This window comes from Glycine soja, chromosome 11 (genome assembly GCF_004193775.1).
Source record: "Glycine soja cultivar W05 chromosome 11, ASM419377v2, whole genome shotgun sequence".
Taxonomy (NCBI): domain Eukaryota; kingdom Viridiplantae; phylum Streptophyta; class Magnoliopsida; order Fabales; family Fabaceae; genus Glycine; species Glycine soja.
The window spans coordinates 10,582,596-10,726,774 of NC_041012.1; the positions used below are offsets into that span (position 1 = coordinate 10,582,596).

General features: G+C 31.1%; 13 protein-coding genes and 3 long non-coding RNA genes across 18 annotated transcripts in view; 8 read left to right on the top strand and 8 right to left on the bottom strand.

Moving 5' to 3' along the window:
* The first annotated feature begins 231 nt into the window (after positions 1–231).
* On the top strand, positions 232–3,300 carry LOC114377654 (uncharacterized protein RAB5IF homolog). Its single transcript, XM_028336272.1, has 4 exons — positions 232–656; positions 1,036–1,139; positions 2,521–2,650; positions 2,743–3,300. Exons 1-4 carry the CDS (start codon positions 546–548, stop codon positions 2,779–2,781), a joined length of 384 nt encoding a protein of 127 aa, XP_028192073.1. The 5' UTR covers positions 232–545; the 3' UTR covers positions 2,782–3,300.
* Positions 3,301–4,118: 818 nt separating this feature from the next.
* LOC114374584 lies at positions 4,119–7,103 on the bottom strand. 2 transcript variants are annotated; one of them, XR_003658584.1, is made up of 7 exons: positions 6,745–7,103; positions 6,558–6,625; positions 6,385–6,471; positions 5,044–5,117; positions 4,793–4,891; positions 4,432–4,552; positions 4,119–4,289 (listed from the first exon to the last, which is right to left on the bottom strand). It is a non-coding gene; the product is annotated as an uncharacterized LOC114374584 (long non-coding RNA). The 2 variants fall into 2 exon arrangements; XR_003658583.1 differs by having other exon boundaries at positions 6,563–6,625; positions 6,745–7,101.
* Positions 7,104–23,091: 15,988 nt separating this feature from the next.
* On the top strand, positions 23,092–25,550 carry LOC114372850 (expansin-A4-like). Its single transcript, XM_028330391.1, has 3 exons — positions 23,092–23,279; positions 23,360–23,678; positions 24,865–25,550. Exons 1-3 carry the CDS (start codon positions 23,129–23,131, stop codon positions 25,172–25,174), a joined length of 780 nt encoding a protein of 259 aa, XP_028186192.1. The 5' UTR covers positions 23,092–23,128; the 3' UTR covers positions 25,175–25,550.
* An 8,977-nt stretch (positions 25,551–34,527) lies between these two features.
* LOC114376937 (serine/threonine-protein kinase PCRK1-like) lies at positions 34,528–37,468 on the top strand. The gene is made up of 3 exons (XM_028335277.1): positions 34,528–35,320; positions 36,217–36,339; positions 36,582–37,468. The coding sequence occupies exons 1-3, from the start codon at positions 34,682–34,684 to the stop codon at positions 37,158–37,160; spliced, it is 1,341 nt and encodes a 446-aa protein (XP_028191078.1). The 5' UTR covers positions 34,528–34,681; the 3' UTR covers positions 37,161–37,468.
* Positions 37,469–39,882: 2,414 nt separating this feature from the next.
* On the bottom strand, positions 39,883–43,460 carry LOC114376287 (probable serine/threonine-protein kinase PBL9). Of its 2 annotated transcripts, XM_028334341.1 has the most exons (7): positions 43,207–43,460; positions 43,021–43,089; positions 42,208–42,572; positions 41,602–41,737; positions 41,377–41,519; positions 41,158–41,281; positions 39,883–40,603 (listed from the first exon to the last, which is right to left on the bottom strand). In XM_028334341.1, exons 2-7 carry the CDS (start codon positions 43,052–43,054, stop codon positions 40,167–40,169), a joined length of 1,239 nt encoding a protein of 412 aa, XP_028190142.1. In that variant the 5' UTR covers positions 43,055–43,089; positions 43,207–43,460; the 3' UTR covers positions 39,883–40,166. The 2 variants fall into 2 exon arrangements, with proteins under 2 accessions (XP_028190142.1, XP_028190143.1); XM_028334342.1 differs by having other exon boundaries at positions 43,021–43,460.
* Positions 43,461–47,449: 3,989 nt separating this feature from the next.
* Positions 47,450–49,060, bottom strand: LOC114374583 (mitochondrial import inner membrane translocase subunit Tim9). The gene is made up of 2 exons (XM_028332244.1): positions 48,786–49,060; positions 47,450–47,813 (listed from the first exon to the last, which is right to left on the bottom strand). The coding sequence occupies exons 1-2, from the start codon at positions 48,878–48,880 to the stop codon at positions 47,627–47,629; spliced, it is 282 nt and encodes a 93-aa protein (XP_028188045.1). The 5' UTR covers positions 48,881–49,060; the 3' UTR covers positions 47,450–47,626.
* Positions 49,061–58,994: 9,934 nt separating this feature from the next.
* Positions 58,995–62,312, top strand: LOC114376171 (probable protein phosphatase 2C 4). Its single transcript, XM_028334136.1, has 4 exons — positions 58,995–60,855; positions 60,947–61,060; positions 61,511–61,775; positions 61,880–62,312. Exons 1-4 carry the CDS (start codon positions 59,188–59,190, stop codon positions 61,993–61,995), a joined length of 2,163 nt encoding a protein of 720 aa, XP_028189937.1. The 5' UTR covers positions 58,995–59,187; the 3' UTR covers positions 61,996–62,312.
* A 4,992-nt stretch (positions 62,313–67,304) lies between these two features.
* Positions 67,305–69,251, top strand: LOC114376234 (epsin-3-like). The gene is made up of 4 exons (XM_028334235.1): positions 67,305–67,595; positions 67,762–67,884; positions 68,005–68,166; positions 68,262–69,251. Exons 1-4 carry the CDS (start codon positions 67,453–67,455, stop codon positions 68,842–68,844), a joined length of 1,011 nt encoding a protein of 336 aa, XP_028190036.1. The 5' UTR covers positions 67,305–67,452; the 3' UTR covers positions 68,845–69,251.
* Positions 69,252–69,361: 110 nt separating this feature from the next.
* On the bottom strand, positions 69,362–75,166 carry LOC114376232 (U-box domain-containing protein 33-like). Its single transcript, XM_028334233.1, has 7 exons — positions 74,805–75,166; positions 74,471–74,589; positions 73,755–73,864; positions 72,911–73,421; positions 71,898–72,449; positions 70,057–70,779; positions 69,362–69,777 (listed from the first exon to the last, which is right to left on the bottom strand). The coding sequence occupies exons 1-7, from the start codon at positions 74,965–74,967 to the stop codon at positions 69,595–69,597; spliced, it is 2,361 nt and encodes a 786-aa protein (XP_028190034.1). The 5' UTR covers positions 74,968–75,166; the 3' UTR covers positions 69,362–69,594.
* Positions 75,167–77,682: 2,516 nt separating this feature from the next.
* On the bottom strand, positions 77,683–81,433 carry LOC114376233 (actin). Its single transcript, XM_028334234.1, has 5 exons — positions 81,094–81,433; positions 79,630–79,705; positions 79,122–79,515; positions 78,279–78,892; positions 77,683–77,950 (listed from the first exon to the last, which is right to left on the bottom strand). Exons 2-5 carry the CDS (start codon positions 79,687–79,689, stop codon positions 77,885–77,887), a joined length of 1,134 nt encoding a protein of 377 aa, XP_028190035.1. The 5' UTR covers positions 79,690–79,705; positions 81,094–81,433; the 3' UTR covers positions 77,683–77,884.
* Positions 81,434–83,647: 2,214 nt separating this feature from the next.
* LOC114375881 lies at positions 83,648–85,544 on the top strand. The gene is made up of 3 exons (XR_003658863.1): positions 83,648–83,843; positions 84,108–84,258; positions 84,912–85,544. It is a non-coding gene; the product is annotated as an uncharacterized LOC114375881 (long non-coding RNA).
* Positions 85,545–93,542: 7,998 nt separating this feature from the next.
* On the bottom strand, positions 93,543–97,185 carry LOC114372857 (putative E3 ubiquitin-protein ligase XBAT31). The gene is made up of 8 exons (XM_028330399.1): positions 96,623–97,185; positions 96,407–96,466; positions 96,214–96,285; positions 95,978–96,099; positions 95,719–95,859; positions 95,357–95,464; positions 94,673–94,928; positions 93,543–94,402 (listed from the first exon to the last, which is right to left on the bottom strand). The coding sequence occupies exons 1-8, from the start codon at positions 96,800–96,802 to the stop codon at positions 93,998–94,000; spliced, it is 1,344 nt and encodes a 447-aa protein (XP_028186200.1). The 5' UTR covers positions 96,803–97,185; the 3' UTR covers positions 93,543–93,997.
* Positions 97,186–108,484: 11,299 nt separating this feature from the next.
* LOC114377674 (U-box domain-containing protein 13-like) lies at positions 108,485–113,165 on the top strand. The gene is made up of 4 exons (XM_028336304.1): positions 108,485–108,906; positions 110,314–110,430; positions 110,630–111,085; positions 111,677–113,165. The coding sequence occupies exons 1-4, from the start codon at positions 108,643–108,645 to the stop codon at positions 112,823–112,825; spliced, it is 1,986 nt and encodes a 661-aa protein (XP_028192105.1). The 5' UTR covers positions 108,485–108,642; the 3' UTR covers positions 112,826–113,165.
* A 4,830-nt stretch (positions 113,166–117,995) lies between these two features.
* Positions 117,996–119,742, bottom strand: LOC114374514 (dof zinc finger protein DOF3.6-like). Its single transcript, XM_028332171.1, has 2 exons — positions 119,475–119,742; positions 117,996–119,261 (listed from the first exon to the last, which is right to left on the bottom strand). The coding sequence occupies exons 1-2, from the start codon at positions 119,523–119,525 to the stop codon at positions 118,368–118,370; spliced, it is 945 nt and encodes a 314-aa protein (XP_028187972.1). The 5' UTR covers positions 119,526–119,742; the 3' UTR covers positions 117,996–118,367.
* Positions 119,743–126,537: 6,795 nt separating this feature from the next.
* On the top strand, positions 126,538–129,383 carry LOC114375090. Its single transcript, XR_003658713.1, has 4 exons — positions 126,538–126,727; positions 127,954–128,279; positions 128,634–128,727; positions 128,814–129,383. It is a non-coding gene; the product is annotated as an uncharacterized LOC114375090 (long non-coding RNA).
* A 14,730-nt stretch (positions 129,384–144,113) lies between these two features.
* LOC114374098 (WUSCHEL-related homeobox 2) overlaps positions 144,114–144,179 on the bottom strand; it is a 1,756-nt gene continuing 1,690 nt past the window's right edge. Inside the window, exon 2 of the mRNA XM_028331697.1 lies at positions 144,114–144,179. This exon is cut by the window's right edge and continues 443 nt beyond it. The gene's annotated coding sequence lies outside the window, so the exon portion shown is untranslated.

The following is a 144,179-nucleotide window of genomic DNA, read 5'->3' on the forward strand; positions in this document are numbered from 1 at the left end:
AATGAGCGATACGAGTTAAACATATATCAGAAGTTGTTTTTTTTTTTTAAGGAAACCAGCATACAAGTTCCATAAATTATATTCTCCTGGCATTATTATTATTGATTAAACAAAAAAATTGCTCAATTGGATATATTTAAATTTAAATGTAAATTTGTACCGAAAAAAATTAAATGTAAATCAAAAACTAAATTTATGATAATAATAAGATAAATGATAAAACAAAGTGCAAGGGAACAACAGGTGACCTCATCCGTGGTTGTTGAGATTGAGAAAAATACAGAGAGGCACTGTAGATCAGATGCCAGATCGAACCACCAAGACCTGCAATTTTTAATTTTCATTCAGATTCCCTTTTCACTTTTAATTCAAAACCCTAATTTTCTTTTTTCCACCCTCCAGCGTCGCCGTTTCTCAACAAGTCTTACCCTAATCGTCAACCATTCACCAATAACGATTCAAAAACCCAAACTTTGTGTGAAGTAGTTCATTCCCCATTACTCACTCGCTTGTTTTGAATTTTATTTGTTGCTTCGTTTCCCACTATGAAAGAAGGTAAATCAGTTAAACTCAACCATCAACAACCGCACCAGAACGGTCACCTCTCGCCTTCAAAATTCGCCAAATTGTTTGATCCAGAAGCATCCTGGGACAAGGTTTGTTCTTTAAATTTCATCTTTTGTAGATCCATCCTTATTCCCAACTTGACCCCCAGACGTTTGCTGAAATTTCAGTTAAAACGAAATCATTAATTTTGGAAATGCTGAATTGAATTATTTGCCTAACTGAAACTTGGGCAAGCAAAAGAGTAGAAATGAAATAAAATAATTGTGTTACTGATATAATATGTTCTCAATTTCTTTTATACTGCATGGTTAAGAGTAAGAATCAACTTACATAGTGCAATCATGAATTGAGATTTGGTTATTAAACGTTCTTATTTTGTTTTGTTGTTCTATGCAGTAGTTACTTAATTGATCTAATCATATGCTAACAACCCATGTCTCATTTTGTCTATATGCTACCTCCTAGCAGGATCAATTGGGAGACGTATTGCATTGGATTAGACAAGTGCTCGGCCTTGCGTGTGGATTCCTTTGGGGTTCCATACCTTTGGTTGGAGGCATATGGTTTATCCTGTAAGTGTTTTTTTTTTCTCCCGGGTTAGTATGTTTATCTTATAGTTGTATTTGTATATTGACTGTAATTCATTGATCTTGTGATATTGCAATTTTGCAAATCAGATAATGGTCTTGTTTATTGCTTTTGATTGTCTACCAAATGCATAGATCTAGGAACATCTTGTCTGGATGTCCTGTGCTGGCGTTGAGATATTTTTGGTAGTCTTTGGTCACATGGCTTAGGATTAACTTTTGATTACAACATTTGTGAGACAAGGAAGTACATAGTGGAGGAGACAGTGAGTGTTATGGGAAAAGAAAGAATGGAAAGTGACCATGCAGATCTATGAGAGGGGTTTATGGGTGGAAAAGAAATGTAGAGTGATTAAACTTTAAAAGCGATTGATATTTGACATAAATTAAGCAAAAGTGGTGGATTTATAGAAAATGCTGTTCTAGTTACAAAACTAAGGAGATTGCCTGTATGCGTAAATTTTGTTGTGCTAAAGCAACATTAACTCTAGAAATAGAGAAGATGGCCTCGCCAATGTGGTAATATTTGTGAAGATCTGTTTATTGACCGTTAGAAAAACATCTAGTAATCTATAGAAATAAATCCGTTAATGAGGTTCAGGCAACAGTAATCAAGTGACCTTTTGTTGCAGAAATCAGTTTTACTTTGTACAATCATGAATTTTATATTTACTGTGAAGCCAATCAGGTCACTGATGTGTTGGCCAGACATGGTTTGAGCATTGAGAACAGTAGAATTTATTTATTTCACTCATTCTTTTATTGCTTTTCGAGTCTTAGCTGATGTAGCTTCGACCTCTTTTCCTAGAGGTTTTTAATATACTGTCCTCTCTTTGGGCTTCATCCCCTTTTACACCAAAAAACAATCACGAATTTTATAAACAGAAGAATTAATGAATTGTTAAGACTCTACTTGGTATAAATTTTCTCAGACTTGAATGGTCAGTGTCATGTTGCTTCTGTAACTTCATAGAAATTATCTTTGTCCAAATTGAGATCCTTACGAGCGTGTATTAGATTAGGATTTTAAAATATTATTTTAACATAAAAAAGTCTTATGAATTTTAAAGATTATGTAGGAATATTATAACTTATCAAATTTCTTTACAAGTCTTAATTGAACATCACAAGACTTATTTATACCATTTAAAATTTCTGATTGAATACTACAAGACTTTTTTATAAAAAAAGTCTTTTAAAATCCTTTGAAATTCTAATCTAATACAGCCTCCTTAGTTTTTTTTTTTCCTTTCTCTCGGGCTTGATTTAAATCTATCATTTTACTTTTGTGCCATTAAGAATGAAACGTGACACCACCTCTCACTAAATTTGATGTTTATTTGGTAAATGTTTTCCTGTTTTGTAGCTTTTTAGCGTTATCCACTGGAATTATATATAGTTACTATGCAGTAATACTAAAGGTTGATGAGGAAGAGTTTGGCGGTCATGGAGCCCTCCTTCAAGAGGGGCTATTTGCTTCCATAACTCTTTTCCTGGTAATTTACTATGTTGGTCATTGCTTTGTCCACTCTAGAAAATGAGGCTTTTACTGTTCTACAATCTGACTTCACTTTTGATATCTGTGCAGCTTTCCTGGATTTTAGTTTACAGTTTAGCACACTTCTGATTGGCTGGGCATTGAAGCTTCAACACAGTTGAAAGATTTACTTGATTACATTTGCCTGAATCGCAATCATCTGCTTTACTTCTATGTAAAATGTTCTGATTTTGCAATGCATGCATGAACACTACCTTCTGCATTCCATGGTAATGGCCTCTTTTAGTCAAACGTTTCCAATGACACCCCGTACTACAGCAAACTGTGTGGATTGCAGAACTGACGACAATCGAATTTCTGTTTGTTGAACCGTGAAATAAAGTTGCTTGCGGGCAAATTCTGAAGGACCATTTATCCTTGATGTTTATGTCATAAACATAGAATTCCCGAGTGGGTTCCCGCATTTTGTTGGAGTCTTAGTGTAGCTGTTAGGGGATATATATTTTATTGCGGGGGATTTTGGTTACAGCTGCTATCAACTGATTGTTTTAAGGATCCAGTGTTGTGTATTTATGCGTGATTATGGTAAAAGAAACCCGAAGATTTTCACGATCATGATTATGGTTTGTTTACTAGATAACAAATTCATTCTAGTTTGCAGATTTAGATCAAAGGGCATTTGTTGCGAAAAATGAAACATTGCAAGTAAAAAAAAAAAATCTACTCTAAAAACTAGCAAAACATCAAAATTATATAAGTTTTTAGTGTACAAAATATCGTATAGGCAGGGCGATGCAATTCCCCTGCAATTCATTTTTCCGAGCAAGCATTTGCTGTATCTATTGGGGTTTAAATTTGAACATGCACCTCTTTTAGCATAAAGTTATCACGAGCTATTGAGTTGGCTCTATTAATAAATTTAGCATCATCGACAACAGAAAAAAAGTTCAACTAACTGAAAGTTTAATTAAATAAAATTAGCATCAACGAAACTTTACAGGTCATTTTTCGTTAATGGTATTTTATTAAGGTTACTTTTGTGTTCCTTAGAACATGTGGTAACTTGGGAGTTGGATGATCCTTGTCCACTATTGCCCCTGAAATGATATGTTGCAATAAATATTTTTTCTCCATCACGTTTTTTATTTAGAAAAAAAAATTGACAATTGGCAGGAAATAAAAGTATGAGTTAAATCCAAAAATAAAATGAAAAATATAGACTAAAATTCGAATTAGCGGAAATTTTTAGAGATTGAAAATAATCTAAACAATAAATAAAAATAAATGAGGTATGATAATGGAAACGCTTTTTTTCTTTGGACTAACAATTGTGGACATCATATAAATATTTAATGGAACATAACATAGAAGAAAATCAGGATTCAGCGTTCCAAACATGGTAATGGCAGTATGGCACCGGCAATCATGGCATTAGTACACCATGCACACAAAAATAACAACAATAATAAAGTGGGAGTATAACTCTGTTTCTGACATTTCATATTTGATCACAAGTGTTTCTACAAGATACAAAAGTATAAAAAATACAGAGCTCATCTTGTATACATGATAATCGGGATTCTGCTTTACATGAGCATCAATTGTCATGAGAATTCAATACTCAGTCTTGCATAACACTGACAAACAATCAAATAAAAGAAATCAGTTGTCCATCAATCAACATATCAACTTCTTATAATAAGTATTTTAAATCGGTTTCAGGCAAAATTGTTCCAGACTAAAAATAAGAATAAGGAGCTGATGAACTCTGATCCTTACTATAACTACACAAACAAATCGGAAGAAAATTCACAGCTGTTATTGGCGTCGGGATCTGCCTTAGTGAAACAAGATAAATATGCCCATAAACCCACTGTCTACCAAATCTCGATACTGATTGCTGAAAAACAACAAAATCATGTGTCATGCAAATTGCAGTAGCATCTTTTGGTTTTGGGTGCAGTGGATGAAAAATGGAAGAGAAACAAATATTCTCTACCACGCAGTCATCAACATGCATTGCAAATTATAGCATAGCCTTCTCAATTGTCTCTAATTAAATTAGAAATAACTAACAGTTTAGTCATTTTGAACAGCCTTTTGGAAAGGTTTTTTTAAAAAAAAGTCTGTACATTGTTACCTCAACTTTTGTGCGAAATTCTAATATGCATTCACACACATGACAATCTGCTCTGTGAGGTGACTCAATATTCCTGTCCATTCTCACAAATGCAAATACCTAAACGAATATGAATCCAACTCAGTGCACATAGCAAAATTAAACCTTATGTATATGCTGTGCCTCAAAAGCTGGATAGAGATAAACATAAGTTGAGGGAGAAGATGGAAAAGAAACAAAGTGCTTATATGACAGTTATCACAATAACTGACCTCTTCTCCACAATTTGGACATGCACCTTTTAGTGCCGTCAAGTCATTCCTCCAAAGGCCATGAAGCACCTTAGCTGTGAAAATAGACAGTTAACAAAATACGGATATAGAAACACTGAAATAGTGACAATGACATCAATGATTGAATATTTTTCTAAGGTTACATAGAAAATTTTCCTATAAGGATTTCCCAATTGAACTAAAATAAGGGGGCATTTGAGATATTGTTTGAAGTACACATTTGAAGATTAAGGCATAAGATGATGAAGGGGAAAAAGCTGAAGCAACAGGGTAGCCGATGACAAAACACAGCCCAACGAAAATAAGGCTGTTCACCAAGGCCAGAAAACCTAGTCCAGATGTTTGGCTACCAAGTGATAAGCCTGAATCGAATGCATTTTGATAAGCCATTCCAATAGTGTATGATATGGGACCAACACAGGCTAAACTGCCAAATGCATGGAACATGGCCCATGTGCTTGCTAATGCAAAAATCATAGACAGATCTTCCTGCCCTACAACCACATCATTCAATATTCTAGAGAAAAAACCAAGATAAAAAGGAACACAAGGAAAGGAGCGCTGAGCATTCTAACCAGACAAACACGTAGCAACTACAGACATTCAAAAGAATATAAATATGTCATCATATCACACAATCCTAAATTCTTGAGCCACATAATGATATGTTTGAACGAGAGGAAAGAAATAGAAAGAAAGAAAACACAAATAGCAATGCATTTTCTTTGATTTAGTTGAAAGGAAAACAAAAAGAAATGTTGATTTTTAAAAACCAAAATTTAGAGCCCAGCAATCAGTTTCTCATCCAAAATCTATTAAGTTTTGAAAATTACATCCAAAACAAGTGTTTTAAAAACTAAAAAACAGAAACAGATGGAAGATGTTTTATCATTCACTTATGTTTTCTTCAAGTGCTGTTTAAGTGCTCAGAAGATAAACTTTTATAAAAAAGAAATATACTCAAGGAAGTGAGGAACAAACACTTTCAAATGTATCAAGAGACAAACAAAATTTAGAAAGCAGAACATTGTTTTTCAAAACAATAAACAAACAAGGTGTAATTTTTCTATCCTTCTATTTTCTATTCAGTTCAATTTTTCAAACTTACTTCTTCCCTTTATTTTGTTTCTGCTGTACCAACAGAGGGAAAGAGCCAAGAAGTGGAAATACATAGTCAAGCAATGCATTCTAAAAACAATTGAGGGTATCATAGGACGTAAGTGAGCAAGATACCGGTAAATTGACATAGATGTGGGATCACAACACAGGTAAGTGAGACAAGAACAAGTTAACATAGAATTACAGAGAAAATGAAATTACCTCAGCATCAGCAAATGTGGATTGCCTCCTTATACTGCACCGAGGAGACTTGACAACTGACTTTGAACCAAACCATCTCAGCCTTAACTGTTTCCATAATTAAAGGAACAATATTAGTAGTCTAAATTAGAAGCTAAGAACTAACATGATAATTACATAGTGAAGAAAGGTACCTCACCTCTACTCTATCAAACATGTCATCAACTATGAGAGGGTGACCACTATAATAAGCATCCCGTGCCTATTGCAAAATAGCATGTTAACTAAGTTGGAACTAAAGGTGTTTGTATGTGCTTGAGTATTTCTATAATAGTTTGTGTAATTCAATTTCAGAAAATGGTTGAGTTTAGTTTAGTTTACTTGTCAGTAAAGGGCTTCGAGGTTCTCATTGTTGGTGGTTTCGAGGGGGACAACGTAGATCCAGAAGGATCCCGCGGGGCGTAGGTCGGAGGTGGCGGAGACGCGGTGGCTTTCGCCGGAGATTCTGACGTGGCGGGGGGTTATGGGCAATTCCAGGACCGTCGATTGGGTCACGTGAGAGGCTCGTGCCCACGCCACAATTAGCAGGCCAAACCCATCCTCACCATATAAATCAATCTATATTTCTATTTCCCAATTGGACAATACTGCACTTTGCACTTGCTGCCTAAATATCTCACCCAAAATGGAATGGATCATTGCTTCATTGTCTTTTGCTTTAATTTTGGGTTGTTTGGACTTTGGAGTGGGTGATTTTCTCCCAAGAATTAAATCATAGTTTTAATAAGTCATGTTTCCAATGATTTTGACACGTGTCATTAACTAATTCAACACCTATAAAGACCAAGACTAATCAAAAAATAATTTGGGAACTAAAAAAAATCTCAATAGTTGGGGGACTAAAGACATGATTTGCCCTTTAAATTATTTATTTACTCTAATAGTTAAATAATATTTTTGACAATTAGTTTTCATATTTTCTTCTCAAAAACTATTTTTGATAATTATGAAAAATAAGAGTATAGATGTAGAATTTTAATATAAAATTAGTTATAGGGACACTTAGTTCATCCTAAAAGCAATATGTTATGAAAAATTGCTAAAATTATTAAAATACACCCAATTTTATTAAGTTCATCCCATCACTTCATATTTTAGCTTTACCAAGACCTTTATCAATTAATATCCTACCTCACTTACATACTAACATGAGAATTGTTAAATGCACTTTTCCCATTTGTTAAATGCACCTCTTACACATATTTTTGTGTTTTTATTTCAACATTATCCTTTTTTTTTTGGAAACTTAACTCTAAAAAATGTCAATTTTAACAATTACTAAAAGTAAGGATTGTATGGATCTATTGAGAGAGACACAAATAAGACTCCCTAAATGTCATCATCTCATAATCCACCCTTTACACTCTCATAAAGGAGTGGGGAGTGTTTGGGTTGCAACATATAATGAAGGTCGATAAAGGTGCTTAGGAACAAAGGGTTAGGGTCGATGTATAAGGCAACCGTCGTGAGTGGGTTAGGCATGACAGTTGCAACAATTCCATCGCCTACGATAAAATGGAGTGTAGGAACCTAATCTTCTCTTCGATTATGCGCATGTAAACAACAAAGAGGAACAATGGACACGATGATAGTGGTGGCAACAAAGTGGTACTCGATGGTGGTGCACTACAGGGAAGGACTTGTCAAAGATAGAATAGTAGTAGTGGGGGGAGGTGATTGTGTGGAAGTAGAAGGGTAGGGGGGAATGTAGATCTTGGCAATGAAGTTGATGATGCAAAATAAGTTAAGGATGGAGTGACACATGCGACAACAAAGGGATGTATAAGGGAACATTGACATCAAAGGTAAGTGTTTTATGATAACGTAGAGAGTGGACACTAAGCCAACAACATTTAGAGAGTATTACTTTGTGTCTTTCTTGATAGATACAACCCATATTTTTTTCTTCCAAAAAGTAAATTTCAGAAAAGTAAATTTTGACAAATATTATAACACTTCCAGAAAGTAATTTCCAAAAGTGTTAAAATTTTAACACTTTTTGAAATTTAATTTACAAAAAGTAGTAATTTTGAGAAAGGGAAAAAACAAACATAAAAAATTGCATTTAGTAAAGAAAAGAGTGCATTTATTAATTTCCCATTAACATTTGTGGCTAAAGCTGTCAAAATGGTCCAATGAGCCCAACCCAACCTGGGCCTAATGCCAAAAGGCTCGTAGGGTCAAAAAACCCATCATTAAAAGCCCACAGGGCTAGGGACAACCCATGGGCCTTAGATTTAATATTATGACATATTTTTTTAATACTCAAGTCAAAGTCAATTGAAATAAACCCCAAATGAGGTTGGTAGAAAAACAACCATGATCTAGTTCGACAAAAAATAACCTTAACCAAGGTTGACCGAAATTAACAACAAACAATGTTGGCTGAAAATAACCTCAATGGAGGTTGACAAAATACAATGAGATCGATCAAACACAAACCTAGTCAAGATTTGGTCGAGGTTGATAAAAAAGAACTATAAGTAAGGTTGACTGAAATTTTATGATAGCATTTGATTAGTAGCATGTAATTAAGATTTTGATATGCAGCTTTTTACTTAATACGATCGTAAGATCCAATAATAATAACAAAATTTTATACAACTAGATAAGATCCATTACATAGATATGTGTGAAATTGTTTGGAAACTTTTGCCAGAATGTTGGAGTTTGACTTTTTAAAAGTTAAAACTAAAAGAAATATATAATCTACATATATATGGTCCAGCCGGTAGGATAAACTACTACCATGAAGATTGACTTCAACCCAAAAAGAAAGGACACATTATTTGAGAAGCATTGTCTTCACAACATAGTATTTGTGTTTATATCTCTTAAAAACAATTGTGTTTATATAATTTTTTTAATCAGCAAAATATATATTTATATATATAATATGGAGGACACAAATGGGTGTCAAAAACCATATAGAAGAACATGTATTAGTTCCTGGAGGACACAAATGGGTGTCAAAAACCATATAGAAGAACATGTATTAGTTCCTGGACTATTCTAACAACCCATGGTTACCCAATATTAACATAGTATTTGTGTTTATATAATGAAATGAGTAGTCTGTTGAGTCTATTATAAAATCATTACTGCTGCATCTCTTTGGTGGTGATCATTCAACCACATGGTAACAGTAAAATATAACATCAAGTTATCATTGCTTCATGATTTACACATTTGTCTGCATCTCATAGTAAAGAAGTAAATTATAGTGTGGCCATGTTGACGTGCGTGAGTTTTATAGTGGATGTGGTGGGAGAAAGCTGTTCCAAACGAATTAAGAAGCCAAGCATAAAGAACTACAACAGGAAAATTTCTTTTCCGAACCGATTAAATGTTTTAAAACACCACAAGCAATATGGCATGCATTGTATATAGTATTGGTGCAATACAAAGATGTTTTCTATTTAGTACTTGAAAGTTTACAACAATACATCTTAACAAATAACTGATTTGATGGGTCAGCTGCAAATGGTTAAACTGTAGATCTAGGATGCACATGGTAGGAACGATGGGAAAGAAACAAGGTCTTTCTGGACTTGGGGCCACATATACGTTCTGAGCATTAGGAGTCTGCACAGCATGTTGATCACTTGTTTTCATTTTCGTAAGTTACAAAGATAATTCTGAAAATGACTTTTTGTGTTCTGAGTTTTGGGCCTATACAGTTTAGAAAACGTTTTTGAAGAAAGTATTTTCTAAATTAATTCAACCAAACAAAACAAAAATCTCCCTATTGCCAATTTGAAACATGTCAACTTGCAGCAACCATCCTATTTCCAAATGTGTATATGAACAGTACCTTCGTTTCTTGCCTTCACCTAATGACTGTCTAGTGTAGAAATTTCAAAAAAATAAAATAATACAGGATGCCTTAAATGTCCGAATGAAATAAAGTTGCCCTAGAGGAAATGAAGTCCATGCAAAATTCAGATTCGGATGTAGTTGACTTGCCCAAAGAAAAAAGATTCTAGAGTTAGATTGGTCAATAAAACAACTAGATGTCAAGAATGCATTATTGAATATTTCTCAGCCTGACTTTGATCTTAGGTATTGTATTTTTACACCGTCTGTGTGATCAAGATTGTTTGATCGAGACCAACTAATATTGAACAAGAGAATATTAGATCAACAACAATGGAATAATTGGGCCTGAGACCTTAGGCTCAATCACATTCCATAAATAAGAGTGATTTCTCTTATCATCCTAGATTCACGTGCATTATAGGATTCTATAACAGTTGTAGACTAGTCTTTGGCTTTGGTGCCTGGGATCCATACGTGAATATAGTATTGTTACAAATCACGTGAACGGAAAAAAATCCTTGTATGGATCAATCAGCCACCTAGAGAAGGGTATGATAAATGTACTAAATCTATGAAGATATATCAAGAGACAAGGATATTCACAAGGGCAGAGTGGTCAGAGTTGAAAGTAAAATTAAGACAATTGAAAATATGTTTTATATCTTCTCATATTTTTTCATCCCTTACATAAGCAAACAATGTACCCTAAACGGAAGAAATTAGCAAAAATGTTTAAATATAGATTTTTTATTAGAAGAATGTTTAAATATATGTAATTGAAAAATAATTATACACTAACAGTCTAAATTTTTTTACATAATCATTTAATTATAACTCACTAAATAATTTAAACAACTAGATGATGTTATAAAATTATTTTATATCATTAAAGCATAGATATTAAACTCTAGTTAAACCACAATATTCTATCACAATATAGGAACAGGACAAAAAATGTAATTTAATTATGAGTCATCCTATGAAGAGATAATTAGTGCCTAAAAAAATTATTATAAAATGTATATTTTCTTGGGTAATATATATAAGCAAAAAATAAAAATTTTACTCTTATTAAAAAAATTAGTTATATTTATTAAATTGTATGAATCTCAATTAAAAAAATATTTTGAGAATAATTAAGATTTAACACCAGAGTAGTATTTAATTATAATATTCTTTAAATTAAATATATATATATATATATATATATATATAAATTGAATTTCATACATATTTTACCTTCACCCCCGTATGCTAAGTTTCTGGATCCGTCCGTGAGAGTGGTCACGTTTTATTTCACTATTCCACAATATCCTTAAGTAGGAAACTAAAATATTCATGAATTAATATTAATAGAGAAAAGTGTTGGAGTATAAGTGTGAAAAGAAGTCTCACATTGAATCGAGATCGAAAAGTTGAGTATCATATAAGTGAGGAGAAAATCCATAAACCTGAATCTTAAGATTGTGGATTAAAATATGATGTCAAATTTTTTTATGTGGTTACTCATGATTTATTGATATAAATCTTTCGGTATTTACTCTTCTCGAATTCATTGGTGTCAAATTCCCTTATGTAGTTGTTTATAGTTCATTGATATAAATCTCCAAAACCCCCTGTATTATACCAAAGAAGAAAAAAAAATAAGATAAGAAAATCAAACATGAAAATTGATGGTGATTTTGATTGAGTGATACAGCATGTTTGGGTATATTCTCTGTCATTATCAAACTCTAGACCATTTTATTATGAAAAAAAAAAGAGTCTAGGCATTCTTTTCACCTCCTGGAAAAATACAAACATCAAGAGGAGCATGATTCCTGATGAGTGATGACACTTTCACAACTAGCAAGGCTTACAATGTGATAAACTACCAAAAGGACATCACAAGGTACCATTCTCGAAAATTTAATTCCTAGCACTAATTTTTGTGCATTGGCGGTGATGGTTGCTACGATGGTTACAATGTGGCAAACTTGCCTGAAGGTCATTATATTCCTACAGCTAGGAGAGAAGTAGGAAGAGAAGAGAAAGAAGTGAGATAAAGTGAGTGATATATGATATAAAAATATACAGAGAAAAAAAAATGAATTATGAACAAGTCATGTAAAAACTGTATGTGAGAAAACACCTAGTTAAATATCTATCATTCTATTGTAAGGAAAAAGGGAAGAGCCGAAGAGATGTAGTTGTATTTGGTGAAAGAATAAAAATAACTCAAGGATGGGAATTGCTGTGAAAATGACAAAGTGTGTTGCTTGAGTTCTGCATTCTGATATCTCTGGAGTCAATATATCCCCTTAATGCATGTTATTTCATGGGGGACTCATTGAAAATCATGGTGAGAATGCATTAATAATATTTTTAATAAAAGCTTTCAATTATTGAGGATGTATCTATTGTCACTTTAAATTGTTTATTTGCCCCTCATATTTAAGTAATTTTTAAGATATTTTAAATAAAAAATTTCTTAAATACGACAATGGACATATTAAAAATGTATTAAGGTGTATCTCAGATGAAAATGGCGAGTCAATTATTATAAATATCTCAATACTAATATTCAATATGCTCACTAGTTAACAATATGTTTTATATATTGTAATAGCATCTTACTAATTTGATGTTTATTTTAAAAAAATGTATATATAAAAAAAAACGACCTTTTAGTCTTGCATGAAAATACCCGTTTCTCATGCATCATTTCTCACGTGTAAAAATTGAGGTGAAACTAATTCCAATTAAATTACAAAAATGTGTAAAAGTACTGTGTTTTAAAAATGCTCCTAATTATGTTTCACCAGGTAAGATTACTAATTTTGTTGCCACGACCAGGTTGCACACAGTTGCCGCAGGTAGATGACCCTATAATTATGTTTATATGTTATATTTTTTTAATATTATTTTTTAAAATATTTTATATAGTTTTTGAATATTATTTTATTTAATATATTTTGTATATTTAAAAGTAGATAAATTTTTAATAATCCTATTGAATTTGATTTTTTTTTTTGTAAATGAAATAAAAAGCTAACATAATATTATTTAATATATTTTTTTATTTTAAATACTTAAATTTTGAAAAACTAAAGTTTTAAAACAAATATCAAAATATTTTGTTTTTAATATTAACTTATAATTTATAAAATAATATTATTTATTTTGTATAAAGGAATTTACTATTAAAAATATCTAATAATTTAATAATAAAAGTAGTTGTTAAATTAGAAATAACATAATACATTAATATAAATGAATAATAAAAATTAAAGAGAAATATAAAAAGTAAAAATTATAGTCATCTATTTATTTGTATGAATAATTATTATGATTACGTTAAAAAAAGATGTAATTTTTATTTAAATGTCTTAAATTTTTAAATTAAAGTGTTTTAAAATTTTAGTTTTTTAGAATTTAAGTATTTTATATTATTGATTTCATTTACAAAATAAATAAAATTCAATAAAATTATTAAAAAATTATCTAAATTTTAAATATACAAAATATATTAAATAAAACAATATTTAAAAATTGTATAAAATATTTTAAATAAAAAAAATATTAAAAATATATAAAACGTATTAAATAAAATCATATAAAAAATATATACAAGATATTAAATAAAACTAATAACATATAAAATTAAAAATATTTATTTAATAATCAAATAAATAAAATTATTTATAATTTTAAAAAAAAATTGAAAGGAAAACAAAAAAAATAAAATGTTATAAAAAATCCCAAAACAAAATACTTTAAAAATAAAAAAATATGACTTCAAAGTTAAAAAATATAAAAAAAATAAACTTACAACTTTAAAGTCCTAATAAAACATATACAACCTTAAAATAGGAGAAAAAAAATGAAACTAAAGTCCTAAAATTTTTTAGGACTTTTAACTTAAGAAATATAATATCTACGACTTACTCGATTTTTTATTATAATTTAAAATCTACTCCAAATGAAAAAAGAAAAAAAAAAGATTTACCCACATTTGATAAAAAAAGCCGAAGACATTAGTCCTGAAAAGGAACAAGAGTATCTACTTTTCCCTTTCAGACAAAGATTCAGTGGTCCCACTTCGATTTTTTTTACCAGTAATTCAGTTGTAACAGTTGTTAATTTATGTGATATATTGAAGAGCTGTTATGTTCTCATCACCTGAATTATTAGCCTTTGAGATGTTTCGTGGTGGCAGTTGTAGATATATACTTCAATTTTTTTTCTTCTTTTTTTATGTATGATATTGGGTGGTACTTCATATGTTTGAGAATAGGAATACTACAAAGAAGGAAATTGCTCCCTAATCTCAGGGTTCCCTCAAAGTGTGATGGTGTTTCCATGCCATCGGATTAGAACAAAGCTTTTGAGATATATGAAATTACGATGGATGCTTGCTTCAAAAGACTGCTTTTTTATCGAGCAAACAAGCACAATTCCCGGTCCATTTAATATAGGATTTAAGATTTTAAATTATATAATAAAATTATATTAATAAGTCGTTGATTAGAATGATAAAATTTAATATTCTTAAGTAAAATATACTTAAAAAAATCTTAGTAAAAGTAATTAATCAAATTTATTGATAAAAATTAATTGTTGATAAAATTAATAAATATTTTATATTAATAATATAATTAAAAAATAATAATAAAATATCTCAACGTTGAAAACAGGATAAGGCTTATGATGATTACATGCATGCCACTTCGGTACTTCTGTGATATGGCATAGATTCCCATTGTATATTTCTAGATATGAATTTTCTCAAATAATAAAAAAAACTAAAATATATTTTTCATTTTTATAAATATAAATTATTTAGAATATATCCTACAATTTAGTAAGTTTTTTTCTTCATAAAGTTAAAATTTGTTATTTATTAACCTAAAATTAAGTTCAAATAAATCTCATATATACCTACGTGTCAATCTCCTTTTTATACTTCACTTCGTCCCATAATTAAATACTTTCTTCTTAAGATTTTTGGGGTTAAACCCCCCATAAAAATGCAAAAATACGCGACAAAATTTTGAACCTTTCTTCCCTAATATTGTTCATCTTTCCATTCCCGTCATTCCAAAAAAACGCACAAATATAGTCTTAGTGTCCAACATTAATTTTGTGTATCTTGTGCTGTACAGTTTTAGCAACACCTCCATATTCCTTACCAATTACCATTATAAGAATGAATTTCAAACATGATCCATATTAAGAAAAAAAATATTGCCATAAAAAATAGGGTAAATATATGTTAATGATATTAAATGTTATATTCTTTTGATAGTATTACTATTAAATTTATAGTATTCACGTTTCTACGTTTTCTTTAAGGGCGTATAATTTCAACCTGGTCATAATGGGACAGTGAGAAAACGCGCAAAGTTTTGTCCATATGGCTGATAACATGACTGTTTCCACAACATTATAAATTGCACACTTTATTTTGTAAATTTTATTATACATATAATTTATATTAACAAAAAGAGAGACAGAGTGGAGAATGTAGTATTACTTTTTCTCTCCCATTTATTTTCCCATTAAAATAAAAAGTGCAGTGTAGGACATGACATGAGTATTAAAAAAATTAGGAGTAGAGAAATAACATTTTTGTTAGACAAAATGGGTTGAGCCCCCATGGTCTGTCCTGTGTCTCCCCCAGTCCTTTGCCATTAATTTCCAAGAAATAACTTTGTTCTTGAATAACAGTCTTCTCAGGTAGTCTATTGTATCCCAAGTAAAGAACAGGCCAATAATGTGGCGTTCCATTGTATTTTCCCTGGGGTCCCTACCCTTACACAAACTTTTGAGTTTTAACTGGTCTTTCTTTCTAAATCGCTGAACCGTTGGTTCGGAAAGTTCCCTCGACTAAAATCTCAAAATTTAGTTGAGTGTGACATTGATACCAACCCATTCCGTTATCATTCTTGGGTCTTAACCAAACCTCTCAAATTTGGACGAGTTAAGATGCTTTGATAGCCTTGTTTTATTTTATAGTGAATCATCACATGGAAGGAATATCATAGATAAGGATGGGAATGAATGAATTCACAAACTCAATCTTTTGGGGGGGCACATTGTACACATGGACCACATTGCAATGGATTTCGCATTCCACATGTCAGTTGCTAATGAACATTTTTTAGTTTGAATGATCGAACATGTGATTTTTTCATTTTTCTAATTCTTCTTAATAATTCAACCAACTTTATATCTTCCCTAATAATCATTAATGGTGTGTACCTATCTTTCATCTCACTAGCCACCACATACAACATTTAAAGTGTTGCCAAGTCAGTTATCCCTCCCTCTCCTCTGATAAAAGAGCATGTGAAATGGTCATCCCGAGCCGCTTTCGATCTCAACATTGGATGGGAGAGATAGATACAATTAAGTGAACTCCTTGTCTAAATTCGTTATGGATAATTTTTAAATACTGTTTTTTAGGTACAATTTGTACTGTCTTTTGTTTTAATTATAATTGGAATCTACATGATAAAAGGTTACATAAAAAAGATTATATAGATTATTGATATAGAACTTTATTTTTTTATTGGATAAGAAAACAAACAACACTAAAAAAACTGTATATTTGGGGGGGAGGGGTTTTAGGGGCTGTGACTTGTATAACTATATTCAAAGCATATAATTGAGTCAATATGTGAAGTTGATACTATATTTTTACTTTATAGTTGAGTCAATATGTGAAGTTAAGAAGGAATGTAATATTTTATATGTAAAGCCACAATAGATAAACAAGGGCAAGGTGATCTTCTGAGCAATTTTTATAAATTCAAAACTCTCAAGTATCCAATCCTATTTGTAAAATCCGTTAGCCCTATTAATTTAATGATGTAATTAAATAAGTCATTTTTAGATTACTATTTAACATTTTTTTAACCAAATACCTGAAATATTTTTTAATTTTATTTTACTATTTATCGTTAGTCGTTTTACATTAAGTGATGACATGTCAGATGGAGTGACACATCATTACGCCTTGTCGCAAACATTTCATTGTCACGTCATCATCTTCAATGGTGTGGCACTGATGTGTAAGTGGTGATTAAGTATGATAACGTGACATTTTATCTGTCACATCATTATTTATTGAAAGACGATTAACGATAGGTAGTATAATGAAACTGAATTTTTTTCAGGTAGGTATTTGACAAAAAATGAATTTTAAGGTAATAATCTAAAAATGATCTATTTTTCAAGTATGAAAAACTTATTTAAATAATATATAATTGGTGTTTTGTGGTCTATGGTCAATGTACATATGTAATATGTTGTGTCTTCCTTTACCTTCCTTCACTATTTTCTGCTCCCAAAATACATATATCACACTTTAATCTTGTTGGGTTCTCTTCTAACTTTATCCAAATATTAAATATATCTATCTTAACTCTTTAATTTCACCTTTAATGTTATCTTATTAACCTAATTCAGTTGATTAAAAATGATAAATTGATAGGTGAGTTATTGTAAATTTTAAATAATATTTTTTTTATTCATACCAATAAAAAAGTATCTTATTAATTTAATGTATTTCTTATTTTAAATGAGAAATTATCTTAAAAAATTAAATAAATAGGATAAAGTTTCTTAAGCCTATGCAAAAGTAAATTACATATGTGTTTATCAAGTTATTTTAATTAATTTTTAGTTTTTTGACAAGTTTATAAATATTTGATCAAATAAAAGTGTTTGAGAAAAGATTTTTTTCTTATTGACTCATAAAAATTGCTTTTAAACATAACTTAAATTTACAATTATCATTTTTATTTTTATTTTCAATAAAATAATAAAATTTATCATTTATTATTTTATCTGAAATTAAATTATTTAATTTAATAAAACTTCTCATTATCATTTGTTAACTAAAAAATTATTTTTCAGATTGGTTTAAATAAATTTTTTATCCCTTAAAAATGTATTGTTTTCAGATTACTACCTAAAAATTCATTTTTTTCAAATACCTACTTGAAAAAAAATTAGTTTCATTTTGTTATTAATTTCCCTCCGTTAATTGATGATATGACAAATAGAGTGTCACGTCATCACATCCAATCACTGTCATGTCATAGCCACATTATTGAATGTGATGATGTGATAATGGGGTGTTTGTGACAAGACGCGAAGATGTGACATTCTGTTTGTTACGTCATCACTTAACGGAAGACGATTAACGACAAGTACTTAAATGAAACTGAATTTTTTTTCATATGCTTGATTGAAAAAATATGAATGTTAGTTAGATAGTAATCAAAAAACAATTTATATTCTGAGTATAAAAAACTTAATTAAATCTAACTTAATTGATAAAGCATGTACTCTACCTAAAAATAAAGATTAAGTGAGTCTACTTTGGTCATGTTTTTAGAATTGTTAATGCACACTATTTTTTTTTTAACACGTTAGTAATTTATAAGTAAGAATTATCTTAAAATATACTCACCATATAACTTGCTTACGTAATTTAAATAAACTTAATATATATATATATATATATATATATATATATATATATATATATATTAACCTCTCACATGTGCTGCAATGGAAAAAGTCAGGTATTCAACAGCACATATGTAAGGTCTTTTTTTACTTTAAAAATAAGATCAAATTAATTAACTAATCGGGATGGCATGTGAACCCAATATGTTCAAAAATTGATGACTGGATTTGATTTAATTTGGTTTTTCTATAGTCAAGAGCTTATATAAAGCGATGCCGTTTTACTTATAATTGATATGACTGTATGGTCCACTGTAATTCCACCTTCAAGGTCTTTTATTCTTTGGCGTCTGCTGCAAAACAGAATGTCGATAGAGGATCAATTGCAAAGAGGAGGGTGTATCATGGCGTCTAGGTGTTACCTTTGCAAATGCTCTATATAATGAGTCTTCGTTTCATCTTTTTCTCTCTTGCACATTTGCAGAAAAATTTTGGTCCTGGCTTCAATCTGTTCTGCAAAGGCCTATTATTTTGGATTCGCCCATGTCAGTGGTCCAATCCTTGGGATCATCTTGGAGTAGTCAAACAAAGGATGTTATTATTTCCCTTGTTGTCCATACTTTCTGGTCAATCTGATTTTGCAGGAACCAATCTGAGAGCGCTTGCCATCTTATTTCTTTTGGTGTTTATCTTTCTAGCACTAGATCTAAAGGTTGCATTGCTAACTCGATGAGGGAGTTTTCTATTCTAATTTTGTGGGTATTGATATCCACCCTCCGAAGGCGCAGTGGATTAAGCAAGTCTCTTGGCATCTCCCGCGTGTTGGCATTGTTAAGTGTAATATGGACGAATCAGCCAAAGGTTCTCTTGGACATGCTGCTGCTGGAGGTATTTTTCAAGATCACACATAAGGTTTTCTGGGTTGCTTCTCCTCCTATATAGGGTCCAAACGACTTTCTTTTTTGTTGAGGTGCAAGTTGTTATTATTGCCTTGGAAGTGGCAAAGTGCAGAGGTTGGAACAATCTTTGGATTGAATGTGAATCATCTTTGATCATTCAGGCTTTTGGCAACCCGTTGCTGGTCCCTTGGCGCCTCCACGGTAAATGGGAAAAATGGTTATTTTTTTGTAAAGATATAGTTTTTTGTTACTCACGTGTTTATAGAGAGTGAAACTCATTAGCAGATAAACTTGCTAAGCTTGACACTTCGACTCATGATAGTACACTTGGTGGCACTCTATCCCTAGCTTTCTTAGGACAGAAATTCCTTAGGAACATAATTTATCTTCCTTCTTATAGGTTTTGTTAATTTTTCACTTGGGTTTTGGCTTTGTCCCCAAGCTTGTTCTTGTTCTTCTCATTTCTGTTTAATGTTATTTGAGGCGTATTTGGGTTTTTGGGGTGTGAACCAAGTTGGGATTTTTCTCCCCCCTTTATTGCCTTAATTTATTAAAAGAAAAATGCACTAGTGAGGATAAGTTTTACATTTATTTGATAAAGAAAACTCAAATTTGACTCCTTGTTTTATCTTGTAAACTTAGAATTCTAACTGTAATATTGTATTACGTGCAATTCTTAATTATTTAATTATCTCTTGAACTTATCGTTTGACTGTTTAATTAGATTAATGCATTATCAGCTTTTATAATAAAGTTACGTATGTGGGGACAAATCATAAATTAGAGGTTACGTGGAGCAACATCATTGGCCCACGCGTATGATATTTGTTTGGTGTCTTCACTAGACCCGACCTGTGTGGGAAGCACATGGCATTGGGGTGCCTTGGAGGGGCGAAAAAAGCTAGGAAGGATAGGACTAGGACTAGGACTATGCCACAACCCCACCACCCCGCCATGCCCTGCACGCAATCTTTCCTTTTATTATTTTTTCGCCTTCATAATCATATTTCCACATGACTACCCAACCTAAATATGGTTGGTTGCATTAATACAATTTGAATTTTGGACCCTGCATGATTGCCCCCAATTTTCGGTTACAAACTATAAATCGTGTCCCGAATGAAAAGAGAACATGTACAATGCAAATCCAAGTGTGTGGCATGCATATGCATGGACCCCTTTCCCCCCACACGGGGTCATTACTCAACGGTACTAATAATTTGTATTAACGGCAATGTCGTAATAAAGAACTTATATTTTAAGCTAATAACTAGGTTTAATAATCGTGTCCTATTTCAGTATATAACAAGATTATACGTATTTCAGACACCTCTTATAATTACTATTTAACTATATATAATCTGATCAAGCTCCCAGATCAATTTTCATTTAGTGCCATAGTCAAATGGCTCTTCCCATGCTAATATACTAAATCAACATATTTATCACACAAGTCATTTTAATTTACTTCCTACAGGTCGTCTATAATTTCCGTTTCAAGTTCCACGTTTATTTTCTCGTCCAGTTTGAGAGAGTTACAACTTACACTGTATCGATCAGTGTTATTATATATGTTGATTGGCCGTACCATGCATAGTTGCATATATAATCTAATATATATTAATCAAAGCTAAGGATTATCTTCACTCTTCATGATATGGATGCTTGACTATTTGTGTTACAGTACACAATAAAAAGCGAGTAACATGCATGCATGTTGAGAATGCAATTTCTACCATTTCATGACAAAGTGGAGCTTTTTCGGTTTAACTTGAGCTTTACTTCGAATTTACTCGTTTGGCCGAGAATCCAAAATTTTCCCTCCTTTTCCATGTGACCCTGTTTGGCATATTTTGACAAAAAATGAGAAGGTTCGCACGACTCCTCAAATAATGAATCATAACACTACAAAGAAGACAAACAGGAAGCTGGTCATAGATCTTCAATCATCTTTTGGCATTTGGAGCATCCGATGCAGCTAATTTGCTTTTCCGATTTTTTTTTTTTTTTTTTCAAAAGTTATAGACTGACGTTTTACTTATGTAATAATTTACTTATCCATTTTTTGTTATTATGCATCTCTCAAATACTCCTACCAATGCATTAACAAATTCGCTCAAGTTAATGAAGAGTTTTTGTAAAGAAAAATAATCAGCAACAGCAAAATATATACTATATACCTCTATCTATCTTTTTTACTTTATTATTTGTCTTTTTTTATAACACATTCTTTTAACTAAAAAAAAAAAAGAAGACACTCTTCTAAAATTCTAATACATTAATTATTTTTATTATATTATATCCTTAATTAGTCACATTATTTTTATTTTAAACATTAATTATTTCTTGATGAAAAATAAAAGAATTAAAAAAAAGCTATATAACCAACCAATTTAATGTAATTGATTAAATTAACAACTTAAAAAATATAAATTAATGAAAAGAGTCTTATATATATATATAATTAAAAGAGGTTTGAGTGTGAAGGAATATATAACCGCTTGAGCAGGTAAAGTTAAATGTAAGAATGTGAGAAGGAAGGAAGAGACAGGCGTAAATTACAATCCAGTGGTAAGAAAAGGTGTGGTTTGAAGTTCGAAGCATGAAGCTTCATGTATGTAATTGGTAACAGTACTAAAGACTAAAGAGTGAAGAGTAGTGGTTTAGTGGGTGCGGCTCGAGAGAGAGGAAAGTAAAAGGGGCTATAGAATGTGGATGTCTACGGTGGGCCACGTTACAGTTAAAGTCAATTGGGACCGGTGTTTAAGGAGCGATGATTACGGGTTGGATTCTCAATCCCATTTGTGTCGTTTCTGTTCCTTCATCATTCATTCACTGCAACGGATCCAGGGACTTGTTACTATGCCAATACCCTCACAACTCCAAACTATATTAATAATCAATTAAATCTTCCTCACCCTACCATTACACACCCGCTCTTCACCATAATAATTATTCTAGACTATGGGTGCGAAACAAGAAAAAAATAAATAACGCAAAGATAATCCTTCTCTTAATAAATAAGTATAAGAAAGAAAATAAAAAGTGGTGTGGAGAGTGAAGCCCACACGCAATCGAGTATGTCTGAATACAATTGGAAGGTGATCTATACGTGTTCAAGAAAAAAGTAGCCAGGTAGTAATACAGATATATTGTATGAAATTTTTTTTAGACATGATGTAAAATGCCATTGTATTCATTTATGGGAAATTATTTAGAGAAAGAACTGTCTTCATTCTCACCGTGTATAATGAATAAAAAACAGTCACCTATCATCAACAAAATATCTCTGATCCAATGAATTGGATAAAATTTGTGATTTCTTATCTAAGAAAAAAATTAATGTATAAGAAAAATACATGTGTTATAAAATATGCAAAGCAGCATATAATAATGATAGAAAAGTTAAAAAGAAATTTCCAAAAATACCCCTGCAGTGCAAGCTGTCACTAGCGCCATCTGCTCTCCATAAGTACTCCACCCTCTCCCAGTGACCAATCGCCTCTCATCTGAGAAAGAAGAAAACAATGGCTGTTGCCAACAATGTGCTTTGCATTGCTTTCATTATCACTTTAACGTGGGCAGTTGAAGCTCGAATTCCGGGGATTTACTCTGGTGGTGCATGGCAAAGTGCTCACGCCACCTTCTACGGAGGATCCGACGCTTCCGGCACCATGGGTTTGCAACTAACTAACTAACCAACCAACCAACCCATGTACTCACAATGTGGCTAATTTTAACAACGTTTTATTTTACAGGGGGAGCGTGTGGGTATGGGAACCTGTACAGCCAGGGGTACGGTGTGAACACGGCGGCATTGAGCACGGCACTCTTCAACAGCGGGCTTAGCTGCGGTGCGTGTTTTGAGATAAAGTGCGCAAACGACAGGCAGTGGTGCCACTCCGGCAGTCCTTCCATCTTCATCACCGCCACCAACTTTTGCCCTCCCAACTTCGCTCTTCCTAACGACAATGGCGGCTGGTGCAACCCTCCTCGCCCTCACTTCGACCTCGCCATGCCCATGTTCCTTAAAATCGCCGAATATCGCGCCGGAATCGTCCCTGTCGCCTATCGCCGGTCAGTCCTCCGTTACTTTTCTTTTGAACAAGAGAAGCAAACCTACTCTTTTTAACACATTCATTTTATACACATTTTATGATTAGTTAATTTAGAACGAACTAAATTGATAGAATATTTTTTTTCTTAAATCACATGTATGAATATAATCTTTATTGAATTAACTAGATAAGATGATTGTAAATGATATAACTTTAAAAATGTTTTAGAAACTATTTATATAATTACATTACATTATAAATTATGAGAAAAGAACTATAAATTATGGATTATACAGTGATAGTGGTAAAAACAGTTTTATATTATCAACTAATTTTAAATCATTATATATTAAGTTTAAGTTTGTTGATACTTACATTTTTTATTTGATGATAGTGTAACCACTAAACTCGGATTATTTAATTTAAGAGAAAAAGAAGTATTTTAGAGATTAAAATAATGATTTGTAACTTTCTTTTTTTTTCCTCATAGGTGATTTTATGGATTCTTTTGTTCTTTTTGGGTTTAAAGTACGAAAATTGGTAGGGGTCTCGTCTGGTCACAGTGTGAAACTGAAAGGAAAAGAAGGGAAAATACTACTAACTTGACCCTAACAATTCCCTAGGTAGTTTACTAGTTTGTTCATTTCCCATACGGCTGGTGTTACTTTTTACCCAATGTGACGGTGATTTGTTTATGAGTAACATTATGCTTTCTACAGTCTTCGACATGGGCTGTGTCTGATTCAATTCAGTGGAGGAGGGTGGGGAAGGGTAAGGGTTCTTTTTTGTCACTAAATTTGGGGTTTCTTTCGCTCAACCTTCACCAATTTAGGATGTTCCTTAATTTCATCCTTCCCCAGCTACTGTTATTGCAGTCCTTTTTTATTATTTTTATTATTATTATTAATTTTTACTTTCTAGTCACTTTCGATGGTGTTATTGCATTCTCATATCTAAGGTGTTACGTACGTCAACACACCAAATAAATTTATTATCTTAATTGCGTCCATCTACTTAACCTTGTTTTAAAACTTTAGGTTAATTAAGTGAGTATAAAGTACTACTACTATAAACAATAAAATTAAAGTATCTTTATTAATTGTGTTAGTTAGATATTGTGGTGGGGTAGTTAAGTAGTAGTTTGCTTTTTGAAGGAGTGAGGAAAGGTAAAAAATAATGACTGGTTTTGGTTGGTATTTACGCAGGGTGCCATGCAGAAAGCACGGAGGGATAAGGTTCACGGTAAACGGATTCCGTTACTTCAACCTGGTGCTGGTTAGCAATGTGGCGGGTGCGGGTGATATCGTGCGCACGTACGTGAAGGGCACCCGAACCGGGTGGATGCCAATGAGCCGAAACTGGGGTCAGAACTGGCAGTCAAACGCGGTTTTGGTGGGCCAGGCCCTGTCCTTCCGCGTCACCGGCAGCGACCGCCGCACCTCAACCTCGTGGAACATCGCTCCACCCAATTGGCAATTCGGTCAAACTTTCACCGGAAAGAATTTCCGGGTCTGAAAAAAACCCTAATCATAATCATCACCCATGTCATCAACATCAATGACATACTTATATATATTTTTTATCATGATCCTTTTTGTTTTGGTTCCCGCCATTTATTTACTTATTACTAGACATGGTCGTTTGACTGGATAGTGAGTGACAACTTTTTAATTGTGACTTAGATGTTGTTGGGTTTTACTTTTTCTGATTGGGTGGGTTTGATAATTATACTTGGGGTGCGTGAAGTTGTAGTATTTTGAATTTCTAGGGAACGCTGAAGTGGCTTAAGTAAAATGGTAGCCCGCAGCTAATTTGTACTTTTTATTGTAGAATCATCATGGTGTTATATATATATATATATATATATTAATATTACAATTTGCTCCATGAATTTAACTACATTATTGTTCTCTTTAAGTAGATGATTGAAATCAAGTTTGCTCCGAGTATGTTTGGTTCCACGTTTGTAATCATACGTCGTGAATCTTAGCTTAGAGTAACGTGATTTTATAATTTTAAAGGTGTTTGAAAAAAAAAAATCAGACTTGAGTCCAAGTAAAAAACGTGAGTCCAACTCAACTTGAAGCGGCCAGGAGTAGCTTTTGCATCCCCTCAAAATCGAAAAATGCCTTCTAGGGAATTCCAACCAATGCAATTTACAAAGAACCCTACAATTGAAAAATGAGTGTTTTGTTTGTTTCATTCACATGCGTTTGTTGATTTCTTTTCTCTTCCGTTTTTTTTTCTTCCTTTTTTAGGGTATGAGTGGATCACGTAATGTCTTTAACGAAATTTAATTAGCAGAGTCAAAGCAAAAGAGAGACTATAGTAGGAGTAAGTATTATTAGATCCCGCAGTCTCCCTAAAGAGCATTTATTATTGAAATAACAAGTTAGTGATAAAAAATAATATTATTTATTAACCTATAACAAAACAGCATGTCATAAAATGCTAATTGACTAAGAGCATCATCTTCAATGCTTTTAAGTTATTTTTTTGTCTTAGTATTTTTCATGGTCTGGTAGTGTTATTATAAGAAATTTATAGACTTTTATGATTTTTTATTTTTACTATGTTGTTGTGTTAAATAAATATTATTTTTTATTGTTAAAAAAATAATTTTTTTACCGAAGATACAAATCTTACTTTTAACAAACTTTTCCTATCACATAAATAGGTAAGAAACTATAAAAAATAATTTCATTTCAGTGAAGAAACCTCGTTGGAGTTACCGTAAGATAACCATGGCAACAACTTCTTGACAAATAATTAATGAAGGGTATTAATTGAAGCAGGTAGGCTTAAATTCCAGTGGCAACTGTACTGGACTAAAAGGGAAGTGGAGCAAATTGGCCTTTATGACCTCTTAACAGAAAGCTTCTTAAAATGAGTCTAGAGCGAAAAAAATTTAAGATCAAGGTCCACATTGTGGATAGGAATTTGAAGGAAAGAACGCATGTCATCTGCATATTTGAGTATCTGGAATTATTATGGCCACGACGTTAAATTTTCAAATTTGACAAACAATTTCCACAATTCATTTCAGTTATTTTATAATCTATTTAATTGGTCTATAAACATGTTCAAAGTAAGGTTTTAATTTATAACTTTTTATGTTTTTCTATTTTTTTTTTTTACATTCAAAATACTCTAATGAAATTGATCATTTATTGTCTTTATGTAATACATAATCATAAAAATATATTTCCAATTCTTCCATTGGGTCACATCATAGCATTTGTGCTTGAAAGCAAAGAGGCACATGGGTGGGGTTGATTGTTAATGCTATCCAACAGCCACGTACGTCGAGACGAAACAAGTAAGTTATGTTGCCCTACAACTTGTGCCATCCTACCTCTTTACTTTGTTCAAATGATGGATGGATATTGCAGACCAAACAACTTTCGATGCCTACTTACTTACTCTCAAAAAGTTGGCCTTGGATACCCATTGCTGCATTCCAAAGCTGGACTAGTGCCACTGCTTCATGAAATTCTTTTCCATGGAAAATCATCACTCACAAACACAAAAGCTCATGTCCATCAATTTCCTTTTATACTTGTTCTAAAGGTAAAGCAGATTTTGTTGTATATGTTACTATTAAATTCAGGTATCAGAGATATAACAGAATTTATAACAACTCAAACATTATTCAACCAACTAATTACTAAACTAAACAAGATAAACCAGATTAAGATCTTCTTTTAAACTTCAACATATATTTTTTTTCACTCATTAACAATATTTGAAAAAAAAAAGCTAAAAATTACTTGATAGATTATATTAATTTAATAGTAGTTAATACATATGTTTTTTTTCACTCATTAACAATAACTTAAATTAATTGTTTTAAAAATATTCTATTTTAAAACTCAACTTATTGTTTTGGACGAATTTTTGAAAATTCACTTTAGACATATATATAAATATTGACCAGCCTTATTAGTAGCTTTAATATATTTATTTTAAGATAAAATAAAAAATCTTATTTTTAAATATTTTTTTAAAATATAAAATAAAAAATGATACCATTTTTATAATTATTAAAAATATACGAACAAAAATAATTAAAAACATTTTCATAAGAGAGAACCTGCAAATGTCGTTATCATTACTTAAAAGCGTGCCTAAGAAACAATTGGAACATGCAAAACAAATTATGAAGGCCCTGTGATCGTAGGTTTATTATTATTGCACTCTTAATAAATTGGCTATCACTATTTACAATCATGCACTGCGTTACAAGACAATTTTACGCGCTTTAATCTATTTCCTTTAACGGTAAAAAAAAATATTTATTTGGTCTCTCTACTTGTTCCAACTTTATTGTTTTGATCTTATACTTAAAAAAAAAATAAAGTTTTAACTTCTGTACAAATAATTCTTTTATATTTTATTATCTATCGTCAATTGTCATGTAACTCCGTTAGCATTTTTTTTTTTTTGTCGTAGAGCTGTTAAAAATTATTTTAATTGGGTGGACCAGCCTCTTGAATATAAGGTGTAAAAAGAATTGGGCTAATTGGCTGCTACTTGATGGGCTACAAGGTCAAGTGAGTCCATGAATTGTTAACTCAGTATTATGTCATTTTTTTCTTGCATTATCACTATCGAATCATGTATCTTTTATTGTATTCCGTAAAGTTTTTCATTGCCGAATATAAAAACATTTTTACAATGAACATTCCAGAATACAATAGGAGGTGCAGGATTCAAATAAGGAAGTATAGGATTCAAATGCCAAGTATTATTTTTTAAAATGTATATAAATTCAGACACAAAATGGGTTGATTTATTTCGGCACATTGGGCCTACAAGTCAGACTAGACCAACAAAATGTAGCCCATATGAAATCCACCTCAACCCAGCCCGTTTTTCACATCTTGGCATCAATGTATGGTGAGTTGGCAAAGCATTTGTGTAATCTCGATGGGAAAACAGAACCAAAATATTGGAGACGAATTATGGATGAAGAAATACCTTTTTATTGGGTAAAAAATTTGAAAACATATCAATCATTTGCCTCTAAAACTATGCCCTCACAAAGAGCCGAGTCAACAGACTAGAAATATATTCTCGTATTTCTCCAACTCGTTAAAAATTCACAGCAAGAACAAAATTTAATATGATAAACAGGCCTAGAATGTAATGACAAAAATTATAGGCAAACAAGACTGGACTGAAAAAATCAAAAACACAAACAGCAAAGGGGTGTTAGGCTTTTGGCATTCCCCATTGGGCCTTACGGAATAAAAAATTTTGTCTTTAACCAAAAACTACGGGGGAGTATAAATAGCCAAAAACATGAATGCAGCTGTTGAATATTGGGCCTCTCAAAAAATAATTGTTCTTAACCAAAAATTTTAAATAAATGTCAAAATTATACCTTAGGAGAGTAAAAGCCTTTTGAAGAACATTATCGACAACCCCAAATATTTTCGTCAAGTATAGTTTCATTATTTTCGGAACACAACTAAAAAAACTTTAAACTAAAGAATTTATATGAATACGAAATATTTCAGATTATAAACACCGTTTATCATATGTAAGAAGAGATTTTACTTGAGAAAAAACAACCGACAGGCACCATGCATGCCTAGTTATTATATATCATCACTATGTTATGTCTGGAGAGACCATTAATAAGTAGAAATAAAGTGTAAGCAGTAGTACACTTGAAGTTTAAGTTATTTACATCATTATATTGGCGTCACTAGTAATGACAAGGCTTAGTTGCGTTAAATTTTTATATAATGATTGATGGGGTTATTGTGTCCATACATGAAGAATCGAATAACCTATACGTTCGGATAATGCCTTTGATTCTTTAAGTAAATAAATGCTGAATTAAAATTTTGAGGAGAATTCATTGCATATTGATATAATCAATGAAGGGAATGCCAAATAACTAACATGGCACGAATGATAAATGCAAGTTTAGCCTAAGAAAATGCAAGTACTAGTATCTGACAAGTATTAATATGGGACAACTTTCACTTTTTGCTTTTCTTTTTCTTCTCTCACATGAAAATAAACACTTTTGTTTTTTGTTTAGAAAGAAGGGCTAAAGCTTCAAGAAAAAAATATTTATTAATAACCACGAGGGAAGTTAATCAAAGATACAGCAGCCATTACCGAAAAAGATAATGCTTTGTTTAACCTTCGAATATTTGTGATTATATGTGTATGTCAGTGTGTATATTAAAATCTTAAGGATTTTTATGAAGGTGTGTGCTTTTATTTGCACGTTGTTGTGCCGATTGTGCTCCATAAAAAACTTACCTAAATAAAAACCCCAAAAAATAGTTATTCAAGAGAGAACACCTAATTAGACTTTTATTTTGTTCCTCCTGTAGTTTCGCATGGCGGCTTATATTTTTATATTACTTTAAGACCATGGGACTCTTGCAGTTTTCTTTTTTCTAAAAAGAAAAGTTAGCTCTTATGTCTTTATCATCATTTCAATATTTTTAATGAAAATTTCCTATTAAGTTTTTTAACTTTTTTTTTTATAGTTTTTACATTATTTTTTTTAATAGTGTTATATTATTATAAAAAATTTATGCACAATTTTATTTAAAATAAAAATTCTAGAAAATTTCAAAAAATTTACACTTTTATATTTTTTTTTTATTTTTACTTCAAAAAATATTATTTTATATTGTTAAAAAACAGTTTCTTACATAAGATACATATTTTATTTTTAAAAAAACTTGATTGACACATAGAATTGCTTTAATGGAAAATAAACTATTTTCGATAAACTCTCATGCTTTTAATTGTGTAACAAATTTCAAAAGTCAATACATTTATTGTATTTCTATTTTTACTATTAGAAATAAGGTCAGGAAAAGTCTTGTTCGTTAGCATACGTTTGATTTTCTTCGATCTTCAAACCAAATTTTCTAGCTGAATTATTTTAAGGGAAATTTGATTATAAATTATTCAAAATAATAGCTTATAAGTAAAAGTACCCCAACTGAAATTTCATACTTAAAGAAAAAAAGGTGTCATCTAAGGGAAGACGGCGTCAAGAAAGGCAAAATATGTGCAAAATTTCGCAACACTCATTTGAGCTATTCCATCATATGGACCCCACAATGGTGTCTGGTGCTGAAGATAATTATTGTTGAATTAAATCTGAAGGCTCCGCAGTCACAATCACACCAATCGCATGGACAGCAGCCACAGTTCACGGTGATGACAAATAAAATACGTTCTACCCAAAAAAATATATATATATCTTTTTTAAGTCTTGAGAGGATGTATTCAATTAAAATTTCATCAAATTTTAAAAGACTTTTTTTATAATTTCTTTTATGATATTCAATTGGAATTTTTAAATGATATAAATAAATTTTGTAATATTTAATTAAGATTTTTAAAATTTTTTAACGAGATAACAAAATTTGATAATATTTAATTAGGATTTTTTATAAGTTATAAAAAAGTCTTTTTGTATTAAAAAATATATAAATTTTGATGAATTATTTTTAAAGATAGATTTCATCAAATTTTTAATATAAAATATCTATCAAGCAATATGACTCAGACCCTCAAGATCTTGTTACATTTTTTTTTTATATTGATTGTCAACCTTTCTTCATCTCGTTACACATACTTTTTTCTTCTCTCTTTAATATTATTAAATATGTGTATGTCATATATCTTTCTCTTATTAATTTGAAATAACAAAATGTTAAATATACTTCTCTCTTATACATTTTTTCGTTTAATTTTTAAATTAATATTTGTCTTATGTGTTAAAATTAATCATTTTTTCTTTAAATTATGTTCATCACTTACTCAACACATTATTTTTGTAACTGTCACCCTTAACTTTGTTATCAACATAACTTATTAATCATTTTATAAATTTTTTACCTTCACCATTCTTTCCTATCTCGTTTAAACATGTCATTAGATTTATCATGAAATAATTATAATAATTAAAAAAAGAGAAAATCAACTTATAATTTTAATCCATTGCTTAAATTTAAAGGTGAGAATGAGAAAATATTATTACAAAAAATGTTAATATATGAGGACATAAAACTAGAATCAATTTAGTTATTAAATGATTTTAAAAAAATATATATTAATTTTATTTTTTTATCCAAATTTTATCATTTCTTATTATTTTTTCACTAATTCTTATAATTTTGTATATATTTTTAAAAAATCACATAATCCTTTCAAATCTTATAAATTTATAAAGTCTTTTTATATCCTTTAAATTGTTATGATATAAATTCACTCAAATTTAAACTATCATAAAAATCTTATAAAAAAATATGACAAATCATAATATTTTTACATAATCTTTAAAATCCACAAGACATCTTTATGTTAAAATAATCTTTTAAAAACCTAATTTAATACACTCCCTTCCACTTTTAGGAATTTTATTTTTAGTGATTATTTTTTTTCCATCATAGATAAAAAAATGTTAAGAGACTAACAGTAATAATGGGGAAAAAAAAATAAGAAATGTTGATCGGTAAAAAAAAATTCAAGGACAAAAAATATCCAAAAAATTAGAGGCTAAAAAATAATAAACCAAAACTAAATATTCAATTTTAGATTTGAATATGATTTTCTACCTTTTACATGTGATTCTAAGAAATTAATAATTATAATTTTCACATCTTAAATACAATTCCTTATTCATTAATTTATTAACAAATATTTTTTAAAAATATTTTTTTTTATTAGGGAGAGAAAGTAGTTATGAACAACTTTCAGACATGGTATTCGTCATGCAATAATTTATAGAATATTTTGATAAAAAAAGTTATACAATATTAATTTTCTCTCTCACTTCATTTATTGTGTTTCATATTTTTTTAAAATAGATTTCTTTCTCCTTTTGGTTTCTCTCTTAATTGTATAAATTATCGTAGAAATAACATTTTTCTACCTTTTTAATATTTTTTAAAAAATAATAAGTAAGTAAATACATATATTTTAAATTTAAACGAAAATTTCCCTTATTTTTTTGTCCTCTCTTGTAATTATAGTTTATTTTATTCTCCCTCTCTCAAGGACATGTATACTTTTTTTTACTAAATTATAATTTTGTTTCTTCTAGTTTTCCAAATTTATTATTTTTGTCTCTTTGATTTTTAATTATAATATTTGGTCATTCTAGTTTTATAAATTTACGATTTTGGTTCTTATATATTATTAACTAATAATTGATTATTAGAGATATTAAATCAATTATAAATTAAATAAAAATTATTAATCATTAAAAAACTTTAATAAAAGACTATTATTCTTAATATGATATTATTATCAATGAAGTAGTATGCCACAATGAAGGTAAAAGATATTTTTTGTAAAAAAAAAAATGAGGAACACAATGTTATTAAAAATTAGGATCAATAATTTTTAATAATTAACAGTTTTGATTAATTTATCATTAACTTAATAATTAAATTAATCACAATTATTTGTTAATAATTTATCAAGAGACCAAAATAATTAATTTACAAGATTAAGAGAATCAAATATTATCATTAAAATCTAAATGAACCAAAATCATAAATTTAAAAAATTAGAAAAATAAAAATTATAATTTAATATTTTTTAAGAGCAAACATGTATACTTTTAATTGCATTCTTTGTTTCACTTTTTAATTATAAAGTTCTCATTTTATTTTTAATCTATTTCTTGATTTTAAAGATTTGCATACGAAAAACTAAAAGATTTAGTATAAAGTTGTCACTTTGATTTCTTGATTTTTTTATTATAAAAATAGCATTGTTAAAGAAAAGTACCTAAAATATTTTTATTGAAAAATAGCATATGAGATAGTTGTTTTAATTTGTATGTAGAGAAGATTTTCTAATATAAACACTCTAATTTTATGAATAGAAGTCTTTAAGCTAAAAAAAGTCTTTAGTCTTAATTTTATAAAACGTTTTTTTTCCTGCAATTTTATAAAACGTTATTCACCCATTTATTAAAAATATGTTTAAAAGATTTAAATAAATAATGTTTTGCAAGATTAAGTCCTGAATTAAAATTGTATAAATTTAAATATTTTCACAACCAAAATTGACCGTCTTAAAATTTAAAATGGAATATATTTGTGAAATAACATTAAAGTTTTCGATTCTTAGTCTATAAGGAAACAAAGAAAAACAAAAAACAAATGGCACTTCTCGTATAATATACTCTCCTTTTGTTATCATTTCGTTTTCTTTCTTATTCTTCCACAACGTATCATTGGTTTACCCAAAACGTATCATTTTCTTATTACTTTATTATGATTTTTTTTACCACATAATAAATATAAATATGAAATATTTCCTAATTTTGTCCGTTATCAGTAGTATTCCTTAAAAAATTTGATTGATCATACTTAATGAAATTTTACTTTTTCATATTTTTTTTTCATTTGTAAGACTTAACCTTAAAAGTTTATTTAAAAACTTAAATTTAGTGTTCCTAAAACTAATATTATATCATATTAAAATACATTTTATCTATTATTTTTCAATTTCAATTTGATAAACAGTTTCACTTTACTCTTTTGAAATACTATTTCTATTACACTACATTCATTATTTTTGTCAGTTTTTTCATACAAATAATATTAATATTGACAATATAATAAATATATTACGTTTTAACCAAATAATTGGATATAAATAGAAAATATTTTTTTTTTGCCAGATTTTTACTTATTTTCGACCACTAGTGGGGATCCATTTTCTCTTAATGTTACGTTTCTTACAGTTTTTTTTTTTTACTGAATTTACAGTTTTTTTATGTCATCAAATTGACCAATTTAATTTAATGTAATAAATTAAGTATAAAATTTAATGACGATAGAGGTAGTAAAACATAAAACCAAACAAACCGAAATAATAAGGGGGAGAAAAAGCATTGTATTTTATCGATCTTCTTCTTCTTACTAATATTTTTCTCTCTTCCTCTGTCTAATTCTGAAACAAAACAATGAAACATTGAGTGGCAATTTTACTGTGTGGAATGTTCTTCTTCTGATAAAAATGAAGTGTTTCTATTTCTCAAACGGAGAAGACGAGGATTCCGTGGGGGGAGGAGCGGCGGCGAGTTCGCGCGGCGGCTCCACCTCGCGCGTGTCGTGGGCTCGTTCGCTGAGCCTGATGGACACGCGCAGCAGCAGCCGCTCCCACTTCGACTCCGAGTCGACGGAGTTCTCCGACACGGTGGACTTCCACCACTTCCTGGCGCAGCGCCGCGCCAACGATCTCCGTCTCTTCTCCTTCTCCGACCTGAAATCCGCCACGCGCGCCTTCAGCCGCGCCCTCCTCGTCGGCGAGGGAGGCTTCGGCTCCGTCTACCGCGGCTTCCTCGACCAAAACGACGTCGCGATCAAGCAGCTGAACCGCAACGGCCACCAAGGGCACAAGGAGTGGATCAACGAGGTGAACCTGTTAGGTGTCATGAAGCACCCTAATTTGGTGAAGTTGGTTGGGTACTGTGCCGAAGACGATGAGAGAGGGATTCAGAGGCTTTTGGTTTACGAGTTTATGCCGAATAAGAGCTTGGAGGATCATCTCCTTGCAAGAGTGCCATCGACGATAATCCCTTGGGGAACCAGGTTGAGGATCGCGCAGGATGCGGCGAGGGGTTTGGCGTATCTTCATGAGGAAATGGATTTTCAGGTACAGTGTTTGTCATGGATTGTTTCTTTCTTTGCCTTTGTCGTGTGTGTATTAGTCAGGTTATTTAGGTTTTGTCTATGTGGTCATTTATGTGATTTGATTTCAAAAGAAAACATGTGGGTCTTTTTTTGTGGTTAAAACATTTGCATGCTTGATTTTGGTTAAATGTCAATTGGATGGGTATCTTTATGGAAGAGAGTTTTTGTCATAAATAGAAGGTGAGCCCTCATACAACGGTGAAGTTGCGACTTGGTAACTAGTTGAGTCTGAAAACAGTCTCTTTACATATGCAGAAGAAAGGTTGCGTACAATTATCCTCCCTCGCACCTTCGCGAACCAAGGAGCCTCTGCGGTACATTATTATTGTTGAAGTGAATACAAGTTGTTTCATGTGTAGAATTAAGTTTGAGAGATGGTTTAGATGCGGAATTAAACGAGAACGTAGCAAGAGCAAAGGTACAATTATTAGGTGGGGAAATTTGCATCTGGGTGTACCAAATGTGCAACCAAACTGGGCAGCAAATCATTGATCAGGATTCAGGATATTCAATTAATGAGTTTTAATTTGAAGTGCTGTTTGTGAACTTTTTGTTGGTAAAGCAAATGTTAAGGATTGATTTTTTTCTTTGTTTGGCTTTAGGTTGAATTAGAAATATAAGGGTGGTCAAGATTCAAGAAATTTGTGACTTGGACATTCCTATTTGGCTTTTTTAGGTTTAATAATGGTTGATAGAATAGGTTCCATATGGTTTTGGCATGACTTAATTCGTTTTTATGGTTGTGGTTGTGGATGGTTTGTACTGTGAATATCTTTTACAGCATTTCACATCTGCTAAAATTCATTGAGAATTTTTGTGGAAACACATTATTAATGATTGCCATTCTTACTGGTGTAGCTAATATTTCGGGATTTTAAGACATCCAACATCTTGCTGGACGAGAATTTCAATGCAAAGCTTTCTGATTTTGGACTGGCTAGGCAAGGACCCTCAGAAGGGTCTGGCTATGTTTCAACAGCAGTAAGAATTTGTCTATACTCTTGAGAAAACTCATTATATTGACAATATTGCATCATAGTAGTAACATCAGAATAGTGTGCCTGCTGGCAGCTTATATTGAGTAAATTAACTATATTTTACCATATTCAATGTGAATGAATCTAATTTATAAAAAGTTACAATGATAATCTGAAGTCTGAATCTTCGTTTTGTTCCTGATATTTTGCTGTCATGCAAAATAAATGACTTATTTCTTCTCAAAGGTTGTCGGCACCATAGGTTATGCTGCACCTGAGTATGTTCAGACTGGTAAGCTAACTGCTAAGAGTGATGTGTGGAGCTTTGGTGTAGTTCTTTATGAGCTTATCACTGGGAGGAGAGCTGTAGAGAGAAACCTACCAAAAAATGAGCAAAAGCTTTTGGAATGGGTAAGACCTTATGTTTCTGATCCTAGGAAGTTCTATCGTATTGTAGACCCCCGACTTGAGGGACAATACTGCATCAAATCAGCTCATAAACTTGCAATTCTAGCAAACAAGTGCATCATGAAGCAGCCAAAGTCCCGTCCAAAAATGAGCGAGGTGGTTGAGTCTCTTGGAAGCATTATTAATGAGATTGTTCCTCAGGATGAACAAATCCCCCAAGCTGCTGTAGTAGCAATTGGAGAAGAAAAAGAAGAAAAGTTATCTGTAGAGAACACTAAACCTGAACCTTCAGCTAAACAAGGGAACTATTACCTGAAGAAGGTTTTTGAATTGAAAGATATTGTCAGCTTAAGAAATAAGTCTATTGGAAGGTTAGATTGGAAAAGTTGGGCACCTGGGCTAGTAAGAACTTGGTGAATGGTGATAAGTGACCTGTATATCTTGGAAAGAAAAATCTTCTTCCCCTACAGTCACCTGCTAATCGCAATGTTTGTTGATCACATAGTTTTCAGTCAGTGAAATCAACATTGTCAGGCACACAGTTAACAACAAGCTGGTATATATCCAATTTTGTATCAGTTAATAATTGTATGTACAGGTTAATTTTGAGGAAAGCTATAATTTGTTAAATGATTTGGCCTTCTCAAAACTAACATCGAATTTAGTCTTCAAAATGAATAAGTATTTAGGTAATAAAAGGAATTAAATGTTTCATTTCAGCTATACTCGCTTGAGTCTTTCAACTTGCAGGTTACTGTTTAGTGTAAAAAATGAATGTTTAGTATCAAGTTTTCTATCAAAAGGTAAATGTTCTATTAGTAAAACAAGATGTCATTACTGCGATAGCACACCGGTTTGACTTTTTGTATGTTTCATTTGGTTTTCGTAGAAATGTTTACTGTTCACTTATATAGTATAAATATTTGAATACTTCTTTGCTGTCTTTTTATATGTTGTTAAGGTTACAGTATACAAATTAAGAAAAAAAAATAGTTAATTACACTGACACATCCTGTGGTTTTTTCTAATTATACTTGACACTCCTCCATTTTTTCTCCCTCCATAAATCCCCCAAAATTTTAAGCTTTTGTACATTGGTACTCCTCTCTCCTAAATACCGTGAATTTCATTAACATAAACCAAACATGTGAGTTGCACATGACTTTTAATGAAATTATTTCCAAAATTTCTTCATCTTCTTCCTCTCAACTCAAACAAGATGTTGAATTTTATTTTTTTGCAGCAACAGGGTAAAACTTTCGATCAAGCCACCGTTGTATCAGATAAATTCATATTAACTAACTCATAGCTAGAACATGCAACACAATATCTTTAGAAAAAGAAACACGTTTTGATAATCTAATCAATGATCATAAAGTCATGAAAAATTATGCAGCATCAATTTCATTGTATGCATTTTGACGTAATTGGAGCACTTGAAGCACCGTGTTGTTGTCGATGCGCTTGCGGATGAACTCGGAGGCGCAGCCGTTATCGGCGACGATGGTGGCGGTGAGATCCTGCCGTTGAGGACCTTGCGGTGCATCTGGTCCGCGGCGTTGCGGGCATTGTGGCGGGACACAAACTCGATCAAAAAGGTCACACTGCGGCTGAGGCACACACCCTTGGAAACCCAGAATCCGTTTTGAAAACCCTTCAGGATTCGGTGGTTTTGTTACAGGTGTAAGCGAGGGGCAATTTTGAGTTTGCAAAAGTAGACAAGGACATATCCGTCATTCAACTTTAAATGTTAAACGTTACCTGACACCGTTACATGAAGGAGGTAGAAGTAATTTACAAAATAAGAGGGGTGATGAGTGTAATATGAGTAAATCAGAAGGTCATTAGTGTAATTTACTCAAAATATTAATTTCCACATTTATATTAAGATTATTTGTAATATTTTTAGTATGTTATTTATCTCTTTTGTTTATTATTTTGACATTTTATATATCATTGTTTTTCTCTCTTTTTTGTGGGTATTATTGAGAAAATGATAATAATATTTTGAAGTTTTAAAATAATATATATAGAAATATATATTTTTTCAATACTGACAGATAATAAATTTTCTTCAAAAGTGACAGGTATAAAGTAAGGTAAGCATTAATAAGTTCGTTCAATTGATCGTTTTCAAAATTTCAAAAATAGATAGATGTTTACAAGCAATATGTTTGAATGTAATAAATTTACATTCAATGAAAACTTCAAAATAATTTACACGCAAGATGTTAAGAATGTAATAAATTTACATTTAATTGATGGAAAAACTAATTCATTTTAGGGATACTTCATACTTATCAAGACTCTAATATCTCTAAAAAAAAATCAAGACTCTAATAAATTACTATTTTCTATTTTTTTGGAAAAATTAATTTACCAGGTTCTGGATAACCACTATCTTTAGATTAGCACTTGTTTTTTTTTTTACAGACAACTTTTGTGACAGAGTTGAACACAACTTAAAAAACATGGAAAATACGAGGTTACATCTGTTTGGTTAAAATTATGTACCTACTCTTTTCATTTATCACTCATTATTCTTTATGGTTGTACCAAGAAAATCATGAAGTTGGATATAGACAGAGTTGATTAATGCCCCAGAGCGTGCCCAAAACTTATTCAATTGATCGCGAATCATGCAACTAGTCGTTCTGATTAATGTCACACGATAAATGGTCCCAGTGGCTTTGATTTGAATGAAAAGAGTTATCCACAATTCCCACTTGTGTTGTGATTGTTTCAATCAAGCACAACTTGACATCTACTAGTCCTTAGCAACCCCGAAAGCAAAGAACATTATCAATTATGTAAAGGTTCACACTTAATTAGTTCTATACATACTAGGGGATAATCCTGTAAACGTTTGTGGCTTTATCCATACTCAATGACTCAGGTTTTGCAACTTGCAGTAAACCGTGGTGTAGTTCCGCCAATTAGCTGCCAAGGCTATGGGCCTATGGTTTTTAAGATATTTGTGACATGACTTGATAAAGAGTATATATATGACCATATTGGAAAACAAAATCTACCCTACAGTTCCTTTGATCATGATGGGAAAAAAATATCATTGCAGGATATAAATTCATATCTCGGACTGTCATTGTCTTTGCTTTGTCCAAAATTATATATGCCTATATTTACAAGAAAGAAATCAACTATAAGTTTTGCTTCAAGTTCTATATATGTGAAAACTGCACATTGCAAGTGTAACAAAATAAAGTTGGAAAACTTTATACCAATATAAAAAACAACAAAATTGAGCTAACCAGAGCCAAATAAGACAGTACCTGCAGTAGTTCCAGCTATTTTGACTACATATTACAAACAGAACCTGAAATATATACATACGTAAAACCTATTAGATAGCATGTGTGCATGATATGAACGTGTTTGAGTTCATGTGGAAACATGCATCAGCTTTCAAGGACGTGTATTTGCAATGTCATGTGAGAGCGGGGAAACAGAAGCTGTGGCGATTCTACCATGAGTAAAATCATCAGCACTTTTTCTACGACCGCGAGAGGCATTCACAGAACGATTTTGATTCACATGGGGAACCTGCAGCTGCTCCAAATCCGTGACAACCTCGTCCATGGTTGGTCTCAACTTGGATTCTGTTGCAAGGCATCGCAGAGAGAGGGTAGCCACCTTACATGCCTCATCTAATGCATATTGGCCTTCAAGGCGATTATCCAACACACGCAAAAGTTTGTGTTTGTTGGCTAAGTATGGTTTGGCCCATTCCACCAAATTGTGTTGTCCTGATGGTCTATTCTTGTCCACAGCCCTCCTGCCAGATAACATTTCCAGCAGGACTACTCCAAAACTGAAGACATCACTCTTGGCACTCAGATTTCCTTCACCAACATAGATATTAGTCATTAGCCAAAATGATAATTTTTTTAGTGTACAGTGAACGCAACAAAGTTTGAACCTAGCTTCTATCTTGAGTAAATTAACTAAATCCTTTCTCACTAGGCTAACTCTAGTAAGTAACCAGAATGATATAAAGATTTTTTGTTTTTTGGGTAGTGTAAAAGTATAGATTAAAGGAAGACACGTCTTCTTACAAGGCTAGGAAAGACCACCAATTTCAACAAGATTCATAGAATCAAACTCAAGTCACAGCTAGTGCGAGTGAAAGATTTGATCAGATACGCCAACCCCATTGGCTAGAATGATAGTATGAAGTTAAATCCTGAATAAATTTATGTACTCAAAATAAAAATGAAATATGAAGTTAAAGGGTCCCTAATGTGCACAATAGTTTATCATAATCAACGGCTTACTTTGCCTTTTCATAATGAAAAAGGTCAAATTGATGCTTTTTTTTTAATGTCAAGAACCAAATTAACTAGTAGTGCCAATTTTAGAGACTAAATAAATAATTATTTAAACGCAAAATTAATACCTGTGGTTTGATATTCAGGAGCTGCATATCCATAGGTTCCCATTACCCTGGTGGAGACATGACTTTTCTCACGTGTTGGTCTGTCCTTTGCCAGCCCCAAATCAGCAAGCTTTGCATTATAATTCTAAATCAAATCAACAAGGGAATCTTTAGATATGATATCTTTATAATTTCCTCTATTCATGAAACATTGTCATGTGTGTGTGTAAGGACACATACTGAATCCAGCAAGACATTTGAGGTCTTGAAATCTCGGTATATCACTTTTGTTTCAGCACTGTGAAGAAATGCAAGCCCTTTGGCAGCGCCAAGAGCAACTTTCAAACGGAGACCCCAAGAAAGAGGTTGAAAATACGAGCCTCCTGTTACAACAATTAATATTTCGAATATTAGGCACACTTCACAAATTGAACAATGTGAAAAGATGGGAGATGAAGAACTCACTCATGAACAAGTGATACTCCAAGCTACCACGAGGCATAAATTCATAGACCAGAAGTCGGTCTTCATCTTCAAAGCAATACCCAATTAATTTCACTAGATGAGGATGAGAAAGCTGGCCTAGATAGTTTACTTCATCCTAACATAGAAAAGAAATTAAAACAATGTAAGCCCATCCCATATAAGGGTAGCACTTAAACTCTTCTTTGTTTTCCAAATATTCATAACAATATTAACTAATTATGAATTTAATAGACATGTACTCCGAGTATACAGAAATTTACAATCATTTTTAATAAAATGTCAAGAAGACAATTTATGATTCAACAACAGTATAAGGTACATGTATTATTTGTTCATTATTTATACTTTACAAATCATGACACGCTTAAAATGTAGTCATGTAAAACAAATTGAGTTTAGCTTAGAAAAGAAATATGCACGAGATAAGGCACCTCGAGACTTGCTTCATGAGTCATAACGTGCCTTGTCTATGAGGTAAAAATATTCTCAAAACATAATTAATAGGTAACCATGTAACAGAGCCAGTGTTTGCTTCTTAATTAGCAGGAGCAAATCAAAGGGGGTTAAAGAAGAATATAAACTCACCAACCAATCCTTCTGACCTTGGAAGCTATCCAGACTAAGTCTTTTCACTGCAACAACAACGCCAGTGCCAGGTTTGGCAGCAGCCAGTGATTGATTATCAATCCAGCCCTTGAAAACTGATCCAAAATCACCTTCTCCTCCTAAAACACTGTCTTTACGGAAATTTCTTGTGGCAGCTGTGAGTTCTGTCAAACTAAAGTTCTTCAGATTGGATGACTGCAAGATCTCACCCTCAATCCGAGGAGTCTGAGGCACTGATACCTCTGAGACTTTACTGATTGGTGTGCTGACATCTTTTGTAATTTTATTGCTAATTGGACTGCTGTGATCTTTTGCATCGGCACTAACATGCTTTGAATTTAACCCTGAGATGATATAATATATATATCAATAAAATTACAGTTAAACTTTCATCAACTATATGTCATATATCACACATATGTAACATTAATTCGCTTAGCTAACAAACTGGATGTACTTAGACAATGAATCATATGATTACATTATGGAGAAAACAGTCAAATTCCCAAGGTTAAGACTAGATGAAATCACTGGAGGAGGAGTTGTCAATATATTGAAACGAGAAAATTGGCATAAAAGAACAACTGAAAGAGTCTAGTTGACAAACCAAACCATTAAATAAAACTACAAGAGCTAGCAAGTAAGCCAAGCTTAGTTAAAACCAAAGGGTATGAGAAGGAGCTGAAGTAGAGTGACATAAAAATGGAGAATACCAAAATCAATCAACACAAAAGCACATGGATCTAAACTCAATTCAGCAGCATGTAAGAAACAAAACATTGGAAAATGTACCAGCTTTAATTTGGGTGCTCAAACAAACTCCCATGATAGAAACAATACTAGTTCCTTGAGCCTTGTTGCCTATAGATCAGGAAAGAAGCAAGAAGGGTCATATATCAGGACCAGCAAAAACCATGATAATGAATTGGAAAGAAGGCAAAACATGAAGGATGAAGAAAAGAAAAGGCCAAGAAGAACCTGTTTGGTAGCAAAGTTAAGTCAGGGGATAGAGGAAGAAGGTAGGAGAAAGGATATGCCGGAGAGGAGAGACACAAAGCGTGCTGAGATATATGTACTAAGGAAGGCATTAATTAATATTAGTGGTTGTAGTGTGATGTGTGGTCCCCAGAGAGATAGAGAGATTATTCAGAAGTTAAAGAACAAGTTGACCAAAGATTCAGATAAAAGCTTGGAAGGATAAGTAAAGACATATAGAGATAGAGAGGACGAAGGAAGGCGCCTATGCCATTGCGCTGCATGCCATCTTTTGGTCCAGCCTTTATGAATTATGAACTTATAATTAAAGCTAAGAAAAATACTTTAAAAATCTAGTTAAAGTTGTCTAGATATTTTTTTAAAGTTAATTAATTTTTAAGTAAAAAAAGCTGTTTATATACGTAAGTCTATTTTTAAGTTAAAAACTGTTTAAGATAGTTTTAAGTGAAGCAGGGCCCTCAATCATTTTTTGAAGTCATTGAAAATTCTTTCTTCTGCTACATCATTGATGTCACACCATTCCATAAATCAACACACAACGCCAGCCATGTTATAGTATTATCCAGAAAAATAAAGTATAAAATAAAATTGTACTTATTTATTAATTTCTACTGGTTTTATTAAACAAGATTTACGTTATTTAATAAGGTAAAAAGGTTAGAATATTAGAATTTGAATGATGAAATGTTGAATCTGTATAAAGTGAGTTACTTATTTTACCAGGGCCACGAGAAGTGTTATTAGGGACAATTTTGATAAAATAAAACTTAGTTTGTCATCGGTCAACATTTTCCCTCCCTTTCATCTCACGTTTTAGGATGAAGGATTTTACTTGGGAGACTCACATTTTTTTTCAAAAATTATAGATGCAATTGACCCCAAACAAACATTTGGGTAAAATGAAACTTGTTTCTCACCGGTCAACATTTTCACTTCCTTTCATCTCACATTTTAGGGTGAAAGTTTTTACTTGGGAGACTCACATTTTCTTCACAAAATTACAGGTGCAATTGACCCCAAATAAACATCTATCTCACAACTTTTATCCCTTAGAAAGCTTAATTCAATTGCTTCTCAGGTTTATTTTCCTTAAAGCAAACACACCCATAAATAAGGTTCGTATTTGCTGGATTATTTGATTTGTTGCCATCTTAAGGTGATAGAAGGTTTCCTGGTTCGGCTTTTGTTTTGTTGTTCTCTGCCCATAATAATTTGGACCGTACTAAAATGCTCTATAGTATAGCCTAGCCTCTAGCTAGCAAGTAAGCTTCCTTGTTTTGTCTGCATGTTGGGCAGAATTGGACCCCTTCGTCTTTTGCCACTTGGTCCTTGATGTCGACGACACTTCACGAAAGTGATGATGAACACGCCGCCATTTGTCTTCTTCTATATCCTCATTTTATCATCATTTTTAATTATAATAAAATACCCTCGTGGTATTTGTTAAATTGCTATATTTTAAAAAAATAGTTAAATTATTATTTAAACTAATATTCTTCTAAATTGCTAAAAGGAAATTAAAATATAAAATATAAAAAATCATTTTCAAATCATAAAAACTAAAAAAGAATTAAAATATAAATTATAAAGATTAAAAAATTACTTTCAAACTACACAAATTAAAAAAAATTATAAATTATAAGAACTAAAAAAATTAATTTAAAATAATAAAGACTAAAAGGTATAATAATAAAATTATAAAATTAAATAAGTAATTAAATCTTTAAATAAACTGGGATACTAATTGGTTGTGTATAATATGTTAGTTCTAGCCTGATTTAGAATTCTTATTATAATTATGTCTTAAAAAATTAATTTGAAGCTAAAAATTAATTAGAAACCAAAAGTTGAAAGTTGATAATTGGTAACTAGAAGTTGAAGAGTTAATTTATTAAATTATACGTAAAATTAACTATTAAAATAACTGATAAATATAAAATGACTGAAATATAATAAAATTATAATTTATTTAAAAATGATAAGGAGAAAATTTAATAAATATATTAAAGATAAAAATAAAAGAAAATATAAAAAAAAATTAGAAGTTAACATTTTTAAAAATAATACTTTTCAAGAAACGCTAAAACATACTAAAAAATTATTTATTGAATAGTCAAATAAGTTTTTTGAGTAGTAAAATCTTATAAAATATAGCCTATATTATATAAATATAGAACAATACAAAAAATAATTAATTAAAATATATGTTGGTTATTAGTCATTTCATAAGATATTATAATAGAGAGTTTAAAACTTAATATGATTAACACTCTTACTAATTTCAAGCGCAATGAAGTAGTACTCTTAAACTACTGAAAAGGTAGATATTTGGCTTCATTTAATTTTACGTGTTGGGACTTGGGCAGGTGTCTATGCAGTGTTTCTCCTTCTCTAAAGAATAATTCAAGTCTTCTTTAACATGTGAAATTATGTAGTGAGAGAAAACGCCAGAGAAAATAGGTTGATTAGCATATTTAAAACAAAAATAACATTTGATTTTACGTCATATTTTCAAATCGATTATTTTGATCTTAGACTTTAAAAAATATGTAAATTTAGTCTTTTTTTTTAATACAAATGATCATTTTTTCAGATTAAATTCATGCGTTTTAAAAGTTTAAGGATCAAAATAGTGTATTTAAAAGTGTAAGAACTAAAATTAAATTTTAATGGAATTACATGACCAAAAATACATTAAACAATATCATGAGCAGACCACCAGTAAGCGGATAAATTTATTTGAATAAAGTATAAACGAGATACATGCTATAAATTTATTTGAAAAAAAAATAGAGGTACATATGTGATACCATCAAAACAACTGTCATCAAAACAACTGTCATTGACGTATGGTCGACAGCAATTTCACCAGTAGGTTAAAAACAAAGTGCAAATGCTAAACAACACGGATACTACAAGTGCAGGAAACACATTTCATACGGTTACATGTTCAAATCCTAAAAATGCCAATGCTAGAATGGGTTTTCCTGGGCAAGTAGCTTCAGCAACAACATTAGACAAAAATTATGCCTTAAAAACATGCTAACAACTTAGTGCACCAATACTAGGTAATTAAGTAGTTCTTTAATTTTTTTTTTTTTTGGGTATATCGTGGTTTTGTATTAAAACAAATGGAATTATTATAAGAGAAAAAGAATTATATAGTATAAAATTTTTTACATAATCATCCGATCATGATTGATCAGGTAAGATAAATTTGTTAATGACAATATAAAATTATTTGATGACTGTCATTACATAACATTACACCCTTGTTATAATCAGTAAAAGATTAGCATCACTGGTCAACTTGGTCCTTGACTCCTTGCCATAACAAAGCAATTAATTTGGTTCATAAAGTTGGTATTACCTCTAGTAAAAAAAAACGTTGCTATTACCAACTAACAGTTTGTTTGGCTGTGTCAAAAATATGGACACGGATTCAGTTGACAGCAAATTATACAATTAGTTTTTGCGTAAATCTTGAGAATTGAAGGCGAAAATTTGGCAAAATGTGAGTTGCGAATGCGCAACTGAACACATAATATGTTTAGACGTAGTGATTTTTGTGTAACAAAATTAGAGAAGTGGCTTTAAAAAAATGTTATTTAGATACTTTGAATCAAAATTGCAAGAACCTTTTTTTAGATAAATCTCCAATTCACTTCCCCAAACTATAAAATGACTTGAAATATCTAAACCCTTGTTAATATGTAAAACTCATTTGGGCCACATCCCATTTTTAGGCCCAAATAATTATCATGAAACAAAGACTTTTGAGCCGAACTGAAGAAAAATGATTAGCCTAAAAATGCTCTATAACAAAAAAAAAAAAAGTATAATGCTGATCAAGCTTAACCTTGTAAAAAGTGTAACAGGAAAAAGAAATTGTTTGCAGCAACAACCTCCAATTTGCTAACTGGCTAGTTAAAGATTTGTATTCGGTGAATCAAAAACTGCTGCGGTAAAAATGAATATTGTTCGGTCTCCACGCAAATGGATCAAATCAAAGCCATGCATGATTTGCAAACCAATTGCATATCAAACTGAGATAGATGGAGACACATTTTACCAGGTGTAACAACACCACCATAAATGCATGCACCTAATCCAAATCAGTTGGTGGCTAAAGTTCTCTGCTTAAATTTGGTTCCTTTTACACAGCAGAATGGAGCAGTTATGCCTGGAATGGACCTTAGGTAGCAAATAAACCACCCAATCAGGATTCAGTGTGATTGCATCATCATGAATTTATTTAGCGCGAATTATTGCGTACCCATAGCAAATTAGTATTCTCTACAGTGTCTCATTTTTCAAGGCCAAAAATGTAAGTAAACGAACTGTATTCAAAATAATAACAACAATAAATTGACAGTTTTCTTTTGGAAGAAGTTAACAGAAATCAATCTTGTGTTGCAGCTCCTTGGTTGAGCTCGGCAAACCTCATGCCAACCCGCATAGAATGCTTCAGAAATTTCTCTGCACATCTTCGAACACAGGTTTCCTCTTGCTTTTGCAGGGATTTATGCTTAAATGTGTCAACACAATCACTGAAGCATCTCTCAACCAGTGAATTATACATTCTCAGACTGTAATGAAACATAAATCTTAATCAGGATCCCCATCATATACCAAGTAAAAGCTCAACTAAACAAGCAACAGCTATGTCACTGTTGACAACGTTACCCCTCATCAAGCAATGAACAATCATCCCTCCAATGTTGTGGTCCAAAACATAAAGGTAATTTATATGTTCAAACATGAAACATTTACATTTCAGTATCAGAGAAAATAAACAGCAAAAATGTCACAATCTTTTTTTCCCATGTTATTTAAGAAAAATTTAAGTTGAGTCCCGAGGACTTGTCGGGGCCAAGACATGTCTCACCAAAAGGTATTTACAAATGATCCACCGACAACATCCTCACATTGGAGGCAGGACTGAAACTCCCATCCTTGTGGGGATATAAGCCCAATTCTTACAACCTGAATCAACCTTTTGTTGGTTTTAAAATACAGTTCACAGCCACGATTTCGGCTGCAACATCAATGTTTTTGGGCTCACTGTAGCTCATTTATCCACAATTTACTGCAGTGTCAAGTATCGCAGCAGAACAGCAAAACCTTGCTTACAGGTATTTTATATGTTCAATCATCCTCATTTCTAAAAACAAAACAAAAAAAAAAACAAAAGCAAAATGGAGACTAATAAAGGGGTTATAATTAGATTGAATGGAACTTATTTGTAGCCATCTTATCATACCTAGGCTTCTCTTTTAACAAAATGTTGTTCCCAAAACGTCCAGAAGCAACATTCAGATGTTGCGCTGGTTTTAAGGGGAACTTCACTATATGGGCTTCATAGAAAGAGCACACACAGAGATTTGAAACAATAGTGCTGCTCATAACTTACATAGTATGAAGCCCCGAAATCTAAAAGGAAGTAACCAGTCAACGATTCAAAACATACACGCTCACACAACAATGAAATTGCAGGTTTTGAAAGCGCAAAACGAATAAATGTAGCAACTTAGAGGCTTAAGTAGGAAAGAGATTAGAACCTGTCACGAATTTGGAGCTGATCGATCATGACAGTCATTCTTTGCTTATCAGCCTCAGGAAGCGAATCCAAATCCGCTAACATGCTCTTGTCCATGTTTGATCCACCGATTGGTCACCTTCGAAAAGGGTTTTGCCAGAAACTGTGATTTTGTTCTGCGGTTGAAACCAAACCCTAATTCTGTAGTTGAACAAGATGGTATATATAGGTCACACCACCAGTTGCCACTTAACCAATATTCAGGGTTTGAGATCTAAATTAAACGCATCGTTGCACGTATCATGGGTGTTTGTTTTTTTTGCCCCTTTTGTATCTTGTTCATAAAAAGTAAAAATGATACTAGTAATAGAAAACTTACTTAAACACCACTGAAACTTTAAATATGTTTTTGATATAATATTTGAAATATATTTCCGTATAAATTTACTATTAATTTAATATTTATACATATATATATATATAATATTAATCTTAATTTCAATATATACAAAAATAAAGTAGTTACTTATTTTAAGAGTATTTTTCAGCCTAAATTAATAATGGTTTTTTAGTAAATTGATTTTAAACCTTTTATTATTTTATTTAATTTTCATATTAAACTGATTGCTGTTAATTATACTCTAATGTGACTTAAATTTATAATTACCACGTTTTTAAAATGGAAAATATTTTTTTATTCATATTTTAGCTTTTTTGAGATTAAACATGGAGAATAACATCAAACAACGTCCGTCTAAACCACATATTCAAGTCCTTCCCAACTATATTGGGGCAATCTTATTTATAAGCCCAAAAGGTTAAACCTGAACAACAAGCCCGTCTTGGTTCAAATTTTGATTTGGGTCAAACTGCACTAAATCACACGCGCATTTATTTTTATTAATCAATTAAACATGCTAAATAAAACAAATAAATCATTCATTGCTATTCATATTAAAAAAAGTGCGAGAACAGATGTTTTATTATATTCTTACTCGTATTCCAATTGACCGTGTTCATCTGAAAACACGTTAAATGCAGTTAATGGGGAGTGATCTACTTAATTTTTGCGACAAATATTTTTACAAAAAAATACCAACGGTTAAAATTAAATAAACTGTGAAAACTTATGTAATGTGAAAACTTATGTAATGTTTACACAAGTAAAATATATCGCTTTTCTGAAATATAAATGTTTACGGTCTTAACCAATAATATCTAAAGAAGATTCATATTCTTTTTTTAATGGTTCTACCTGGAGACTCATTCGAGTCTTCCTCGTTTTCTCTCTTTAATCTTTCCACACAAAAATATGCATAAGAAATCCTAAAAAAAAAACTAATCAAATACTTCCCTTAAGGAAAACTTTATCATAAATAATTTCATCATTTTTATGTTCCTGATTCAAAAGTTTCGTTTTAAGCCTTGTAACCTCATTTTTTTAAAGGTAAATTAAACTTTTATTAGGATGAAAATCAGATCTGACAAGAAATATCAAAACTGATTAAAACCAAAAAAATGAGACAACACACCCAGTTTCCAGTGCCAATTAGACCCCACCTCATTTGTTTGACTACACTTATACTTTCATATGTTTCAAATAAAATTTCTCAAACAATCTCAAGGACATGCAATCACAAAATTGATGGAATAGAAGCAAAGTTTTATTTTTTCATTAAATAAACACTTAGTTGCCAACTTTTATCGTTATCTTTGGTTCAACCAAACCTTTTTATACCATGTCTCGTAATCATTAGTTACAATCAAGCATTTTTACATATAAAAAATGGTCTTACCATTTCGTAATTGTATATTTAGCCATACCTTAAAAAATAAATAAACTTTAGCCATGCCTTAAAAAATAAATAAACTGACATCTTTTGAAGTTTTTTTGAAATTACACATAAATCTCCTATTAGCTTTTTTAATGTTTACAACCACCTTCTTTTTTTATTAGAACGCGGTATAATATTTTTCAAAAAAAAAATAATATAATATTTGCCAAACAATTAAAGAAAGTTAATATAGGTTTAAAAAAAAAGTAGTATAATGAAAATTTTGATGAAATCTCAAAAGATGTTAATATAATTTACTAAAAAAATTGTAAGGTCATTAATATTTTTTTATGCAATTTCATGTATATTCCAATAGTAATCGTAAAATTTTTAATCTATATCTAAAAATCAATTTTATCATTAAAAGAGAAAAACACCAATTGTCTTGTCTTGCCTTAGTAAATACAAGGCCCCATAAATGGCTTGACCACTGATGTGGTCATTTGTCTGCCAAGAAAGTAAGGAAAAAAATTTCAAGCATTTAAGTGGATTACACACTTTTATCACACTACTTTAATTTAAATATTTTTTTCTATTCCATTTCATTTTATTTTACCAAATTATGCTTATCCCTGAAAAAGTTGTTCTTTACGCTCTGTCCCCTTTAAATTGAGATTTTCCTATTTTAGAGGTGGACATAAAGGATGCCATGGAGAAGCATGAGAAACAATGAAATGAAATAAAATCACAAATCCAAACAGCAAAGTGTGCTATTGTGAAAGTTGTTGATGACAGAGAATGAAAATGGGTAAGTGATTTGCAATGAAAAGCGGCGGGGGCTAGCTGTTGCTCTTTCAGCTTGAGAGAGGTTTATGACAATGACCATGGTGGCTATTGCCTATCAATTCCCCTAATATAATCCAATCTCATGGATTATGTATGCTCAATGGCTCACATTCTAATAATTAAATATTTCTCATTCATGTATCATCTATTTTTTTACCCTTCAATGGCTAATGTTTGGCACATCACACAGTTTTATTGACTTTGAATATTAGACTCCAACATTCTCTTTGCCGATTCAACAACTAATAGTCGAGGATGAAATGCAATTTTCAACATTAGGTATGTGTGTTCACAAAATGAACTTTAAGAATCGGCTTAGAAAAAGTCCAAATTACTAATAGTAAATATAAAAGTAGATTTCTTGAATAATGCACATTTGTTCAATAGCCAAATTTATCGAGAGAAGAGAAATTCATTTGGATTCGTGGATATTATTTGTATATATATATATATATGGAAATGTAATAACTCAACGGCAATATTGTGATTTATAAAATTGGGAATGAGCTAACTTAAAAATAAATTAAAGCTCATGATTGCAAATAAACTATAATGGGATGTGAACCACTAAATTTGTTTTTTTTTTATTTTTAAAAGTTATGGCTTCTCATTCATAAGTAATTCATGGATACAATTGGTAATTAACTCAAAGAATCAGCTACCAGCATGAAATCGTAATACTAACGTGTGAACTACATAATTTGCTTACCGTTTGCAAAACTCGTCCTAAACTATTAGTTGCTAAAGTACATGATTATTTTTTTATTTTTACAAATCATAGATATTATCTGAGAAGTTTTCTTTACAAGAATTTAACATAATTATCCAGTTAAGATTTAAACTTAAGACAACTCGTGTGTATATATATATATATATATATATATATAACTCATAAGACTACTCGATTGCTCCTTTTCAACAAACTTAAATCATTTAATTTAATTAATTTATTCTTAATTAGCTACCTCGCATATAGATTTTAACTCTTGGTGATGACAGATTTGGGAGTACCTGAAAAAGACAAGCACAAGTGAAACAGTGTAAATATAGAATGAAGTAAAATAAAAGATATAAAATGATATTTGTTTTAAAAAATTGTTTGACTTAGCGTCAGAAAGGGAAACTTTCAGCAATCAACTTGAGACACTTATCTTCATATTTAGACTTCCAACTCTGGTATTTGATTTATTGCCCTTTAAAAATGGAACAACTATATGATTTTTTCAACAATAAAAATGGAACAACTATATATATTTAACTTGTTTCTTTTGATTTTAGAGTGTACTTAATATTTATGAAACGCGTATATATAAAAAAAGATTTAAAAAATTAAGTAGAATACAGGAAAAAAGTATACGATATTATATATAGTGTCAATTTTTATTTTCTTATATTATAAAACTTTTCAAATTATTTGATAGCTAATTTATGTTCATGGTTGATAATTTTTGGAGATTTTGGCTTCTAAACATAAAATCGATGGTGAGAGAATTCAATAGTGTGGGAGCCGTGATAGTGGAGATAATTTGACTAATAAAAATGGATAAGCTGCTAAAAAGTTTTTATTATCGAAGTACCTTCAAGTTCAACGTATTAATCAATTGCATTTTAATTTTAAGAAGAAAAAAAATATCTCTTGTGAGGTTCGAGCAGATCGTCATTCACTATTTAATTTACATGAGTTTTACCAAGAGCAAATCATATTTTAGTGCTGCAAGGAAAGCAAACCTTGACTTGCATTTGCTTGCAATGAAAAAGGTTTGTAATGTAAAAAATAATTAAGCATCAATCCATATAGACATAATGGTTGAAGTGGAGAGCATTAGGATGCAAACCAAATTGATTTGGGTAGAGAACCAAAAAGGTCCACGATCTAATAAGAGATCTCGCACTAAGCTTAATTATTATTATTATTTTCTAAAAAAAAAAACTTGAATGACAGCAATGGTTGAAGTCTGAAATTCTCTCAAGTGGAACCATTTTTAATTGTATATAATAATATTAAATGTAAGTCAAGTTTCAGGATCCAAAGCTAGATTATTATAATTATTAACATTCCTTTCACCAAGCAGCTCTTAGCCCATAGTGTTTCTTCTAGAGAAGTTAAAAAAATAAAATCCAATTGCTATTGTGCTCCCAAATAAACATAGTTTTTCTTTAAATACCCAATTAAACATAATTTGAATGCGCAACTTGCCTTTTTTAAACATATAATATCTGGCATTTACATTAAATAGTCACGGAAAGTCATGTGTAAGGATTGCGATATCATTATCAAAATGAATTATGAATTATGAACTACCACTCCACCAATTAGCCAAATATGTAAAAGTTTAGATTCGTTTCAGTGAAGCCAATAATAAGGGTACATAACCAACTGCCCGATTTAATTTTATTACTATATTTACTTATAGTATACCTTAAGAATATAATTAAAAACAAATAAAATATTTTTAAAAAAAAATTGCGCTACAATCTATTAATAATACTAAAATTATATTAACTTATATATATTTTTAACTTCTCAATCAATATACAGAAAGACACTGTTAATTTACCTTGTATATATTATATATCAAGAAATAATTTGTGCAGCTGTTTTTTTTTTTTTTTCTCATGTCGATGGTGTTTGTGCAACTGTTAATAAAAAGACAAAAGTGCGAAAGGGTAGGTGGGTCATGCAGATGGATTGTGGAGAAGGTGGCATAGAAAGGTCTTGCCACTTGCAAATAATGAATGATGATGGCATTGAGTTCTGTGTGTGTTACGAACAGTAGCAAATTTATTAATGTTACATAAATTCCAATTTATGTATAAATTTCAATGAATTTTTATATTTATATTTTTAAATATTATATAACAACGTGTTGTTTTGATAGAAATATAGAAAATGTTAATATAATTGTTTCTGAAATCCCTTTCTCCAAATATTTTCCTTTTACTAAATTAACAGTTGATATCTCCACTGTTTATTGAATAACAATATATTTTTTTTAAGAAAATGCAATGCAAAACTTATTATTCTCAGAGAATAGTTTGTTGCTTGTAACATACGTGGGATAATTTGGCACCCTACATTCTTAAAAATATTTGGGATTGGTGTTAGGAAGCAATCACATACCTAAAACTATTTATCTATTTGATTTGTCTCGTAATAAGACACGGTGATTTTGATCAGTTGACAAGTGTCCGAATTTTTAAGTTCCATGTGTTCCACCAACAGGCGAATTGGTATATTTTGGGAAGATTACCACCAGCCAAATCAGACTTCCTTGTAAGTTGCGGATTTATTCAAGGAACTAAGTAATCTATACCGATTCTACCACAAACAATAGTAAATGCTTTATAAATAATCTTTATTGATCACACTTGATGTTGATGATGGTTTTGAAAACTATATTCATAGCAAAAGTAAGAAAAATCCTAATTAATGTTCATAAGATAAGATATTGGTTGAAAATTAAAAGAATAATTTTTTTTATTGGGATACCTAAAATTGAATTTCATTTTCATAACTTTTTTTTATGTTATCTTATATTTTATATGATAAATATTTTTTAAAAATTTAACTAATATTCTAAGAACACTAATTAATAAAACCAAAAAATAAACAGGTGGTAATCAACAACCGGAAATTTACATTTTTTTTGGGTATAGATCAAAGCAGAACTTTGAATCATTACTTGTTCTCTCTTTATGAGTTTCAAGATAAATGAATTTTGATAGTATGAAGCAAACATAACGTATCCATGTCTTAACGCGTGTTTGAAAATTTATAGAAAAATAAAAAATTAAGTTTGAGACGTGAAAGTTAGAATTACTAACATTTTACCCTGTGTTTTATTCTGTACTAAAATTATATATCGTGAATTCAAAACGCGGGAGATCGGAAGCTAATATATAGGGCATGTTTGTGTATATGCTGTCGTTGATACGTTCTAACGTACCATTTTGTGAGAAATAAGAATTTATTATTTTTTACTTGAACAGTGGTTTGAGGGATCTAAAAGGAAAAAACAAAATGCTGATAACTTCTTGAGTGTGACTATCAGATGTGAAAACTCACTTATGATATGCACTACTATGATTTCAAACATGCATTTACAACAAGTTTGTTACGCCGTTTAGGCAAGTTAACGTGCATTCACTTGAAACATTTTCATATTATTTTTTATCATTTGTTTATTTTGATGTGACTGTGCTTATTTATGTGCATCCAGACACGCATTTAGTAAACGTGAAAAATCACATATTGGATGTGAAATTAATTAAATTAGTATATTGAAAAGAATAAAATTAAACTGATATGATGAAGTTTAAAGTTGGATCAATAAGAAAGTTCAAAAGCGAACACTTACTCAGTATGTCAATTAGTTGAGGTTTCATCTAATAATGAATAAAAACCTTCTTATAAAAAAGAGACGATGGAATTACTTTATAAGCTCTGGTAGAACCTGAACATATATACTATCTGCTGGACCTTAATTAGGTAGTGACTATGGATTAAACATAAGAATTGTTAAACCATAAGCCTACTACCGTGAAGAATGATCATTGGCTAATAAAGTTTCCAGGTTTGAAGCATCCCGTGAGTGAGACTATTCATGTGTCTGTAACTCTATCATTAATTAAATTTGTTTATCTCATTTTTTTTCTTATCTGTTTGGGACAGTATAAACTTTTGTACAATTTTATCATATACAAAATAATCTCTCTTTGGTTAAGAGGTGTTTGTTTCAAGTTATTTTCTTTCATTCCAAAAAAAAATGTTACTTCTAAAAATATATGATGATGAAGAAGAATGCATTCCCGAGTATTTTAAAATATATTTTTTTGGTTAATGTAGCTACTAGACTTTGGAAGTTACACCATTATGCAAGTAATGCATATACAAATAGGTAATGGGAATGTTTTTTTACATATAAGAATTGAAATCAAAATATCATAAAGTTTATGATACTTTCTTGATATATTATTTAACCAATTGAATTAAAATTTCTTGATAACATATAATAAATATTAGGTGTCAACGATGGATCAAGATATTTTTCATTTATTTCATTACTAAATTCTTGAAGAAATAAATGAAATGAACATGTTACACACTTAACTACGATTATAATTTATTTTCAAAATTATAGGAATAAAAGAAAGGTTTAAATATATTTTTTCTTGTAATTTAATATTTTTTTGCTTTAGTCCTCTAGATTATGTTTGCTTAATTTTTTATTCTTAAAGTGCTTTACATATTTTATTTACTGTTTAAAGTTTTATTTATAATATTTTAAGAATGAAAAATAAAATAAATATATTTTTATAATGATTAAAAGAGATTTTTTTTCAAAAATAAAAAACATTAAATTACATAAACGGATAAAATATTTAAACCAGAAGAAATGGAGAGGATATTTTTCTGTTGAGAATATGTTAAAAATTTCACCATAAGCGGAAACCTAACCTTTTCACCCTCTGTTCACAGAAATAAAAAAGCATATAGATACGATAATATATTTTTTCGAAGAATCAAATATACATAAAATATATATGTTTTGTATAATTTTCTAACAAACATGAAAATAATTGTTTTCAATTAATATTTCCACATGCACTTTCCAGAAATAAAAGAAAATCATTTGAAACAAACGCCGTTATTGTTTCTTCTATAGGATGCAGGTACAAAAGTCCTACAGGAGTATTCCAATGTGAAACATTTTCCGGGAAATAAAAGACAATCACTTAAAGCAAAAGCCCGTTATTGTTTATTCAATAGGATGCATGCACAAAGTTCCTACAGTTAATATTACAATGTGAAATCTCATCATGACACGCGGTTTTGGATATAATATCAAAACAAAACTATCCTTCTAATAATCGATTCAGACCCTTTATCTTTTCTCATTATGAAAAACGAGTACAAGTCTATTTCTCTTATGAAATATTCAGAAAGCGTTAAAAATATTGTTAAATAAAAGAAGGAAAATATTAAGAATAAATTTTAAGGTGTTTGTTAAAAAATTAAAACTGATAAAATTTTATAAAAATATTATTAATTAGTGAGATCCTTAACAAAAATAAAAAGTTTTGGGGTCTAATATTTGATTGGGACGTGAGAAAGAATCAAGTGCAAGATGTCATATCCCAAACCCCGCTTCATCAAGGAATTGATTGTAACTTAGAAGGATGAATTATGAGACTTTGTGCTTTGTAAAGTAAGAAAATTCTTCGAAACAATGTTCTCGCAGATTGCAAAAGTCAATTGTTATTTTTCTTCTCACATAACTTAATCAGATTACTTTATTTAGTTCTTGACGGGAAACACCTAGATAGAAAAACAAACAATACAACCATTTATTTATGTACATTCAGCTAATAGTATTTTGCAAGCTTTTTATGGTTTTTTTTTTATAGAAGTTATTAGATAGAATTTAATTTTAATACACTTTCGAACTAAAGAGCTTTACTTTATAAACACATAATAATAACACTTTAAGGATTATTTTTAAAATAAAAAATTTAATAAAATTAATAAAATCAATTATTTTTATTGGTATGTGATTTTAGTGAGAGTATCAAATAATAAGTACTACTCGACAATAAAAAAAAATCCTCATATTTACAAGGCAACTTTACATAAATCAATAAAACCATCATTAATATATAATAAACAACAACTAAAGTGTGCCTTCCAACCCAAGCATCATCAAACACATTCCAAATGTGAACATTCAATTCAATATGTAATTACAAAAAAAAAAGTCAATGGAGTAATGGGCTACATTTAAATCCACATTAGTCAAATTACCTAAATATTCAAGCTGTGCAGTGATGGCAGCATTACTAATATCGAACCACCCCACCAACATATTAAATTAAGATTAGCCAACCTTTCCTTCTCTCTCTACAATTCGCTTTTTTTCATTTCAATTAAAACAAAAGGCCGAAATTCTTGACAATATTTTTTTATTTTTCATTTTTTCCAAATAAATATATTACTCCAATCTCTCTCTTTCTCGGGAAACCTCAAGTTGACAAATTATCAACCCAAATCAATGAAAGAGAGCCACGTGTCTAGTCAACCTTTATATCTTCGACACCTCCGCTTGATCCAACGGCGCCCGTGGCACTCTTTCCAAGATCCTAAAAAAAAACAATTTTCCCCCGTGTTGACTTTTGATTCTTAATTAACCCGAATTTATGACCCTCATTTAAATTTCACCCTCTTTATTTTTTTTTCTCCCACAACAGAACAAACAACACACGACAACGCTCTCGCCATCAGAATCATCATTCATCGCTCCCATCCGTGACCCTCCCACGCGAATCTCATCCACTTGCCTCCGCGCGTGCGATCCACGCCCGCCACAAAACGTACCCGAACATTGAACAAGATATCAAAACCGGACATAAACCTTTGAGTTTTACTTTATCTTCAACATAGTCAACGCCCCACTCCAAAAAAAAATAAAATCACCCTCCCCCATTTTTGTTTATAAAAAATACCAAGCAAAAAAGCAAGTGCGTTCTCTTATTTTCAAAAAAAAAAAAACTTTTCTCCAAAGTCAACGCCTTCTCTCTCTCTAACTCCCTTCTTCTTATCTCAACTTCAACTTCTCTTTCTTCACATATCTGCTTCTCTCTCTCTCTTTTTTGCTCTCTCTAGTTCTTCATTTTCTCCACCAAGCCATTATGAACATCAATAACGTGTTATAGCAATAGCTATATTGAAAGTAAGAGAAACTAACCTCCAAGCTTGTCATATTTTTTATTCTTTTTTTTTTTTTGGTGGTGGTTTTTTGTGTTCCGATGGGAAACGGCATAGGGAAGCTAACGGTGTGCTTCACCGGAAACGGAGGAGGGGGTCGTCGAAAGCAGGATATATCTATTTTAATAACGGAGCCGTTAGACGAGGGTTTGGGTCACTCTTTCTGCTATGTTAGACCCGACCCGACCCGGATTTCTTCGTCGAAGGTCCACTCGGAGGAAACGACGACGTTCAGAACAATCTCGGGCGCGTCGGTGAGCGCAAACACGTCGACGCCGTTATCGACGGCGTTTGTGGATTTGTACTCGTACGGTTGCATCGACAGAGCCGCGGCGTTTGAGAGTTCAACGTCGTTCGCGGCGTTACCACTTCAGCCGATTCCGAGGACCCTCGTGAACTCGGGCCCGTTCTCGGGGAACCTGAACGGCGGTGGGTTTCCCGGCTCGGGCCCACTGGAGAGAGGGTTCATGTCGGGCCCAATCGAGCGCGGGTTCATGTCCGGGCCCATCGATCGCGGGCTTTTTTCGGGCCCGATTGAGAGGGAAGGGAACGGAATCGGAAACGGATCGGATCATTTTCAGAGAAGCTTCTCGCACGGAGGGTTGGGTTTGGGGTTGGGTATGAGAGTGGGAACGAGGAAGGGTAAGTGGATTCGCGTTTTGCAGAGGGCTATTTCCAAGACTCTGTCTCGGGGGCACAATTCAATTGTGGCTCCGATCAAGGGCGTGGTGGTGAAGGAGCCGGAGTGGATGGTGGCAGCGGCGGCGGCAGCGGCGGAGAAGCATAACGAGAATCTGAGCGTGAATTTGAGTAGCGAGGGGAGTTTGGAGGACTATGATTCGATGGAGAGTCAGAATCTTCAATGGGCGCAGGGGAAAGCAGGGGAGGATCGTGTTCATGTTGTGGTGTCTGAGGAACACGGTTGGGTTTTCGTGGGGATCTATGATGGTTTCAGTGGACCTGATGCACCTGATTACCTTCTCTCCAATCTCTACACCGCGGTGCATAAGGAGCTTAAAGGGTTGTTGTGGGATGACGGGTCTGCACCGGAAAATTCAACGATAAAAGAGGACATGTTGCGAGATGTTACTGCAGATGTTACGGTTACTGATGAAGATGATGCTTGTTCTCACTGTGTTGAGCAAGATAATAATGATAATAATAGAAAGAGCAGTAATAAGAGAGGTAGGAATTCGAGGAATAAGTTCAAGGGTGCTGCGAAGAAATGGGAGGAGAATCAACGGAGGTGGAAGTGTGAGTGGGATAGGGAAAGATTGGAGCTTGATCGGAGATTGAAGGAGCAACTGAATTTAAGTCGATCTGGGTCGGGTGGAGCAGCGAGTTCAATTAATCATTCAGATGTTTTGGAGGCTCTTTCTCGGGCTTTAAAGAAGACTGAGGAGTCTTATCTCGATGTGGCGGATAAGATGGTGATGGAGAATCCTGAATTGGCTTTGATGGGTTCGTGTGTTCTTGTGATGTTGATGAAGGGGGAGGATGTTTATGTGATGAATGTAGGGGATAGTCGAGCTGTGCTGGCTCAGAAGGCTGAGCCTGATTACTGGCTTGGCAAGATCAGGCAGGACTTGGAGAGGATCAATGAGGAGACGATGAATGATCTTGAGTCTTGGGATGTTGATACGTCCAACTTGGTACCGAGTTTGAGCGCGATTCAGCTTACCAAGGATCATAGTACTAGTGTTGAGGAAGTAAGTTGTTTGTCTCAGTTTGATTGCTGTTTTCAGCAGGTTTTTGTTTTGCTACATGTCTTGATTGAGAAATGTTTGGTTTCTGTTTCAGGAAATCCAGAGAATTAAAAAAGAGCACCCGGATGATCCTTTTGCTGTTGTAAATGACCGTGTGAAGGGTTCTCTCAAAGTTACTCGAGCATTTGGTGCCGGATTTCTCAAACAGGTTGGTATCTAGATATATTCAAATCTATTCATTTTACTTTACAGTTGTGTTATACCTTTAATATGAATGGCAAGGGCACAAGGGATACAACAAAGAGAGATAGTTGAACGGTTTACATTGGCTATAACAGGATACATTCCTCTTCCACATTTTTTTTGTTGTCACAGAAGGTTTCTTAAATCCAATAACCAGCCTAATCCTTGGAAGTTAAGGATGTAGAAAAAATTGTTACTGCTACTAATAGTTGTGATACTCATGTTGGATTTCATTCTTTTAGAAAATTAATGTCACATTAGTAATGTATTTCCTCTTAACCTAAATTGGAATATTGAGTTATGAATTTTCAGTGCATCTTTAGAAATCTGGCACATCAAAATTCTGAGCAGCATTTACTAGCTCTAAATGGATACTGTTCTGCATTTTCTTATTGCTGTTGGTTATCTTATGCAGCCAAAGTGGAACAACGCACTTCTGGAGATGTTTAGAATAGACTACGTAGGAAACTCTCCTTACATAAGCTGCCTACCATATCTAAAACACCACAGATTAGGCCCAAAGGACAAATTTTTGATTCTATGCTCTGATGGGCTCTATCAGTACTTGTCAAACGAAGAGGCAGTGGCTGAAGTCGAGCTTTTCATCACATTGCAACCCGAGGGAGACCCGGCTCAGCATTTGGTTGAAGAAGTGTTGTTTCGTGCTGCAAAGAAAGCTGGTACTGATAATTACAACCAACATTTTCATTCAAAAGATCTCACAATCGCATAATGGATCATTGGTTTTACTTTTTACTGATGTTTTTGCCATGTTAATCTTCAGGTTTGGACTTTCACGAGTTGCTCGAAATTCCACAGGGTGATAGGCGCCGTTACCATGATGATGTTTCCATCATTGTTATTTCTTTGGAGGGAAGGATATGGAGATTCTGTGTATAAATAAGTATACTGAAAATCATATATATTACTATCATATATATAAAAAAAAAGGAAAAAAGGAAAAAAGGAAGAGGATATGAGATATATATAGTGCCGAAGAAGGGTGAGGCATCCTTTTTGCCGTTTTCCCCCTCCCTACTCACCTTTTGTAAAACACCAACTAAGAAGCTCTGGGAGAGTGCTTTGTTGTGCAATTTAAGTGGGTGGTGAGGATTGTAAAGTTGTAAAAGCTGGATTTTGTTGATAATAACTCACATAAAAATTGTAATTTTTGTAATAAAAGTCATTCCTTAAAAATCTTTTGGTCGTGCAGAAAACACTAGTCATCTGTGCATGATGCATCAGCATCTTTTTTCCATTCAAAATAATTTTAAAAAATGCAACATATTCCAAATGCCTACAATAAGGCTCAAGGTTCATGCAGTTTATAGTCTACCTTTTCAATTTGATGTGGATCAAACACTATTTGCAATATGGCTTTTTATTTATTTATTTTGTGTTACGCTATATTCCTCTTACGTGTGTCCAATTTAAACCATTTGATGCTTATGTTCTGTTATTGCCAATTTCTTATACGAAGCAAACGTGTGGTGGAATTTCGTATCAGGCACGCTGTTTATCGCAATCAACTTTGAATTTAAGTTTTTGACCTTAATAATTCTATTTTTTTCACAGCTTTTAGGGGTTGAGTCGTTCACGACACTTACAAATAGCGACGATTTTCATATGAAATGGTTCAATGAACATGAATTGAAAGGAAGCAATCTCGACCAATTTAAGCACCAGTCCATTTTATGCAATTAACACCATTCGTGTCCTGAGTGCATTAAAAAACCGACCAAAGACATCGTTTCGCCCCTGCAATTAAAGGAATAAATATTAAATTTCTAAGGGCATAAATAAAAAGGTTGAATGCCAAGTTTCTAAGGGCATTTATTGAAAGATTTCAAGTTAGAAAAATTTATTAAAATATATTTTTATTATATTAAGAATATAAAAATAAAAAGTTAAAAACTTCTATAATTTTCTAGCAAAAACAGAGATGAAGTCTCTGTCGACTGTCGGTTTATGAACAATTTATGTCAGCACAGCTGTTTAATTGTAAGAGAGATAAAGTCTCTGTAGGTTTATGAACAATTTGTCTCATTAACGCAGCTTTTTAATTGCAATTTAGAGAGGCTAATTTTTTAAAGCATTGATTCATCGCTCTCTCTTTTTAAAATGTACATATTTATTTTTTAAAAATTACATGAACTCTTTTGTAATAGATTTGATTAAAAAGCCACAAGACCTGTTCAACATTAAATTCTCACAGTTTTATAATAATATTATTTAGTTTAGTTAGTTTAAATTCAAATTCAAATTTTAAAATTGAGATGTTATATGCAATTAATAGATATAAATTAAATGTATCTTGATTTGAATATTTTATTTCTATTGTTTTCTTAATTTGATTTATATGATAAAATAAGTTATTATTATTAATAATGAATAAATCTCTCATAATACCCTTTATAAAAAAAACTTTTATAAGTTATAATACTCCATCTAGGTTCAAATATAATATAAGTAAAAAATTATTTTATACAATGGACATAAATATAAATAAATTTAATTAATTTTATCTTATTCATTTAATCATAATTCTATTTTTAATTTTTTTATTCATAATATCAAATTCCATTAATGTTGATATTTTAGAAATTTTACTAAAATTAAATTATGAATTTATATATATATATATATATATATATATATAAAAGTTAATTTTAAATATATATGAGTTTACATGGTCTACTTTTTTAGTAGACCGGATTTTATAATTGAATATCATATCTCTATATTTTATTTTATTTTATTTTATTTTTAAATATTACTTAAATTTAAAAATATCAGTGCAATGCACAGAAAAGTTATTAATATATTCACCAATTCCAATAATTAAGTTATGACCTAGGATTATATAAAAAAAAAGTTATGCCCTTGGGATTGGAATTAAATTGCGGGTTGCTCCTAGTCAAAAAGCAATTGAAGTGATAATAAAACTTTTGTAATTTTGTCTCGTGGTTAAGGAATTTAAGGCCACGTCGAGTGGAGAGGGTCGAGGGGTAAGTAAGTATTTTGCATTTTTAAAGTGATTTAACCTTATAAATTATGACTAAAACATATTGAAAATATAATAATCCTCTTAGGATTTTTTTGTCATTTATTTTTTCTGATAGTACTAGTAAACGTTCGACTGTGTTTTATTAAATATAAATATTATCTATTTATATTCTTACTAAATAGATTCGTAAATTAAAATACAATCCATAAATACTAACTTCCTTTTTATATATAAACTAAAATAAAATAACTTTAGGGACACATTCAGCAAAAAGAAAAATTACTTTAGGGACAAAAGTAGTACTACTCTAAACTTAAATATAAGCAAAAGAAGAAAAAATCTTAGAGTATTTTCAATTTAACTGTGTTTATATAAACAATTTAATTTTTGTCAACTTTAACTTAATTAATTTTTTCTTCAATAAATATTTTTATTAAAAAATTGTTTAACTTATAAATATTTCATTTCTCTCTCTTATATTTAATATAGAATTAAGTAATTCACAATAATAATTGTTCATATAATCAATTCTTTCAAATTTTAACTAATTGAAAATCACATATGACATATTAAAATAATATTTTTTATTAAACAAATTTGATTGCATATGCTCTCAGCATCAAAAAAATATAAATTAGCATAAAAAGTTGCAGATGCTCTTATATGCATTAAGCTTAAGTATAACTAAGAAATGAGATGAATGAATTTATCTCATTTTTCTTCCATCAATCTAAACAAACAAGTGAGAAGAAAAGTTTATTTTTTTATTTTCTTTTATTTAACTTTAAAAAAAATAAAAATTTACTAATGTTCTGTTGTTTTTTTTTCCTCTTTTCATTTTCTTCCTACTCATTTTCTTTCCCATCCACACAAACTTAAACCAAATTTGTAACTACTAACAACCATTTAACTTAGAATAAAATGCACAGCAACAGGCATAGAGGGGCATCCATCAGATGCATCAAATGAATATCTGTCACTTTATAAGTATCATCAAATTCGAAGTCAGTAGTGATTCATATTCAGTCATGCTCTCCTCTTAGTGCTCTTTTGATTAATAACCAATCACAACTAATTCCTGCACAGATGGAGGAAGCAATCCATCTACATTAAATGTAGCAGTTGCTCATTCTCTCTTCCCAAGCGTAGAAGAAAGTCATTAATTCAATAAAGCTCTTTTCCCATTTGTTTTTTATCCAATAAAGTGCCACATGTAACCAAAAAGAGAAAATACTATAATCAAATTAGGGACTTAGGGTACTATAAAGTTCCACGTCATGTAGGTTTTGCGAGGCCGAGTAGAGACCATTATTCTCCAGCCCAAAACATTCACACCCGTAAAGTAGTTTGGGCTGATATTTTAATTCATCAACCTTAGGGCTATGTCTGGCTTACTTTCTCCTTCTCAATAATAGTATATGTCTATTCAAGTGTTTTAATTTATTTTAAAATATTTATCACTTAAAAAAAAATTAAAAATCATTAATCATATTTTTCTTATAATGTTTGGATTTATTGACATTTCACCTAAATACTTAGATGAATTCACAATTAAATTATAATTCTTTTTACAAAGTTTTTTTTTGAAAAAAAGTCATTTTGACAGCAATTTAGGCAATTATTTTTATTTCCAAAAAAAGTACATTACGTTTAATAATAGATAATATAAGACGGATGGAATACAATAACCAATTGCATAGTATTATAATGTAATTACGTAAGGCTCCACCAATTGGCGCTTAGTGCAAAGTGCAGATTATCTATCTCCTGACATTTGCTTAACTATATTTGTTTTTTTTTTTTTTGTGGATTCACAAGAAATTTCTCTATTTTGTTCCAAAACTAAAGATAATTTATAATGCTAGTCAATTCAACAACCTAAAAAATTCGTAGAAGATAGTCTTTGGGCTATAAAGTTAAGAGGAACGTGTCATACAATGCTGCTGCCACTAAGGAAATCATTGCTCAATCAATTTCGACGAAATTTCCAATGGCCTGATGGAAGCTCATAAAATACATTTGATTGACTGTGACTTCCACACTTCAACTGCTATGTCCAAAATACTCAATTCTCATCAAGTATGGTTGGACATAACTTTGGTTCAATCCCTTTACACAATAAAGTATGCTACAATATTGATGGAGGGTGTATTTGATAGATTGGGATGAAAAGGAAAGAAAGTGTGAAAAATGAAAATGAATGAAAAGAGAAAAAAAGATAAAGTATAAAAAAAAGAAAACGAAAGAGAGTGTAAAATAAAGTAATTTGATAGATATGAAACAAAGTATAAATGGGATAAAAAAATTTGAGTTAAAATAACTTGGTAAGTGAACAAAAAAAAAAGTTGAATAAGAAAGGATAATCAATTATGCATAATCAAGTAGGCATGTGTTGAAGTTGTGAGAAACTCACTTCCCTATCTCCCTTCTCCTCTTTTCTTTCTCCTTTGCCACTCTTCTCTCTCTTCTACAACAATTCATAAGGTCTCTTCTCTTTCTACTTTCACCTCATTTTATCTCATTTTTTGGTGAAAGTTTTACCCTCCAGATCCTTTTTTTTTTCTTTCAAAAATTGTCGTTCCAATTAACCCCTAACAAACACCCATATTGCAACATTCATTCTTAAATCACATCAATTCAATTGCATCAAACATTCACCCCTTTAAACCAAACACTCCCATTGACTGTTTGATAAAGTAGAATGAAAGTTTTGAATTAAAATGCAAGCATGAATTACAATTATAATTTTTTCATATTATAGAATGTGGACATGGTAATATGGTATTGGTGGTCCCTAATGTCATGCATGATTTTGACATACCAGTTTGGCTAACCTTCACCCACGTACTTACTGTCTCATGCCTAACCCTTCTGGAAGGAGGGAAAACTTGAACTCTGACTTATTCACAATAATCAAATTTAAAATTCAAACACCACCACCCGTCCCAAGTGATGACCCTCAAGATCTTGACTTATTCGCATACGCGTCTGCAATTTCAAATACTGGGGAAAAAAATAAAAATAAAACTAAACTAATTGCAACTTGACTATGCGTCATGTGCAAATCAAAATTCTCTATGCCAAAGTCCAAGCGTAAAAGTCACTCACTTTGCTTTCATAAATCACCGTACGGTTTAAATTGTATAGTATTTTTTCCCCACTCACAGACTATCAATGTTGCCACAGTGTCACGTCATTTGGTAATTAATGTGTTGATTTTTGTTACTATTTTAAAGGATTAGTTGTAACTTGTGACCTCAGCTTGCTTTACTTATTATCACAATCCAAACCAAAACCACTCTCTTCTCATTTTTTTTCTCTGTTGCATCCCAAATGGAATAAGTTCAGACATGTCCATAGCGTTGAACAAAACTAACAGCAGCAAAATGAGCACACCCTTGTTCCATGAATTCAAAAAGCAAGCTTCTTTCTTCTTCAAGGAGAAAATTAAGACTGCTAGATTAGCTCTAACAGATGTCACCCCTGCAGAACTGTAAGTCTAACTCTTTTATGGCATCATCATGAGATTTTGATTTGTTATTTTGTTGATCAGTGATCACCCTTCAATTTTGTTTCATAACCAAAACTAGTTCTTGGATTTCTAATATATATTTTATATTTTATTTTCCCTATGTATGGATGTGTTTTTCTATTTACAGGATGACAGAAGAGGCAACAAGTGGAAATCCATGGGCCCCAGATGCCAGAACTCTCAGATCAATTTCAAGGGATGCTTTTGAGCTAGACGATTATTGGAGGATTGTGGAGATTCTGCATAAAAGGTATTTCCAGGTCCCTTTGTTTTCCTTACCACGTTTCCCACTTTTGTGTCAATCAATCAATCATGTGTAGAATATAGATCAACCAATCAGGGATGAATGACATGTACAATTCTAAAACAGGTTTCTTAAATTTGAAAAGAAGAATTGGAGGATCTCTTACAATTCCCTGATCGTGCTTGAGCACTTGTTGACTCATGGACCAGAGAGTGTTGCGGAGGAATTTAAGAGTGACAAAGATGTCATTAGCCAAATGAAAGGTTTTCAGTATATTGATGACACTGGGTATGTTCTTATTTTTGCATCTCCTGCCTAAAAATCTATGGTTATTAATTTTCTCCTTCTTGACAAGACAATGGGTGCATTTTGAGTGTTTGCAGGTTTAATTGGGGCCTAACTGTGAGAAAGAAATCTGAGAGGATAATGAAACTGCTGGAAAAAGGGACTCTTCTCAAGGAAGAGAGAAAAAATGCTAGAAGGTTATCTAGAGGGATTGAAGGTTTCGGAAGTTTCTCTCATCGGTCAACTCCGGCACAAGGTGTTCTACGTGAGAAATCATTGCCAACCACACTTAAGAGATATGACTCAGACTTAAACAACCATGAAGATCAGGAAAACCATTCCTCTTGTTCAAACAATGTTGTGAATGTGGACACAGTGGCTGTCAAATCTCCTAGCCATCAAGGTGAAACTTTTAAGTCATTGGGTAGTGTGGAAGCCAAGGAATACCAGGATGATGATCTTGGCAACAATCAAATGCTTCCGAAATCTGAAACAAGTTCTAAAGAAAACATGGAGCCTAGCAAGGAGGAGTTCCATCTATGGAACTTGAATGGGGAGTCCAAAGCACTTTTGGATTGTGGTGAAGAGGATTCCAAGCTTGGAATCATCAGAACAGAAGATGATCACCCCTTCAGTTCAGCAGAAATGCATGCCACTGCCTCTTTGCTTTCGGCTTGCTAGAGACGGAAATACTAGTATACTACAAGGGTGTTGAAGCAATTTGAAGATTTAAATGAACCCACCAAGTTCAAGTTGTTAGCAAATATTGCATTTTCAATTCAGAAGAGCATAGTCTAAAGAACGTCTTATGGTACATGTATTCATATTTGATGGATATGGGCAACCATTATGTTACTGCTAGAATTTCCCCTCTATCACGGTTTGTTACTCAACAAAGAGAAATTTTGTCATTTTGGATTGTATTTCTGTATATTTAATCTGCGTAGAGATTCAACCTTCCGTGGCCACTTTAACGGCAATCACATGACCTGTTTTTAAGGCGCTCCAAGAAGTGTCTTAAAACGGGGGGGTTTAGACAATCATTGATTACTTTGGGAAAATGGCATCTTGTTTATTATGTGCTAAAAGGTTTGTTTAAGTAAGTTGTTCTAGACAATAAATAGATTAAAGCAATTTCCTAAGATTTTTCTATATCAGCAAATCATTCACTACAAGATTCAAAGTATTACAACTCATCTCCGTATAAAATTCTATTAGTTCTCAAGTTGTAATTTTGAATGTACAATAGGTCAGTCAGAACGTACAAGACTCATTCAGGATAGCATAAACAATAGAAATCAACTAATCCTCTATCATCAAACACTATGGTGATTGATTTGAGCTAGAAAGCAACAAAGAAAGGCAATGTAATCAAGCAAAAAAAATAGATATGTAGATATTTACAACATTCATAAATGAATTAATAAAACTTCAAGATTTGCAAAGCCAGCCTTGGATAGCAAGTCGAAGTGCATGATTGGGAGTGAGATTCAGGTGAGTCAATTTTAAATTAGTCATAGGAGAAGTTTCATGTCCATTTTCCAGCCATTCACTTATGGCCTTCCCTTCATAAGTAAATCCGTCTGCTGCAACTTGAGGATCATGCATTATTTCCTGAAGAATGAACCAAATAAACATGAGCCACATACATACAGTAACTGAGAAGAAAATTGGTTTCTCTTCAACTCATGCCCGTGCCCAAGTTTTTATAGCCCTCCCAAGAAATTAAGAATGCTTAGAGACAATCACTGTAGAGTTAAGCAAGTCTAGTAGCCCTGGTTAACATCATGGAACTGGTTGGTTCATCAACTATAGTATGCATTTCATTAAGTTATTGCATTAGTATTACTACTAAACCTAGTTATATAAATAACAACAAAAAGGGACAGTTACCTGAAAGATTGGACACAAGAAAAAAGATGGTACAGGTCGCTCTTCTAAAACAAGCAACTGCTTCAATTCTCTCACTAGAGAAGGTGTTAACTCTGGTCTGACTCTACTGTTCAGTTGGCAGCATTGCAATCCTAGTTCAGCCAATCGTGTTGCCATGGTGGAATTCCATTCTCCAGCTGAAGAATCCAAAATTGGATACAATTTTCCACAAGAAACTGCTCTCCGTACTTCACCCACTAATCCAACTGGAGTCCTACCAGTGAGGAGTTGCAAAATGATGATTCCAAAAGAGTATATGTCAGACTTAGGTGTCAGTACTCCAGTTCTCTGAAATTCAGGATCTGTATATGTAAAAGAACCCTTTGGCTCAGTGCTGAAGTGGAAGTTAGGAAGATAAACTGACTCCTCTTTCACCAGCCTGCTGAACCCAAATTCACATATCTTGCAACTAAGTGCAGAGTCCAGAAGGACAGTTTCAAGAGTCAGACCACCGTGGATAATAGTTTCAGGTTTTGAAGAATGCAAGAAGCAGAGAGCTGTAGCAATTTCGGCAATCCATTGTGCTCGGATGTTCCTAGTCAATGGCAGAAAACTGCTTTTTCGGAATAGATAATCTTGGAGACTTCCACTGGGCAAGTACTCATATACAAATGACCAGGCTTCAGGGCAAACACCAAGCAAAGTAACCAGATGAGGGTGTTGGAGACTACCAAGAATTTGAGCCTGATCACACAACACAAGCATAAACATTAGTTGGATCAAACAAACACACTATATGCTGGACAATCAAGTCAATAAAGAAAACAATAAAATATTTATAAAAAAAATAAGAGAAAAATTAATGGGGATGTCGCACACAAGATGCAAGCAAAATGGTTAAAATGGAAAAAGGCATCATGAGTTATTTGTGATCACAAATTATCTGCTAAGTTCAAAGGAAAGTCTTATTGTAATAATATACATCCAACTATACTTTATGGTAGTGCATGTTAGACTTTATAAGGACAACAAGAGAAAAAATGGGAATAACATAAATGAGAATGTTAAGATGGATGTGTGATCACACAATAAAGGACGAAATAAAAAAAATTATTTTGTACGAGCAGATATTGGTGAGGCATCAATTAAGAAAAAATTATAGAAAATTGGTAAAGGTGATTTGAACACGTGCAGAGAAGGTTATTTGAAGCATTGGCGGAGGAGAGCATATAGCACGATTTTTAGTCTTATAAAAAGGGGGAAAGAGAGACCCATGCAGACATTAGAGAAAAGTGTTAGGAGGGATCTCATGTTGAATAATCTCTGAGAATTTGGTTTTTAATCGAGTCCAATGATGTGTGATCCATATAGTTAACCTTGCGTTGCATAGTGGGATAAGTCTTTTGTTGTTGTTGCATGACCCAATTATTAGAAAAGCCTGATCTTCTTCATAAAGGTATTTAACATGGTAATAAGAGAAAATTACTGAGAAAAAAGTATAAATAGATCTTGAAGAAAATTTATGGTTATGTAAATTGCTTCAAGAGAAATCAAGAGAATCCACCTGACTAGATGGTATTTAATCTAGAAAAATCAAGAGAATCCAAAGTTATGTCAAGGATATACATTTCATAGAATTAGACTTGGATTTTCTAAAGTGTTTATATGACAAGCTAACATGGGACCTAACTTGATTACCTTCAAAGGATTGTTTAGGAGATTAAATGTGGTTGTCCCGGCTGTGAAATCAATTAAAAATTCAAAAGCCTCTAAATTATGTTTCTGCCACTGGTCCTCTCAAGCTCTAAAGAATTTAAGATAAACTATTTCAAAAGCAGAAAGGCTGTTATGGGAGAACTGACCTCTTGATGAAACTCTGATGATCCTTGCATGTTGTGTGGATGGAGCTTCCTTATAGCAACTGTTCTACCCAACATTTCCCCCTTATAAATAGAACCATATCCACCCTCCATAACTTTGAAACTCTCAGAAAAATTGCATGTGGCATTTTGAAGATCTGATAATGAAAATTCGGCAAGCTCAGGGAATTCTTCAGCAAACCCAATGACTCCATTGCAGTGATCTGCTCCAACTTGTCCGCAACTTTTCCACCGCTCAAGCCAGTGTAGGGCTTCCATTTTCTGCTGCCTGATTTGCTGCTTTTCATGCCACAGGTTTGAGATGGATGCTTGAATTAGTGATAGTTCATTTTCAGCTTCATCTCGCTTATGGTTGGTTTCATGTGCACAATTGCCTAGAAGGGAAATACTTCTCACAGTCCTTTCCAACTCCCTAGCAATTTCTTCTTTCTCATCCAAGAACATCTGTTGCTCCTGTATTGTAGCTCTTAGTGCATCCTCAGCCTCTTTTCTGAGCTTTACTTCATGTGCATGGGCAGACTCAAAAAAGTTGACCTGAAGAAAGTACATGTTACTTGTGTTGGAACAGAAGTCTTGAGAAAAAACAGCAAAAGACTACATTAAATATAATCACTAGTCATTAATTTTGAGATATGCTGTGAAATCACATAGCTTTGTGTCCATGAAATTTCTTAACAATAAATTTGGATACTTTAATTTATAGTAATTTGGGAAATTCAGTTCGTGTTGTTGCTTCCCAGTCTGTTCTAAGATTTTGACAAGAAAACATTTAAGTTTCAGAAAAATTATTTACAGAATCCAACTATTTTGCAGATGGCTTCTCTCTTGAATCTTCATGGAATACTTTATCGATGTTTCTTAGATATGTTAGAAAAGAAAGTATACTTGACCCCTCATGGCAAGCAAGAATTTCTTTGGCTTCTTTCCTTACAATAAGAACAAGGTGAATAAGCTTCTGTGCTATCAAAAGTCCAATTACATTAGGTTATGCATACCTTACTAATGGCTTCAATGGCTTTGACTTCCAACCTTTTGCTCTTCAACAGCTCTGCTAGGGCCTTGTCTGTTGCAGCCTTAGCTTCTCTCTTGGTTTCAATAAGTTGACTATCAATTGTTTCTTCCTCAAACTCTGAATGAGTATCTAAATACCAACCGGCCGAATGTTGGGGAGAACAATGACTATTACAACTGGATGATTTGGATGAAAAAGTAGCTTCTGCTTCAATGATTTCACTCTGAACCATACTTCTTGTAGTCTTTGTAGAATTTAATTGAAGACATTCTGAATGTAACAATTCTTTCGTACCATCATGAAAAGATCTGCAACTCAAACTCTCTGCAGTTGTAGTCTCAGGTTGGGCACGTGAAGACAAAGAACGAGGTGTTTCGGAAGCTTCTCTTGTCCAAATGTGCTTACCATTATAGACAAACCATATTTCACAGAATGGGGGAGCATTTTTGGCAGCATAATTTGCTTTGCTGGAATTCCTTTTGATTTTCATGCAACTGCATTTTTTCCATTGTTTTTATAAAGGGAAACATTTATTCATCCCTTTTATGAAAGAAAAGGTACAATAAAGGAAATGATTGAAGTAGATAGTATGGTTCAAAGTTATAAGAGCAGAGGAAGGCATAGATGTGTAAGTTTCTATAGAAATGACAGACATAGAGATAAGAGAAAAACATCAAATTTTCCAATCATAGGAACCTATCAACTAGAATGGAATAAACAAGTGAATAAGCCAAGTTCAATGCATACAAACTAGACAATTCTATATTGGCATAAACAAACATTCCCTCTGACTAACAGAATTTGTTGGCAGTCAATGCATTACTTACTTTTCTGGTATTGCTCCAATAACAAGCTTCCTGACATTATGCACAGTAACCAAGTCAACAATCCCTTTCTGGACTTGATCAGCTTCACCAATGACACTGCTTGCCTTAACCTGAAAAGAAATTGCTTTAACAAAGACCACAAATAATTGTCGTCTTCAAACAAATTGCATTGTAAAGAGTAGAAAATGAGATAGTTTCAACAAAAACAAATTTCAGTTATAATTCTTCACAAAGTTCACATATTCAGAAGGAAGAAAACATGAAAACAGAATGGTAACTAACGGGATTTTAAAAAATGTGGCTAAAAGCAGTATCATGTCACCCGCAAATCATATTTGCCTCCCCGGAGCAACACTCGGCAGGGTGGGAAAATATGGCCCCTGGAACGACATTTGTGGTTCCCACACACACATTTTCTAAAGCTTTACCAGAAAACATTTCCAAAGGCCGTAAATTTTTATTTTTTTTATAAAAAAAGTAACTTCTTTTCATAAATGAAATTAAGAAAAAAATAACAGATGAGCAAGCAGAAATCAGCATTAAAATTATAACCTACAATTTCCTATTCGTTGGGAAGGTGGGGGGGGGGGGGGTTTAAGGATTGAAGGGAGAAAGGGAGAGAGATTGTGGATTTTGAATCTCCCCACTAACATTCTAACAAAAACTAACATTTTGACGAATAAAACACACACACACGCAAAGACATGCATGCATACCTTAGCAGCACGGCAAAGGCTCAAGTACTTCTCCAAAAGCCTCTTGGTGTCTTCTTTTTCTTCTATTCTATAAGCAGACACCACTTCAGGACTAGCTTGGGATGCTGGCAATTTCCCCACTGCACAAGATTTCAACTTTAAATGAATCAACTCACGGGATAGGATGAAAATATCCCAATAAGCATATACTATATTTCAATTTTCAACCTTATGCTTGCCAAAATAGAAAAAAAAAAGAAGCTAAGTTGGCACAGCAAAAACTCAAAGGGAACCAAAAAACCAATCCAAATTCAAAAGAAGTGCACACACATGAACATAAAAGACCAGGACTTACACAGTGTGGGGATCATAGTAGAAGGTTGGTGAACATGAAGTAAGAAAATCTGTGGTTTGCTGAAATGGGTAAAACACCATTGAAGCAAAGTGGCGGCTTTCTTGAGGGACTTGCCAACTGCCACGTGGACCATCTCATGACATTCATACTCATCCATGGCCATGAGGTAGAAGATTGTTAGTTAGAGTTAGAGGGCATGATGGCGAGCAAGATGATGAGAGAGGTCCATTGTTGAAGGAAAAGTAATGGGAAAGGGAATTTTGAGGATTGAGTTAAGATGGATTTTTTTTCAGTGATATTTTTTCTCTTGAAACTCAAAAGTGAAAGGCTTGACTTTGACACTGACTCAGATGCCGTGTGGTGTCTCACTTCTGTCTTTACTGTGTGTTGTGTGGTCTGCAGGAAACAAAATTTAGTAGCTTTTGGTAGATCCATGTTGTAAGACTCGTAAAAAGTAACATTACAACAAAAGCTTTTGGTGTTGGACGTAAGAAAACATTTTAAGAAATGTTAATTTAAATGAATAGACAGTATTAATTTTTTAATTAGTATATTGAAGATAGTAATTAGAATTTGTGAAAAAACTTTTTATTTTTTACTTTCAATTAATGCTTTCGGTGAAAGCTATTACTTACTAGCATTATCTTCAAAGTTTTGAGTTCAAAATATCAAATGAATCTCTTTTGAAAAAAAAATATCAACTGAATGTTTAGATATGAATCAAAAATATTTAGTGAATGTTTGCATATGCTAAATTTTTTTGCAGGGTCGAGGATGAGGAAAAACTTTTTCTTCTAGTGTGCTTGATAAAATTATTAAAGTGGTGAAGAAATTAACGGAAAAAATGGCTTTCTAATTATAAGTTAAAATTTGAAATTTATATGATTAATTTTTAATAGATTTTTTTTTCATTTGATGTTATTCATTACCCCGACGGGGCATTCCATAGGGTGGATATTCTTATCTTCTTAGCAATTTAAAGTTGGAAATATTTGGTATGCTATTTAAAATAATAACTTTAGTTTGATTATGAAGGAGATGGAATATACTGATACCTAACCGGCAGAAATCTCCAAACGGTAGGTGATCGAAGAGACAGTGACCCCTGTTTGGTTCCGGTGAAATTAGAATGGGAGGGTGGATGGAAATAGGTTAAATTATTATTTTTAATTTAATTATAAATTTGTAAGAAAACATATATAAAAATAATCAACATCTAACTTGTAAACCTGACTCTTTATTTTTAAATTAACATATTTCTGTTTAATTAAATATTTTATTTTAATTTTAAATTATGTTGAACTTTAATGGTCTAAGAGCTTCTTTTGTCAATTAAGTGACTCAAATTTTAAAATTAAATAATTTTAGCTTCATTATAATTTTCTTTTACTTAAAATTCTCAAATTCTCATCTTTTACTAAAAATATCTGAAAATTTGAATCGATTAATTTGTTTTAATTTTTCTTATTCAAAACATAAAAACCAATATATTAAATTTTTTCAAAAAAAATCAATTTTTTTCTTCTTGTTCTAACTTTACACTTTATAATCCTTCATATTTATTAAATTTATATTAATTTTATGAGTTTTAAACTTTTAAAATTATTTTATATTCTAAATTCATAATAAAACCTCTAAATATTTATATAGAAAATAAAAAATAATGGTGAATTGAAAATAATAATTTAAGAATTTCGAATACAAAAACTTGATAGAGATTAAATTTGCTTAACTGTTAAATTCAAATTACTTGATTCTCTTCAATGCAAAAACATGTGGGAGACAAATGTAGCTAAAAAAGCTCAAAGACTAACATAAAGCTGAAAAAACAATCGGTAACTAAAAATAGTTAGCTAAAATTGTTAAGTTATAAAAAAAAAATGATACATTTTTAGTTTTTGGTAACATTATTTATTAAAGCAACTAATAAATATGAAATTATATAAATAAACATACCTACATAGTGTTTTCATATAAAATTAAATTTATTTTAAGCATAAAATATATTTTTTGTAACTATATTTTAGTTTTTAGTTAATTTTGAACTCTCATAATTTATTATTTAAAGATAAATGATTTTGGTTACATTTTGTTTAGATTTAATTAATATATTCTTTTCTTATTATAAATTCTATAATTTAAATATTTTAAAAATTTTAAAATAAATATGCAATTAAGTGGACAAAAAAAGGAGGAAGGAGAGAAGATAAAAAAAAAAAGAATAATGCAACTCTATCCTATGTTAAAAGGGTACAAAGTAAATTTTATAAATATTATAAGAATCAAAAGGAAATAAAATATAAAATATAAAAAAGAACTAGAAACAATACCCTAAAACACTATAAATTACTAAAATATGCTTGTTTTTTTTAGTAAATAAAATAAAATGAGGAATATAATCAAATACGTTTTTCATTTAGCTAAAAAAACTATAAAAAAAATACTTGTCATTTGTCAAACATACACACACACAAAAGAAAACATAGTCAAAGCAAAATAGGCCAAAATTGTGGTTAGATCAAATACTTTTAGAAGTGATTTTTAAGGTAAACTGCTTATATAAATGAGGAATTATAACAACACTCTTTTTAAGTTTTAATTTTACTATAAACTATTCACTGCAATTTAATGAAAATTAAAAGAATTTATAGTTCATACACTCGTACTTCTTATCTAATAAGTTTTACTCGTAAATTTATTTAGTTTTATATTAAAGAAATGTTACTGACCCTTCTCTTATATAAACACACCTTTAACAAGACATTGTTCGGCGAGTAAGCTTGGCCTATAACCACATTTGTATTTTTTAGTATATTGGCAAGGAACTACTCGTGGAATTCACTATTCAGGGACCAGATGAAGATGTGGGGACGAACTTTTAAGTTGAAAGGCGTTGATTTATAGTGATAACTAAAGATTAATCGTTAAACAATTACCAATAATAAAACAAAAACAAGTGAAAGAATTTACTCTGCCATCAACTCAGTTATCTGATTTAACAACACATTTTTTCATCATATAAAACGAGAACGCCGTATTTTAATTTCTTTCACCAAGCTACCCTGTAGGCTGTGCAGCATTTAGAAGCATTTCCTGTGTACAATTGAAGGACCAGCCTCATCGTACTCAGCCTTTGCAATCCACATCTGCATTTCAAACATGATGTCCTAATATTAGTATCCCAACACCACATGATGCAACTGGCAATATAGGGATAATTGATCTGGGAATCGAAACTAGAACTAAAAGAAAGAAAGGCACATGCATAATCTCTCGGTCATACAATTATCATCAGGTTTAAGTGTACAGTGAGAAAGTAAGGATATATATCTACGGTTGGTTTCAATTAAAATGTCTCGTAATCTTCAATAACTTTTGACTTGATGGCAGATAAACCTTTACATTCTTACTTTACACATTTGCTCAATTTAAAGAAATTAAATCCATGAATTAGAATCATAGCAAAACGTTTACCTGTTGGAAAGTGCTGAGAGAAGCCAAGATAGAGCCACCAATCCAGACACTGTACTTTCTCTCAGGTGGAGCAACCACCTTAATCTTCATGCTGCTTGGGGCCAAAGCTGAGATTTCCTTGCTCATTCTGTCAGCAATACCTGGGAACATGGTAGAACCACCACTGAGAACGATGTTTCCATACAAGTCCTTCCTAATATCGACATCACATTTCATGATTGAATTGTAAGTGGTTTCATGAATGCCAGCGGCTTCCATTCCGATCATGGATGGCTGGAAGAGAACTTCAGGACATCTGAAACGCTCAGCACCAATGGTGATGACCTGTCCATCCGGCAACTCATAGCTCTTCTCAACAGCAGAGCTGGTTTTTGATGTTTCAAGCTCTTGCTCATAATCAAGGGCAATATAAGCCAGCTTTTCCTTTACGTCCCTTACAATTTCACGCTCAGCTGTGGTAGTGAAGGAATAACCACGTTCTGTAAGGATTTTCATCAAGGCATCAGTGAGATCACGTCCTGCTAAGTCAAGACGGAGGATGGCATGAGGGAGAGCGTAGCCCTCGTAAATGGGGACGGTATGGCTCACACCATCTCCAGAGTCTAGAACGATACCTGTACAAATTAATTCAACAAGCATGAAAGAAACAGAGAAATCAGTTCTAAAACTTCTAGTTAGATTAGGAAGATATAGAGTTTTCAACCACAACTTAAGTATGATATTGTCACGGGAAAAACAATAAGAGCCTCCACAGAGCATTGAAAGTTTAAAATTAACCAGCTTAATAATTTTAGAGTGTAGCTTATAGATGGAACAGAATAATTTCTTGAAGTAATGACTAACCAGTTGTACGGCCACTGGCATACAAGGATAGAACAGCCTGGATGGCAACATACATGGCAGGGGTATTGAAGGTCTCAAACATAATTTGGGTCATTTTCTCCCGATTAGCCTTTGGGTTGAGAGGTGCTTCGGTGAGCAGAACTGGGTGCTCCTCAGGAGCGACACGGAGTTCATTGTAGAAGGTGTGATGCCAGATCTTCTCCATGTCATCCCAGTTACTCACAATACCATGCTCAATGGGATATTTGAGAGTTAATATACCTCTCTTGGACTGAGCTTCATCCCCGACATATGCATCTTTTTGGCCCATGCCAACCATCACTCCCGTGTGACGGGGACGACCAACAATGCTGGGAAACACAGCCCTTGGAGCATCATCCCCAGCAAATCCAGCCTAAACATTACAATACAGTAGACTCACGGTAAATCAATAGAAATTGAAAAGTACTAGCTAATCACTGTAGGAACAAAAATATTGGAAATAAAACCGTCCAGATATCTATCTTACTTTAACCATTCCTGTCCCATTATCACAGACGAGTGGTTGAATATCCTCACCGTCTGCCATTTTTTATTTTCAACAGCTGAAAAAATAAAAAATAAAATAAAAGAATCGCTCAGCACATTGAAAACAAAGACATTTCACATGCAGAGCCTAAACAAATGCAACATCTACTAAAGTGATCCTGGCTACAACAAAAGGTTTACAGAATTTAGGATATAACCTAAGGGTCTAAATCACCGGTATCATTCTCTTCCTTGATATCTTCACTTCGCCGGGTCATGTGAAAATAATTTATATTTATCTCTCTAGAATCTAGACACACCTTACATAGATCAGGAATTCGATCCCCTTGAGTTGATAATTGAACTTCATGAGGTGCAGTTCTAAATCTGACTGATAGGTTTAAAAATAACTTTCATACTTCAATTTGATACAAAAACAAATCTTTTGAAAGATTAGGATTTGTCTGGTTGAAAATGAAAGTGCAGAAGATCTCAATATGAGAGAACATTAAAAATTTGGAAAAATCTATTAAAAGGCAAATAAACTCTAAATTCTCACGTCATGCAAAATTTCAATATGAAAAGCTATAAACCAATTGTTGTTCATATCAGACCAGACTGCAAGTTTAACAATGAATTTAACACTAACGGTTATGATTAAGCATTGTATTTTAAATCGCTTTACACTCACTCAAAACTAAAACCAATTGTTTATTACTATACTTTTAATAAAATTTAATTTCTTTTCATATTCAATTTAACTAGAATTCGATAATACTGTAAAAGTTTATGATAAACACGTTAAACTTCATACATAACCTATTAACACAGAAGAAATTTTCATTTTATTCGATTAAAAGTGTAGTTATAATTCTTATATCGTTAGCACATTCAAGATTTAAAAAAAAAAAACGACGAGCATTCTTGACTGCGACCGCAACGCAACCGCGATTGCAGCTGGAATTTGTTCACGATTTTCTGCAATATCAAGAATCATCGCAATTTAAAAGCCTTGTTGACATTGATTCAGTTGAATTGAACAAGAAGCTTCAGCAGCTCATTTTTTCGATCTGATTATTAACGAGATTTTGTCTAGAGCGACAATCGTTTTCGACACTTTCAGATTTCAGCAGCTCATTTTTTCGATCTGATTATTAACGAGATTTTGTCTAGAGCGACAATCGTTTTCGACACTTTCAGATTTCAATATTTTTCAAACAGGTAATGATGTATGTTACGCGGCATAACAATAAATAACGCAACAAAATCCAATGATTCCATAATCAGAATTCCGATTGCATAAATTCGACGAAAAACTCGTGTCATTAAGAACATAAAACCATAATTCAACAATAAGTATCATCAGAACCAGTGAAGCAGACAACAAACAGCATAATGCGAGATAAACGGCAATGTCGCAATCGAAACGACGAACGAAAAAATAAGAAGAGAGAGAGAAAGCGACCTGAAGAAGGAGAAGGAGAAGGAGAAGGAGATGGCGGTTTGAAAGAAAGAGAGAAGAGAAGAGAAGCTTCTCCGCTTTTTGGGTTCAAAACTGAACAGAAGTAACGCCCTCCGTCGTGGACTTGCGTTTTTTAAATTCCGTTTTTGACCCTAATAACGCATCAACACCGTTCCTTCGATCTTGTGGCTATACCTGTTTGTTTTATTAAAATCAAACGTGCGGTGAAACTTCAAATATAGCCCACTTCCACGGCTTTTCATACCTTGCCCCAAATTTGGCGCTCCCATTATTTCCACCTCCTAATTCTATTCATCACACACTTTATTATGGGCCTAAATTTTCGTTTCCGAATTTGGTTGGAGTTGGACCCAATGGACTATATGTAGCCGATAAAATAGAATCGCAAAATTGTGCTCAGCACTCACCAGTGTTGTCCGCATAATAGCCTCTCTTTTTTGTTATTTATTGAGGAACACACGATAGCCTTAGTTGTGAAGAAGACGAAGAAAAACAAATATAAAAGGATACACAAAATATTGAAACTATAATTATGTTAGATAAATTACAGAGTTTTTTCATTTAATTTAAGTCAATTTTAGTTTATACTTTTGCATATTTAATTTGAGTATCTAATTTATTGTTATTGTCTTCAAATTGAATAAAGAGATGTGCAAGGGACATAAGCAAAAGCATATTTGGATTATTTTATTTTTTTTTCTATTACTAGCAGAATGTTCAAGATTTTTTTTTATGGACAGACATTTTTTAAACTGCGAAATGATAAATAAAAAAATACTCGTGGTCACACCTTGTCCATTAAAAACGGGAGAAAAAAAATGATATTGTGATTTTTCATTTTGTTACTTTAAGTTTTTTCTCTTAAAAATATGTGTATATCCAGTGCTTGGTTTTGTAGTTTTTTTATTAACCTTTAATTTGGACAAAGAATGAATTTTGTATATATCAATTTCTACACTATTATTTAATCATAAATTATAATGGATAATATAGTTGCTGATTTTTATAGTTACATTACAATCTAATCATATTAAAAGGTACTTTTCAGAAATAAAATAAATTTATTTTGAAATTATTAATAAGTTTACTAACTACAATTATAAAATTGTATATACTATATAGCATATGCACCTAAAAAGTGTAGCATAAAAAGCCCAAACTTATTTGGGCCAAACTCTTTGGGTTCAGTCTTAGGGTCACAGCAACCTAGCCAACCTTGCCCAGTCTTAACCACGTTAAATTAATTTACATAATAATAGTAAGATGGAATTGGAACTGAAAGAAAGAACCAACCACAAATGACAAAACAGAAAAGTAGCGAAACCTCGAAAGTTGACAGTCTTATCTCGTGCTGCATTTTATAAGAATTTTGATATTTATATTATGAGAACAATATAAATTATACAAAAAAAATATTAGTTATGAGAGGCACAAATTCACGTTGCAAATATTTATTGGAAACAAACAGTTTAGATTTTAACCCCACCATATATGGTCATTCTGTGGTACGTAACTAACTGATAGAATGCAGTAAAAAAAACAACTAACTGATGGAAAAGGAATTTATAGATTTATCGTACTAAGAATTTGATGCCAAATAATTTTTTGTTACAATATCAACTATAAAAAATGTAAAAATAAATAAATTTCTCAGTGATATTTTTTTGTATAAATTTGATAGTATTTAATTTTAATATCGACAAAGCACAATTTATTGTATTCAATATTCTATTATATTTAACATGAGTATATTATTTGATGTTACATGCAATCTATTAGCTGGTCTAACGCTAGTCCAATAAGCATACTAAATATAATAATAAGATGATAATCGTGATAACAGTAAAAAGAGAAGGAGTGAAAGTACAGAGAAGAGTTGAAGATTTGAAATATTTGTAAGGAGATATGGTTCATGATTGATAGGGATGATGGGTACATGATTTAAGATGGAATGCAAATAGCACCTATGAAAACACGATGAGAATAGATAAATCAGATCTGAGATGTAAAAACTTTTTACTAAAAAGTATCAGTATGTTTGGAAATATGTTGAGAACAAGCAATATATAACTATTAACTTCTAAAAATTACATTTAAAACAATAACAGTTAAATATGAAATTAAAATGTGATAAATGTTTGGATGGACATCCGCATTAAATTGCATTAATAAAATTGATTATAAATGAAAATAATTTTGTAAAATTAATTTTAAAATAACATAATTTATGTTTAAATATTTTTATTATAAAATCAAATTAAGAATAAAATTTAATATAAATATTTTATCCTACTTAAAACTATTCAAAGTAACATTAACATTGATTCAGGTTTTTTTTCACTAAATCACTTCAATCGGAAAGTATCAAATATATGGGTCAAAGTCATAATTAAATTTGATTAGTTCTAGACTCAAACTATAGAATCAAACAAGTTCGATGTGTATGTTTGGATTGACTCCTATACTATGCGTTTGAACAAATTTTCAAAGCATTAAAAGTTACCCTTTTCACGTATCTGATAATCAAACTTTCTTTCACGTTAAGATGTATTAAAAGTCACCCTTTTCACGTATCTGATAATCAAACTTTCTTTGTTTCGTCGGTCCGCAGCACAAAACGAAGAGAAAATGACGATTCCTACGTTGGAATCTGACATCTAAGGTGGCATCCTTACTGAAATATTAAAAAGCTACAGTACATGACAACAACTGAGCAAAACATGGCTCAACAGGTACCCTTTTATCTGCATGCCTTCACTTTTGGATTTTTCATCTCAAGTCATCACTCACCTATGCGTTCACTTTAGTGGTGGGTCTATTTTTCTCTCATAATTGCAAAGCTTGTGGGTCTGGTCTGCGTTTAATCTCTATAATCTATATCATGTTTCTTATTAATAGAATTCATTATTATTTATTTCATCTCGTGTCCGATACGAGGTTGGAGCTTTCTCCAACCCTTTTCTCATTTTCTTCCATCAATTTGATTGATTTTATAGCTAGGTTGAAGGATATGGCCACTGAATGTGAGGATTTGAATCATGGCCAGAAAATGCAACAGTTTGGGGTCAACGTCACTCATCAACCACGTTACTTTCTGGTTCCCGACCAACATGTTCCAGTGATTCTTCATCAAATTTAGACACACAGGTCGGTGAAAAGAAACGCAACTTTTTATTTATTTATTTTATTGTTTTCTTTTGAGGCTCTGATCGATATATACCTGCGCCCGCAGAACACCAATACCAATGATCCTGTTTTATGTCTCCGTACGTATCGATTACTGAGAGATGTCATGTGATGCACTGACATGACTAGAATAGAATATGCTTTCATTTTTCGTCTTTTTTAATTTGTCTATTGCTGCAAATGCATGCTTCTGTTATTCATATGCCTCTGTTAATCAGGTCGCTAATTTGGACTTTGCAATGTCCTTTGAGTTTCAGATTAATGATTTTCTGAATGAATAGTTTTTCAAGGATGTAACTACGATCACTAAACCTCTAATGCATGTTTGGCATTAATATAATTACGTACTTTTCAATAGAAGAATTATATAAACTTAAATAGATGTTCTTTTCTATAAATTAAAAAATACTTTTAGTCTTCAAAATTAAAAGTAACATTTTGTGATATTTATAAAAATTAATTGGATAGAAATTAAGTTTTAACATGACAATGTTAGAGAAAAATCCACTCCATCGATTCCCAAATTTTAATTGACAAAATTCAAATATGTTATCATATACGTGATCATATGATTAATTACTTGGGTGCTAATATATCCTGCTATTGTAATTCAGTCCATAGGTTCTTAATTCTTTTTACCAAGACAATAATAGTACCACGTTTGGGAGCCTTATAGGTGTTTCCAACATTTTAGAGCTATCTAGAAGATCGCTAAGAAGAGCAAAAATAAAAGGATTGAAGAGAAAGAGGTGCAAGAAGTCAAAGTCCAGGTCATGGACTCATGGTTATTATGTCTGTGCTGAAGTAGCTAGTAGTACTAGTAGTAACCCTGATGCTGAGAACAATCCTCCATCTCTTGGTCAATTTCTTGCACTAGAAAGAAGAAGCTGTTAATGAAAATAGAAAGAAGCAAATCCCTCTTAATGAGTGTTGCATTGACTCAAACTCAAACCATTGAAACACATTCATTAATTATTTGTGAATGGCACTATTGATCCATCTCAGTCCATCAGTGTTCAAGGCAGAGTCCTCCACAGAGAGAACGCATGCAGGGCATCAGGATACGACAACACGCATGGTTTGACTCACTTGCAGAAATATGTTTGTAATTGTATTATTATTTTTATGCACAAGATTCTCGTGGTTAACTAAAGACTTGCTGCGGATATATGTTTGTGTGGACAAGCTTCTAAGGGCATGCTTGATTTTGAGATGGGAGATTTGAGCTTTTAATGTTTGCTTTTCAATTTCAATGTTCTCATATCCTTCAGAATCTCAGCCAATGTACCCTCTTTCCTCCCCCTTCTCTTCACATAGTAGTTCCTAACCTGGTTTTCTTACCTTTTATCATTAAGGAAAATGAGTGAAAAAAATTCTATAAAAAATAGCTTTTACTTTTTACAGACATTTAAACTTATACATGCATGGCTAGTGGGTCTCCTTATTTAAAAAGATTAATATAAACAACAGATATGTAAATATTCAATCTGATGATACCCACATGCTGTCCTTAACATCATGTAATTTTTTTCTTCTGATGCATAAATTTAATTTTGGCATCACTAAACATAGCATATTTTTATTTAACTTCTCCAAAATCTAAAAGTTAAAAAGTTGATTTTAGCTTAAGAAAATAATTTTTTATATTTTATTTTGTTATTTTCTTTGCATATAAGTGTTTACTTGTTTATAGATAAATTTATAAAAAAAACTTATATTCCCCTAAACCGGTAGATGTGATATTTTTTTTATCAGTTGATAGATATGATATTTGAATAATAATATGTAGCCCCCGCCTCCCCAAAAACAAAAACTCAATATATGGTTTGGACATCAAAATTATGTTATTGATAGAAGTGTTCATGGGATGGGTTAACATGCGTCTATATCTCATGATTTTGATAAGATCAATTTAGTGAACCTCGAATCCAACCAAATCTTCTTTAAGCATAACTGATTTTTTTTTTCTCGAACGATAAGACGCACTAGTTAAGGAAATCTCTTCTCAAACGTCTTCAAGATTTCAACCTCAAATATTCCCAGTAAGGTTTGTATGAGTAATCATTTATTATCAAGATGATAAATGGTAAAATAGTTTTTTTAATGAATAAATTATATTTTCAAGAAAATTTTCTTAATATTAAAAAAATGAATTGTGTAAAAAAGAATATTAGAAATTGCGTCACTAAACTTTCTTAATACACTTTTATTATTGCCAACAAAGAGTCAAAGACTTCAAACCAAACTACTTCGATATCCTTAAGCAACAGTACCATATTTAGAACACAATTTATGCTCTTTTTCTAGCATTTGAACAGAAAAATGATGTAATTCAAACAAAACTCCTATAGTGGTAATTAAATTTCTAATACTGCTTTAAATGGCCAAGTACATAAAATATTTGTAGAACATTTCTCCGTAAAATTTTGTCAGCGTACATTAGAAGGAAGAACCTCATTACTGGTATCATGCTTGAAGCTTGGGACCCATGGACCGAAAATAGAATAGCATGAAATAAAAGCAGTATATTTGTCCGCGATAAGTCACCTCATTATAACAAATTTCCAAAACAGTGAAAATTTCAATGTCTAGAGAATGATGCTTTGCTGATGGCACAACGTACTTTTTGAAATTTTGGATATTGATTGATCGAATTGATTGCTGCATACGATCAACACATCGCACCTCCCCTTTTGAGAATTATTGGTTTTCCTACCTGTCACGTTGCCACCCAGATTCATTCATGTGAATATGCACCCGCTATGATTTGGATCCAAATGGGAAGATTGCGAGATTCAATTCTTAATTATTTAATTTTTTTTATAAGTAGTGGTAGCAAAATACCTATGGCGCATGTGATTGTGAACATGACCCATTCTTGTAGATATTCGTGCATTTAGCTTCAAAGCAGAAACCAATGCAAATGTCTAGATTAGATTATAGTACTCCTTACTATATCTTAATACTAAATGTTATGAATGCATTATTATTGTTTAAAACACATCGTATATTGAGAAACAAATCAGTAACAGAAGTTAAAATAACTTTGACTATACAAATGTCTGGCATTAAATTAAATTACAACTTCCCAGTAAATTGTGCTTACTTTATTCTGGAATAAGATAAGATTTTCTTAAGCATAACGTAATCCGAGGAAACTGAATTCACTCGAAAAATTTAGCTTGTTTTCATATAGTACTACCTTTTAACTACAAATCAGTCAATGCCTAGTCTCTCAAAATTTTGAGATATATTTAAAAGGTTAATCTTTCTTCTTTCTTAACATAAACATGGAGTATATTTTTTATGTACATAATCTGATTATCAAATCTTTAACCACGCGCTTCAAAAACAAAGTTATCTTGTCATTTATGTTACACCAAGTTTATAGACTTTTAAAGTTATTTATAAAAAAAAAAAGACATTATTATTTTATAGTATGTAATTTTCTCAATGAGAAAATTGACATCTTCATTATGGTCAAGGCCATGTATGACGCGACTTTTCATCCTTCTTTTCTGCTAACTGCTAGTAAGTGTCTCTTTCAGTCCAAAATTATTAGAACAGCACAGGAGTTGATGCCAATCAGAATTCACAGTTATTGCACCAATGATACTACTAATTCTGCCCCTCAACTTTTTATCTCGAGCCCAGTCAGTTGCAAGTGATCCTTGTTGGACATTTTAGTGTAATTAATCTCTTTATTATGTTAAAATAAGAGTGCACGTTTGTTTTAATGTAATAACGAGATGTTCGGTTTAGGCAAATTTTGGAAGTTACATGGAAGTCAAATTTTGGAAGTTACATGGAAGTTATTTTTCAAGAAAAGACAGTTTTTTAAAAAGATAAACTTCCATCAACCGCCAACCGTTTTTTTTTTTCAAAGGATAAAACTTCCATAACTTCCTTCAACCGCCAAAAACCACATGTTCTTTGATTATAAATAATCATCCTGGTTCAGAAAGCATAACATGTGAAAAACTCACAAGACCAAAACAAAACTCTTGAATTATAATCTTCTGATTTTATCCGATTGAACAATTTTGGTTGAACCCCGAAATTTGATTCAATCCGAAAGTGTTTATACACGACTTCAGATTTATCCAGGATTATCTCGATTTTCAAAATTAACCAACAAAAGATTGAATCAAATCTTTCGAGATGACGAACGATAGTTCGACGATGACAAGCAAGTTTGCAAAGTTGGACAAGTTTGAAGGGCAGGATTTCAGAAGATGGCAGAAGAAGATGCACTTTCTCTTGACAACATTGAATGTGGTGTATGTGCTGAGTACACCGATGCCGGTGTATATGGAAGGCGAAACTCTGGATCAAACAAGGAAGCGTTCGAAATGGGAGAACGACGATTACATTTGTCGTGGACACATTCTGAACGGTATGTCTGACTCTCTCTTTGATATTTATCAAAATGTTGAGTCTGCTAAGGAATTATGGGACTCTCTTGAATCCAAGTATATGGCAGAAGATGCCTCAAGTAACAAATTCTTAGTTAGTAATTTCTTTAATTACAAAATGATTGATTCGAGGCCTGTTATGGAGCAATATAATGAACTGCTGCGGATTTTGGGTCAGTTTACTCAACATGATTTGAAAATGGATGAATCCATTGCAGTTTCATCTATAATTGATAAACTGCCTTCTTCTTGGAAAGACTTCAAGCATACCTTGAAACATATGAAGGAAGAGTTGACTCTGGTTCAACTCGGTAGTCATTTCATGATTGAGGAGTCGCTGAGGGCTCAGGAAATTGACAAAGTCAATAATAAAACCGTAGCAGGTTCCTCTTCCGTTAATATGGTAGAGGAAAGTGGAACAGTTAAGCAAAATTACAATGCTAAAGGTAACAAACGAAAGTTTCAAGGAAATAAGAACAAAGGTCCAAACAAACAGACAAAATTGTCATGTTGGAAGTGTGGGAAACCTGGTCATTTAAAGAGGGATTGCCAGGTGTTCAAAGGAAAGAACAAGGCTGGTCCAAGTGGGTCTAATGATCCTGAAAAGCAACAAGGTCAGATTGTAGTGAATAATTTTAATTCGAATACGAATTCAAATTATGTATCACTAATATCTGATGCATTCTATGTGCAGGATGATGACGTTGCTTGGTGGTTTGATTCGGGAGCAACAAGCCATGTGTGCAAAGATCGTCGTTGGTTCAAGGAATTTAGACCAATCGATGATGGCTCTATTGTGAAGATGGGCAATGTTGCAACTGAACCAATCCTAGGATTAGGTTGTGTGAATTTAGTTTTTACTTCCGGAAAAAGTTTGTATTTGGATAATGTCTTATTTGTACCTAGTATTCGTAAGAACTTATTGTCTGGTATGGTTTTAAATAATTGTGGTTTCAAGCAAGTACTTGAAAGTGACAAGTACATCTTGTCAAGACATGGTTCGTTTGTTGGATTTGGTTATCGTTGTAATGGAATGTTTAAATTAAACATTGATGTTCCTTTTGTTCATGAATCTGTTTGTATGGCCTCGTGTAGTTCTATAACTAATATGACAAAATCAGAAATTTGGCATGCTAGATTAGGACATGTTCATTACAAAAGATTAAAAGATATGTCAAAAACAAGTATGATTCCTCCTTTTGATATGAACATTGAAAAATGCAAAACTTGCATGTTGACCAAGATCACTAGGAAACCTTTTAAGGATGTTAAAAGTGAGACTAAAGTCTTAGACCTTATTCATAGTGATTTGTGTGATTTGCATGCTACTCCATCATTAGGTCATAAAAAATATCTTGTTACTTTTATTGATGATGCATCAAGGTATTGTTATGTATATTTATTAAATACAAAAGATGAAGCTCTTGATAAATTTAAAATTTATAAGAAAGAGGTAGAACTTCATCAAAATGGGCTAATCAAAACTCTTCGTACGGATAGGGGAGGTGAGTATTATGATCCGGTTTATTTTCAATCTATTGGAATAATACATCAAACTACAGCTCCATATACACCACAACAGAATGGTGTAGCCGAAAGGAAGAATAGAACCTTGAAAGAAATGGTGAATTCCATGTTATCCTATTCGGGTTTAAGTGAAGGATTTTGGGGTGAGGCTATGTTGACAGCCTGTTACTTGTTGAACCGAATTCCTAACAAAAGGAATAAGGTTACCCCATATGAACTTTGGCACAAAAAGACACCAAATTTGAGTTATCTCAAAATTTGGGGATGTAGGGCTGTAGTCAGGCTTACAGAACCTAAAAGGAAAACCATAGGTGAAAGAGGTATAGATTGCATATTTATTAGATATGCTGAACATTCTAAAGTATATAGATTCTATGTGCTAGAATCTAATGATTCTGTTGCTGTGAACTCGGTTATAGAGTCACGGGATGCTATCTTTGATGAACAAAGGTTTACATCTATACCTAGGCCAAAGGACATGAATTCCATGTCGAAAGTCTCAGTTAATATTGAGGATATACCTTCAACTAGTACTGAAACTAGAAAGAGTACGAGAGTAAGAAAGGCTAAGTCATTTGGTGATGACTTTCAACTCTATTTGGTTGAAGGGTCAAGGAATGATATTGAATTTCAATATCAATATTGCCTTAATGTTGAGGAAGACCCAAAGACTTTTAGTGAAGCAATGGCTTCAAGGGATGCTGTATTCTGGAAAGAAGCAATCCAAAGTGAGATGGATTCCATCATGCAAAATAATACCTGGAAATTGGTTGACTTACCTCCTGGATGTAAGCCATTAGGATGTAAGATGATCTTTAGGAGAAAGATGAAAGTGGATGGTACTGTTGACAAGTACAAAGCCAGATTGGTTATCCAAGGTTTTAGGCAAAAGGAGGGTATTGATTTTTTCGATACATATGCTTCTGTTGCTAGGATATCCACTATTAGACTGTTGTTAGCACTTGCTGCTATCCACAATCTGATGATTCACCAAATGGATGTGAAAACTGCATTCTTAAATGGTGAATTGGATGAAGAGATATACATGAAACAACCTGAAGGGTTTGTTATGCCAGGAAATGAAAATAAGGTGTGTAAACTGATGAAATCTCTTTATGGCTTGAAACAAGCGCCTAAGCAATGGCATCAAAAATTTGATGAGGTTGTGTTGTCTAGTGGTTTTGTTATAAACCAAGCAGATAAATGTCTATACAACAAGTTTGATACTCATGGAAAAGGAGTTATCATTTGTCTGTATGTAGACGACATGTTGATCTTTGGTACCGACCAAGATCAAGTTGATGAAACTAAGGCATTTTTGTCTTCTAAGTTTGATATGAAAGATATGGGGGAGGCGGATGTGATCTTAGGAATAAAGATCAAACGTGGAAACAATGGTATTTCCATCTCTCAATCACATTATATTGAGAAGATATTGGAGAAATTTAATTTTAAAGATTGTTCTCCGGTAAGTACTCCCATTGATCCTAACCTGAAGCTATTACCTAATAAAGGTGTAGCAGTGTCTCAACTTGAATACTCAAGGGCGATAGGATCACTCATGTATGCAATGATTAGTACTAGGCCTGATATAGCTTATGCTGTTGCTAAACTCAGTAGGTTTACAAGTAATCCTAGTTCTCATCATTGGCAAGCTATGAATAGAGTATTCAAATACTTAAAGGGAACCATTGATTATGGTTTGACATATACTGGATTTCCTTCGGTTATTGAAGGTTACTCTGATGCAAGTTGGATAACCAATATGGAGGATTATTCATCCACAAGTGGTTGGGTATTCCTCCTTGGAGGAGGTGCTATCTCTTGGGCATCCAAGAAACAGACCTGCATTACAAATTCAACAATGGAATCTGAATTTGTAGCTTTAGCAGTAGCTGGTAAAGAAGCTGAGTGGCTAAGAAATCTGATCTATGAGATTCCATTGTGGCCCAAACCTATACCTCCCATGTCTATCAGGTGTGATAGTCAGGCAACTTTGGCTAAGGCATATAGTCAAGTGTATAATGGGAAGTCTAGACACTTGGGTGTTAGACACAACATGGTTCGGGAGTTAATCATGCATGGTGTGATATCAGTGGAGTTTGTTAGAACTCAGCATAATTTGACCGATCATTTAACCAAAGGGTTAAGTAGAGATCTCGTAAAAAGGTCGGCTGTGGGATTAGGATTAAAGTCCATCTGAAATCTCTTATGTTAAGATACCCAATTCCCATCTAATATGACATTAGGTGCTGAATTCAATGTGGAAAGCTTAACATGTAGAGATTGGAACACATCATCGAAAGTATCCCAAAAGGAATGTGTTCGGTTCTGTAAGTTAAGGAGGTTGAAGTATAACTTCTCAATGGTTCTTTTGAAAAATTGCATTTGCAGGTGCAAGAAAGAAAAGGACTACCTATATAAGCATGAAGTTTAGCCGCTTCAAGAAGCTGAGACTTGGCTTTGATATGCTTATGAAGGATAGGGACACAGGCTAGTAAAACTAGTGTCGAGCAAGAGTAATGTTATAAACTATTGTGCAGATTATCTTCATGTATTCATTATGAATAGAAAGGGTTCAATCCTTAGTGACACCCTGATATTCGAATATTTGAAACGTGTAATTTGCTAAGATGAAATTCAATCGTCACGATATTTCATCTATGCAGTAGTTTGTGGTATGTTATGACTTTGGTGATTTGATCGGTAATTACACTAAAATGGGGGAGGTTTGTTGGACATTTTAGTGTAATTAATCTCTTTATTATGTTAAAATAAGAGTGCACGCTTGTTTTAATGTAATAACGAGATGTTCGGTTTAGGCAAATTTTGGAAGTTACATGGAAGTCAAATTTTGGAAGTTACATGGAAGTTATTTTTCAAGAAAAGACAGTTTTTTAAAAAGATAAACTTCCATCAACCGCCAACCGTTTTTTTTTTTCAAAGGATAAAACTTCCATAACTTCCTTCAACCGCCAAAAACCACATGTTCTTTGATTATAAATAATCATCCTGGTTCAGAAAGCATAACATGTGAAAAACTCACAAGACCAAAACAAAACTCTTGAATTATAATCTTCTGATTTTATCCGATTGAACAATTTTGGTTGAACCCCGAAATTTGATTCAATCCGAAAGTGTTTATACACGACTTCAGATTTATCCAGGATTATCTCGATTTTCAAAATTAACCAACAATCCTGACACATGAATTTGTCCAGATTGTGTTATATTAATTGTAAGGTTACTCTTGTGCACAAATAAATTATTCAGCTTACGCAGACATAATCACATGGCAACCAATTAACAACAACCACAGGCCTTTCCCTTTCGTATTTTATTGCTCATTTTGGTATAAAGAAACAAACCAGAAGCAAATACACAATACATTTTCATATGATCTTAGACTCCTATATATTTTTTGAGAAAAAGAATTTCTCATTTCAATGACGACGCCCAAAACCATCGATGCAGGCGATGCTTCTTCTTTCCCAAATAATAGTAACAAAGTTACAATTTACAACATGACATGCATCTCTTTAATTCTTTCCCCAACCAAACTTGATAGTTGGTACCTACTACCCTGAACTCCAATCTTACTCACTTTGCTTAGTTTCCAATAATAAAATGAACCTCTTTTTCCCTTTACTTCTTATACTTTCGTTTTGCCTTGCTGATCAAGCAAATTGTTACCGTATCTTTCCAATATGCAATAATTATGGATAAGCGCAAGCACCACACCAAGAAACAGCATCGTATCACTGTTGTTTATCATCTTCCCACTCATTTTCAGCAGCAATTTTTCCAGAGCTGCGACCACCCATTTTTCCAAATGAGTTCACATTTGATAATCCCTTAATGCTGCTGCTACCACCCTCGTTTGAGTTTCGTGATTTCCTTGACTTGCTATGCTTGGAACAAGTGATATCAACACCATCTTGATCAATGTCATCAGGGCTTTCTTTTTTTACAACTACCAATCTTGCTATGGTGCTTCTGCAGAATGGACAAACTGGCGGGATAACACGTGAAGTACAAGGGTTAGGCTTGTTGTGACAACACAGGGCTAGTGTGCATTGTGCACACATCTGGTGACCACAGTCTTGGACTTCAATTGTACACACTTGCTCAAAGCAGATGCAGCATAATTCTGTCTCACTAACCTGAATTGTCAAAATTAAATTAGAATGCTTCTACATTTTACATAACAAAAATCATTATCTCAAGTGCTATAAGGATGAAAAACAAAACAAACATAATTTGTAAGGACCGAAAACAAAAAAACGCTAATTGCAAGGACTAGAAAGGTATTTAAGCCAAATCCAAATAATTAGACTTTCTGTATATATTTCCATAATTCAATCCAATTGCACATGTAAAAAAAGTATAGCAAACTCAATAAGTTGGTGTAAATATAAAGGGGTTCTAATTACCTCAGAGATATTGTCATCTACCCCATCAGAATGTGATGGAGATGGAAGAGAGTAATCACTCCCTTTCAATATGTTTTTCTCCCTTTCCCTGTTTGCATCCATCAGGGCCCGCTCTAATAACTCTTTGGCGTCTGGATTAAGCTCACTGATTATCTTCAAAGATGATGGCCATACAAGAGGCTCAGCAGACGAAAGATTCAGCAATGCTGCACATGCTCCATGTCTGTGTTTCAGAGCAACTACATACGGTATTCGCCTGCATAAACACAACATACAGCATGAAGGCAAATTCAGAAATTAATATAAGAATCTAAAACATTGCTAGTCAAATTATAGTAATTAAGACCTCGTGTTGTTAGATGAAGTAAGTTATTTCCTAAACTGAAAAGGTTGCACTTTCACAAGGAAATGGAAAACAAGAAGAATCCAATTAAAATACACAGTTAGTTAGTAAAGGTTTTTTCCACTACCAACCAATCCAAGATTTCCATATCATTTCGAATCATTGACTTTTATGCTAATTACTTTTTAGATGTTATGTTATTGTTGAGAGTTATCACTAAAAGTAAACTCAAATAATAAATAGGAATACAATAGGAGGCCCCACCAAAACAAGTAGTATCAAATTAAGAGTAAGATTAATCAATTTTGTTTGTATTGTAATTAAAAGGTAGTATACTGTACCCAGAAGCATCACGTTGAAGGCGATCTGCACCCCATGCCAATAGTTCCCGGATGCAATCCAAAGATCCCCCTTTGGCTGCAAGATGAAGAGGAGTGCTCCCAGGACATCTGCATATAGAAGAAAAATTCATTACTCCACAAAGCGAATGAATAATAAAAGATCAAATTCAACTATTCAAGACTGTCTCAATCACAACTTTGAAAGATAAGAGATTTAAGCTTAATTGAGTGGTTAAGAATTAAAAAAAAAAAAAGAAAAAGATCACAGGTTCAATCCTTGCTAATAAAAACTAACAATTAACATCAATTAACATTTGTCGATTAAAAAGAAAAAAGAAAAAACTTTGACAATAGATATGTACCCATATCTTCCAGTTGAAGCAGAAACAAGAGCTCCACTGTACAATAGAATATGTACACATTCAGGCCGTCTTTGACGAGCTGCTAAATGCAAAGGTGTTGCACCTCTACCATCTCTAATATTCACAAACCGAGCAAACCCCCTGCAATCAATTCAATTTATTTTCTTCTTTATGTTTTTTTATAAAAACCAACATAAGAAATCACCACATGAATCAATCAGTGGAGAAAATTTATGCAAAAACAGAAAAAAGGACCAACCAAGAAGCAGCCACTGGACTAGATTGAGCGGCAGAAAGAATTGCCTTAAGACAAGAAGAATGACCATAATAAGCTGCATAGTGCAAGCAGGTTCTTCCGTAACAAGCATCAAACATTAGTACCTGCAAAAAAAAAAACTAATTTTAAGAAAATTTATTCTATTGAAAGAATAAGAACTCGGAAAGTTATTGGAATAAACACCATTTGAAAATTTTCAAATTTAAAACTCCACATACATTTGCACCGGCTTCAAGGAGCTTTTCCACACAGGCGATCTTTCCGTGCATTGCAGCCAACATAAGCGGTGTCTGAATCGTTCAAAACACAACCAACATCAGTAAAAACAACATTTTTAATTGGAAGTTGGAACCAATTTTTTTATAAAAAAAAATAAAAATAAACTCCGACATTCAATTCAAACCAAGTTACCTGCTTTTGGCGATTCAACACATCTGGATTCACAGATCCATCCAAAAGCCAAGATAAAACCTGCAGCAATAGGCACAAAAACAGAAAAAAAAAAAAAAAAAAAAAAAAAAGAGAGACAGAGGTATTTTAGGCCACGAGAGACCCACCGAGCAATGAAAGTGAATACCCAATTGGGCAAAAGTGTGTGTGAGGAAATGGAAAAAGGCAAAAGGGTACCTGGATCTGGCCATTAGCAGCGGCAATATGAAGAGGAGAGTGGTGATCATAGACAGTGGTGTGGTTCATAAGAGAAGGGTGTGTTTGTAGCAAAGCTGCAACAGTGTCTAGGTCCCCATGCTGCACAGCACGGAATAGGCCATGCTCATGGCTCCCTCTGCAACTCAGCCCCTGACCCATCACTTTCTCTCTACCACCTCTTCTCCTCTCTTTGCGCCACCTTGATTGATTCCTCCACGTTTTCAATTCAAAGTTTGCACATTTATTGAGCTTTGAGTTTGAGCAAAATGGCAAGCTAGTTACTGAAGCTAGAGAGAGGAGAGTGGTAGCTGAGTGTGTCAGTGTTGAGCAGTTACTGAGACTGACTTGGGATGTGGCATCAGACAGATTCCCGCAAAAGGGTAGCCCCAAACTCTGAAGACTAATATCCACCTTTTGTTCTTTCAAATCCAACGTCTCATGTTCAAACTTGAAACGCACTCTTAGAAAACTCGTTAATGAGTCATGTCACGTTAGGATTTTGAATGAATGGGTTTGGGTTTATTGACTAGTAAAACGTGTCAAAAAGGAGACCTTGAAGTTCGGGGTTTCCAATTTGGCTATGCGCACTCCCCAATTGACCGGAACTCCTATGGTCGTGTTACTCCTTTCGTTCTGTTCTGATGGGAAAAATTCCACATTAGTCAATACAGTAACCTTCCTTCGTGGATCATTAATATGTTTAGTAAAACATTTCACAGTTACGAGTGCCACATCCATACAAAGATTCTAATGATCAAAATTTGAGAGATCTTTATAAATATCAATAGGAATACAATACATTATGTTAGATTAAATTATTAATAAAAAAAATAAAAAATATTTGAATCTATAATAGTTGACAAGCAATCCAGCAGAATTTAGAGAATAATTATAAATAATTAATTTGATGGCCTCTTTCAACCAAATATTTTTATTTGTTATGAGACCTTGTTTTCTCTTCAATGGAGAGACAAGAAAATTATTTGTTTAATTTAGTGTATTGGAAATCATAATTATGTCTCAGGTTTTAAATCTAGTAGGATTTTCATTATGAGTAAAACTGATTATTCTCATTATGGGTGAAATGGATTTTAGTTCAATAAATCTATATCTATTCTCTATTAATAGTGCTCATCAAATTAGATCATTTCTCCTAATCTCATAAAAAAAAGTCCACATTAATTAATTAAGAATTATAAAATTTCTAACATCTAATCTTTTCACACTGCTCCATGGCACAACCAGAAGACAAAATACAACAAATTAAAAAAAATATATTTAAATTGGTTTATTGACTGTATATCTCATTTTCAAATCTTAAGTTTTTTTTTTAAAAATTTGTTAATTTTTATCTTTTTTTCTCTTCTTCCTCTAATCACTAAATCAATCTTATAACTTTTAATTTTAAACTTTAAACAGAATGGGTCATGTGGGACAATTGTCCCCACAAGATTTTTTTTTTTTATTTGTACATGTGTAATGAAATGTTTTTTGGTCCCCCCAAAAAATAGTTATTTATTTCCATAAGATATCTTTTGTTAAAATAAATGTAAAAAATAAAATAAAATAAATTAATACTAATTTTACTAGATATCCTTTTAATTTTTAATAGCCCAACTGTTATTAGGCTTAAATACATTTTTTATTCTTACAATTTAGTATAATTTTCATTTTTGTCTCTATAAATTTATTTTTATTATTTTAGTCCTTATAAAATATATTTTTTTTGTTTTTCATCATTAAAGTGTTCTAGATAAAGTTTTAAACAATAAAAGAAATGTTTTAATAGTGAAAAAACATGTTATTTAAAGCACTTTAAAGATGAAAATCAAAATAAATATATTTTGCAAAGACTAAAACAGAAAAAATAAGTTTGCAAGGACAATAAAAAAAAAACACTAAATCAAAGAAACCTTATTATTACATAATGTATTTTGTAAAAGTATGTGATTTTTTATAGAAAAAATATTATAAATGATTTTTTGTTCCACTAAAGAAAATGTATGAATCTGTCACTCACCTTAAATGTACAGTTATATTAAATATATAGAAAAGTTTTAACTTTTGTTGCCAAAAAAATATTTGTAACAAAAAAATTTCTATTATTAATCAATTAAAAATAAATTTAAATATATCTTTTAAATAACTGTTATAACAGTTGACAATTTTATTACATATATATGTGTTTATAATTGAATAATAATGTAAAAACAATACATTATTAGTATATTTTAATTAAATTTTAAAATATATATTAAAATTTGCAGAGGCGGTAAAAAATAGAATTGAAAAAATTATAACTCTACAAAATCATGTATTTTATTTTAATCATTCTCATTTCTCAGAATGTTTCTCTGCTCGTGAATCGTGATATGTACATTATTTAGTGGGATAGAAAATCATATCGCTGGCTTTCTACTTCGGATTCGCACCATATACCACGTTGCATTCACATCAACTTAATATTATTTTTGTCCTAAATGTTGTTCTGATTTACTTATTACATATATAACAATTTTTAAATAAATCTAAAGCGTTAAGATTAAATCTATTTCGATTAAATTGTTAAGAGTAATTATAATAATTGTTTTGAACTGAGATTTGACTTTATTATAACAACGGCATTGCTTGAAGAAACAAATACCCTTGAGAGACAAATTATCATCAAGAATGAAACTTTGATTAGTCCATAACCCACTCTCCCGTCAAGCAACACAAGTTGTTTATACTTTAAGAATCAATTTTGAATAGATGAGATAACTAAGCAAATTTTACTTAAAAAAATTCACATAAAAAAACAAGCTTTTTCTATAACATTCTTAGCTTATTGTTGGAAAAAAAAAAAAAGCTAGGAAAATCAAACTTCAAAACAAGGTAGCGGTGCTTTAATTTTACTCCAACAAGAAGAATCAATCTCTGACGAAATCACTTTTTCACAATATTTTTATGTTTACTTTGTCTTTATCTACATTTATACCATATGAATGAGTTTGGTGAAGCACTCAAATACTGTTTTTTTTTTTTTATGAATACATTAGTAGCCAACACCACAAATTTAGAGTAAGAATCCAATTTTTTCTTTTGCTTTAATTAACTTATTTCAGGGTATCGTAGTAATATAATATCTAATTTTAAAGATAATAAAATTCATCTTCTCTCTCCTCCCCCACTCATGTTAAAGGGTTGTGAAGAATAAATGGCAATTGCAATTATGGAGCAAACAAGGTCCTATGATACTATTATTTGAATGTATCGACATATAACCGCCTGAGATGCATCCCTGGAAACGCCGACTAGCATGACAGCGGTGGCATAGTCGCTGATGAACATGGTTTTTGAAGGCTTCACGGCATCAGAATTCAATGGGGTGTGTGAATAGGGGAATTGAGAAATTAAAAGATATGGAAACATGGAAGAAGATAAAACGGAGAGATAGACAAGTTTTTTTAATTTTTTAAAAACAAGTATTAAATTACCCTGAGATGAATGAATTACCAAAAAAGAAGGAATTTTAGTCCAAAATTTATGTTTTTCAATAATGTACTGAACAAAATGTGTGATTATATTAAATTTTAATGTTTAACTACTAAATTAATTTTTTTTATAAAATTAAAATTTCTTATTAAATATAATATATTTAGTTTAAATTTTATGATAAATTTTAAAATTATTTGATATTCCATTAAATAAATTTAATTTAATGTGACCTCAATTTAATTTTTATTAAATGTGATTGGAAATTTTTATTGATAAAAATCAATAATTATATTTTTTTAGGTATTTACTGATTATGGACCGCTCTCTTGAGCCAATCAAGGTAATTATGGGATATTTATTTTTTAAAAATAGAAAAAGGTAAGATTAATTTAAGTTAAGGTAAATGTATTATTTGAAAATGTATAATTGGAAAATTAATGTAATTATTAAATACATATATAATTAAGGTAATTAATTAAAATTTATATATAATTTATAATTTATTTTTCATTAAAAGTGTATTTTTAAGTTATTAAATAATACAAATTTTATTGAAAAATATTATTAAATTATCTATAATTTATAATCTATTTTTTAATGATCGATATTGATATGAAATAATATAATGAAAAGTCATGATTAATTATTATCAAAGACTATGAATGTACACTAGGTGGACTTTTAATATGATTTATTTTATATTCAATGAACAACCAAATTTAAACTCATATCACTTTAAGGAACACAATTAACTATCATTTATGTCAATCCTTTTTTATTAATAATCTATTATTTAACTTTAAAAAGTTATCTAATTTGTATATATTATAGATTATAAATAGAGATACAGGTATAAAAGTAAAATAAAAAATTAGAAAGACTACATTATAAATTATAGATATTTTGCAAAATGATATCTTTCTTTTGTGAGGAGATCTCAGTAGAAGAGTTTTTTTTTTCTAAAAAAAAACAGTTATAAAATGGTGAGTGTCAATGACATGCTGAGGATATCAACGTATGTTTAACCTAGAGGATTTTTATATATATATATGTTACATTACACATCACGTTTTTCATCTTTCTTTTCTCTTTTTATACTGCTCTTTCCCACACTCATCTCATATCTCATGAAAAAGTGGGAAAATATCATTATTCAGACTTATTATTGGCAGCCCGTAAGAATGTTATCTTCTTCATCTTCTCAAGGCTTCTGAAAGGCATGCCATTGCAAATTTATTATGCCGTCCATATAATCAGCCCAAGAAGCCAGCCCACAATAGAAACATGAGCAGTACCGAATCGGGTAAAAAGCCTAAAACCAACGTCTCTTTCCTTTCGCTCTTAAAAAAAAAAAATTATACTCTGTTTGTTTCGAGATCCAATTTATAATATTTTTCATTAATTATTTTTAAACTTAAAGTACTCCTAATTTAAGAAAGAGAGAGACTGTATTCACAAACAATTAGAAAAGAGATAAATATTTAAAAGGATAGTTTTAAAAAAATGTTATCAATTTAAGACAAATTTATTACTACTAATTAAATTAACCATTTTTTTAATCTTAACGAATTAGATAATTAAGTCTTATATAGATAGGAACAAAGGAAGTATTAGATAATTGTGTCTCTTAAATATACTACCAATCAAAGTATCTAGGATCAAGTAATATATTGATAAAAAAACCTCATATATTAATAAAAATGTTGCATTAAAAAGGTCCACCATATTTAAAGTAAAAAAAAATAAAAAAAATTAGATCTGGCTTATCATTGGGAGAGTCTTACTTGAAGTATATAAGCACATGTTCATTTTGACAACTTAATTTGGGCTGGTTAATCGACTTTAGTAATCATTCAACGACATAAATAATGTGAGTTAAGCCTTTATTTTGAGAATTATTCAATGATTAAGTATATTTTTCTCAGTTTATTTTTTTCCTTTTTAAAAAATACAAAAGAGTTGGGTTGAGTAGTATAACATTACAAAAAAATTTAAAAATTAAAGTTGATCTTCTTTTTTAGACGAACAAATGATCAAAACCAATTGTTTATAGAAGGATTTTCTTGGGTACGTCATTTATTAATAACATTTTGGTACGTCATTTTTTGGTATAGAAGTTGATTAAAAAGTTTGTATTAAAAGATTTTTTAAAAAAAGTTACTTCAAATATTATTTAACAAAACAATCATTGTTGGCTTTAATGACATAATTTTTTTTTGTAAAGCACAAGTATGCTTAACTTTTTTCTGTCCACTTCAATTTTAAAATAAACTTAAATGTTTTATAAGTTTATCGCTAAACAAAAAAGTTAAAATAATACACATAGCATTAGGCAACTCCATGATTTTTTTTTTTTATGTGTGGTGTAAGTTGAATGATTTTGTTTTTCTTTGGAAAAAAATCAACTAAAAATGAATAGTTTTGTTTGAACCATGTGTTGCATATTTTATAATAGACCCTTTTATACGTTAATCTAACATATTATACTCTATCCACTAATATTATGAGAGTGTCTTTATGCTTTACTATTTATATACACCAAAAAATAACACACATAGAAAAAGCATAAAAAATGTGATAAAAGTCAGGTTGATAAAAAAAATATTATATTATTTATCATAAATAATTTGTCTTGGTAGTGATATAGAATAGTTTATTTTATTATGACCCGAAATAAAATCAATAACAAATATGTGCATGTTCAATAATCTTATATTTAATCAGTCATAGGTTTGATATTTTATTATTTTCTTGAAATGAGATTATAAGTCTTTTATAGATTTTTTTTTTGAATTTATAGTTTCCTCTACTTTACAAATTAGGACAGTTGAGATAATAAGTCTTTTGAAATTTTCTATACATTAGTATTAATTATATGCATTATATTTATATCAATTGGTAAAATAAAATGTGTATAAATAATCTAAAAATAGATGATAAAATTACTTTACATTAACGTGTGTCTTGGTTAATTAATGGAAATAATTAACTCCAATTTCAGATCCTATAGTTTTTAAATAACATTTTTTTTTATAATAAAACAAAGTACCTTTACAAGGGTAAGGGATTGGTTGTATTTGGTGTAGAGCATGCAGAAAGTATTTGTGTATTGTTCTTTTCTTGAAAAGAAAAAAAGTGTTACTTACAAGTTACTAGTTACACCGGGATGGAAACGTTGGAAGGTGGTGCTGCAAAATAAAATAAAAACTCCGAAGCTGACCTTATTAGCCACCCTGCTGGGACCCACAGTGGAAGATCATGATCCTATATATACGAATGGATGGCCCTGATTCATTTTGCATCTTCCAAACCGCATCATTATCGCTTACACACGTCGACCATGTGCCGCAATAATGTTTCGCTTCCTTGCATTGCATGCAATTGGAAAAATTATTAATTTTTAGGCTAAAATGTATTTTTTTTCTTTTATTTTTTTTGAATCTGCAAATTTAATTTTCTATTTTTAATTAAAAAATTTCATTTTTTACTTTTAATTTTTTTTTATAATTTTAGTTCTTAAATTGAGACATTTCATATCTCATTTTTAAAAAACATATAATTTTAGTTTTTTTTATCTAATTTCAAACATTGATTTATTTATTTTATAAATATTAATTAACATAATTTTATTTATTATTCACATGATAAATATTTTTTAAAATTATTTAATTGCAAAAAATATTAATTTTTTTAAAAAATACATAATCAAGTTTAAAATTAAAAAAGATGATTAAAATCGCATATTTTTTAAAAAGTGAAGGACAAATTATCTTAATTAAAAAATAAAAACGCTAAAACTTTGAATTTTTAAAAATTAAAGAATAAAATATTTTAATTAAAAATAAAAAAACTGAAATCATTAATTTAGAAAAATAGAATGAAAAATAATATATTTTAACTTAATTTTTATTATTTGTCTAGTGTAGGCATGTACTTCGTAAAAGAAGGATTAAATTATGAATCATTAACATTTTATTATTTTTTATTGTTGATATTAATAATTAAAATAATAATAATTTAACAGTTAAATTGATAAAATTAACATTTTATATAAAGCCATTAATCGCGTAAGTACATAATTTGAGCACGCACACGTATAAGGGATGGACTTATACACAAATAAGAGACATTTTAAATAAGAACTTTCGTTACATAAGAATGAAAAGAAAAAATTTAACCATGAGATAAAATATTTTTAGTTCTCATTCTTTATTTATTTATAAATATATATTTTTAAAAAAAACCTCGTATCCACATCTATATAAATAAACTAGACTTGAGAATAACTGAAGAAGTATTCATACTGTGTTTTTTTGTGTTGATAATTATAGTATTTATATAAATAATATTCTTCTATATGGTATTAATTGTAGTATTTATCATATACATATACATAAATAACTTTAATTATATTATTGAATACTAGATTTATTATATTTAATAAATATATATTTATAAAAAGCACGACTTTTCACATGAATCAATGTATTATTAAAAAAATTGTATCAAACAAAATTTATTTTTATAGAAAATATAATAACTATATATATATATATATATTAAAATATATGCTAAGTATAAAAGTTTTATAAATTTTATTGTTGCATAAAAAAAGTCCTATTTTTGGTATTACACTAATAACCTTTTTATAAAAATATATATTAAAGAAGTCAATTTCAAAGATTGATATGGTAAGTTGTTTGATCATGTCTTCTCTCTAAATTATATACAAATTTTAGTGTCTTCTTTTTTTTTTGTTCAATAAGAGTGAGGCCCCTTAAAAGTGTATTTGGCATTATTCTTTGGTATTGTACTCGAATACCTGTGAATTTGATCCCTTCCTCAAGTGGAGCCGAGTGAATTGGCGTTGCTGAGTTTGGCTGTCTACATTTTTTTGTAAATTTGTTATACCAAGAATATCTATTTTTTTTTTCTGTGTTGAATATCTATCTATTGATAATAAAAAGCTGATTCTTTTCGAGATGTAAAAGTTATTTGAGTGAGGCAGTAATTTTTTATTTAAGTGAGTATTACTTCTTTTATATATATATATAAATTTATAAAATTGATATAAGATTTAATTATGTTTACAGGTAAAAAATAATTTATTTAATGATAAAATATGTGTTAAATGCTAATCATATATAAAATTTTGATTACAAATAAAAATAATATTTAACTTAGTAGGGGCTAAATATAGCGTTATCTCTGAGTGTGACCCTACCCACCACATCCGCCATGGCTTAACTGGGTCCAAGTTCACGTGGTCCACTGTATGTACACATGACCACCGTTCATCTAACTGCTTTGACTTTTATTCCTAACTCAAGGATACCATTTCTTTTTCTTTGGCTTAGTGGGTCCCACACAGTTTGGCCATGTTCTGTTCAAACATTAACATATGCTGCATTAATTATAATTATAAGCAACTTATTTGGCCATGGGAGAGTTGGAATTATTATCCAGAACAGTTTTCATAAAGGCAACTCATAGCAAGGCAAGCTTTTTTTTCCTATTTTTTTTTGTTTATTATTGAATGAAATCTTATACAAGTCTTCTTAAATTATTTAGACTTATTTATTTATTAATAAAATTAATTTCATTAAATAATAAGAATAATAACTTCAGTTAAAAAATTAAATAATAAGAATATTTTTAAAAACTTTTTACCAGCATATTTCTTTTTAAAATTTAGAAGATTTTTTCCTCGTTTAGTTTACCATTTCTTACCATTTAATTTATAAGGCTGCAAATATTAAACTATTGTTGATAACTTAGTATGTGTTTTGAATTTAATATGGAACCCAATGAATTTTTATATGCCAAAAGAACTTATTTTTGCGGTCGTCTTTTTTTCTTGGACTTTTGTATGATTTGACTGAGCAACACTCGTACAATTCATAAATTACGTAATATATTGATTGTGTTTAATATTAATCGTACTGTACATAAGCTCTTTGTTTCAAGTCTCTCTCTTAAAAAAGAGCGCGCAGGTATTATTTTTTCAAAACTTCAACAAAAAAAATCATAGCTACTATTTTATGATTTCTAATGGGATGAAAAATAGTGATAAAAAAATGGTGAAAGAGAAGCTTAAAAATGATAGAAAGAAAGCAATAATACGTATGATGGAAAAAAATTATATAAAAAAATAGTTTTGAAAGTTACAGATTTTGTAACAAAGATATGAAATTTCTATAAAAGTATACAAGTTTATAAAAGGAGTATCATATTATTTGTAGAATGATTAGATGTATTATCAAATAACATCTAATTAAGCTGATTGATTGATGACATTGACTAGTTTCACAGCCTCATCCCTGCTGCAAGTGCAAGGTGATCGTGAAGCCAGCACTGTAGCTTTTGCCTCCGAGAACCATCGATTTAGAATGAGTTCATAATATTGAATATATATATATATATATATATATATATATATATATATATATATATATATTATAAAAGTACTTATAAAAGAAAGTAAAATGAATTGATCTTATATATTCACGTATAAACTAAAATGATACAAAAATGAGTTTAGTTTAACGTATAAACTAAAATCAACTTCTATAAAAGTTCTTTTTCATTACTTTTGCCAAAAATTAAAGTGCATAAATTAATCATAGTTTAGGCAAAAAAACTGATCAATATCTTTTATTTTATTATTTTTCAATAAATATTATGAATTTTTTTTTATCTAAATCCAAAAGTATTCATTTTATTAATTGGGGGTAGTGTTTTATTCCCTGTTTTGCTGTATTTGTATATAAAACTTTAAAAAACAGTTTGGAAAACATCGTAATAGCGTTAAAGTTTATTAACTAGCTTCTAGCTAGAGCTTATGCAATATATCACATAAAGTTCCTAACTGGCTATTAAAATAATACTAGGAATAAACAAGTTTTAAAGTGTGATGTTGATATCTATAATTTAAAACTTCTTACACATTAGTCTTACTAGCCTGTCCAAGTCTCGCGTGGGTACTTTTCTTTTTTTTAGGTGTTGCACAATGTGGGAGGGAAGTTTTCTACGTGGATACACTGTGCCTGTGGTTTTTAGGCCGTTAGATATAAAGTTAAATTTTTTAACTGTAGAAATCGTAAAATACAATGTATCAGTAAAGTATGAAATAACAAATATGTATTGTTCAGTAGTTTGTATAATTACACGCTCGATTGTATTTCTTCTCTGAATATGCTAAAAAATCTGTAAGTCCGTATGATGTTTGTCCTCCTCTATAGTAAGTTGAATCCAGAATCCAAAATACTTTGATTTGTGTGTGTTTGCATATCAACTTCCCTGTTTCACCACTCCAATTTTACAACAACTAAATTTTGTGTTTTAAGATTTTTAATTCAAATTGAAATAAAAAAACTAAACATAAATTGTTTTTCAAAAGTTTTAAGTTTCAAAACATTCTCGTTTGATGTAAAAAATATACGATGGGATCTTTACTTGGGTCATAATTAAATTTAGAGATCTGGATAGAGATTAAAGATGATGAAAATGTAAGTTATTTTAAAACTTTATATATTATGACTCACGTTTTCATCTACTTCTTTAGCATCGAATTGAAACTACAAATTTAGTTACAACCCAAGTTAAGATCCAATCGATTAATACCATTTTTAACACTGAACAAAAATGTTTTGAAACTAGAAACTTTTGAAAAACAATTTCTATTTGGCTTATGGTTTCAATTTAGATTAAAAATCTTAAAACACAAAAATTTTAAAACGTGAACAAGTAAAGTAGAATGATGAAACGAAAAAGGTGATATGCCATAAACACGCACAAATTAAGGTATGAACGAGGTCAAACAAGAGTTCTGAACTCAGCTTACCATAGAGGAGGATGAACTGTATGCGGACTTATGAATGTGAAATGTCACTTGTTTTATTGATAAGTAATTTATGTTTTTTTTATGTTAAGAACTTGACTAACAATTTTTAATCAATTTTTTTCTTCTCGTCGACAGTTATATATAAATTTAAAAATCGGGATTTTACTTAAAAAAGCAAGTCTATTTTAAAAACTTACAACTTTAATATAATGAGAGTGAATAATTCTTTTGCCATTCTCCAAAAGTAAAATTGACAGACAACAGTCACAAACAAAGGCAACAAGATTTGCTCTTGCCGTGTCGCCATCAAAGACTTGTTCACGTAGTTGTTGTATTTTACTGTCACTATTATACGTTACTTACCTTACGGTAATTCGTTAAACTGAATTAACAGAACTTCTAGTTCAGCGCCGCACTAGCCCAAGCCAAGCTGAAACGAGCCGAGCCAGTCCCATAGCAAAACTCGATCTCTTAGCTGACTCAGCTCCAGCAGCCGCCACAAAAAGAAAATTAGACAACCAAAAAGCATTACGCGTTTCTCTCTCTCTCTCTCTCTCTGTATCTATCTATCCTTCTCTTAAAACCGCAGTGTCTGAGACGAGCGAGCCACTATGACCCGCCGCGACTTCGATCTCCGGCAATCTAACTAAAACGGCGGCGTATAGCGGGATCTGCGAGCATGGAGGGTGAGAACGCGAGCAAGGTGATCGAATTGGTGAACGAGATAGCCAGCATCTCCGAGTACAGGCCTCCGGTGAAGAAGCAGTACTGCAACTTGGCGCGGAGGCTGAAGCTTCTGATCCCGATGTTCGAGGAGATTAGGGACATGAACAAAGACGCGCTTCCCGAGGACACTTCCAACGCCGTCCTCGCCTTCAAGGAAGCTCTCCAATCCGCTAGGGAACTCCTCAGATTCGGAAGCGAAGGCAGCAAGCTTTACTTGGTTTGTTTTTCTTACTCTTTATTGTTATTATTATTGTTTTCTGCTTTCTTTTGTACGACCGAAAGTAGTTTTTGCAATAACGATTTTAAAGCTACATTCTCTGGATTACTTTTAATTTTTTAAAGATTTTTTTGTATTTTTTTTTATAAATTTATTTTGGTTTTTGAACTGCTTTTGTTTTTTTTTTTGCCTCTTTTGTATGTTGATTGTTGATCGCGTTGAGGATATGATTTGTGGTATTTGGAAATTGTAAAGAAAAGAAAGCTTGGAGCTGGTTTAGTGTTTTTGTTTTTGATTGTATTTGCTGAAACTATAAGCCAGCCAAAGTTTTAAATTGCGGACAATTTCCAGTTGCGGATCGTTTTTTAAAGCCTTGCCTACAACTTCTCAAGACCTTGGACAATTTGTAGGTCTTGTTTCCTGATAGGTTTGTTGATGTGTGCCTGGCTGTACCTGGATGTGGATGTCAGCGAAAGAATCCTCTCCCTTTCACCTCTGATTGTTAACAAGCTTTAGATAGGAACTTGAATAAAGATTTTTTTTATGTTTTTTCTTCCTTTGCTTGAGACACTTTCCCAACTTCAGAAGGGAGATTTAAAGATATATATAGGCTTGCACGCGCACACATATACGAGAGGAAGGGAGATTTCTGAATGCAGTGTATTTCATACAGTTAAAAACTTTGGGGATTCCCTTTTCTAGCCAGCGGTACTTGTTGATCCAGTGTGCCAGACATTCTACCGTTGATGTTTGGTTCCTATGGTTGATGAGAAGCTAATATATAATATGGATTGTGAATAGCACCCTCTCTGTGAATGTGATTAAAACCTCTTTATTGAAATTACCATGGGATTTAAAAGTTGGATTTGTTTTACTTTGGGATGTTTTTAGCATTTTGGTAATTTTGCTACATGGTCCAAACGGTTTGGACAATTGTTATTTGGATAATGGATAACCTACATCTGTTGTGGGGAGCTTTGCAGAAAAAGTTAAAAGGTAAAATGTAGAGGTAGGCAAAGGGTATTTTTTATATTCTTTACAAATTTCTTACATCAATTATCATAAAAACATTGTCCGTGGTATCAAATTTATTATATATTGTGGGACTTTGAAATGGTCAAACTAATCCGGTTATATGCAACTATACGAAATTTAATGCAATTTGCAATATTAATTGTATGTCTACATGAGAATCTTAGTTTACTTACTTACAGTTTCATAGGGAGGCATTCATGTATGCTTGTTGTGACCTGTGGTTGCTCGCAGCTCTATTTTTCATGTGATTGGGACCTGTTAGAACTATGGTTGAATGATATGTTTGGAGAAAACATTATGGAAATATGCATCTGATAAAATGATTTCTGCTGCCTTACATGTTGATTCTGTTGTCTTTATTCCTGTTTTCAGGTCCTTGAGCGGGACGATATTATGAATAAGTTCTACGAGGTGACAGCTCAGTTGGAACAGTCATTGGGTGGTATTTCCCATGATAAACTTGATATATCAGATGAAGTTAAAGAGCAGGTATAAATATTTCAATTATATATAAACTATTGTATGCATGCAAGACAGTGATATTAGTCTGCCAAATCTGATCCGTTGAACGTTCCTTCCTCTAGTTAGCTATTGAGATTAGAATGGATACTCCACCATTGTGGCTCTTCTTTATCTCTAATTGTTTTGCTATTTACACAATCTTGCTTAATTCTCCCAATAATTTCAGGTTGAGTTGGTTCTTGCCCAGTTCAGAAGAGCTAAAGGGAGGGTTGATGAACCAGATGTCAGGTTGTATGAGGATATGTTGTCTGTTTACAACAGCAGCAGTGATGCAGCTACAGATCCATCTGTTCTAAGTCAATTAGCTGAAAAATTGCAATTGATGGGAATAGCTGATCTTACTCAAGAATCACTTGCTTTGCATGAGATGGTGGCATCAAGTGGTGGGGATCCAGGAGCACGCATTGAGAAAATGTCAATGTTATTGAAGAAGATAAAGGATTTCGTGCAAATAGAAAATCTAGTCAAGGATGATAATTTAGGAGGAAAAGGCATTTTCTCAAAAGTCTATGGACTTGGGACAAATGAAAAGAGTCATCAGGCTCCTGTTATCCCTGATGATTTTCGATGTCCGATTTCCCTGGAATTAATGAAGGACCCTGTCATTGTTTCAACAGGACAGGTATGTACATTATATGATGCTCCCTGACAGCTAAATTGCAAATACTGTGCAGTTGACCATTATCCTTCTTGACTTGGCAAATTGAAATATCAGATGATCCCTTTATGTGTGCTTGAAAGTAAAAATGCCTGCTAAAGGCACCATGTTCTAGCACAATTTTGTTAAGATATCTAATTTTTTTCTGGATAAGGATTGTCTAATTTTACTCATTAACATGACAGGGTCATTTTATGTGAAAGAAATATGTGAAAGCAAAATTAATGGTCCCTACTTTATTATAAAATCCTCTTAAAAATAACTTTATTTTAAAATTCTGAAGTTATTGAGCATCACATTACTTGGACGGATTGCAACATGTACAATTGCTTTGAATATTCATAGATTGTTGTGAAACATAAATCTTGGTTGAACTTGGAAACTTGGTATAGAAACTGAAGGCTATTCTATATTACACCCTTCTAATTGACCTATTGATCTATGTTTGTGAATGCTGATTTCTGTTCACACTATTGACATTTTACCGCTGCTTCTGAATTGTTTTGTTTATAATGTCACATTGCCCGCTCAAATACATCTTGTTCTCATCTGCAGACTTATGAGCGTACTTGTATTGAGAAGTGGTTGCAAGCAGGGCACGGGACCTGCCCCAAAACACAGCAGACTCTCACTAGTACTGTTCTCACACCTAACTATGTATTACGGAGCCTCATAGCACAATGGTGTGAAGCCAATGGCATAGAGCCACCAAAACGACCTAGCGATTCACAACCTAGTAAATCAGCATCAGCCTACTCTCCTGCTGAGCAAAGTAAGATTGAAAGTCTTCTCCAAAAGCTCACATCTGTGAGTCCTGAAGACCAGAGATCAGCTGCTGGCGAGATCCGCCTTCTTGCAAAGCGCAACGCAGATAACCGCGTTGCCATTGCTGAAGCTGGTGCAATACCTCTCCTTGTTGGTCTTTTGTCTGTGCCTGACTCCCGCACTCAAGAACATGCCGTGACAGCGCTCCTGAATCTTTCCATATATGAAAACAACAAAGGAAGTATTGTTTCTTCAGGAGCAGTTCCAGGTATAGTTCATGTGCTGAAGAAGGGAAGCATGGAGGCTCGGGAAAATGCAGCAGCAACACTTTTCAGCCTTTCAGTAATAGATGAAAACAAGGTTACAATTGGATCTTTAGGAGCCATACCACCACTAGTGACACTGCTAAGTGAGGGTAACCAAAGGGGTAAGAAAGATGCTGCAACAGCACTCTTCAATTTGTGCATTTATCAGGGCAACAAGGGAAAGGCAGTGAGGGCTGGCGTTATTCCCACGCTGATGCGACTACTGACTGAACCTAGCGGGGGAATGGTGGATGAAGCATTAGCTATTTTGGCAATATTGGCTAGCCATCCTGAAGGGAAGGCTACTATTAGAGCTTCAGAGGCAGTGCCGGTTTTAGTAGAGTTTATTGGGAATGGCTCACCAAGGAACAAAGAGAATGCAGCTGCCGTTTTAGTTCACCTCTGTTCTGGAGATCAACAATATCTTGCACAGGCACAAGAGCTGGGGGTGATGGGTCCACTGTTAGAATTGGCTCAAAATGGTACAGACAGAGGCAAAAGAAAGGCTGGACAATTGCTAGAACGTATGAGCAGGTTAGTTGAGCAACAGCAGGAAGTTCCAATACAAACTGAAACTCAAGCTCAGAACGAGGATACCCAACCACCTTTGATTACTAACCCCGATGATTCCTAAGATGTCTTATTATACTTTGTTCATTTTGTCTTTTTGTTCTCTTTAAAGTGTTGAAAGAAGCATCTGTTTGGAGGAAAGGGTGGAAGATCACCTTCCTACTCCATAAGTTATTTGTTTGTTTGTGTGATATTCAGCAGAGATGTAATGCAAAAAACTTGTGAAAGTGGGCAAGAAGAAATCGAAGCAAATGGGCAAGCTTGAAGTGGAAAATGTATAATTTGTAACATGCACTGTATTCTAATCATCCTCAGATTTTAATGAAGAGATGTTTTGTTTATTCGTACCGCATCACATGATGTTAGAGATGTTATAAAAGTATAAAGTCATTCATTTGTCTTTTTTTTATCTAGCAATTTATCATTTCGAAAATGTTAGTTCATAACGTCATATTAGAGTTATTATGTCAGCAAAAAAAGTATTAGAGTTATTATGATCAAGTGATTTGAAGTTGAATTATTGTCATTCCAACTCTAATATTGAATGATTAGTTGAAATAAAAGACAAGGTATGCAACGCATAAAACAGTTAATGACCAATGCAACATGGGGCACGATACAGGCCTGGATCGGAGAATTATCTTTTCGTTTTGCTTGTTGGTATTTGTGGAATGGACGTAATGATTGCTGTTTAACAGGGAAGAAAAAACTAAAACTAAGGTGAAGCCTGATGATGAAGAGCACAAGGTGATCGATCTTTTTCATGTTTTTATTTTGGTCAAAACTATTGGTGTCTGATTCAAGGATAACATCAATAAGGACTAAACTGAGTCAATTTTGTTTGGGAAGTAACCACTCAAGTAGTTTGAATTTTGGCGTCATTGGTATTTTGTGGAATGGACATAATAATGGCACAAGTTCCTTTTTCATAGTAAGTAGCAGCAGCAGTCGAACTTATTAGTTAATCACGCCAAATATTTCAATTTAATCAATTAACCTTTAAACTTTACACTTCTGATCAGTTCATAACTTATAAGATATCTGATTTGTTTAAGAAATATAAATGTTTTAGGTAGCTTCTGTATCAACATTGGTATATCCACGGCTTTTGTAGCTGAATTATGGGTGCTATTTTGGCCATTGAAACAGCTTGGCAAAAAGGTTGGTTACAATTTTGGCTTGAAAGTTGAAACGGACTTAACATTAGTTGTCCAATCCTTCTCCAAGCCTTCTCTTGTTTCCTGGAAGCTTAGAAATCGCTGGCTGAACAGTCTTATTTTTTTACCTCTCAAATGCATTTTTGTGTTTCTCACGTATGCAAGAGAGGTAAAGCTTTAACCCTTGTGCTGATAAGTTAGCTAATCATGGTCTTACAGTTAATTTCTTTACTTGGTGGGATTCAATAACATCCTTCTGTATGTATAGCTGATTATATGCACAATAGGTTAGACCTAATTACAGGTTTTGATCTTTTTTCGGTTCATGGGTCTTGGTACGGTCCTTCCATGCTTTTTCCTCACTTTGGTCTTTAATATATCTTGTACTTGTTGAGGATGTTTAAGAGGTGAGTGTGAATATAGTTTTGATGTATTCTCTTAATCATGATAGCAGCCAGTCTTTTCCAAAAAAATATATAAATGTTTTCGTCTTTTCTTTTTATTCTGAAATTATTAATATTTTACCAAATTTTTTGTCTCATTAATACTGGATGCAATAATTAATGGGACAAAATTAATGCAAATAATACTGGACGCTAACCATTTTCTTTTAAGAAAATAAAAGTTAAATGTATGACCTTTCACAAATAAGAAGTTAATTGGCTCATAATGTCATAAGAGTAATTAATAATACAAAGCCCTTTAATTTTCTAATAATTAATTTATTTCTTAAAAGGACAAGTCAAACCATCTTTTCCATAAAAGTCCCAACATTTTAAAAGGTCTCGAGTTTGTAGAAGCATTAAGTAGTACTAAAACGCCCCTAATCAAATGTGAGAAGGTTTTCACGGTATGATATGCGTATTCCATTATAGCTATAGTTCTGCAATTCACGCACTTAGATTTACTTGGATTATTACAAGTGCCCCAATAGATTTTTCGCTGCCATAGCATTTCTAGTTCTAATCTAAAAGATTCCACGCTTCATTTTGGCAATTTGCAGCTAAATATCTAGTTCTTAAATCCACCAAATTGATATATTCCTACCTTGCTAATTCGGTGTCGTTTTCCTGTGATTTGGTGCACCTTTCGGTTTTCGAGGGATTCGTCTTCAAGATCAAAATTTGATTCTCTCTGATTTTGTTTCTCCGAAAGTGATGGTGCCTGCCTGCTTGGTGCATTTCATTTAATATGTCTTGGTTTTCAATGTTATTTTCGTAATTCCATGCTAAAAAATATCTTCACTCACATTTTTTTTACAAGAGAGCTTCATTCACATTTTTGTAAATATGAAAAAACATTTATTTGGAGAGGTAAATCCTCAAAATGAATCTCACTATTTTGAAAAGTTAATTCTTAGTTCTTTGTTGAAGGATTGCTTGGTTAAAAAAAAAGCAATTTTGGTTAACAATATTAATTCACAAGCAAAATTTACCCCTACAAGAGCACATTTCAATAATGCATGCATCAAGATATTTAAGTATGAAAGGTTGATCGTGACATAGTATATACTTTCGTTTCAGTTTTAAATTCACTATTACTAAGGAATTGATTATATATATATATATATATAGAAAGATTTATCATGATATGGTATGTATACATTTGTTTTTTTAGCACAAATACATTATTAAATTATAATTAAAAAAATCTTAAAATACATGATAATGTAACTTATTAAGAAATCTATAGTAAAAATATAAGAAAGTATACGCTAATGCTTGTGATGAAATTTGCTAAATCACACGCTAAAGTTAGTAGCGGTCTCTGCCACTGATGGGTGGAGATGTCCCCACGTATATGTAAAAGGAAAAGGGAAGGGAAAGAAAACAGAAAAATAGAAGAAGGCAAAGGGGAAAAAGAATATAAGATCGAAGATGCAAATGATAGAAGGTAATGAATGAAGACGGGGAAAGTAAAGTAAGACAAAGGAAGCATATATGTTAGAGGCCCTTTAAATTTGAGGCTTGCCACCCATATAGATAACGTATGTTTTCAAAGGATCAATTATATATGCTTGTAAGCACTGTTCAAACACAATAAAAGTCACACTGAGTTGCAGTATCACACCATTCCATGAAGAGTGCATGAATTTCTGAGCCCCCGGCCCTCGTTTGTACCGTAGCATAGAAAACTCTGCAGATTTAACCCACACTGATTCGTTTTTCCTCTAAGTCTCGCAATATGTTTCTTCTTTGAGACCAACACACACCGACATTTTTGGAATCTGGGTGATCATTTACTACCTACGTCCAAAGACACGGAGAGAGCTTTTGTCTGTGTTAGTCTTCTGTTGCTTTTTTTTCGTTCTTAAAAGGTAACAATATCAATTGGTTCTTACAAAAGTTATCATCACCTCAATGATCGATGCCCTCTTTTTTTTTTTTTATTAGATAATTCATTCATTAATTCCTGGTGGGATGATTATAATAATAAAGTTTGTAATTATTAGCGTGGAAGATCTTTGTTCAATTTCGAATGGCAACATCGATCACTCCAAAGAGGCATATGGTATGGGGATAATGAGAAATGACCCCAACACGTAGAAAAAGGTCACACTTATTTTGACCGTAGAATCTCTTTTTCTTTTTCCTTTCGTATTCAATTGCGTAATTAAACATGGCCCAAAAGGAATTTCATAATTAACAATCAGTGTTTGTATCTTGCATCATTCTGCTGAAGAAGTTCTAGAACAGTCACTCAGCTCAGTTTGGTCGAATATAGAATTGCATGATTTTGAGTGAGATTTTGGCGTCTTCTTACCAATGGTTACATTTGGCTTCCACTTTCAACCTCAAAACAACAAACACACATGTGCGACGTCCTATCTTATGAATCTAATAGATAATTACAACATCTTATGTTTGACCCTTGACTCATGATGTCTAATGTTTTATTAAAATTTCTCCCTCTTCGCCCTTTCCCCTCAACTTTGCACACATTTCTTGTTTGTTATATGTAACCAAATTACTTGTTTGATTTCATTTCTTATTTCATGTCTTATTCACATATTATTTCTTAATCCGAAAACAGAAATAAATGTTTTCTATCCTTGCTCTAGAAATTGTATATATGTGAAAACAGAATTTCAAAACTCCAAAACAAAAAACTACTTTCACGTTAGTAAAATAAAAAAAAATAACATAACAATATCATGGTAATAAAGAAATACACAAAAATTAAATTAATGAAAGTTACATAAATGATGCATGAAAAGTTCTATTGTAATTATTTTGTATCTATCATCTATGGCATGTATCATCACGTTAATTATTAACATAAGAAGGATCTTAAAGGGAAAAAAAATTACCTATTTCTATTATATGCTAAAAGTAAGATATGAAGAGCTTTGTCGGAAGCAAAATTTACCACGATTGAGGAAAAGTAATTAAAGAGTAGCTCCAGTGCATTAAATAACTGTCGCACTCAAGTTTCCAAGAATTTCACATTCTAGAAAGAGTGAGGGTGAGTAGGAATACTTAACTCCAGCACTGGCTAAGGCTGGCTAAAGTACTCACAGTGACTAAAGAGAAAAGAAAAAGTTAAAAAAAAAAAAAAAAACTTAGTAAGGAGGAAAGAGTTGCTTACAATATGGTGTCAGACGCTAGCTTAGGTCTTTTCCTTGAATTATCCTATTGGTATATCATGTCATGTCCACTCCAAGATGCATGACAAACATTCGTATCACAAACGGCTAGTAACATGCAGCATGGGATATATATGCATGCTACTATGCTTTGCATTAAGAATGTTTCACAAATTGAGAAAAAAAAAAAACTTGTATAAAGTGCTAGCTCGAACATGAAATTTAAACAAACTTATCCCGAGATATACTACCTTGGCTAAAGCTAACGTGGAGTGGAGTGGCACATTCTTTAGTACTGTAAACAACATAGCTTTTCTTCTTTTCTGATATTTGTGCTAGATCGTGCTAGCCGAATCTGATAATCGTATGTAGGAAAAAACTAGTGTGTGTGTGTGTGTGTGATAGTGTTGAGTTAATTCTAGCTAGCGCTTATAAATATATAATAAACAAAAAAGTGTTAAGTAAATAAATTACTTAGAGAAGAAGTTTTGTACCGATCGACATGAGATCACAAGGTGTCAGATAGCAGAAACACAAAACATTACATGCACACACAGTTATACAATTAAAGCAAGCCCATGTATATAGTACATAAAATACTCGACTGGATGAAAAAAAAACAAAAAAAAAAAACATAAACACAAATCAATGACCGGAATTGCAATTACAAGAAGAGAAGACATCAATTCTACCATGTCTGCGTTAATTTCTGTCAACTGATGATAGTGAGAACTTGGAATGAAGTCAAGTCGAGGGTGTTCAGTATAACACATCCAAATCGTTTGAGAATTTCTCTGATCCATCAAGGACATAACAATTCCGGTGATGTGGTTATTGACCACATACACGTTATATGTTCAAAGTTACAAGAGATGAGTAGCAGAAAAAGAAGCAAGACCTGACATATCAGTCCATGAATAGTACTGGTTATTTTCTGAGACATTATTGAGTGTTGATCTTGACAAATTCAAAGCCCCACTTTCCTCCATTTTAACCGATGGCATCTGAGAAACCCTGGAATTCGTTGTTATGTCACCACCAAAACCAGAAGGTGTTTCGTTAATACCTTCATTTTGAAAAGGGTATGAACCAGCTGAAGTTGATTCAAAACCATTAAAGAAAGGAACCTGCTGATGCAAGCGCCACTGATCCATTCCTCCACCAGCAGAAGAATTACCAATCTGAAACCCCATGTTCTCGTTCTGTCCGTGAATCTCACGCAACCCAAGACCCATGTTTCCAACAGCATAACGATTAAGGTTCTGAAGAGAAGCCAAGAAGGGAAGGTTCTGTGGCTGTGGCAACTGATGACCAATCTGTTCATGAGTGGTTCCACCAGAGGGGACTATTGCACTTGTGGAACCAGAAAGTGTTTGTTGTTTCTCCGATGATGCTGGAGACTTAGAGCGACTACTCCTCTTGTTCTTCTTGTTCCTACGGCACCCTCCACCCACAGGAACGTTTCTTAGGGCACCCCCTCTTGTCCAATAGCGCCTACAAGTCTTGCAGAAGTGGCGTGGCTGAGAGAGGCTATAGTTGTTGAAGTAGCAAAATTTAGTGTTGGTGGAATCACAACGTGGACACTTGAGAGCTGCTTCTGGTGGTGGTAACTTAGCTAGCCTAGCTCGATCTGCCATGGAACCTGGCCTGATTGAACCCACAGAACCTCCCACATGAGATTGATGTGGTGGCAAAGGTGGAAGAAGCTGAGTGTTGTCACCACCATTATTATTTGCTTGAGGATGGTTATTTGGTTGCTGCAAAACACAGATCAAGAACAAAAGGAAAAGAGAGGAAAGAAAGAAAAAAAAAGTTAATTATATGATGGAAATTGGATACAAAATCTGGTATATTCAGGGAGATATTACAAGGAATAGGAATAAATTATCTTTTGCAATTATATACATTTTTAAAAACTTTATTTTTAGGGTTCAGAAGCTGTGGCTGAAAATTGAGGAAAAACTTATTACCTGCTGCCAATTGGGAGGATCTACAAAGACTGGAATAGAGGAGAAAACCATGGCGTTCAAATGCTTTTATGTTTTTTCTTTTTATAAAGTTTGATGGCTCTTTAGGGAGATGGTGGAGAATCCACACCAAGGGAATACCAGAGAGGAGAAAGAAAGGGAAAAAGGAGCTTAAAGGAGGAGGAGGGTGGAGGGAAGAAAGCAGGAAGAGGCTTTAATTTCTCTTTACTTTGCGCTTATTCCCTCATCTTCTTTTTGTTTTATTTATTTTTTAGGGTTTTGAGTAGTAGTGGACGAAGTTTCTTAACCTATAAGCTTCTTCTTTTTTTTTTTTTTAATGGCTTGGTCTGTAAATTTGTTCAGCAAAAGGGGATAATGGCTCCCATGCATGGGAGAGAAATTTTAATAAAGAAAGCTATATGCATGATTATACTGTATATATGGGTGTGCGTGGCAACATTGCTAATCGCTGTCTATTCATGGATGATGGTGGAATCAGCTTACATAATCAAATAAAAAGATTTTTAAGCTCAACTATCTAGCTGACAGATTGACATGTTCCCAAGCACATTATTAAATTAATACTCAAACAACCATAATGAAATAAAATAAAATAAAAATAAAAATTATGGACATCACACGTTGGAGTAAGTCTTATAATTCAGACACTTATGAAGCCTAAGTACTGATTAAAGAACCCTACGCTTTCAGTTCATGTACACATGTATTTTTTTTTTTTGGTAATTGATTACATAAATAAATATATATTTAAAAAATATGAAGAGTACTCCAATTCATATAATAAAAGGTTCAGAAAAACGAAGTATATTCAGAACTGAGTGATAAAGTTAAACTAAACGAACCGTGCACCGTAAAGGCGACCAACACCAATCCGAAAAAGTGAATCTATCCCCTACAATTATCAATGACTGGGGAAGTACTAGATGAGAAAAAAATGGAAAGAAGGTAAAATAATTCGTTCACTCATTTAAGAGGCTGACAGGCAAAATATAAATACATTTATAGCTTCAAATGCATATATGTCACAAAAGGGAGGTCTTTCAATCATTGAATAATGTTGGATTATTTCATTAAGCTTTGAAGTTTAATTTCCTGAAAATGAATTCTTCTGTTATTTCCTTTTTTTTCTATCAAATCATTTGCAAGATGAAAGAATTGAAATAAGAGAAAACATAAAGCTATCAATTAAAAAAAAGTAAAATAAGATTTTTGAAGCAAAAGTTTCAGTAATTTTTACATGCATGTACTTATGGTATTTTATTAAATGTTAATTTTGTTAATAAAGGAATCATTTTATAAATATATAATAGTCAAATAGAAACGCATTGTGTTTAGATATGTATCAATTTTCACTCCTATCATTTTGCGTCTGCTGATGAAACACACCCATTGAGTCACCCACTAATATGTCAGATTTTTTTTCGAAATACGATTTTCCAAAGGATGCGACAAGTGGAGTAATTAAAGAAAAGATGAGACAAGTAATTCAGAAAGAAAGCATGAAAGGGGAAAGAAAGTTTGCAAAATTGTCATATATATATATATATATATATATATATATATATATATATATAATGTGTTGTATCATAAATATATAATTGGAGCTAGTCTTTATTAATTGCTAGCTTTACTTTTTTTATAAACTCAGCACCAGTAAATTGAAGGCTTAAAGTTGTGGTCAGATCCTTTTTGGGCACAGCAACAACACTTAAGAGTTGAATACATGAAATGCTTTGTTTATCCAACTTTATATATCAAGAATTAACGAATAACTTTCTAAGTCGCTAGACAAAACCTTCTAGTTGCCTCTTAGCTTTAATGGTTCAATAATTAATACTTCAAAATAGAGGGCTATTGATTAATTAACGTGTGTTCTTTTGTCTATTTATGCCTAGCTTTATCTTTGATGACCTCCTTTTTTCCCGATGCAGAGACCCTCAAATTTGGTAGAGTGAAAAAACAACATATTCTTTTTGTAAGTAGGCCGGAGTCGCACTCGGGAATGAGGAATTAAATGCAACCATGATGTCAATGTCGTTTCTTCATCGATAAGAAATTTTTTTATCTGCTATTAAGCTTCATCATGCGTTAATTCATGCCCTTTTTGGATAACTTAGCATGCACTGTTAATTAGAGGACTACTATTGTTCTGCAAGCTTTTCCAAAAATTATTCAAGAAGAGAGGGGGATCTATATATCCATGACAAGATTTTTGCCCGTTTCTTGTACACATTTTCATGGATTACCATGGAAAATTTAAAGAAAAACTTATTTAATTTCCCAGTGAATTTTCATCCTCAAGAAAAAATTTCGAAGATAAGTTTTCCTTACGAGTTTCAGAATAAAAAAAATAATATTTTTTCATAGTAATACTAATTAAATTTCCATAAATATTATTGTTTCTTAAAAACTATAATTGTTTTTGAACGAAAAACTGCAGTTAAATCCCTAAATAATTATTTGCAGCCAAATTCGAAAAAAAATAACATTTCCAAGTAAATGTACATAAGATTTTTTTTTGTATATATATACTACCAAGTAATTTCATAAGGAATTTCTGCAATTCCTTTTGTTGTTGTTGTTGTTAGTTGGTTAATTTCAAATTCACAAGAAGTAGAAAAAAAATTACAGTTTAAGTCAAAATTCCCAGTATTTTTTGTGTAAAACTTACAAAACATCAATAATAATAGTAATCATTTAGAGCAAACTAGCTACAATTTTTTTTTTGCAGATTTCAATATATACAGTGTGATTTGTGAAATGGGTTTATAAAACATGTAAAGAGTATTAAAAGCCATAATATTTTTTTCGTATATTAAATGTATTTTAATTAAATGTTGTCAAATGTAGTCATGCTTAATATGATCATTAATTATCATTATCACTACTATCTTTATTAGGGATGATGGTGATGATCATATTACTTATGAGTTCTCCATGCCTTTGTTAGATTTACTTTTGTTGTGTGTTATAAATATGTGCCCCATTTGTCTTGGTTGAGTGTTTTGTTGAAGGACGAGTCAATAAAAAAAAAAAAGCACTACAAGAAATTCGCTCATCAGCGATGGAATTTTAGCGAGGGAAAATTTCAATCATTAATCACTTGCGAAATTGTAATAGATTTGCGACCGATTTTGTTTCCTCCCTTATACTCTCGTAAATTAGCAATGACTTGTTAAAGATAAATATTCCTTCCATATTCCCTCTCTCAAATATAATAAATTATTTAACGAGTGACTTATTACATCATAGATCTATCGCCAACAAAAAAAATTGTAAATACAAAATTTAATGTTAGTGAGAGATTATTTGCCTTGCGTTTCCCTCGCAAATTTACGATAGAAATAACTCTCATTAATCTCTCGCAAACTAGGTTATTAGATTAGAGTTATCGTTAGCGAGGGTATATCTCATCACAAATTTGTGAATGATACTTTACCTCGCAAAGCGCAAAAAAAAGTATTCTAGCTTAACAAAGGATAATTTACCTTAATAACTTTCTTTATTTACAGTTATTTTAAGATGATTTAATTTAGTCTTCTTACATCGCTTGCTAACTACATCCCCTTTTTGATAAATATACTCCAATGTTCCTTTTTAAATCTTAAATATCCATTATATCCTTTTTTTTTTCTTAATCTATATAATAAAACAACATACAAGGGAAATTATCTCAATAATCTCCTTTATTTATTGACATCTATCTAAGACAAGTTAATTTAGTCTTCTTATAGAAATGTGGTAATTGCATCTCCTTTTTTATAAGTACATTCAAGCCTTCCTTTTTAAATCTTAAATACCTATTATATCCTTTTTTCTTGATCTATCATGTAGAATGAAAATTACCTCAATAGCCTCCTTTATTTACTGACAGCCGGTGCTAACCTTCCTACATGAACTTGCTAATTGCACTCCCCTTTTGATAAGTACACTCTAACCTTCCTTTAAATCTTTAATGCCCATTATATCCTTTTTTCATTAAAGGAGTACACCCCTCTAACCCATTTTCCTTTCCAAAAATACTTAATGGGTTAGGAGACACCAATCAGTCCTGTCCAGGACAAAAAACATTATGAACAACAATTTTTTTTTTCTTTAAGTATTTAATACACTTACATATTATCTATATAATAAATATCTATGTAATAAAATAATGAATAAATTACCCGACTAATTTTTTACACCTATGAACAAAGAGAACCTATTTTGTACTTTCCTTTTTTTTTCATTATCCCCTTCTTTCATTTGTTCTCTCCTTTTCTTTTTCTTCCTTTTTTTCTTCTTTCTTTCATCTCTCTCTCACACACTCTCTCTTTCCTTTTTTATTTTACGTTATTTATTTATTTTTTATTTTTCTTTTTATTAATTTTTTTACAATATTTTTTTAAAAATTCTTTCCTTTTCTTTTTTATTTATATGCAATATTAGTATTAAATGATACAATTTTGACTGAATATTTAATAAATTCATATACAAAGTCTTATTCATTGTTTAGTTCTCTCTCATATTCTATTGTTTATTTTTTAAATAAATATTTATATAGATAAGTCATATTGGAAAAAATATAGGAATGAACATGATTTGTGTGAATGCAAGATTGATTGACTAGAATAACTTTACTCTATATAAAAAATAATTATTTTATTATTTATCCTACTCATTTTTCTTAAAATGTTTTTTCTTTTTATGTTGTATTATTTCCTTTTTGTATTTTTTATATTCTACATTTTATTCTTAAAAAATTTTAATATTAAAAATTTATGTTTACCAAAATAATAACATTCAGTTAATATATTTTTATAAAATAATAGTTTGATTCTTTGTTATAGGGCAACCAAATTTAATTAATTTAAATTACTTTATCAATAATATCATAAATTAAAATAGTTTTAGTTATGATAGAGATAAAAAAATATGATTGATGATAGTTTAACACAATTACATAAAAAGGCAACAATAGTATATATATATATATATATATATATATATATATATATATTACTTTGGAATCCTAAAAAAAATTACTTAGAAAATATTTTTATATAAATATATAGTTAATATATTAAAATTAATTTATTAAATTTTTTTTATTACAATTTTTTTAATTACTTACTCACTATATCATAAATTAAATTAGTTTTAATTTTTTTATTATAAAGACCACAATTATCATTTACGGGAAATATTTCTTTTCTATACCTTCGTGGGTAAACCATCAAAGCTCTTGTTATGCTTATTTAACATAGTTACATATCAAACCATCAACAATATTTATTTTTAATTTGAAATTATATAAAATAAATTTAAATATTTTCATGAATGAAGTTTTTGTTAATTAATATTTATATTGAAATAAAAAATATCATTCATGAAAATAAAATCCTACCCAGAATCATATTAGGTGCAATAAAATTATTTCTTTGAGTATTTTACACAAATACATGTAGAAAACTTGATAACATCATATAAACATAGTTGTCTATCCCAATAGTTAACACAATTGCACATAAAAAAACTCAATAATATTTATTTTTACTTTTAAATATTATAATATCATTTTTAACTAGAAAACATTTTTACATAAAATATATAATATTTTTTTAATTAATTTTTTAAATATATTTGTATTATAAGATATGTTTTTGCTATTTTATTACAAGATAATTATGATTAATTACCCAATAGTATCATAAATTATATTAGTTTTAATTTTTATGTAATATGTAGTAACAATAAAACGTATCTTTGTTACAAAATAGTTTTAAATTACTTACTAAATAGAAGACATAGCTCTAATAAGAAATAATCATGATCAACACAAATGACTTAATATATTTATTATAAAATACTATTTTATTAAATATATTTGATAAACATGATCATTTTTAAATAATTACATAATAAATATTTTAATATTATTTTATTAAATATATTTTTATTACAAAATATTACATACTGAATAATATCACAAATTAAATTAATTGTAATAATGTTGATTTTATTTTTTACATTAATGCGCAATAAATATATTGAAATAAAATTTATTAAGATGGAAACAAGTAGAAATATGAATAGTAGTTTCAATTTCAGTTTCATTTATGATTTAAAAAATAATGTAAAAAATAAATATAATTAAAATGAGACTAGAACCCAGGCTTCTTAGTTTGTCTAACATTACCTATTACCACTAAATCAATTGAATAACTTTATTATGATTTAGACACTATGTTATTTATACATTACAATAATTTATAATTCATTTTTTCTATTATTTATTTAATCATGTTTTTAGAAAATAATCCAATAACCGTAATAATAATAAAAGTATTTAATAAAATAATTATATAATTTATTATTTAACACAAATTTTCATTCTTTTTTCAAATTTACCACGTCTTTAATTTATATAATTTTTTAATATTACAGTATTTATGTTTCAAATTTATGAAAGTATAATGTTATCTATAACTATTATGAAAGGATATCCTTATTTGGTGTTCACTTTTTATGGATGCTTTTATCCTAGTGTAATTTTTTTTTTCTTTTGATAACAATTTTTAAGTGCATTTATATGTATAAAATTATTTGAAAAACTAAGATGTCATTTGAATTTAATTTGATTGCACTGACATTTAAAGGTGAAGACATGTGTTTTCTTGTATGAATCCACCAAATGATAACATTGGTATGTAGTATTGGTATCCTCTAAAAAAGACACCACCATTCTTTGCTGTAACAAGCCTTTATCCTAGCGTCCATTGCCCCATTCCATTCTACAATGCTATGAACAGAAAGTTCCTATCGACAGAGACATCATTGTCATTCAAGAGCCAGAACACTAAGACAACTCATTATCATGCAAGATCCATCTGAAATACAAAATGATGCAAGGGAAGGAAACGATTTGGGAGGGAAATATAAATTAAATTTTAATTTGGAACAGGTAATTAAAATCTAAATAAGCAGCAACATTTTTTTAAGAAAAGTATACACAAACATATATATATATATATATATATATATATTTAGATTTGTAGGAAAATTTTTCCTCTTTTTATTATTGATTACAGAGAAACTTTATCTAAATAAACCTCCAATTGACAACCTTCTCACATCCTCATGGCCTCCCCGCCGCCTACGCCACGCGCTTCGTCGTCGCCGGTGCCAACTTCGGCTGCGGCTCCTCCCGTGAGCACGCCCCCGTCAAACCTTCATCACCCTCTTCCTTCTCAGTTGTAAGTCTCTCTCTCCCCCTCTCCATGACTCATCTGTTTTTTTTCTTCTTTTTTTAATCTGTTGGGACAGGGGAAGATAGGGAGGTGTAGTGTAATCTGTTTGGTGGGGGGCTCGGTGGAAGTGGGGTTCTCGGTGCTGAACAAAGGGGGAGGGAGGGTATATATATATATATATATATATATATATATATATATATATATATATATATATATATATATATATATATATATATATATATATATTTGCGTTAGGGAGTGTAATCTGTTAGGGTTCGTTTCTGCGTTTTGGGTATGCCTCATTTGTGGCGATTCACGCGTCAATTTACTGATTACCTGTGCTCTGAACCCTGTGGATACTGTGTATGACCTGACGCTATAGTATACCTTTCTGCAATCTCTTTTGTGCTGTTTTTATATCAGTTTCCATTGCAGAGTAGGAAAATTCTCTGCTTGTTTAGAAAAGCCCTCAATTTTACTTCTTTTGTTCCTTTTTTTCTATTATTATTTTTTAGGTATTGTGATAAGAAATAGATCTATCTTCTATATCATATTTGTTTATATGTTCAAATGGGTGGCTTTGATGTCAGCCTAAATGAGCATGTGTGTGTACCTGAGTGCTAGACGTATTAAATTTTCACAATATTAGATCATGACAGCACGTTGCTGTAATATTATCAGTTTGTTCTGTATCTATAACCTAACTTAATGACATAGAAGCCTTTAGAACAAAACATAGACATATCAAGATTAAAGCAGGCCTTTGCCAGTTGCTTTGCTAATATGATCGAGGGTAATGTTACTAGAAATCCGTCCAGTTCCCAGATTATATAGTAGGATTAAGGAGCTTTTGAAGAGGGATTGGCTAGTTGATATCATGCATAACTATAGAGAAGCAAGCAAATCTGTAGATAGTCTATTGTTCTTGCTCATGGTAGATTCAGGCAAAAAGATTAAAATCTGTTTATTCTAAACCAATTCCATGCTGCAGATGAGTGATATCAGTTCTAAACTAAAGGAAATTTCAATAATTTTATGATATAAAAAGATGGAGAAAATGAAAAAAAAAATATTAAAATGTTAACTTGATTGTAAATTGAATTTAATTGGAAAAAATATTGTCCTAGAATGAAGGAAAGCTTATTCAATAATTTTATGGTAAGTCATTATGAGTCTATTATTCTATCTATCTTTATATCTATCAATTTATTTGACTTTTATTTGTGTAGGAAAAATATAGATTCAAGACAAGTTATGATTGTAATACGGCAAGAACGATTTGGAATAAGATTTGCGTGGATCGATTTTCTGATGCTTTGGCTAGAGCAAGGGAAAAGGCAAAACAAGTTACTGTATCAGAGAATGTTGCTGATTATAAAGGCCACGGACCAAGAGGAATGAGAACTGAAATATGGGATGGCTTAGTAGGTATTTGGAATACACCAGGGTGGAAGAATAAGTCTATTAAAGCCAAAATGAATAGAGTTGCCTAGCCTGAAGCCAATGTGCATACAGGAGGGGATCTAGAAGCTTCGAGAAAACCTTGAAAAAGATGGTAATTAGCCTTTTCCATTCACATTCAGCAAATTTAACATTTAAATATGATATTTATTTTATGTTATGCTTTTTTATGCCATGATAATTGGTGGAAAGAATATTATTTATTTGTCAAGGTTTCATGATATCAATTATTGATACCTGAAAATGTTAATGTTCAAAGTTGTGTGATTAGTGTTATTTTGAGATGAAACATCAACAACTATATATAGTTTTATCTTTGCATTTACCAAGTTGGTATTGAAAATTTGTAATCTATTCACTGCATATGGTAGTAGTAGGGATTCATAAGCATTTACTTAGTAAGAGACTTAATCTACTTAGTAAGATTTTGCTTATTATGTTATCACAGGATGTAGAGTACAAGCTTCGTGTTACCTATAGTGAATTATACAACAAATTGCATAAGACAAAAGATGGGAATATGTCTCTAGCAAAACTTCATTGTAAGTATTTTTTTATTAATATTGTCTTTGTTTGTTCATTTGTTTGCTATTACTAACTTACTAAAATTTTATTAATTTGCTATAAGAAACCTATGAAAATGCCGTAACAGAGAAATATGGAGAAGGATAAATCATAACATCTTACAGCTGACTTTACAAGTGGTTGGTGAAAACAAAAAGGGTAGAATCCACAACATGGGTAATAGCTTGGAGCTTATGAGCGGTTCTCCACAGGGTTCATCTTCAACAACGGTAGGTCCATCTTCCACAAATCCTATACAATCCACAGAAGACATCACTGCAATATCTACACGGAAGTCTTACATGCAAGAGCAGATGCAAACACAACTGCAGATATAGACAAAATCATTGCAGACACACATGCAAACACTAATGGCGAACATGCAGCTACAGATATAGACACAAATGCAATTGCGAATACAAGCACAATTGGAGTTCTTATGAAAAGAGATATTGTCTGCCTTCACCACTATCAGACAAAGATAAATGATAATGCACTTAAGTTTGATGATTGAATTTCTCTTTTTATATGTGTTTTAAGACTCAACAATGGATGAAACTTGTTGACAATGTTTAGCTACTTTGTGTTGCATTTTAATTGTTATACACTTTGATGACAATATTTTATTTAGTTATCTTGAAAGAAGAAATTTAGAAATAGATTGAGTTGTTGACCATATTTAAATAATTTTTCTAATTGTTAATATTGAATAATCTTATCTTGAATATATAGGTCAATAATACTTTGAATGATCTTATATATATATATATATATATTAATTATTTTGAATAAACAGGTTAATAATTAAAAAAAAAAAACAATTGCGAGGGAATAGAAAGACATTAGTGAAGGAAATTATAAAGTAATAGAAAGAGATTAGTGAGACAAAGTAAACAAATTGCGAGGGAGTTTGCGAGGAAATATTCTCTTTCTAATTAGTGGCTTGAACATTGTAAGGAAACGTTTTCTTACAAATCCGTCCCTAAGTGACGAATTTGTGAGAAAAAATTTTCTGGCTAATGAGCTAAAATCCTGTGGTGGAGGACTTTTATCACATGATAATAATGTGGAAGTCTCCTATAATATAGAATTCAAGTGAATACAATTTTTGTTTTCAAGTTTGCTGGGTGAGATGTCATCTTGCTAGAAAAAATATATTCCAGCAGACACTTTGTTTTACTTTTCAAAACACTATCTAAATAAATTTAAAACAAAAAATAAAAAAATATTAAGGACCTAAAAGTTAACAAAAAATTATTAATTATCTAATAAAATTTTGTTAACTTTTTGTTGGTCCCTAATAATTTTATGGTGTAATTTGTAGGAAACATCAAGATTTTCTTACAGATTCATAAAAAAAAATATTTATGCAAAATTTAAAGTAAAAGTCGGGTGAAATTTCTTAAAAAAGAATCAATTGAAATGCACAAAACTTTGTAGGTAGGATGACGCCATTCAAGAGAAAAGAGTTTCTAAATTCAAAGAATACTAATAGACTACTTAATTTTGTTTCATTTAATAAAACCTTTTGAAACTTAAAACAGCACTTATAGAAAACTTAAATTCATTCAAACTTTCAACTTATTAAATATATGAGACTTTATTTTACTTTGAAATGCTGTTGTTTTGTACCCATGCAAGTTGAAAATTGAATTAAATGTGTAAGGTTAATTATAGTAAACTGGAAACAGTGAGTCTGCTAGCATGTGTTACACACCAAACAGAAACTGGAGTGATATTTCCTATTGTTATAAAAAAAATCATGTAAATCTGAGAGAATCCACAGACTATATAAAAACAAAAACGTTGACTCTTGCTTATGATTCTCCTGAGCCCTTCATACCCGATTCCCCTTTTAAATAAAAGATGGAATTTCTCTCTCTTTTAGTGCATGGAAATTTTATTCCATTAATGGTCAAAGTGAGTAAAATTAAATAAGGGAGTGATAGAATGATTAACGTTTGAGCTTGTACGTTTTTCTGTTCATGTTTCTGTTTTGGTATATATTTAGTTACAGTTTCCTTAATTTTCCTGTTTCTTTAGTATATATAGGGTGTATGAACACAGGTTTATAAAATTCACCAAATTTTATCATGTGGAAAAGTGCTCGAATAGTGTGACGTATCAAAGCGAGTTACGACAATCATTATTCGAAAGTATAAAGATTTATCTTGCATTCTACTTTTTGGGTTTCATTCCAGATTTGTTTGGGACCCTCTTTCTATACTTGCAATTCCAAAAAAATAAAATAAAATTAAAGTTTAACAAAACAATGAAAAACAAAAGAATATACAAGGGAAATCAGGATTTGTCTGTTTTCTTTTATGCACAGATAAAGATTTTTTTCTCTCTCTTTCACATATATGCTTTTTCTAAAAACTATTTAAGATATGATCTAATTCTTTCCGTAAAAAAAAAATTGACTCATAATTTATTACATTGTAAGTAATTAATCTCTTCAAGAACAAGCATATTCAAAATATGATTAAACATTAGATATGTAGAATACATTTTCTAAGAATTCAAGTCATAATTTATCATATTATAAGTGATTAATTCCTTTGAAAATAATCATATTTGAGATATGATGAAAGATTAAATATAAACATTTTTTTAGTAAGAATTCATATAATAATTTGTCAAATGGTAAGTGACTAATCTCTTTTACTAGATTTGATTCTGATCGTTACATGCAGATATAATATAGATATATGAAGAAAAGAAGTGGGAAAATGAGGATTGGGTACTGGTGTGGGGGCAAATAGTAATATATAGTGGAGTGGCAATGGGCAAACAAGTTTGTTGTGCTTGTGCATGGGATCAGTGGAGGGTGGGGTCAAAGATTGGCGCGTTATGTATCATAAATCATAATGCACTATTGCAAGGGAATCAACGTCAATCATTTTTATAATACCACTTTCCTTACATTTTCTCTAATACGGAATATATACTCTACGTGCTCAAATTGAATGGATGTGGACACTACACTACACAATGGAAATTGGAAAATGCCAAACAAACCCATTAGTCATTTGACAAATGTCCCCGTCATTTTGGGTACATTGAGATGAAATTAACTAATTAAGATGAGATAAACAAAAATTAAAAAAAAATTATATACTACTATGTGATAAGTGTTGAGATGAAAATATAAAAAAAAATCAAAATAAAATAGTAGAGAAAAGCAGTGTTTATTAAGTATCTTTTTAGTCACTTCTTTCCATGCATCTTCCACGATATGGACATGGCTAGTACTAGTAGTCTTCAATCTTCTCCTCTTTCCTTTTTCTTTTATTTGTTTTCCATGCCCAACAACCATATAACAGAATTTTTATATCATTTTCTACTTCCAAAATGCAGTTCTTTTAACTTTTCTGATGTTGATTATTAGGTAAAGGATGTTATGGTTCCATTCGAAAGGGGGAGAGTATGTGATGAAGATGAATAAATTAAAAACAAAAAATTAAGGCCAGTTAGCTTGAACTTCTAATTAATATTCATGCTTCGTAAAAAAAAAATTTTAAAAAAATATCCACTCTCTTTTCCTTTTTTTAGTAAGTGAAGAAAGAATATATTTAGGGAAAGTTCATGGTATTCCTAGAGTTTGCTAGGTTTGGAATTGTAGAATAGACATTAAGTTGGTTTTTCTTATATAAAATTTTACTTAAATCTTGAGTGTCTTTTAAATCAATACGTCATAAAGTGTTCTTAAGGGACAGCGACAGAAAGCAAGTTTAATTAGCATAGGATACTCTGCAAATAATCAAATTATTAAATCTCAACGTCGGAGTCAATTAAGCTCACAATCTTTTATAAGCTACGGATCAATCTTATCCCAGAGATTATGAACACAAACTAGTTTAGTTCATGCTAATTTAAAATATATTTGTTAAGTACTTTATATATAAAAATAAGTAATTATAGATAAATTTATATTTATTATAGGGAAATGGTTGGGATGATTAACTTAAGCTTTATAAGGCATGAGTCTATCCTATTTTTTACATCTAAGGTTTAAATTTGGCCTATATATTTGATATAAACCATTTTAAAGGCTTGACCACACCTTTTTAAAAATTTAACTTGGCATAAACATGTACTTTTAAAAGCTTGCCTAGCAGTAAGGACTCTTAGGATCAAAATGAAAAAAAAAAAAAGAAAAGCAAAACCTATTAAATATATTTTTTAAAAAAAATATTTCTTAATAGGTTAAAAAACTTAATCTTATATGTAATTCAGTGGATTTAAGCCTTTATGTAGACACGTACCTTATGAGTAATGCTATATTTCTCTATAATATCATTTTCTGTTAATCTCTTCTCGAACCCTTATAAGTATTAAATAAAAATAACACTAATATCTTAGAAACATATATATTAAAAAATATTTAATATTTTACTTATAAAGAAAATTAATAGAATATTTGTAAGGTGTTGTAAGAAGACTTAAAAATATTAAAAAGTTTGTATGAGAAAGTAATACTAATGCATTCCCACCATGCATAATTTTTAATGCGCTAGATTGTATTGTAATTTCTAATAAAAAATATTTATTAATATTTCTCAACCAATAACTTAAGAGCAATAGATAGAAGAATAAAAAACATTAATTTTGATACTGATAGAATTAGTAGAAATAAAGAGGAAAATCATAACCAACAATAATCCCGATAATGGATAAAGACAAAAACACCAATATATAAGCCAATGTATGAACTGATTGTCTAGTAATTGAGCTTCCAATATGAAAGCTTCGGCAATGTCAAAATAATTCCACAATGATTCCATCCACAATAAATAAGCACGCATACAGGCGTGTCAATTTGTATCAATAAATGGGGATTCTCACGGGAACAGTCTTATTCAGGGTCTTGCAAATAGGGAATTTTGGGGACAGGAACGAGGATAAATATTTTCTCACGGGTACGGCAAGGACAGGAACGGAGATCATACCCCCTATCTGTGGGTTATTTGTCTGAAAAAATTATAAAATTATCCTTATATTTTAACAAACTCTAACAACTTAGTCCCTCAAAGCTCAAATGTTTAAACAACTCATTCACTTCACTTCTTTCCCTAGATCGTGCTGTCACCACTTGCCGCTGGTCATGTGAGAGTGTAAGTGCTGATTACTCTCTTCCTGTCAATGAATTTGTTTGTTACACATTGTTTTCATTGCTTTTTTCCCCATAGTTTTATTTGATCATTTTGAAATTACATTTTACATTTGAAAGTTTTAATCTTTTATTTTCTTTGACTAATTGATTGTTTGGATTTGAATTTTCAGTTCAAATTCATGTTTATTATCTGAACTTTCTTTATTTATTTAAAAAATTAATTTTTTGTGTAAATTAATGGCCGTAGACGATATTATAAATTATGCCCGTGGACGGTTTGTTTCATTATATTAATGTTTTTTTTTTTTTTGTTTTGCATTTATCACATTTAGTGTTATTTTATCAATTATTATTTGTGGAGGTGTTTGTGATATTTTGTGCAGCTATTACCATTTGCTGAATGCCCAATGTGAAATGGTGGTAAAGAATTCCCTTGTTATTGCCATAATCTACATGCAGAGGGGTTTGGGTTTTTTTTTTTTATGTTTTCTTGTTCCCCTCTCGCTACTGCTATGAGTAGATCCTTTAAAAATTGGTTTAGAGTTCTGGTATACTTTTTACTGCTATGTTTTTTTCTGATTCCGGAAGTGGGTTCATGCTTTTACTAATTCATGAATCCATTAAGCACATCTTTAGTCTTAAAATTTCAAGTGTTTCTTAAAGGCTTTAACTATAAAGCTTAAGGTTTTCTTAGGAAGGAAGGTTTCTTCGAACCTGCCAACAGTAATAATGTACACTTGTATTTATAGTCCCTTCCCAATTTTGGAATGGAGATTAATCTCCTTGATTCATATTGATTTCAGACCACATATCTTGATCAACCACTAACTAAACAGATAAAAGTATGAATAAAGTTATTTGTATTGTTAGTCATCTACATTTTTTAAGCTTCTTTTAAATTTATTTGTATTAAAATTTAAAATAATATAATTTTAAAAAAAATTTAGGGGCCTGTGAGGACTGCAGGGACCCACGGGACCGAGAAAGGAGAATACTCTCCCTTCTGTTGACATCCCTACGCAGCATATCAATGCTTTGATGGTTGAAACTAATAATGCTTACTATTATGTTCATAACAGACAACAAGTGTGGATATATAGTAATCACCCGCTATTCATCTCCTTGAATAGAATCTTGTTCTCTTGTTCCGTGTCCACCCATTACATGCATGTTTAGAAATTATTTGTATATTTGCGAGTATTCATGGATATATCATATTCGTATATGAATACTTTCTAACTGGATTAAAAAATATAAATATTTTCTAAAAAATAATAAATAATCAGCAAAATTATATATAGTGTGAGTTTCAGACAGACAAACTTTATAAATATGAATTTTTAAATTAAAGAGTCACAAAAATAATCAATTCTGCTATTTTTTTAATTATTTTGTCAATTTTTTAAAATACATCACACCAATAAATGAGAATCAAAATGTACAACAAGAAAATCAATTAAAAACAGGCCAACCAAGAAATAATGGGGCGAGAATATATAACGTTCACATCACTTGAATCTGATAATCAAGGCCAACCAGAAAATGGGATGGGAATTCCAATACTTCTTCAGCAACGCAATAAGATGTCCAAGGCAAGGCTTTTGCAAGGAAGAGCTTCACGCTAAAGTTCTCTTGTGCCACACTTGTCTTGGGGATTCTTCCACATCCTCCAACGTGTGATTTTTAGTTAATTAGTATAAGACTCACTTTTAAATATGTATTATTTTGTGATTGGTTGTTGAATCTTATCTTCACACTGTTAGTGTATACCAATTAAATCTTGTGTTTTTTCCTCCTTCAAAATGTGGGATCTATTTTTCTTAGTTCCGATGATAAAAAAATTGAAAATTTTAAGTTCCTCAAAATTTGAATTTTTTTTTAAATCTCTCCTCAAATAAAAATTTGTATTTTTTAATTCCTATTTGATAGTTAGAAAAGTAGCATTTGTCGAATTTGATGGACTAAAAAATGTAAAATTTTATTTGGAGAAAAAAAAAACCCCTCTATTTTAATGGATTAAAAATATAATTAAGTCAAACCGAAAATTAAGTCATGGTCATTTTATTATTTGAAAAAGCTAATGTTTAGATAAAGTAAAAATTTTAAATTAGTTAACTAGAAATGAATAAGTTAACATATTTAATAAAATTAACGGTTAAATTATTAAATTAGATAGTAAATGTAAAATGGTTGATAAAGACATAATTAATTACTTGATTGGTTAGAAACTTAAATTTGATAATTATATATTGATCAATCAATTTTAAAACAATTAAAACTTTGTATTTGATTTTAAGAGATATTTATTATATTCAATATTAATAATTTAAATTTATATTATTGGACATCTTTGAACTTTAATGTAAATATTAATTAACTAGTATTTTAACTTGTGGAAAGTGAAGAATAGTTTTTTTGTTTTTTATACAATTAAAAAATACGATAAATAAATAATTTTAATATATATTATAATAATTAAAATTTATAATGATAAATATTTTTAACATATATTTTATATTTAGAATTTAGGATAAACAAATTATATGACTCAGAATGATTTTGTTTTGTCAGCAACTAGACGAGATATTGATGAAATTGTAGAAATGATTAAAATACAATATTGCCAATGGAGTAAAGTTATATGTGAATTGAATTATTCTTATTCATGTTGGCTTTTAAATCCCAAAGCATGTTTGGGAATACATGCAATAAGTAACGAAGATGGAGTGTTGGTCCTGAGGGCGTGAATCTAGTTGTTGTTTAGAACCATTATGATGAGACATTTTAGAGTAAGAAAGAGGTATGACGTATTTCGGAATGACTGACTGAAAGAGAAATTTTCAAATTCACTCCCTCAAAGATAGAATTTGAAATTTTATTCTTTCAACTAACTAAAATCTTTTTTAAAATTTTAAAATTTTGAATTCTATTGCTAAAATATCTAAACAGTTACTTTTTAAAATGTTCACTAAGTAGACCTAAAACATTTAAATTGCCCTTTTGTACAGGTGAACTTATTTTCACTCTTGTATGAAAACAATCTCTCTTAACTCGTTAATTATTTTTTAAAAAAAAAATTAATGACCACGGATATATATAATTGAGGATTCAACTCCATCCCATGCTACAAATACAATGAAAAATAAAGGCAAAAACTTTTATTTTAAACAAGATTTTGTTACGGATCTATGGGAAACGCTATCATTAGAGTTGTGCTTTAGGGATCCACTCTTACATAGGGCCAGCCTAAAGAAAGGAACATGGAAAACAAATGAAAAGGAAATTAAGTGTCAAATGTCATGAAAAATTGAAATATTTATAATTAGGCACACGGAATAAAAGGAAATTTATTATACAGAAAACTAAACAAAAGTTTTCATCTTCCTTGATGTATAATAAATTTAAATTGTAGGTATTTTTATTTTTTAAAAATATATATAATATTATTTTTTTTATAAAAGAAATAGCTGAATATATTGTCTTAAGTAATTAGAAATATTTATCGATATTTTTCTAGCTACGCCAGTACCCAACACGTAAATTAATTGATTAGGGTTTTTCAGCTTAACAATTAATTTTAAATTAAAATCTTAAATATATAATTACATTAAATATTTTTAAAAAATTGTTGCACATAATAACTCTACTCAACTCAAGTATAAAGTATGTATAGTTATCTTCTATGTAGAAGATAGCTGCAGTTTCATTCAGAAAAACAAAAAGAGAATAACTATAGTTTCATGCAAACAAAAAACATTTATGGACATAACATACATGATATAGCTTTCATACAACAGTAAATTTTGCAAATGATAAAATTAGTTTGCATTTCTACTAATAAATTTTACTCATCATATAACTTTGATTTATGTCATATAAATAAATATGAAAGCTAATAATGTATGATACGTTTTTTTTATTGGTCTCGAGATTAGTTTTAATTTTGGGCACACTTAAGATGGAGAAACAAATTGGTAAAAAAATAATGTCTATCTTTTTTTTTAAAAAAAAAAACCGTATTTAGGATATTTAATTCTTTAGTTTGTAAATATTCTCATGATTTTGGGTCTATTATGACACTAATATTTGGTTCAGATTTTTTATTTTTTGAAATAGTCTTTGATTCGGATTTAGTCACACTTAAGTGGATGTATTTAATTAGGATTTCAAAATATTTAAAAAAATTATGTAAAAAAGTCTTGAAGTATTCAATTAAGATTTTTAAATAATAAAAATAAGTTATCTGGTATTCAATCAAAATTATTAGGATTTTTTAAGAAATTCAAAAAAATCCATTAGTATTCAACTAATATTTTTTACAACTCAAAATTTTTTTTTATAGTATTTAAAAGTATATAAATTTTGATAGATTATTTTTTAAGATAAAATTTAATGAATTTTATGAAATTTTTTTCTTGAAAATACACATCAAACAATCTCATTCAAACCCTTGAGCTTTCATGAGACTTTCTTTCTCTATTTTCTTGTCAATTAATATATTTTTCTTTTTTCATCATACATAGCCCCTTGTCTCTTTATTGAAAGTGACAAACATTCATATTTTTTTGTGATATGAGAGATCTTCTTAACTCTTTGAATTTACAATTGGGACATCTTAATTACATACTTATACATATAAATGAACGTGAAAAATTGAATCATATATAAGTAAATAAATATATAAATAGGATTTAAAACAATTATTGAACATATTTTTTGTTTGGTGTGATCGTTATTATGAGGATGACTATAAGTATTCATGTGATTAGTGGACATTGTGGTATATAATTTTTATAAAATTAATATGATGGATTATTGAAGAAAAATAAATCTATTGTACTTGTAAATATGATGGGAAAAATTGATTTGTTAAGTAACAAATTTAAGATTATTTTGTATAGCATGAATTTTAATTAAATTGTTAGGTGAGAAAATTTTGTAGATATTTATTAATAATTTTGAATATTTTTAAAAATTTACACTCTTTTAAAATCTTAAAAATTTATAATATCCTTTCAAATTTTAAATTCATATTTTATAAAAAAATTCAATGAACAATTTACTGAATTTATCGATTGTTTGGATCACTCATAGGAAATAGAAAATTGTACATGTATTTTTGATAAATTACTTTTATAATTGAATTGAACCTAATTTTTATCTAAATTGAGGTTGAGTCCAAAGTTACTTTTCTCTTATTATTCCGTTGTTGAACGTAAAAAATTTCAAACATACACCAAGTTATATTATATTAAACATAGTTAACTGAAATTTACATATTAACTTTAAAGAAACTTCACTTTTTCAAGTGTAATCCAAACACAGACATAATGTATATCTTAAATGCGGATGAGTCTAACTTTTTAACTGTTAAAGGTTGATTGGATTGGATGAGAGGGTTGGTGGTGTTGGAATCTAATTCCCTATCTGTTTTGACAGGTTCCTGCTTTTTTGCTAATTTTCATGCCAAAAGCTTACCACTTAATTTTTCGAAATTTTAGTTGTAAAGGCACCAAATTGCAGCCTTAATCCTGCATGTTGTCTTCCTCTCTCTCTCTATCTGATGTGTGTGGGTGGGTGTAGAGGCCCCACGCATAAAGGAGAGAGAAATAGTGGTAGAAACTACAAAGGGAGCCATGCACGTTCATGAGAAATACAGATCAGAAAAGGAGAGATGAGAGTGGGACCTATTGGGTTAGCTCCATTGCATGACTAGCTAAACGCATCACAGTACTACGTACCACTACTTCCATGTATGTGCCACACTTTGTGGCCTCATGGACTAATCATTTAAAATCATGTAATGCAGTAATAGTCGGCACCATTTGCTTATTGGTTTGATTTGATATATCACTCACCACTCTACCATGCAGATATTTCATATTCCCTACCTTGCGTGGCAAACAACTATAATATATATAATATTATATAGTTGCACATGCATCTGAATCTGATCATTAATTAGATTCCCATATCATGCATATTCCTATTTAATTTTAGGAAATGGATATATGATTTAGTAGAGGAGGTCAGGAGGAGGAGGAATTGCAATTGAAATGCAAGCAAAACAATTTGATCAATTGTGAGTTTATTTCGGATCATGTAAGCTCGTGAAAATTGGTATAATTAACTTGAACTCAACTCTTTGGATAAATTACCTCCTTTTCTCTTAAATCAGTTCATTAAATTCCATATCCTTTATCAAGGAAGTGTATGTCTATCTGTTTTATAAGATATATAAATTACTGTAAATTTCTTAATAGTGTATTCAATTTTCACCAATAAAAAAAATTTATATCTTTTTTTTTTCACTTGCTTCCTTTGTGTCTCTAAGTAAGTTTTAAATTGATTTTTTTTTTTACAGGTCTGCCAAAATACAAAAGAATGGTTATATTTTCACTAAAAAAATTAAAATGTATTTATAAATGGTTTGTCATTAAGCTTGTGTTCGTCGTTATTGATATAGACATCATATATACAGGAAATAATTATGAGCTAATAATATTATAAAAAAATTATGAACCTATATTAGAGTGATAGTAAACGTCTTCATCGTTTGTGAATGCGTTGATGTGGAAAGAGGGGGAGACATATGAAGAAAAAGAAAAGATGGAATGAGAAAATAATAGATATATAATAAGCATTATAATGAAAATATGATGAAAATGAGATTAAAGTGTAAAAATGAGTTATGATTAATATCATCAATATAAAAATGAAAACATTATATTTTTTCTTCATATTAATATTTTGATTTGTTATATTAAAAAATATATCATCAATAGTATAATATATTTTAGTATTAATTAATGTAAATCCATAATAAATATATTAATGGATGTTAATTAACTAAACAATAATTCGTGGGTAAATAGAAATTTATCTTGTAGTATTTGGAATTAAACGAAGGTAGTGCTTCATTGCAAAAAGCTAAATTGGAAATTTTAGAATTTCAGTACATGTGGAAATTTGTTTGGAATCTTGTAAACAGAACTTCCCATTATTCAATGAAGCAAACATAGGAATGAAGGAGATGAATTGACGTTTAATTGAACTCAACTAGATTTCAAACACATACTACATATACTATAAAACAACAATAGTTTTATTCCAATAGGTGCTCTGGAATCTCTATACTAAAAAAAGTTTTATTATCATGTATTGTGTAAAAAAAAGTATAATATTAACCAATAAAAAATTATTCATAGTTATGAATTTTAAGTTTCCAATTGGTACTTTGTCCAGAAGTATATAATTTCTCCCGATATCTAAAGCTGTAAATTTATTATAATATGATATTTTTTCTTGTTTCTTTTATGATTTATCAGCTTATTCTTCCTTTCTGTCTTGATTTTTTTCCTCACGAAAATACGTTAAAGTAAACCAGTTATCTTCTGTACAGCCCAAATTGGAACCTCCACTGCACTGCTGTTGAAGTTTTATATCTAGGGAAGTTCTTTTGGTACAGTCTTTTTAATTTTATCATCGCCTTCTTTCCTTTTTTATCTTTTGAAAATATATTTTGGAATTTTTCTGTACATTCTGGAAACAAAAATAGTTTCCAGAATGTAAAAAGAGAACAAGAAAAATATGAAGAGAAAGAAGGTGCAAATAAAATTATCCTTATATCTAAATTCAGTGACGATGACAAACTTATAAGCTGGTAAGGACCAGCTCCATATACGGACAAGTAATTGATGTCCAACAGATTTGTGAGCCCATTTCAAACAAAAGGATGGGCCACGGGCTATACCTCTATGGTTCCATTAACCATTTTATTCACACTTTATAGACCCGGCCCGTACGAAATAGGGCACACTACACATTCGGCGTATGTATAGAGGGACCCGTGAGTTACTAGTAGTTGTAATAAAATTATTAACTTGCCAATTAAACTCTTAAAATTATGAGAAACATTTTGACAATTTTTTTTAGTATAGTTTTTTTCAATAAGTTTTTAGTTAAAGTAATTTCCAATATAATTATCATATAAGTCACTTTGAAAAAAAAACGGTATATTACATTCCAAATTTAGAAAATATAAACATCTAAATGATATTGATAGTGCATCAATATAACTCACTTTTTGAAATAAAAAATATTAAAATATGAATCATTTGATTATTTTTTATTATTATTATTTTATTTTGATAAAATTTGATACATAATCTTACATAAAATTAAACGGTTAACTAAATAAAAAATCACATTCTATATCAAATTATAAAATGATGTAATAATTACTCTTTATATTGGTATAATTTGATTCTTCCATATAACTTTAATTAACTATTACATCTTTCAATAACTTTTAATTGTATAATATATTTTTAAATTTTATTGTTGGATTAAAAATTTCTCATATAAAACAAAGACGAGAATGAGAACAAGATGAAGTGGAAGAAATAAGACAAGCTTCTAAGGGCAAAGACTAATACTTGCAGGCGATTAATTGATCACAGGCGGGTTGAGCAAGAGGCGGCGAATGGTGATTTGTAATCGCAGATAGTCATGGAAGGGGATGACAAAGGATGCGCAAGGGAGATGATGATGGTTCCATTGATTCATACTCGGAAATAAGAAAAAAGTTTGACAAACCTTTTAAATCAGTTGACAAATAACTAATACTAAAAATACCTAGTGTTTTTATTTTGGAGCGCCCTACCCATTATGCCATTAACAAAAAGAGCAACACTAGAGAGAGAGCAAGATATGTTTGAGGAAAATGCTTATTTTGAAAGAAAATCTCTATTTTTATAAGGTTTAAATACATTTTTGTCTCTGTAATTTAGTATTTTTTTTCTATTTTAGTCTTTACAAAATATGTTTATTTTATTTTTTGTCCTTAAAGTATTTTAGATACATTCTTTTAATTATTCAAAATATTTTTTTACGGTTTAAAGTATTATCTAAAGTATTTTAAAAATAAAATAAACACGTTTTACAAAAAATTTTAAAAATTACAAGAATGATAATAAAAAAATACTAAATTATAAGAAGTAAAAATATGTTTAAGCGTTTTTATAAAGATGAGTGTTTCCACAAATTGCGAATATGCACATGAAAAAAAAAGGTTTGGATTCGATTGGATACAAGAGTAATACACAGTAGCAATAGGGAGACATCGTGTCTGTTTAGGAGCCTAGGTTTAGGACCACGAAGTGAAGGTTATTAAATCATTGAAGAATTAGCGGCTCGATCCGATCCTTTTTGTTTTTTTTTTTTTTAATTTTCCTTAGAAACTTTTAGATTGAAAATTCGGAGGGACATAAGCAAAAGTTAATTTGTAAAAGTAAGTGCATTTTGGTCGTTTAAATTTTTTATGAAAAAAAACATTAATTAATTTTTAACGGTTTAAGGAATAAGGAGTGACTTTTGAAAAATGATAATTATTTTTTCAAAAATAATTCCAACAAAATATTTACTAAATTAATGTTAAACTATTATTTTATAATTAAAAAATATTCATTAAAAATAAAAATCTTACCCTACTCTTAAATTCAACTCTAGACGTATCATAAAAATGAATATTCAAAATCTTTCAGCAATATTGTACCGTAAATGATTATATTATTTTACATTATGGGTATATTAAAATTAAATTCTAAAAATATTTAATTTTACCAAAATAAAATAAGTTTAATTTACTTGTCTTCGAAAAATTGACCTGAGAAACATCAATAAAAACTAAATTGACCGGAGGGAAAAATCAAGAAGTAAGGAACAAAAGAGAATACGTGTCTGTTAAACTTTGTATGGTTATTGAATAGACCAAAAAGGTCAGAAAGAAATATTTTGGCCAAGAAACATAAGATAGCTCCGAAAACAGAAATCTTAAAGAAGTAAAAAATAAATAACACTCGTTGGTCTATCCGTCCATGTCATCTTTATTATTTTATATCTATGGAAAATAAATAATTATATATATATAGAACTGGAGTATAAGTATTACATAGATGGAAAATGACATTTTGCTTTCAAGTTTCCCTTCCCAAAAAACAAAAATGCTAACTAAGATCAATTTCATTTGTTTTTATGGTCAGCAAAAAGAATTATTTAATTAGTGGGCGCCATGCATAAAAGAGGGTGACAGTAAGCCAGTAACATACGCCAGGTTGACAAGGATATGTCAAGTTAATTAATTATACTATGTACTAATAGTAATTAATTTTAAAGAGAGAAAAAAGAAAGAAAAAGGACACCAATCTCATTACAATAAAGTGAAAGACATAAAACCCATTTCGGTGATGAATTATGCGGAATTCAAAGTTGCTTGTTGGAAGTTTAAGCCAGTAACGACATTAAATAATTAGT

Bases quoted from the DNA above. Each gene is read 5' to 3' on its own strand.
- LOC114372857 (XM_028330399.1), bottom strand. From the start codon at position 96,802: ATGGGTCAGGGGCTGAGTTGCAGAGGGAGCCATGAGCATGGCCTATTC. The intron at 96,100-96,213 runs GTATGTGGAGTT...TTTTTTTTGCAG, and splicing joins TCCTTGAAGCCGGTGCAAAT to GTACTAATGTTTGATGCTTG. The intron at 95,860-95,977 runs GTTGGTCCTTTT...AATTGATTGCAG, and splicing joins AGTCCAGTGGCTGCTTCTTG to GGGGTTTGCTCGGTTTGTGA.
- LOC114372850 (XM_028330391.1), top strand. From the start codon at position 23,129: ATGGCTGTTGCCAACAATGTGCTTTGCATTGCTTTCATTATCACTTTA. The intron at 23,280-23,359 runs GTTTGCAACTAA...TTTATTTTACAG, and splicing joins CGACGCTTCCGGCACCATGG to GGGGAGCGTGTGGGTATGGG. The intron at 23,679-24,864 runs GTCAGTCCTCCG...GTATTTACGCAG, and splicing joins GTCCCTGTCGCCTATCGCCG to GGTGCCATGCAGAAAGCACG.
- LOC114376937 (XM_028335277.1), top strand. From the start codon at position 34,682: ATGAAGTGTTTCTATTTCTCAAACGGAGAAGACGAGGATTCCGTGGGG. The intron at 35,321-36,216 runs GTACAGTGTTTG...TTACTGGTGTAG, and splicing joins ATGAGGAAATGGATTTTCAG to CTAATATTTCGGGATTTTAA. The intron at 36,340-36,581 runs GTAAGAATTTGT...TTCTTCTCAAAG, and splicing joins CTGGCTATGTTTCAACAGCA to GTTGTCGGCACCATAGGTTA.
- LOC114377654 (XM_028336272.1), top strand. From the start codon at position 546: ATGAAAGAAGGTAAATCAGTTAAACTCAACCATCAACAACCGCACCAG. The intron at 657-1,035 runs GTTTGTTCTTTA...ACCTCCTAGCAG, and splicing joins CAGAAGCATCCTGGGACAAG to GATCAATTGGGAGACGTATT. The intron at 1,140-2,520 runs GTAAGTGTTTTT...CCTGTTTTGTAG, and splicing joins GGAGGCATATGGTTTATCCT to CTTTTTAGCGTTATCCACTG.
- LOC114376171 (XM_028334136.1), top strand. From the start codon at position 59,188: ATGGGAAACGGCATAGGGAAGCTAACGGTGTGCTTCACCGGAAACGGA. The intron at 61,061-61,510 runs GTTGGTATCTAG...TATCTTATGCAG, and splicing joins GTGCCGGATTTCTCAAACAG to CCAAAGTGGAACAACGCACT. The intron at 61,776-61,879 runs GTACTGATAATT...GTTAATCTTCAG, and splicing joins TCGTGCTGCAAAGAAAGCTG to GTTTGGACTTTCACGAGTTG.
- LOC114376232 (XM_028334233.1), bottom strand. From the start codon at position 74,967: ATGGCCATGGATGAGTATGAATGTCATGAGATGGTCCACGTGGCAGTT. The intron at 74,590-74,804 runs GTAAGTCCTGGT...AATCTTGTGCAG, and splicing joins TACTATGATCCCCACACTGT to TGGGGAAATTGCCAGCATCC. The intron at 72,450-72,910 runs GTATGCATAACC...TACTTTCTTCAG, and splicing joins CCATTGAAGCCATTAGTAAG to GTCAACTTTTTTGAGTCTGC.
- LOC114377674 (XM_028336304.1), top strand. From the start codon at position 108,643: ATGGAGGGTGAGAACGCGAGCAAGGTGATCGAATTGGTGAACGAGATA. The intron at 108,907-110,313 runs GTTTGTTTTTCT...TCCTGTTTTCAG, and splicing joins AAGGCAGCAAGCTTTACTTG to GTCCTTGAGCGGGACGATAT. The intron at 111,086-111,676 runs GTATGTACATTA...TCTCATCTGCAG, and splicing joins TCATTGTTTCAACAGGACAG to ACTTATGAGCGTACTTGTAT.
- LOC114376233 (XM_028334234.1), bottom strand. From the start codon at position 79,689: ATGGCAGACGGTGAGGATATTCAACCACTCGTCTGTGATAATGGGACA. The intron at 78,893-79,121 runs GTTAGTCATTAC...TAATTTGTACAG, and splicing joins TGCCAGTGGCCGTACAACTG to GTATCGTTCTAGACTCTGGA. The intron at 77,951-78,278 runs GTAAACGTTTTG...TTTGAAATGCAG, and splicing joins CTCTCAGCACTTTCCAACAG to ATGTGGATTGCAAAGGCTGA.
- LOC114376287 (XM_028334341.1), bottom strand. From the start codon at position 43,054: ATGGGAGTTTGTTTGAGCACCCAAATTAAAGCTG. The intron at 41,738-42,207 runs GTGAGTTTATAT...TTTCTATGTTAG, and splicing joins AAGGTCAGAAGGATTGGTTG to GATGAAGTAAACTATCTAGG. The intron at 40,604-41,157 runs GTATTAATTTTG...ATGTTGGTGAAG, and splicing joins TCCTGAATATCAAACCACAG to GAAATCTGAGTGCCAAGAGT.
- LOC114376234 (XM_028334235.1), top strand. From the start codon at position 67,453: ATGTCCATAGCGTTGAACAAAACTAACAGCAGCAAAATGAGCACACCC. The intron at 67,596-67,761 runs GTAAGTCTAACT...TTCTATTTACAG, and splicing joins GATGTCACCCCTGCAGAACT to GATGACAGAAGAGGCAACAA. The intron at 67,885-68,004 runs GTATTTCCAGGT...ATTCTAAAACAG, and splicing joins GTGGAGATTCTGCATAAAAG to GTTTCTTAAATTTGAAAAGA.
- LOC114374514 (XM_028332171.1), bottom strand. From the start codon at position 119,525: ATGGTTTTCTCCTCTATTCCAGTCTTTGTAGATCCTCCCAATTGGCAG. The intron at 119,262-119,474 runs GTAATAAGTTTT...TGTGTTTTGCAG, and splicing joins ATCCTCCCAATTGGCAGCAG to CAACCAAATAACCATCCTCA.
- LOC114374583 (XM_028332244.1), bottom strand. From the start codon at position 48,880: ATGGACAAGAGCATGTTAGCGGATTTGGATTCGCTTCCTGAGGCTGAT. The intron at 47,814-48,785 runs GTTCTAATCTCT...GTTTCATTACAG, and splicing joins CAGCTCCAAATTCGTGACAG to TCTGAGAATGTATAATTCAC.